At 39.2% G+C, this 144,179-nt stretch overlaps 1 protein-coding gene across 1 annotated transcript; it reads right to left on the bottom strand.

The window, feature by feature from the left end:
* Positions 1-35,850: 35,850 nt before the first annotated feature.
* On the bottom strand, positions 35,851-78,860 carry LOC124788049 (G patch domain-containing protein 1 homolog). The gene is made up of 8 exons (XM_047255116.1): positions 78,721-78,860; positions 78,026-78,240; positions 68,981-69,132; positions 63,000-63,387; positions 60,056-60,617; positions 49,608-49,881; positions 45,295-45,541; positions 35,851-37,167 (listed from the first exon to the last, which is right to left on the bottom strand). The coding sequence occupies exons 1-8, from the start codon at positions 78,779-78,781 to the stop codon at positions 36,433-36,435; spliced, it is 2,634 nt and encodes an 877-aa protein (XP_047111072.1). The 5' UTR covers positions 78,782-78,860; the 3' UTR covers positions 35,851-36,432.
* Between the last annotated feature and the right edge of the window lie 65,319 nt (positions 78,861-144,179).

Raw genomic sequence — 144,179 nt, forward strand, 5'->3', positions numbered from 1 at the left:
TGATCCGTGACATGGCGCCCAAGACCATGTGGCCTCTGCGCGGCAGCGAATAAGGAAGGGACCTCCAGATGTACATACATCCTATTTGTTCTACGGAAGTACCACATATTATTTAGTTGATATGTCATTGCCAGGAGATCCTATGGATAGTCTGGCTGCCTGTAATCACTGTTGCTCAATTAGCACCACCCAGGAGGCACGTGTAGGGTATTTTAAGGTTAAACCTACGGACGTGAGCAACGTTACCTCCCTCAGTATTGTGCACCTGTTTGGCTGAACAGTCATCATACAAGGCTTGTTGATTCCCAGCTGAATACGACAATGCGCATCATATCTGGCGCAATCAGATCTGCTCCAGTTTATTGGCTTCCACTGTTAACTGGTATAATGCCTCCTGATCTACGCAGATGTACTGCCCTTATGAGAGAATTCCACAAGATCTCCAGGAATTCTAACCTACCCGTGCATAGTGACCTGCCACTTTTAAATTGTAAGAGACTGAAATCACGTCATCCAACTCTGTACGATGTTGCTGACATGGTTGCTAAGGATTTCAAACCTCTTGAAGAATGCAAAGGTCGGTGGGAAGCAGTGACAGATGTGCACCTGCATAACATCTTCTCAGGTGCTAAGCTTCCAAGTGGATTCGACCTACCACGCAAGACCTGGACTGCTCTCAACAGAATCCGTACCGGCCATGGCCGATGCAGGGATGCTCTCTTTAAGTGGAAGAAGCTGCCTGATCCAGCCTGTGACTGTGGGGCTCCATACCAGACTGTTCACCACATTGTCAGTGAATGCAGGATTCGAGCCTATCACGGCGCCAAAGAGGACTTCCTGCTAGCAACTCCAGATGCAGGGCGCGGATTGAAGTACTGGATATTCAGTTGTAAAGACAAACTTAAGTTTCTTGTGTGTCAATATGTACATATGTATATGTAATTTAATTTCATGATATGTCTGTATTAGCCATACGCTAAATAAAACCACATATTATGACTCTTGAGTTCCGATTTGGAAGTTTTGAGTCTTGAATTCCTTTGTTGTAACATAGTTCACACCCATTTATTTGTTATTTTCTTTCCTGTGAGAGGTCTATGTGGAATCTCCCCTACTTCATCACATTTAGTTGCGACGGTAATATATTCTTGCCCCACGCCTCGTACTCTATAACCAATGTAGACTACGACAGTAATATACGCTATAGAAGGACAACAGCTACGTGAATGAGCGGACCGAAAGTTCATAATTTTGTGAAAAAAAAAGATAACAATGGGCACGAGAAAGGTTTGAACACGGATATCCCGCTGTGCAGTGCAACACCGTGACCACACAACCACGACACCGTGGTTCTGGCAGTTCACTCATTGTTACACTTCTTGAGCTTGGACCGTTCACTGTTTCTATTTTGCTTATTTTTTCACGATTCACAACACGTTCTTCCTCTTTTTATGCTTGACCTGTGTTCTGTTTTTGATGGGCTAAGGGTAGAGCGATGTGGAGTTTCCCTTGTCAGAAACAGTCACATGCTGTGTGAGCAGCGCTCTCCATCGGCAGTTGTAGGCAACATCGGACGTTCCAAACACAGAGGTCGTTTCCGCAAATGGACGTATGTGAATTAGCAGCGTTGACTGCACTACCAGTCAAAAGATTGGTGGAGAATATTCAGAAGACCATTGTGGAAATAGGCTACAACCTGGAGCTTCCGACAACTCTCCCGAAGCCTTACAGTACAGAGTAAGTGGATTAAGGGCAGTTTAGCGTCACGCTGGTTTCATAACAAAATACAGAAACTGTTGAGGAAGCAGAGACTGTTGCACTCCAGGTGCAAAAAAGAACGCACGATTGACGATAGACCAAAGTTAGTAGAAATTCGTGCGTCCGTAAAAATATCGCTGCGCGAAGTATACAACAATTATTACCGTCGTATCTTAGCGAAAGATCTTGCCAAGAAACCGAGAAAATTCTGGTCCTTCGTAAAATCGATAAGCGGGTTGAGGGCTCCTATCTAGTCACTCGTTGACCAATGAGCTCCAATAGAAGACCGTAAAAGGAAAGCTGAAGTTTTAAATTTTACGTTTAAGAAATCATTCACGCAGGAAGATCGTACAAACATACCATCGTTTGACTGACGCCCAGTCCCGCGTGGAGGACATACTAACAGAAACAGCCACCCCTAGCGCCGCGTGGAGGACATATTCATAGAAATAGGCATCCCTGGCGCTCAGAAGGAACTGAAAGATTTGTAAACAAGTAAGTCGTCAGGTCTGGATGGACTCTCAGTAATGGCCCCTTACTTAGCCTACAAATATCACGAATCTCCCTCTCAGCGCAAAGTCTCAACCTACTAGAGGAAAGAGAAGGTGACTCTTGTACATAATATGGGTAAAAGAACGCACCCGCAAAATTATGACAAATATCCTTAAGATGGCTTGCAGCAGAATCCTCGAACATATCCTGAGTTCGAATAAAATCAATTGCATGAGACGGAAAAGCTTCTGTCACAAACCAGCACAGATTTTAGATAGCATCCATCGTGCGAAACTCAGCTTGGGCCTTGTATCACATGATATACTGCGAACCATGGGGGAAGGGCAAGAGGTAGAGTCCATATTCCTAGATTTCAAGAAAGCATTTGACACGGTGCCCCACTGCAGACTGCTAACGAAGGTCTGAGCATACGGAATAGGTTCCCAAAGATGTGACTGGCTCGCTTCTTAAATAATAGACACTATTACGTTGTTCTCGACTACCAGTATTCATCAGCGACCAGGGTATTGCCTTGCGGGAAATATACACTATGTGATCAAAGTATCTGGACACCTGACTGAAAATGTCTTACAAGTTCGTGGCGCCCTCCATCGATAATGCTGGAATTCAATATGTTGTTGGCCTGCCCTTAGCATTGTTGACAGCTTCCACTCTCGCAGGCATACATTCAGTCAGGTGATGGAAGGTTTCTTTGGGAATGGCAGCCCATTCTTCACGGAGTGCTGTACTGAGAACAGGCATCGATGTCGGTTGGTGAGGCCTGGCACGAAGTCGGCGTTGCAAAACATCCCAAAGGATTCAGGTCAAGGCTCTGTGCAGGCCAGTTCATTAGAGGAATGTTATTGTCGTGTAACCATTCCGCCACAGGCCGTGCTCGATTGTATTGAAAGATGCAGTCGCCATCCCCGAATTGCTTTTCAACAGTGGGAAGCAATAAGGTGCTGTGATAGTTCCACGCAAAACGAAAAGGGGTGCAAGCCCCCTCCATGAAAAACACGACCGCACCATAACACCCCCGCCTCCACTACACACGCTGGCATATGACGTTCACCGGGCATTCGCCACAACCACACCCTGTCATCGGATCGCCACATTGTGTACCGTGATTCGTCACTCCACACAACGTTTTTCCACTGTTCAGTCGTCCAATGTTTACGCGCCTTACACCAAGAGAGGCGTCGTTTCGCATTTATCGGTGATGTGTAGCTTATGAGCAGCCACTCGACCATGAAGTCAAAGTTTTCTCACCTCCCGCCTAACTGTCATAGTACTTGCAGTGGATCCTGATGCAGTTTGAAATTCCTGTATGATGGTCTGGATAGATGTCTGCCTATTACACAGTACGACCCTCTTCAACTGTCGGCAGTCTCTTGTCAGTCAACCGACGAGGTCGGCCTGTACACTTTCGTGCTGTACGTGTCCCTTCAAGTTTCCACTTCGCTATCACATCGGAAGCAGTGGATCTAGGGATGTTTATGAGTGTGGAAATCTCGCGTACAGACGTATGACACAAGTGGCACAAAATCGCCTGACCACGATCGAAGTGCGTGAGTTCCGCGGAGCGCCCCATTCTGCTCACGATGTCCAGTGACTACTGAGGTGGCTGATATGGAGTACATGGCCGTAGGTGGCAGCACAATGTACCTAATATGAAAAAAAGTACGTTTTTGGGAGTGTCCGGATACTTTTGGTCACATAGTGTATGTAGATATGATTTAGATCAGTGCGTACAAAGGATCGAGTTGAAATAAAGTGTTGTTGCTGTTATGGTCTGCAGTCGGAAGACTCGTCGTTCTATCGACAGTCTGCGTTCCAAATTCTCACTATTTCTGCCATCGTCAGCTATTTTGCTGCCCAAATAGCAAACCTCATCACCTAGTGTACCATTTGCTAATCTAATTATTCCTGTATCACCTGATTTTATTCTACTATGCATCTCCCCCTCTTTTTTACTGCGAATAGACCACCTGAGGACCATGTTCCAATTTCAGATCTTCATTTTTTTCTTTCTAAATCCTCTTTGACTTCGTTGACCCAGCTTGCTGTGGACTTCTTACTCCACAAATATTTGAAAATCTTATTAGTTAATCTACTGCCATGCATTCGAAATAAATGTCCAAAAAACATTCCCATTATTTTATTTTTATTGATGTTCATATTGAAAAAAGACGTTTACAAATAGCTACTCGTCCCTCGAAAGTACCTTTCACGACAGATTCGATAAGGCAAGTTTCAAACGCGCTTTTAAGTAGCTACGAGGAATCCAACACATATGCCAATGACAACAGCAATATCCTACCATACACTATTTGAGTATGGCGCATTTGCAATTTGTGCTTCTAGCTTTTTTCCTTCTTCGTGTCTTCCAAGTTCATTTGGAACAAAGTATTTGCTTTTGCATAATTAGTGAAAATGCACACGAACACCTGTTGATGAAACGTCTGGACAGGTATGTATTTCCGTCAGCAGCTTAGGACTTCCATGGTAGTACTTTTAACCAATTACGTGGAATTTCTTGACATTTTGTTGTAACTAATAGTAACAAAAACGACGAATTTTGAATGTACGAATATATTAAATGTGGGACAGCCTGTTTTCATAGCACGAAAGGTCTAATATAAAAACCATCAAATACTGTACCCCAGAAAGATGTGCTCCAATATGCCTTTTGTTCAGTTTGGCCCACGCTGTAGAAAGCGATCTCGTATGTCCTTGGTACACGTTTCACAGCACGTTTGGGAAATCCGAAGTACCGATGCTGCCTTTGACGTCCGAAAATGTTCTGCAGCGTGAAATTCTACGGTATGACGTCACAAAAGCCGTCGTGTTCCACGTTCGCTTTCACGGCCCACGTGACCCTTCTTGTCTCCCATACATCTGCAGCAAACTACTGTGATTGCTGGTGAGCTCAGTGTTGTATGCACCATTACGTCAGATGTCTTTTCAGCGCAGAGCGCAGACCGCACACCCCTATCCCCGCCGCGTTTAGCTTTTCAAACCAACATCTACGGACAGAATAAGGTCGAGGCACTACCATTAGGCATTATGCCATTTGCAGTTGTCAATCACTGTTTTTCCGTTTACAAGTGAATTCAAGAATTTATTTAAACATCTGACTGACTTGTTGTACTAGTATTACATACTTAGCTATTAATAACTTCGTTGCCGGCCGCGGTGGCCGTGCGGTTCTGGCGCTGCAGTCCGGAACCGCGGGACTGCTGCGGTCGCAGGTTCGAATCCTGCCTCGGGCATGGGTGTGTGTGATGTCCTTAGGTTAGTTAGGTTTAAGTAGTTCTAAGTTCTAGGGGACTTATGACCTAAGATGTTGAGTCCCATAGTGCTCAGAGCCATTTGAACCATTTTTTGAATAACATCGTTACTACAAAATTCCCGGTATTAATTTGATGGTTATTGTCTATAATTCGATCACGTAACAGAGAACGCAAACAAAACTGAAAAAGTTGTATTTAAATATCTCTCTGTGCACGCTGTTTACAAACGCCAGTATCGCTTTTTCGGTAAATTAACCATTCTTGTTAAACTGTGAATTATTTAGTTTACTGTTCACTCAGGACTGAAAGAAAAAATATCAATTTGAGAGGAAGCATTCGGTTTTCAAACGATCACACAAAAATATGTGTAAAAGACCGCTTATACTCTTATCATAAATGGTGTTAGCATTTAACAAGCTAACGACATTTTACTACCGTTACAAAGTCCAATGCAGACACTATAACAATATTTCAGACGAGAACCATAAGATATTAGAACAGATGCAATTGAAAAAATTGCTGTTGAGAGTTAGGCTGAGAACATTCGTCATTCATAAATTTTTATGTCTGTACACAAAACACAAATCTCAGCTTTCAGCACTGAATCTCAATACAAAATAACGTATATTCTGCTACTGAAATTTTCCTCCCATTATCATGATTATTTATAGCTTCATAATAACAGCTCTTATTCAGCAATACAAATCGTGCTGCTCTACATAGATTTTTACAGAAAATAAACCAGACATCAAGTAAACGTAATTTCAGATGGAATGAAATTATACTTCTAAACGATTGGAACTTGTGCATAACAGTTTCCTTTACAATAACACCCATAAAAGTACAGACAAAATGCATCTTACATTTCAGAATTCAATTTACATCATGTTCCTTGCACATTTCTCAGATGTGATAGATCTCTCTCCATTTCTCTTCATGTCTTAAATGTAGAACGAAATTAAATATTGATGGCACATCACCTAAATTTCGTTTTCATCCGACGTCAAACGCCGCATGACAAAACAGACGTAATCAAATCGAGAAACCACATCAGTCTCTTCGTATGAACAGTTTTTCCAGTATTAGACAACGACATTTTGATTTTTCGTGTAGCACAACGTTTGACTAACTTTTGTGAGGTAAAAGATTCTTTCGCAGAAACGAAAGCACGCTGTGGTAAAGCTGAAGCAAGATTAGAGAGAAAAAATCGTGAGACCTTAGGGTTGAGGAAATATGTACCGTCTTGTTAGTCTCTTGACTTCACTGGTTTTACGCTTCCTATATTTAATTTTATGTCACACAAAAGAGAGGTATTAGCTAATAGGCAATAAAGAGTGCAAATTTTCGTTCTGATTCTTCCAGTCACAAATAATTCCACCCAGTATTAACTGTATTTTTCAAGGGGGTTAGGATGTCAAACCAGCCGACTGGGAGCAGGAGAGGCGCCACAGTGCATTTTAATTTCCACTGTTCTGAATATAGGGTCGACGGCTTCCGTTACAAAATATACGCGTTTGAACTCCACGGAGTGAAATAAAGTGACGTGCGATAAAAGAATGCTGTGTGCAGAGGCGTGGCACTGCACTTTGGCACATGTAAGACCCAATAAAATGTCTTACATTTCCTTTTTTAAGAAATTTTTGACGTCCTGTCTCAAACGTTCGAGGAGGAGAGGGCGCCACTGTCAAGTTTTTGCCCCGGTTCGGTATTGCCGTAGAACCGGTGCTGTCAACGTAGCAGATGACAGTTCCAATACTGAAATATATTCCTCGTATTCAGATATGGAAGGAGCTGAGAGATTACCAGACGACTGTTTGTAAGTAATAGCTTCAGTGGCTTCATTATCTGACTACATGGAGAAATCCGTAACCTGTGACTTTACATCACACATACGTCACGCAGAAAAATTACCTTGTGTTTAAGTTAGTATCGCAACTAAACATAAGAGAGATGACAATGCCGGTGTTAGCTAAGAATGTTATGATTTCCGTCAGGTCTCCTAACAAATATAGCTGGAGTTTTGCCGTATATTATTCGTCTCTTTAGGTTTTAACTGCATCTGATCACATCACCGCATGCTAGTTGGACCAGCTGGCTGGCCTGTGTTGTCCACGTTAAATGCGCCGGTGAAGCTGGTGCCCCCTATTGTCGCCGAGTCGATGCGCGCACAACACACATCACAAAACGTATCCTTCTTGTCGTACATGACTGTACTTGTAACAGCTTCACTTCTGCTCCACGTGATAGGAAACCCAAGGAGATTTTAGCAAATGAGAGGGAATACGTGGTGTAATGTTTACATCATGTGTGCGATGTCTGCTAGAAAAGTATCCGACCTTTGGCCGGGAAAAAAGAAGTGTCTTACTTGGAACGTTTGACACCTAATCACGCTCAAAGTAGTTCCCTTGGGCCTCCACACTATTCTCCTAGCGGTGCCGCCATTGTTGGAGTGGAGTTTAGCTCGGCTGTCGTCTGTCATAATGTCCTCTCGTGTCTGAGAGCGCATTCCTTTCAATGGCCTCTTGAGTATGGGGAACAGCCAGAAGTCGCAGGAGGGGGGGGGGGGGGGGGCGGCTTATAAGGAGAGTAAGGAGCCTGGTGAAGCACAGGAATCTGGTTTTTTGCCAAAAGAGTCTGAATCAAGTGCGAGGAATGTGCTGAAGCATTGTCATGATGGAGGTGACTGCAAGTCTGGTATTTTGCGCCACACAGTACCACATAGATGGCGAAAGACATCGCTATAGAATCTTTGGTGATAGTTTGACTCTGTGGTGTGTACTCACGATGTACCATACTGCACGAGACAGAGAAGGCACTCAGCATCATTTTGATGTTGCTGTGCACTTGGCGGGCCTTCTTTGGTCTTGGTGATGAGGAATGCTTCCACTGCGACAACTGGGATTTGGTTTGCGGGATGTACCCGTACACCCACGACTTGTCACCAGTGATTATCATGCTCATGAAGTGTGGGGTCACTGTTTGTGGAGCCCAGCATGTCCTGTGAGACTTCAACAAGAAGTTACTCTTGCTCTGCCATCAGCAGCTTTGGCACGAATTTCGCCAACACACTCTTCATGGCCAAATCTTTGGTCACGATAGAATGTGTCGAAGAAGTGCTGATGTCCACCTCTTCTGGATTTCCTCTAATAGTCGCACAATGGTCCCGCATCACCACAAGCATTCACTTTGGCAATGATCTGGTCGTTTTGGTATGTAATGTCTGACCGAAGTGTTGCTTGTTCTCCTCCAATGTACAGCCATCCTTAAACTGGTTGTACCACTCCTTAATCTGTTTGACGTCCATAGCATCATCACTGAAAGCCATCTGAATCTTCCCTATGGTTTCCATCTGATTGTCACCCAGTTGCTGGCAAAATTTAATGCAGTATGTCAGCTCCAGTCATTCTGTCATTTTCCTTACAATTAAAAACTGAAGTGAGCACTACACACTACCTCACTCAACTTCAGTTTGCCAGCAAGCGACGTTATCAACACATGGAAAAAATAACCACGCACACGCACAAATGTTCAAGATCGGCTCATACATATGTGATACATTCAAATCCATCAGGTGGTGGGAAAAAAAAAAGATCTGATACTTTTCTAACAGTTCTCATATTCTTATAATGAACGCAGTGTCTTGAGTCAATGCACCAAGTTAAATTTTCACTTTGCGAAAAATGAGTGTAGCTAAACACAGGAAAACATACCATCTCCATGGTGAGTAGAAAGAATGACATTTTGTTAAAATGTCTACAGACAGGTGTATATGATTGATACGTAGTGCTACTTTAGCCATACCTTTAGCAATTTATAGTAACAGCAGTCGATTTTTGTAATTTGTGTGCAAAAAATCTTTCATCAAACATAGGCATTATTCCATGTATCTGAAGTACTGATAAAACATACAAAACCATTTGATGATGGCACAGTAGTTAAGGAGTGCTTTCCAACATAGTGAGTTCTTGTCCATATTTAAAAACAAGTCACATTTTATTAGCCATCAAAGCCATGCCTCTGTCAAGACCTACTATAACAAGAAAAGTGCAGTTAATGGCAGAAAATATAAAAGGTAAACTGAGAATAGATTTGCAATCCTGCTTGTGATTCTCACTGTAGTTAAATGAATCACTACATGTAGTCAATTCATCTCAAGTTATGATTTTTGTAAGACTGAAAATTTCTGATTCCAGTGTAAAAGAAGACTTACTTACCATTGTGACATTGAGAATATTTTTACAGTGCACTCAAATCCTTCAGTTCCAAATATGATTTGTCAGTTCAGAAACTTGTGCCTATAACTTGTATGGTAGGAAAATACAAAGGATTTGTTACCTTCTATGTGAATGATGAATTTTTACTGCCTTTCTTTAAGTGTCATTCTATAGCCCATCAGCATGTGTTTTATGGACATACTTTGAAAATGCCACATGTTAAAGAGAATTGTCACAAAAATTGTGAATTCAGTTGGCTCACAATCACCACAGAGAAGAAACTTCAGAGTGCTATTAGAAGAATTGGATAGCCACTATGGAGACCTGCTTATGCACACTGACGTTTAATGGCTGAATAAATATATGGTTCTAAACAGATTCAGGGAACTTCTGGCACTAATAAAATCTTTTGTGTCTGAAAGAGAGAAAGATTACTCAAAACTGTACAGTTTGAGCTGGTTGTTGGATTTTGCATTTGTAACTAACGTGACAGTTAAACTAAATGAGATAATCAAAGAACTTCAAGGAAAAATCAGACTGTCATAATTGTTATGTCTTCTATAAAGTGTTTCAACCAGAAACTTGATCTTTGGGTAGCACACATCCCTCAAATACAGTCAGAACTATCAGTACAGCAAATGTCATTGGACCAAGAAGGAAGTAAACGGCCAATGCGACAGCACTGAAGACAGGGTTTGAAAACCAATTTCCAGGTTTCAAGGCAGTGCAACCCGTTCTAACTTTTGCAGTTCAACATTACCAGAAAGTGAGTGAAACTTTACCTGAAAAGAAATACTTCAGTTTGCAAAGGACATTTCCTTAAAGTCAGAATACAATGAAGGGTACTTTGAAATCAGTGAGTGTAAAAAAGTAAAAGTTGCATCATATGTTTTATAGGTTTCTGGATGAAGTTACCTATGTGAGGCAGCATTTTCAATGAAAACCACAGTGAAATCTAAGTGTAGAAGTAGACTGACTGGTCCTGATCTCAGACTGTGTAAGGATGGGCCTGACAAATTACTCACAAAAATACAATAAATTGCAATGGTGTGCACAGCCCAGTATTTCACTACATGTTTATCAACATGTATGTTGCTAGAGGACCTATATTTTTTTCCATGTGTGTAATATCTGGAAAACTGTGTAGTGGACTACATCTTTTGATTGAGAGAACATGACCTTTTAAGAACTCACTTTATCAGAAAAGCCCCAGAACAGGTTTTTTTCTGAGTTTGCAATGCTAAAAAGGTACAAATGTTGTTTTAATGTTGCCTGCTGTGTGTGCGTCCTTGAAATGACCTTGTCCATGTTTCTGCACAAACTCACTAGGCAGCAGGATAGTCCTTAGTCACACACTGTTTGGGTTCTTGATGCATTAGTTATGGTAACACAATGGATTGTGATTGTGAGCAAAGCATGGACAATAAGTTCTGCGTTAAGCTTCAGAAAACCTCTTGTGATACATGGACAGTGTTAAGTAAGCAGATGCAGGCCAGGCACTTTCATGAAGTAACATTTACGAGTGGCACAAAAGGTTTTATGAAGGCAGAGATTCACTGCAAAATGATCCCAGAGATGGTCACTTGTCTACAGCACATACCGATGCAAATGTGGAGCGTGTAAGACAGTTTTTGCACAAAGACCATCATGTAACTGTGCACATGATATCAAAATAACTTAATTTGAATCATAATGTGTGTCATAAGATTTTATGTGAAGATTTAGGGAAATGGAAATTTGTTCCTCACAAACTAACAAACGAACAGAAAGAGGAAAAACAAAGAATGTCTGCTGAACTACTGGATAGAGCCAGAAGTGATCCCACATTACTGTGGATGAAAGTTGGTACTACCAGTATGACCATCACACAATGCCTCAAAGTGCTGAATGGTGGAGTCCTGGATTACCAGTTTCGAAAAAAGTAAAATGACAGCCTTCAATAAAAAAGACAATATTGATCGCATTCTTTGATAGTAAAGGATTAGTTTACCATGAGTATGTTCCTTCGGGTCAAACAGTGAACCAAACTTTTTGCATCAAAGACTTGAAATGTTGGCAACTAGCAATTCGACGTCACTGCCTCAATTTGTGGCATTCTCAGGACTGGTTCTTACTGCATGACAATACAAATCCCCATTCTGCTTTATCTCATTCTGAGTATCTGGCCAGACATTCTGCTATTGTCATTCCACATCCGCCATATTCACCCAACCCCTCGCCCTGGGTAATTTTCTTGTTTCTGTGAGTGAGAAGGCAACTTTAGGAAAGCTTCTTCAGGTTATTGCAGACATCCAGCAGCCTGTGACAAATGAGCTTACAAGGATCACAGTTGAAAATTTCCCTGCTAGCTCCCAAGACTTCCAGAAACATTGACAACTGTGTACAGATATACAGGGACTATGACAGAAGCTAGGATCATTACGCAGTAAGTGCAATTTTCTACTTCTAAAGAAAAATCTGTCCTGCAACTTTTCTGGCAAAGGGAGTATGATGATCTCACACATTAATATAAAGAAAAAGATATAAAACATGAACTAATTCAATAAATAAAACACATACATTAGCTAGTGACATATACCATCATTTAGTACCTTGTTTGGCGTGGTCACATGAAGTGTTCAATTGTTATTAAGTTTTAATAATTTTTAAAAGAGTATACATTTGCCGTTACAGCATAACTTCTGTAGTATTTGTTATTTAGATGATGTAAGGGTCTCAAAACATACACCTCATTGTCATGGTTACTTTAAAGTGATTGGTTTTGCTGTACATTGAAGTTATGAATTAGTGTTTAATTTTTCAATTTTAAGTAGCACCAGTCTGCCATATTGTGACCTCTGCCATCTTTAGAGCCAGCTGCTTCATCCATGTTCTGTCCAAGCAGCTAACCACGTTCCCCTAACTTGGGGAAAACCATCTACTTCCTGCTGCTTGCTGGCTGGTGGCAGCAGGACTACCATGGCTGGCTCAGCTGTTTACTCCTGCCTAGGCCTCTTAGTCATATCAATAATTATGCACTAAGCTTACAGTAACTTTGGGTGGCTGATAGCATGCCAGCATATACATTATTTCACAACCTCCACAATGCTGGATCTGAATCTCTATCAGTTCAGTAACCACCTCTGCCATTTGCCTTGATACCTCCGCTATGACAAAAAACACCCTGCATTCCAACTGTTTATTTATTTTATTTGTCCTCCGCCGCTAGCTTGTGGAGTATGGATGTAGATGTAGACCTTGTTGGTACATTGAATATACGTAAGATGTTGGACATCATTTATACAATATTTTTTCTATCATTTTGGCATCACTGATCTCTTAAGGTTACTCTGCTTATTATTGGTACATTATTTGTGTTTACGATATTACGGTGCCTGTGTTATTCTGATGATGATGCACTGTGGCGACCACAGCCATTATGAAACACATCACATGAATTTGCAATTGCGAATAATGAGTACCATCAGCTAAAGAATGGAATGATGACAATGAAAATTTGTACCGGACCCGGACTCGGATTTCCCGCTTATCACAAGCGGTCACCTAACCTTTTGGCTATCCGTGCACAACTCGTGGCCAGACGTATGGTTGATGACATATGTAACTTTGGGTCTGGCCGTGAGTCGTGCACAGATAACCAAATGATAAGGCGACTGCTCACAATAAGCGGGAAATCCAGGTTCGAGTCCCAGTCCGGCACAAATTGTCATTGTCGTCATTCCATTCTACAGCTGATGGTACTCATTATTTGCAATTGCGAATTCATGTGATGCGTTATTTAAATTTCTTCAGTGGTTACAATGTCATTATGGCTTCAGTGGATAAGACTGGTACATTATTATTCACACTGCCACATTATTATTTATCAAAACATTCTTTCAGACTGTAGAAGCAGTGATCAATTAGAGACACCTTTACTGCAGCTTTGAACCCTGCTATGTTGTTTATTGATTGTATGTTACTTGGTAGTTTACTGAATATCTTTTTTCCAAGGTGTAGAACTCCATTTTGGCAAACCTTAATTTTTGTATGATGCATATGGAGATCAATTTTTTGGCTTGTGTTTTGAGGAAGAGTGTGGGTTTTCAGTCACATACTGCTGTATGAATGCTATGGGTCATATATATATAAAGGCATGGAAGTGGGAGGATTTGCAGTTTTCTGGAGAGTGACATGCAAGATTTTCTGTGTTTGCCACCTTCTATAATTCTTTTTTGGATTCTAATAGCTTGACAGTATTTGGAGAAGCTCCCCAGCAAATGACTCCATACTTCAGCATTAAATGGACACTTGTATAGTACACACTTTTTAGTCAGTCTTTACAACAGCAGCTTTCAAGGATCCTCGTTGTGGTGTCACCGCCAGACACCACACTTGCTAGGTGGTAGCCTTTAAATCGGCCGCGGTCCATTAGTATACGCCGGACCCACGTGTCGCCACTGTCAGTGATAGCAGACCGAGCGCCACCACACGGCAGGTCTAGAGAGACGTACTAGCACGCGCCCCAGTTGTACAGCCAACTTTGCAAGGAAAGGTTCACTGACAATTACGCTCTCATTTGCCGAGACGATAGTTAGCATAGCCTTCAGCTAAGTCATTGGCTACGACCTAGCAAGGCGCCATAGCTTTGATAATTAATATTGTGAAGCTTGTATCATCAAGAGCGATGTTCTACAAATGTGGATTAAAGTTAAGTATTACAGCAACTGCGTCCATTTTCTAAGTTCTCATTTCCTTTTAACTGTTCCAGACCTCACGCCAATCCGTGTGAACTTAACGCGTGCCTTTCAGCTTCCTCTCGTTGTGACTTGGCTGTCTTGCTAAGTCACAACACTCGTCACATAGCACGACGTGTTCAATTTTTTGCTGACACTGCCAATATAAGTTTCCCACCTGACATTATCCTGGATCCACAGCCCAAGAAACTTTGTCAGATCAACTCTATTTACAGCTTTGTTTGACAACTGGATATTTATAGTTTGTGTAATCTTTTCCTGGAAATTATGGAAGTTAATTGCTACAGTTTTCCCTTCATTTATAATTAAATTATTGTGTGTAAACCATTCTGCTATGCTATTCATTGTCTTTGTTATGTTTTCTTGTAGTAGGTTTTCTGATTCTGCAGTAATGAGAAAGCTTGTGCCATCAGCAAACTGGTAAGCATTTTGATACTGTATAATTGTTTGTAGGTCATTTACATATATAGTTTCTACCACTATCACCATTCTCATTGTGATCAGGTTCTTCATCCTCATGCCTCCACGAACTATTACCACATCTATCATATCATGGTCCATATCACCAACAATCACAATTTCTAATTCTCTGTGGACTTGGATCGGAATAAACAACTGATTACTATTCCTATCAAGATCATTTTCATCACTACTGTCACGCTCCAACTTCTATAATAAACTTTGAAAATCTTCTGTATCATCTTTCACTCAACCAGCAAGAATAATTTGATGTAAATGGGAAGGAAGTTTCATACGACAAATGCAAATTAATTCAGCACATCTGTAAAGATGGTATACAAATTGACTTTTTAGCAACATATGTTGAAAGAATTGGGCAGGACTGCTAAACACAGAGTTTCTAAAGTCATCAAAAGGAATCCTTTGAACACAAGGCTTCAAAAGGCCAATGATGTTTACAGCATTTGATACCCCACTTATTGTCCACCATGCAACCACAATATTGGTTGCTAATGGCCACAGGGCGCACGACTGGAGATATCCAATGGTGAGCACAGCATGAGACTATGCAGCATAGCCGAACTGCTTGGTCGATGATCAACTCACAACAATGGTACAGTGCTAGTGATGTTGATACAAAGCAGAGAAATGACAGTGATAAACAAAGCTAACATTGCGTACTATCTACAATAACAGTTGCTGAAGTTGACATTTTGCCAGAAAGGAACCCAAGGAATTTTGCAGAGTCGGAAAGAAGTGGCAGATGAAATATTAGCATTTCTGCAAGATGAGTCAGACAGTGGAATGTGTGGTCTCATATATAGTCGACTGTGCGGACAAAGTACATAAGGAGTACAATGATGACGAAATGCGCTTAACAAATGAAAGTGATACTGAAACAGGTGTGGAGCCATGTAGTTCATCATTATTGTTGGACAGGGAGCTGTAAATCCCATCTCAGGTGAAACATAGTAAAGGATTATCGTTGTCCAAGGAGCGGATACTAAACGTAATTACATATATGAAAGATCACCCACAGCATAGTAAAACCATAATTATGAACAGATTTTGAATAAGTCTACAGCAATATGACCATGTAGAGCATAAGAAAAACTATGAATACTCAAGGAAGGACAAGGTTCACTTGTTACAAAAGCTGGTGTTTGCGTTTTTCAAGGATGCTCAGCACAAGTTACAGGATGTGCACGATAGTAACCTACTATGTTATGCACATCAAATTGCAATGCAACATAGATTGCAGTGGTTTCAAGGGAAGTAATGGGTGGTTTCATAGCTTCAAACAGTGCTACAGAATTGGAAGATGTAAGATAACGAATTTTCAAGCAAAGCATCAACTTGACAATGCACAGCAAACTAAATAATCAGCCCAAAAATTTGTAGACGAGATAAACAAACTTATCCCATCATTCAGCAAGATATTTGTTTTTAACTCCAACCAACTGGGATTTGAAGAGGAAATGCACATGAAAGGTGATGTGTCGACAGAAGTGCCGACACAGTGTGGTTTGAGGGGACCGCAATGCACGCTATAAGCACACGAAGGATGGCGTGAGGTCTGAAACAGGATACGTAATGAATGCTATAAAGAAAAGTACACAGCTGCTAGAATACTTAACTTTAATCCATCCTTGTTGTACATCGCTATTGACGATACAAGTGAGACTCTGTAGATTCAGGCAATAAACTACTAATGGCGCCTTGATAGGTCATAGCCATTGACTTAGCTGAAGGCTATTCTAACTATCTGCTATGCAAATGAGCGAGGCTTCGTCAGTGTGCATCGCTAGCTACGTCGTCCGTACAACTGGGGCGAGTGCTAGTCCGTCTCTCGAGACCTGCCGTGTGGTGGCGCTCGGTCTGCGATCACTAACAGTGGCGACACGCGGGTCCGACATGTACTAATGGACCGCGGCCGATTTAAAGCTACCACCTAGCAAGTGTGGTGTCTGGCGGTGACTCCACAAAAAGAACCCTGTAAATTAGAGCTACCAAGAATGTTGAATCAACTAACATCAATGTCTAAACACATTTGTATATTTATTATGCCAACTGTTAAACTGCATGGTAAATTGGATGGAAAGTTATTTATTGTGCTGTGAGAAGTTGGAGGTGCTCTGCCCCTGCCAGTGATTCTTTCTCGTACGCATGATCTTGCAAGGGCAGTAGGAAATACTTACATCACAGCAAGCAAGAGTGGAAAAATGGGCATAAGACCACTATAACCATGGTATGAGCACTGCTTTTGGCCAGTAGCTGGTAAAAATAACTTGCTTTTGCTTCGTTCCTGCTGTGCGTAAAAAAAATCACACTCCTTTAGAGCAAACTATACCTCCTGAAACCCTGTGTGGGGTTTTCTAGTCCCCCATCGGGCACCTCCCCGATAGGGGAATGCTCTCTAGATATAGAGGGTACAGGGGAAATAAAATATCCAAAATTATCATGGGCAGGAGAGGCTCACTCAGCTGCAGTGAAGGCAACCCTCCTAGGAGTAGAGTGCCCCAGAATCAAGACTCCTGGTTCTCCAGGTTGAGGGTTGTGCAGAGGGCTACCAAACACACTCATGTAAAAATACGAAACGGTCAGGATACTCAATGCCAGTCTCGGAAACAGGACACGATTTACTGGAACAAAAACTGGCAAAGCTACAAGGAATTCTCTTTTGGATCATGGAATTTTAGAAGCCTGTATCGCCCTGGAAGTGCCCAAATACTAGCAAATGAATTAAGAAAATCTAGAGTGCAACTGGTAGCTCTCCAAGAAGTAAGATGGCAGAAAACAGATTCACTGAAAATAGCAAACGGGACAATAATGTATGGAGGCTGTGGTCAGTGCCATGAATTTGGAACCGGTTTCTACATTCATAAATCAATAGATGACTCAATAAGGGAGTCCAAACATGTTAATAACCATATATCACACATAAATATACAGATTCAGTGGTCAGACAATACATTTCTAAATGCACACACACCCACAGAAGATAATGATGACAATATGAAGGAAGAATTCTACAGCCAACTGGAACAAATGTACAACTCATTAAGTAGGCACAACATGAAAATGGTGTTAGGAGATTTGTAATGCCAAAGTAGGAAAGGAAGAAATTTACAAGCCAACCATCGGCAATTTTAGCTCACACAAGGAAAGTTCAGATAATAGGGTTCAACTTATAAACTTTGCAATGACAAATGGTCTCACGATAAGCTGCACAAAATTTCAACATAAACGCATTCATTTAGAAACGTGGATATCACCAGATGGAAAGGTGGTCAATCAAATAGATCATGTAGCTATCCAGAAACGATTCCAAAACACTGTTAAAGATGTCAGAACCTTTAGGGGAGTGAATTGTGACACAGATCACATGTTAATCATATAAAAATTGAAAGTGAAACTCAAAAGGAAAGTAAATAGAAATAGAGAAGAAATTAAAAGATATAACATACGAAACCTGGTGAAAGTAAATATAAAAGAAAATTTTACAAAAGAAATTGAGAGCAATCTAAAGAAACCGAGACAGACCAATACAGAACCACAGGATGTCGAAAGCAGATGGAGAAACCTGAAGGGCTGTATTCAAGAAGCAGCTTCCAAAATCATAGGTAAAAGAATACGACCTAATAAAATTTGGTTTAAAGCAAAGGGTCATGAAAAAGTGCTGGAAAGAAGAAATGCGAGGAACGCATGGATTAAAAAAGGGACAATATGATGTTAAAGGAAAGATACCATAAACTCCGCCAAGAAACGCAAAGAACCCTAACACAAGAGAAAAGGGAATATTATAACAATATGATCAGAGAAGCAGAGGATGATTTCCAACATTACAGGAACGGCAGATGAATTAAAAAAAAAATAATAAAATAAAATAAAATAAAATAAAATCCTTTGGTAAATTCAATAAAAGGGAACAGTTTATAAAGGATCAGTATGGGAAAATATTGACCAACACAAGTGACATACAAAAACCACACTCTAAATGAGAAGGCGTGGGAATTCAGTGTAGATGTCCACATATTATTCGTAGATTTTAAAAAGGCCTACGATAGTATACACTAACAGACACTCCTAAATATAATGAAGGAATTTAAAATACCATCTAAATTAATCAAATTAGTTAAAATGTGTATAGATGAAACTTTATGTCACATAAGGACACTGGTAGGAGAAACTGAAGATTTTAAGGTGTACACTGGACTGAGATAAGGGGATGCCATTTCACCTATTTTATTTAACCTTGTCCTAAAGAAGATCGACAGAGAATTTTCTAAAACCAGTCCACAAGGGATCCAGCTACAGGATGTGAACATTACAAAACTTGCCGATGCACATGATGTAGCGCTAATAAGTAGTTCCAAAACAGAATGAATCAGAATGATGCAAAATTACTACAAAATAGCTGAGAAAACAGGATTACATGTTAGTGAAGAATACCTGCCCATAAATAAGAAAACCAGAAAAGCTGCACCTTTCACTGTAGATGGATTCAATTTCAAGACTGTTGACCACTTTAGGTACCTAGGAAGTCTTTTTAGTAATAACAACAGAACAGATATAGAAATAGAAGCTTGTTTAGCAACAGCAAACAAGACACTTTTTAGTTTCACCAAAATTCTAAGAAAAAGATCACTTAGCAGTAACTTCAAAATCCCTTTATATCAATCGATCATTATACCTGTGATGTTATATGGATGTGAAACATTAACATTTAGAAAGAAAGATGAAGAAAAACTGTTAATATTCAAAAGGAAAGTACTAAGGACAATTTTTGGACCTGTATATGACGAAAATAACATGGAATGGAGAATAAGAAGAAATGAAGAGTTAAGAGGGCTGTACAAACACCGTAACATCATCGAATTGTTCAAGAGGAGAAGGTTGAATTGGGCAGGCCATATGGCAAGAATGACAGAGAATAGACTACCTAGAATGGCATTCAGCAGAACAATAGATGGAACGAGAGGAAGGGGAAGACCCAGAGTCAGATGGTGGGATAATATTCGGAAGGACACAACTAGGATGAACAGCAACAGCAACTGGACAAACAGTGCACTGGACAGAGAGAAGTGGAAGAGGCTCATAGAGCAGGCATATAGTCGATAAGGCCCTTGCCACATGTAAAGTAATACCTCCTGAAAAGTGTGTCACATTGCAGTTCATACCATGTGGAACCACCGAACAAATTCAGCCTCTGGGTGTTTGTTTTTTCCATGCCTGTAAAATATATTACTGCACTATCTGCAGCTGTTCCTTAAAGGATAGCCAGTTTCAGGATAGGCTCCACATTTTGCATTTGGCTGCATGCCATCACAATCCATCACTTCTCATCACCCCTTACACCAATTTGATCCTGTATACATTCTTTAAAGTGACTACCTAGTTGAATGTCCTGCACGGTTTCTAAGTCCCAAGGAGTTCGCTTTCAATCTTGGTGGTACAAACCTTGTGATCACTGTGGTGTGCCATTTTTCATTCAGTGTTCATGGTGCAAGTTAATGCATTCTTTTCAACATTTCTTGAAAGTCGATGATGTCCATTTTGTGAAGTGTAATATGTACATCCCACAGAAGGTTGATCTTTGCACTTCCCAGACACTCATTTTCTGTTGTCCTCCTGATGCACATGGTGAGTCATTAGTAGCTAATATTTTTCCTGTCATAATTGTTAACACTACAGTTTCAAATGAGCCTTTCGAAAGGCTGAACTTGCAACCTTGTGCTCAAGGGGTTCCTTGTCAGACCTATATGCAGATAGGAACAAGCACCTAAACTCGTCATGAGTTTCACAATTTCTAATCAGTATATGCACAGTTACTGCAGATTCACCTTCCACATAACCACATACAAATGCAATGTTGTGACTAGGGGGCCAAGCTGGTAGAAGTGAAAAATCAGATGCCCCAAACAAGCACATGGATGAATACTATTTGTTGTATTTCTAAGTACTTGAAACTTCAAGACAGATAAGAAATGATTATAATCAAAAACAGACATCCCTTCACAACATACATTCTCCGACTGAAATTCCTAAAACTATGATGGGGCATTGTCCTCTGAGATACAGATTATGGCTCATCTTCATGAAGTGAATTTACATCGTCATCAGGTGCACGACTCCTACTATAACAGTGATCTTCACCAACACATCACTTAAATTCCCTTCAGTCTTTGATAATCTCTCATTTAATAGCTATCTTAACACCTTTCCTTCCCTAACTATCACTCCGCCTCTCTTTAAATCTTCACAATGGTGTTACTTCTTACGCTAACAGGTACTGTACCACTAGAGCCTCTGCTCAGGATTAACCACTAATTGCACAATAGAGGTTCCCAATTCATATACTTTCTTCCCTACACTCTAAACCTTTTCTGAACTAATCTTCAACTCCTCAACATTCTCTTCTAACCCCTGTAATAATGTAGCATAATTTTAAACCTGTTCCCAGATCTGAATAATACGTTCCTGATTAGGATTGCCTTAAGTCCATCTAGTAAATCTGTTTCATTCTTCTAACAATAGAAGATCCATAATGTAATAATGACAATATTGTGAAAAGTATAGACTCTACTCACCATATAAAGGAGACTGAGTTGATTGCAGACAGGCACAACTATACATTTGAGCTTTTGATCAAAAGGCTGTCTTCTAAAGCAGAAAACACACACACACATTTGCATCTGATCACTGTCTGTGTCTCCAACAGTGGTCATTCATGTTTGACTTGTGGTTGTGTGCTTTCTACTTTAGAACAAGGCCTTTAAGCTGAAAGATCAAATGAATAGTTGTGCCTGTCTGCAACTTAATGTCTCCTCTACATGGTGAGTAGCAGTCTATCCTTCCCAAATTCTTCTCACATTCCTTCCTGAAATTTTGAAAATCATTCTGCATTTGTTTTCTTCCTTCATTAATAACCTTTTGAAATTTAATTTGACCTTGCTCAGTAGTAGCAAGATTACCTTCAACATCTGAAATCCTCTCATTAAACTGTGTGTATTTCTTCCCTTAACTTGTACGCAGGACTTTTAAATTTCTTGTAACGTCTTCACTAAAAAATACATAATTTATTCTAAACTATGGATTTGTCCTTGTAAAGTAGCAACAGTAGCCTCTATTTTCCCAGTTATTTTTCTTGTACTACGTCTATTCTCTCCCCTGACTTCTCACCAAAATTCTTCACACTATTTTCTATTTTCTCATTAAGTCCTCACATATCAGTCTCAAGTTCTGTTATATTAGATTACTATTTCTCACGAAGTACCTGTACACCAATCCTGCTATTCTCCCTCAGCTGTTCAAACTGTACTCTGTTATTAGTTTCTATTTTTTCAAATTGTGCTCTTCAGTTCTTGACTTTGCTGTCTGTTGCTATCTTCCAATCCATTTTCTAATCTCTCACCTAAGGATGCCACCAATTCATTTAGAAATCCCTGGTCAAAAGTAAATGCAGAAACTGAACTGCTATTCTGTTGTTAAATCAGAACATGACAAGCTAGAGAAGCAAGGATCTCTAGCACACAAACATAACCACAGATGTGTCTGAAATACCTCAAGTACGACCTCTGTCTCATTCATAACAACAATGAGGTTTCCTGAATTTAAAGTTTAACATTACTGGGTGCAGCACACGCTACTTGGTTAGTAGCCATAATAACAGAACCACTATTAATTGCATTGTCACTCCCCTGAGTAGCAGCATTGACAAGAACTCTGAATCAGAATATTCCATAGCACTTAATTTCTCTCTTCTTTTCTTACTTTTCAAAAATGTGCTGTCCTGGTCTCTCTCTGACTGACTGTAGGTTTCTCCATTATGCATTGATTAGTAGCACCACCAAAATCCAACCAACAGTCTAAAAATAGTCTCCCACGACACCAAGTTAACCAAAACACCTCACATGTCCAGAACACCTTAAAAATAAATTATCCACAAAACCTATCACTAAACATCAATACAGCACTTAATTATCAAGACAATAAAGACTGGAACTCACAATCTCTTTTCAGTAACATCTAGAATCAGCAAACATGGAAATGCAACAGAAAATATGTAACATAGAAAAATATAGAAAAACAGCCAAAATATCACAATGTAATTTAGAGATCTAAAAATCAAATAATGGAAAATTCAGGGTGAAATGTAACAATATTATGAAAAGGTAGTTGCTGAGTCACAGATAGGCACAACAGAAAGACTGTCCAAAATAAGCTTTCGGCCAATAAAGCTTTTGTCAAAAATAGATGACAGAAACAGCCCACACACACATGACCACAGTAACTCCTTTACACCATCTTCATCAAAAGCAATGTGCAACTATTCACAAAAACCCAAGAATCTTCAACAACCCTTCAGTATATTTGAAATCACCTCAGAACTTGATTCACGTACAAGATTCTCAAGTCCACTAAATAAAAAGTTGAATGAGAAAAATTATAAGTTTCTAGCATATTTGTCATGTATTAATTATGGGGGAAATGCCACCTTATTTAGCTCTGTATGATTAATCCTACTTTGCAGGTCACCACAAGGGGGCTCAGTGATGTTTGACGGTGGGAGGGTGTAGCTTTCCTAAGGTCATTGTTTCAAACACTATTTTTTGATTATCCAAGTAAAATTACACTACAAATTACTCTCTAATACTATCAGTGTATGTACTGAGCTCATCAACTGCAGATATGATCTCCTCAATACATCCAATTGGAAGTTAAAAAAATACACAACAATTCCTAACTCTTCTTCAGTTATCAAGATATGTGAATGTTGTACCCATAGAAAGCATGGAAATATATATCCCAGATGACACAGAAAATACGAAACAAATAAAATCAGTATTTCAGAAGAATTCTGACCTTACCAGAGCAAATTCATGTTTCTCCAAAACACGACATAAAATTATCATCACTGAGAAAAATCCAAAGAAAATTCATCAGTTCACATCCACAAAACTTGTGTGCTAAATGGGGCTTATAGACTACACTTCAAAGTTAGTGTTCTGCAGATTTTGTAGTTATCGAACTGGGCGGGAAAATGAAAATAATGCGAAGAGGTACCTCAAAACAGAGAAACATACTGCTTCTCAAGAGAAACCATCATTTCCTAAAAGCTTAAATAGAACCAAAACGAAAAAATAAGCAAAGACTGTGTCAGATAAAACTGTTTAAGTTTTTGCAGAAGCAAATATTCCATTTAAAATGTTCTTATTATGGAGAATAAAACCTATCTCTTCTCTTTATTATTATTATTATTGCTGTTGTTATTTTATTTCCTATAACTGTTTTTCTAATTAATTTCATTTTCAGTTACGTAGTGTCACAAACTTTAAAATTTATACATTTTGCTAAAAATATTATCCCTGTACATCAAAAATAGATACTTGCTCAAAACAGATGCTTGCACTCTAAATACTATTTTGAAATTGTATGGATTTTGTAACTAACTTTTTATCTGTGCCTTTGCATATTGTTGTTTTAATTGTAACTCTATAATTATCTTTGTACTAGTGCCTTCACATATTATCCTTGTCTGCTCTATTGCTCACGCCCGGGTTCCCGGGTTCGATTCCCGGCGGGGTCGGGGATTTTCTCTGCCTCGTGATGGCTGGGTGTTGTGTGATGTCCTTAGGTTAGTTAGGTTTAAGTAGTTCTAAGTTCTAGGGGACTGATGACCATAGATGTTAAGTCCCATAGTGCTCAGAGCCATTTTTTTGCTCTATTGCTTAATTTTATTTACTGTTAACACTAACTATTTTCCTGCAAAATTCTCTACCTTGTGTGTGCAATAGTAACACTCTAATTATTACTCTTTCCTTGGTTACATTACTTACTCATCTTCTTGATTTAAACTGCCCAGAACAAAATTGCACTTGGTGTTGTTTTAGTAATTTCTAATTTAATTGTTAGCTTTATGCATTAATCTTGTAGTTATTAAAACTATTTTTCTCTGCTGGCAGCATTGGCCTTATAAATCATCTGCTTCTCTCTTTTCACTTTGAACTGCACAGTACATTCGGGAGGACGACAGTTCAATCCTGCGTTTGGCTATCCTGATTTAGGTTTTCTTTGATTTCCCTAAATCGCTCCAGGCAAATGCGGGAATGGTTCCTTTGAAAGGGCACGGCTGACTTCCTTTCCCATCTTTCCCTAATCCGATGAGACCAATGACCTCCCTGCCTGGTCTCCTCCCCCAAAAACAACCCAACCCAACAGCACAGTACACTAACCACTTTTCACCCTTTAATACAGAGGGTAAATTTTTTCTAAAATTGTCACTATTCTCAGTTATATTCCCTCATAACAAATACTCCTGCTTCCTGCTCCGCTGTCTTTGTGTCAACTACTGCACTTAGTACTAGGGAAATGTGAGTGATCTTGGAACTCCATGCTTCCTTCAGCCCCCCTTACCTGCCTATGGGACCCTCTTCCTCCCTCCATTCCCCTCATATACTGCAAGTCACTAGCTATGCCAGAGTCCAGGGCAACTGCTGTCCCTGTTTGCTCATTACATTGGAAATGATTTGCAATGGTTGTATGCTGCAAATCCTGCACGCAAACGTGCAGTCTTTCACAGCCCACTTGACTGAGTTCAGGAAAATATTTCAGGTCAGCTTTAATGTCATACTCCTGTTGGAGACACAGTTGAAGCCGAGTACTACTTCCATTTCTATAAGCCTCGATGGCTATGTCCCTCTGACAGATGACAGGTATATCGGATGAGGTGGCAGTGTGGCAGCACATATACATCCAAACTTACTCCCCAGTGTCATATTCACATCCAAAAATGAGGACAAACATCCTGAATACATGTTCATTGAAATTACACCTCCGAACAGAAAGTATCTTATCTGTGTGATATAAAATCCACTCAGAACTGGACAGCTCTCTAGCTTTGAATGCACAATCCCACGTCTTGAATCTCTGTACGAATACATAATTGTAGCTGAACAAAAATTTTCTACACAACAGTTCTTCAGTTTCAAAATTCAAGCGCATACTTTCCTGCTAAAATCTTACACTGCTTCTACTTGGGACAATTCATCATACAGCAGACACTCATATCTCCATAGATATTTTCACAGCCAAGGCTCTAAACAGAGTAATTCACACTGATCAAATCTCTGCACCTGGTGTATCTGCTCATGATGTAATGTTCATGACTTACTCATTGCAATGTCCAAAGAACAAACCACCAGTAAACACTTTTAGAGATCTTAAGCACTGGAAGATGTCTGAGTTTAAAGCTGATGCCTGTGGTATCTCTTGGCACGGAATGGCAAGAAATAACTTTGACATAAATTTTAAAGTGTCTAATTCCACTGAGAGACTCAGTAATTTATATGATAAACATGCTCTGATAAAAATTATGAGTCATAAGAAAATCTGCACCATGGTTTACCTATCAACTCAACACCTTATTGAGTACCAGAGATGCAGCACACAGGAAATGTAAATGGCTCCCAACCTCTTGGAATCATCGCGCCTACAAGCAACTGAGTTAGTCAGTGTGAAATACAAAACTCAGGTACAACCTCTCATTAACTGAAGACTTTCATGGACCATCTGTCTTGTGGAAAAATTGACGAGGTCTAGGAATAGGCATACCTCAGTCTACAGGTGAACCTCTTAGTTCCCACTGAGGATCTAAATGAGTATTTCACCATGCCTACATCTCTACTTGACCAATACACAAGAATGCAAACCATCAACCTCTGAAGTATCAGTGGTTGGTACAGACAAAAAATTCTTTCTGGCGCCAGTAAGCCTTAACGCAGTTAGGAAGTCAACAGCGCAAATTCGTTCAGCAGCTGCAGGACATGACAATATTACAATACAAATGTTCAGTATCCTTGTTGATCCATTACTGCCCATTAAAAACCAATATTTTTAACCATTCTGACCTCTAGCATCTTCCCAAGAGCCTTGAAAAAGAGACTCATGAAATCTCTACTCAAAAAGGAATCTGCCAAAGAACCTTCTGATGACAGGGCCAATTGCATTCTACCAGCATACATAGTCCATGACCAGCTTATGAATTACTTAACATTAAATGGCTCTGAGCACTATGGGACTTAACTTCTGAGGTCATCAGTCACCTAGAACTTAGAACTACTTAAACCTAACTAACCTAAGGACATCACATACATCCATGCCTGAGGCAGGATTCGAACCTCCGACCGTAGCGGTCACGTGGTTCCAGACTGTAGCGCCTAGAACTGCTTGGCCACCCCGGCCGGCCACTTAACATCAAACAACTTTCTGTATTAATACCAATCTGGTTTCTGAAAAACCACAGCATGACTGATCTTATAAAATTGACTGATGAACTAAAATAAGCTATGGACATATGAGAGGTGACTATTATGTCCTTTTTGGATTTCTGCAATGCTTTTGGCACTATAGACTTTGATACTCTACGTGGTGGTTTTAATGCTTCATGTGTTTCACAGTCTCCTCCCACTCAAGTACAATGCACAGAATGTTCATACAATGATGTGAAACTGTCACAGGAGTCCTTCTTTGGGATGCTGTTCAACTCATTTGCCAAGGGCTTGAATGTTAGCTACATAGTCAAAGCATTAACCCTTCTCGTTAATTTCTGCATTTTGTCCTTCTGTGTTAGGTTTGTATTGATAACACCAAGTCTTGTTAAACATGATGATTTTTTCCACACTTTGCATTTTAGTCCATTTGCAGAAGTCATCCATGTGTTGTCTTTTTGTTTGGGAGTCCAGGTGGGTGGGACAAGCCTTAAACACACTTTTCTCTTCTACAGAACATTTTGTAGAATTTCTTGAAAACTCGATTTAGAGATGATGTTACAATGTAATTTGTGACACAGCAATGTTCACACATTACAACCACACATCCACGACTTAATGCTGCCTGTTCACAACTGTGGTTCAATGCACATCTGTTTTCATACCTGTTAGTTCCAACTACCACCATAGCTACTGCACTGATGTCATTTACATGCCAGGAATAAAATCAGTCTTGGAACCTTTTAGAAGAACAGTGTTTAAGAAAATGGAAGATTAGTGTTTAACATCAGATCAACACTGATGTCCTGGGACACAGCATACAAGTTCAAATTGGATTAAGATGATACAGGAATAAAGACATAGCCTTCTTTTCAGATAGGATTTCCTGATATTTCCTATAAGCAGTTTAGTGAAGCCACAGAAAACCTTAATCTAGATGACTGCATAGGGGTCTGAACCGCTCTCCTGTGAGCCCAGTGTCTTAACCATTGCACCACCTCTCTGAGCCTCACATATATGAGATCTAGTAGACAGATGTGAAAAACTGTGGGTTAAGGATCGGGGTACAATATAAAAGAAACTTCCCTGCAGTAAAATGAAATGAAGTGATTGTATGGCATTTATTGGCCAGGATATCTCCTTTCGGGGTTCGGCCACCGTACTGCAAGTCTTTTTAGTTGACGCCACTTCGGCAACTTGCGTGTCAATGATGATAAAAATGATGATGAAGGACACACAACACCCAGTCCCCTGCTGGGAATTGAACCCGGGCCCCCTTGCGTGGTAGGCGGTAGCACTACCACTGCGCTATGGAGGCGGACTTCCCTCCACTGACAGATTTGTAAGAAAGAATGAAAGGTACCCCACAATAAGTCTGTTGTCTGTATAACTACGTTTTGTGGATTCCAAGAACTGAGAGGAGGAGCCACTTGCATGATATGCAATGTATAATTATAAAATTTCTAGTGCATGAATGTGTTGGGTATAATGATCAAGAAGCTGCCACAGTGATTAAGACTCTGGAACTTTACTCAGGAGTGGTGAGTCATGATCCTTGTCCAGCCATTCTATTACAGGTTTTCCATGATTTCCTGAACTTGGTTAATATGAATGCTAAAATGATTTCTTTGGAAAGAACATGGCTGAAATTTTTCCTTAACCTTATCTGATTCAAGTTTTTGTTTATCTGTAGAGACCTTGTCACCTGTCACCAAAAAGTTCACCAACACTTTTTTGAGGAGGGGTCAGTGTGAAATTTGGTGGCGACCACATAGATAGCAGACAAATCAAATGCTACTGAGGCTTTCAGTCAAATTTTGGCCCACTTTGAATTGCCAATTGCGCGAGTATACATGCTAATGTCAAATATTCAGGAAATAGTTTATTATAATATTAAACAAAACTTTACATGCAACTTTTTTTAACAGTCTATCTAATTAGCTGTAATGCAGATGTGCCAAAGTGGAAGTTGATATATGTTCAGGCCAAGGATTGTGGAGACAGTAACTGCAGTCGGCAATTTTTAGGAGGCGAACCATTCTGAAGCAAGTTATTCACATAGGAGGTATATGGAAGATTTACAGTGAACACCAGGTGTTGTTTCTTTGTATCTGCTGCTACAATCTCTTCTCGCTTGTGTTTGGAAATGTGCTTATATTTCACAAATAAGGACTTGAACAGAAAGCATTATCCTTCTGAAATGGTTTTTAAGAAAAGTCTATGGAAACAGCCAACAAGGAACGAAATGTGGTAAAGGTACTAATTCTAATAGAAGTACACCAAAGAGTTCACAAATACGTAGTTGGTTAAGGAAACTTTCGATAAAAATTATGTCTTCCACAAATTTACCAAATCAAGAGGATGAATGCGAGTAAAATGACAAAGGGAGAAAAAAATAGTAAATACTGCAAAGCTGCCCGATCAACAAGTGCTGGGCTTCTCTACTTTTATTCCTTTTTTTTCCTTTTTTCTGCACAGTCTCAGAAGAGAACAGTTGCAAGACCCCCTTCAAGTGTTTGTTTATTCATTTTCTTTTCCAAATTAGGTGCATGTATGTGAAACACCACTCTACTTCCCTTAAGTTAAATGGCTAACAAAATTAGACACCAGATACTACCATATTTACTCGAATCTAAGCCGCACTCGAATCTAAGCCGCACCTGAAAAATGAGACTCGAAATAAAGGAAAAAAAAAAATTCCCGAATCTAAGCCGCACCTGAAATTTAAGACTCGAAATTCAAGGGGAGAGAAAAGTTTTAGGCCGCACCTCCAAATCGAAACAAAGTTGGTCCATTGTAATATGAGACAATTTAGGTCGAATGAATGACGATACAGCCACAGTAGTTTGGTTCGAGTCGTAAGGTTAGCAGTTAAGCTTTACCAGGTAGCCATTGCTATGCGTCAGGCGCTCCGTCCGTATTTATACCGGTACCCTTCCTTTTTCACCCGCTTCGTCTGGTTTGAATCGATTGCTTATATTGCTTTGATCTGATAAGTGCCGTTTTCTTTGTTATAGGTGTTTACGTCACTCTAAGCTGAAAATGCATTACTGTACTGTGTCATGCATTGTTTGTCGCATTCTGATAGTGTGTGTTTACGGCCTGTCGCCGCTCGAGGCATGGCTTGCTTTTGTGCGCGCTATCGAGCTTACAACTAAAAAAAAGAAGAAGAAGAAGTGAGGAATCGTCTCATTAGCGAAACAATGGCAAGAGACTGCTATTTGTTGTTACTTACACTGCTGCTTTCTTTGATAATGATCAACAAGAACCAAATAATAGACTGAGTATGATAGAACATGTTCTGAACAAGAGTTAGGCGAACATTTTTCTGAGTTTGAAAATCTTTGTGGCCGCTTCTTTAGTACATCAAATTCTGCACAGAAATTAGTCATCTTAGGTTTAAAAATCTAGTCAGTTGCCGTGCTTCATTTCTGACTGTATCACTATTAGGCATAAGAATAATACGAATATAAGCATGACACGATACGTATATTCTTCCGCGTTTGCTGCTGTCTCACTCTAGTTTCGTAGTTTATTAGGCAGACAGGATTTAAATGAGATAGCAGAAAACACGAAAGAATACATGACAAAATGTTTATATTTGTATTATTCTTATGGTGAAGAGAATACTGCATGTGATTCACATTTCATCAGGTTCCTATTAGCAACAAACTCTTCTCACAGGTAAGAAAAAATTCAGAACGTAGAGTTGGCCATATTGACAAACATCCCAAACAGTCTTGCCAGTCGGATTTTCGTAGTACATTGAAATTCTGCTACATTCGAAGATGAACAATATGGAATTTGTATTTACTTCGTTGGATAATGTATGAAAATGCAGTGGTGAAAACTTGGGGTGGAGAAAAAAAGCTCGTCTTCCACCTTTTTTTTGTTAAAATTTATTAACTGACGCAGAGGTTTTGGCGCCAGTATTTATCTTTGTGCTTACAAAGCATGCCTGTGTAGCGCTACATATATTCGACGGCAGAAGTGTTGTGGTGGCACCTACCAACATTTTTCAGAACTTCCGCTTGCTTTGCACTCGATTCTAAGCCGCAGGCGGTTTTTTGGATTACAAAAACCGGAAAAAAAGTGCGGCTTAGATTCGAGTAAATACGGTAGATAATGCAAGAAATAAGTTAGCCCTATGACATTCAACCCAAGGTAGGGAATCTTGACAAACAAATAATCTATTTCCGCAAAAATTATGCATCTGACCAAAATACTTGTGTGAAATTCAGTTGGTGACTCTCAAACCAGTAAGAATCATGTACTTATATTTTGAACAAACAAAAAAAGCACACTGAATAAGTTTCAACAACACTGCTGACCGAGTGGTGAACATAAACAAGAGATTTTTCATGTTTTTAAAGCAAGGGAAAAGGGATGGAGTGACCTAACAGGTTTCCTACTTCTCATTCAAGAATGAATATGCCATTTCTAATCAGCAAGGAATGTACATTATAAAATTTTGGCATGTAAGTCTAAAGATAACTGAATCATAAGCAGAGCTCAGTAAGAAGTCGACATCGAGAGTCCCTAAACTGCCAGAGCTGAGCGATACTTTATCATATCAAGCATGTGTGCTGTGTCATCATGGTTCTGACTGCTGGTGTGATAGCAAAGCTCATGTCTTGCATGACAGGTCTGTTTGTACAGACATGGTCTTTGGTGTCCTGCACTAAAATAAGTACTGAAAAATCCATGTTCAAATTTATGTCAATGAGAATGTCAACCACAACTGAAGGTAAATGAACAGGGAAGCTACTTGGTCGTGTGAAATAACTCGAGGATTTGAATCAGATGGAGAGTGTGCTTGGATAGCCAAGGTGGTTAAGGCGACTGCTCATGTAAAGCAGTGGAAGCAAAAACTGAAACAGTTGACAACTTGGGAGTTTCAGGAGGCACAATTTATCATGTTCTGAAAATCCACTTGAAGAGCTTTGCCAACTAATGGTCCCAACAAAGACACAACTTAACGTACCCCATTGCGGGGGAGGAGACTTTCAAACACACAATGATCTTCTTGCACACAACAAGTGGAGCAGACAATTTTCTGCAACACATTGCCACTTAAGAAAATAAATGAATAGCAGAAATGAAAGAGCCAGTGTGGAGTGATGAAACAGACTGAAAAGAGATGCTTTAGCCTTCATTGGACACTGCCTGTTTGTCAGCAGACAAAATATTGGAAACAATCTTCTGGATCTTTATAGATATTTGTTATTACTGCAGACTTATGTAAAGAGTCTGGCCAGACTATTGGTTCACAAGTCAAGAGCCCCTGTTGCAACTGCATAAAAGCACTAGCTCCATATTGTAGTGCAGACATGGCAGAAATTGATGTAAGTGCACTGGACTGTCTGCAAACCTACAGTCCTTATTTTGCATCATTTAATTCCCTATTACGGGATGCCCGAAACGCACCCATTCTAAATCAAACACCAGATGGAGCAGTTTTTTGGTAACCGTTTGCGTACATTTTACAATGATTTCAACAGCTCGCCAAATGAAAAACTTCCCATACACTGGAAAAAGTGTAGTAAATTACAGAAACTGTTGAAATGTAGAGAAGATTTTTTTTTTTTCATTTTGTTTTGTGACATCATATTTCAATTAAGGGACTTGAACAAAGATCAGTACACATCTGATACATTTCAGACAGCTCATTTGCTCAGCAATCAACACAGTGACAATAGTGTTTCAAGGATCTTACGAATTATAGAACAGTCTGTAAGAAGAAGCCAAGCTATCACAGGACAAAGGGAGGAATTGTCAGCAGGCAGGACCGGCCAGCATACCTGTAGTTTTGTTTTGGATGTTGACTGGGCTTCATGAAAGACTTGAATGGAACAAAAAGCAGCTGGAGTATAGTCAAAGATGAGCACGACAAACGTGGCAGACTTTACAACTTTTAGGGTAAATGGCTATGGCCAATAATTCAGATGTTAAGTAGTAAGTCATAGGAATGTCTTATCATAAATCTAAATACACCAAGGTGATCACAACTGTAATGCGGATGCAATGCCACGTGAATGATAATAATTGTATGACACAAATCACAGAAGTTATGTCAGCACAATTATAAGAAATTTATCAGATAACTCTTCCAAAATTAATAATTAGTAAACACAATGAGAGAGAATTATAGTCAAGGTGTCAGACAACAGCTAAGGAAGTCAGCTATAGCCACTGATTGTCTCGCATCGCTTTATAATACATAGCCTAAATTATAGCAATTTTAATTACAGCCAATTCTGCAAATATGCGACACATCAATTTTTCGAAAAGTACACTCCTCATGAATGCAGAATGTTGTACCTATAACCCTGTCCTATTTTTTCACATGTCATACATATAGTTCTTAGTTTGCTATCTTACTTAATTAACTAAATATTCATTTGGGCATAAATAAAGATGCAAGTCATTCATAACTGGTGTAACCCATGCATTTTCTGAAAATACCATTGAAAAGAGCATAAAAAGATACTCCTTATTGAATGGGCCATGTAATAAGTGTTTAGTGTATGTGCACAGGATGTCCAATTTCATTGTTCATAAATGAACTAATAGGCTTCAGTTATTCTCTGAGGCTGGAAAATGACTGCCGAACAGAGGAGCTACTCTCATCATGTATTTATTGCATGTAAGTCACTACAGTGGATCATTTTGTGAAAGTTATTGAAGCCTTTGTAGTTTGGTTTGGTTATGAGGCGATAAAAGGTCACACGCAAATGCACTGAGGACACATTCTCCTGAGACAGCGGTATAGTAATGTGTGTTTGTGTGTGTGATTTGTGGTACTCAAGTGACTAGCACCAAAGCGGTCACTCGATACTTTAACTTTTGTGGTGCTTAGAGAATTGCTAGGAGTGTGAACTTAGAATCTGGCAGTAAGTTGGAAGTCTTTACCTTTTACAAGTGTCAGACTGAACAGCATGGAAATTTTGATTTAAAGAGCTACTACCTGTATGTATTTGTTAACAGTTTATGAGTAGTTGGTGGGCAATGAGACTTTATATTACAGGCATTTACAATGAATAGTTGATGGAGGGAATCTGCCAACACTTGAATCACATATACACAAGTTTTAATGTGGATATAATATTATCAGCCTGGGAGGTGTGATTGATGACCAAGCAACAACACAAGTCTGGTAGATACACAACTAAAACAATGTGGACTGTTACTGGCACAATCAAGTTTGCTCCAATATTTTGACTACCTGCCTGTGCCGCATTCCACCACCTGACTTGAGAAGAAACAATAATCTTCTTGGCAAATATAAGAAAATCTGCAACAACCAGCAGCTGTCAATTGATGAGGACATACCTGCTATCCGAATCAACAGACTCCACTTCAGAAATCTCCCACTCAGAACACATAGCACCTGGTGCACAATAACTTCAATCTGCATGAAACTTGGAGGTGAGATGGTATAAAAATACACCACCAGAGCTCCATGCAAACAGCAAACCATGGGAACTTGATCTGACTCACAGGACATGGAGTTCATTTAACAGGATCAAGAACCATGGGAGATGCAGTAACCTACCATACACATGGGGAAAGATTATCACTCAAGAGTGCACCAGTGGGTTTCCGAGACACGCTGTCACACAAATGGTGGAAGAGTGCCATTAAAAATTCATACCATGGAAACCCCTTGGATTTCTTGGGCCTTACAGCAGATGTGACAAATTATATAAATAATACATCTGTAAATTTTTTAATTACATACATATTGTGTTATATTGTATTTGTATTTCTCAAGCGATATATAGTTGCCATACAATTAATAGTAATGAATTTATTTGATACTATGTCTGCTTTCTTTTTGTGAGGTTACCATTCCACTTCTTGTTTTTTTTTTTTTTCACTGATGAATAAATAATCAGTTCATCAAAACTTAAATATCACTGTTGTCTACCATTATAAATCAGTTTTGCTTACATTTAATTTGCAAACTTCCCACATTTAGAATTTCAACTGTAAAATCACTAGTGTAACCTATTTATATTCAGCTAGCACAGCTGTGGGGCACAATGAGGTGGTGTGTGATCCACACCTATGACAGATAACAAGCCAGCAGTAGTAAGGATCATACATTTGCCCAATCTCCACAAGCTGGTAATCAATCCCTTTTGTTGGTTGAGAAGTTTAAGTGGAATGAACTGAACATTCTTGTATTTTGTTCAGAATGATGTAGATCACAAGTCAATACTTCCATTACTCTGTTTAGTAGCTGGAAGGTCATGTTTGTCCTCGTCCCCCACTATCTAAACACATTTTGGGCACAATATTCCGCAGGTTGAGAAGTCTCAATAATCAACAAACAGAGCAGTTCATATGCAAGGGGACATCCACATATGTCAATCTACTTTTCATCCCCACTGCACCACTTAAAAAAAAAATTTCACTATCAGGCACATGTGGGGACAGATGGGAACTAAATGTATACAAATGTAATCTGAAGACATGATAAGAATAGAGAGGATTCAGTTCCATATCAGTTGACCAGGTTGTTACAACACCTTTTATAACATGAGATCAACAGTATAAAAAGAGTTACAGCAATAAAATCTCAATGTGAGTTAAAATCACTTATGGCAGCAACTAATGGACCAAATTTTGAAATAGAAATGTGTATTTATTATTGACCTTGACACATTTGTTTGCATATTACTTCTTGCCACTAATACACGTCACAACTATCCACAGGACTATCATAAGGATTGCTGTTCATTATGTAATTGACACATTAAAAAAATGAAAATTTTATGTGCCGCATAACTGTTCTCTTACTCAAACATATGTGGTCAAACAGAGCCAAAAGATTATTTTAATTGACTTTTTTTAAAAATATTTTTCCAGATAGAAATTTTACTAATTTCAGGTGAGAGACCAGTAATACATTCCTTGAAACATACAAATTCTGCCTGCAGTATCTACACTATTACAATTTACAAATATAGTCTAGTACCACGACAGCACGTACACAAACTAATGACATTTGAAACAAGTAATCAACACGTGTCCCCCTACACACACACACACACACACACACACACACACACACACACACACACACACCAGTACCATGAAAGATGGAAATATTGAGCAACAGGAAATCATCATACGGTAATGATAGGCCGATATCAACACGACATTTACTTTACATATATGTACACATTTACTATTATACATTAAATTAATGTTTACTTTTCTTATGCTTTTTTGATTTATGTTTCTTATGTTTTGATGCTTTTTTATGTTCCTTCTTATGTTTCTCTCTGCGTGAAGTTTTATTTTTCTTCTCAACCCAAATGAAAGATGACAGTTCATCTGTCAGATTAGACTCTGATATTAGCTTTGTATTTTTAGTTACATGGGGAATAGGTGTACTTGGTAGAGAGGGTCCATACATTCCACTTTCCATGGCTGCACTGTTATCATCTACTTGTGCCTGTGCAGGTTTGCTACCTCCTGTGGTTGTTTTTGCTCCTGATATTGCATCAGCATTAACAGTGTCTTCAGAGGATCGTACTGGGTCAGAATCTGTTCTGCTTAGTCCAAGATTAAAATCACAAGATTTTCCCTGCATTCCTTCTTTAATTTGAGTATTAATTGCATCAAGGTCTAGATTGGAAAAAATCCCTCGAGGTGGTGATGTATTCCTCGAAATATTGAGTGCGCTTGCTGGTGTCTGCTTCAACGGTTCTGTTGCTGCAAAAGATGACCTTCCAAATGATGAAGTACCAGGTACTTCTTCAGCTGCTCTCGTGATGCCTGGCTCCAATTTAATGTGTTGAGTAATTGCAGACTGATTAGGTGACTTATTTGTATTAGTACGTTCATCTTCAGATGCTGATTCATCTTCACTACTGCTCAGGAACACAGCTTTGTACAGGTCCATTTTTGAGGGTGGATCAGCAAAGTCCATCACCTAAACAGCAAAGAAGAGAGTAAAGTATCTAAAAATTTGAGTGAGGCAATATCTGTTATTTACAATACTCTAAGCACTGCTTTCAAGTAAGCCTATGCTCAAGACAATTTTGGGATGACTAATCAGAATAAATAAATTAGCTTCAATTTATCTAGGAACTTAATCAGAACTACTACTCAATTTTGTCAGACATCAAACAACTGATGATAATGCAACTACAAGCATTAAACCATTTGTTTCAAAAATTTTCATGTTCCTCTGCCTCTCGATACTCTCCCTTCCCCCATCCCTCATCCCATAACAAATATATGGTTTTATGATTATGAACAATGGACAATATGTGTGCAGAACTGCATACTCTTTACACAGAGGGCTAACCATACATTTACTTTCTTTGTTTATGTAATTAGCTGATAATATCTTTTACAGTGCACTATATATGCAGAACAATGAATGAATGCTGAAGAAGATGTAAAAGATACAGTATATAAATAAACTAATAAAGCACATTGAACCAACAAATTGGATATGCCTATTAAGTGTCAAAAATAATTTTCAGTTTTCCCTATCTATTCCTATACATGAACAGTACATACTGAGAATTGTTCTCATATGTAATGTAACACACAGACATTGACAGCGGTCATGGTCTAACAAGATACCTACATTAAACAAATTAAATGTGTATGTGTACTTTATTTTACTAGAAAAACTTAAACTGTAAGAAACAGATTTGAATAAATCAGTAAGGACAATAGGACAAACAATTAACTACTTCAAAGTGTTACAATTCACTGCATCATCATTAGAAAAACAAATGGTGTGACAATACTTTAACAGAAAAACGAATGGTGAGAATTATTACAGAAGTGGTTGTTCTACAGCAAAAAATCACTGGGTCATAAGACACTGCTGAAAAAGGTAAAGCTGTCATCAATCTGAAGGCTGATTTGAACAACACAGTTGTTTTTTCTAGGTGAAGGTGGTATATCCTTACCTTCCTCCAACATCTGAACTCACTTATTCAACCAGTTATAGGCAGACCTATAGTTTAAGACAGTATCTGACTACAGTGCAACTCTGCATCTTTCACACTAAGAAACATTGTTAAACGTAAAAAAGTGATAATTTACAGATAGAAATTGTGTGATTGACTGCAGAGTGAACCAAAGATGTTTGGATATATAGCCTAGCACTTCACCACTAAGCCATCAAACCACCCTGTGGAAAGGTAAAAGTTACTACAGAAGAGAGCTAAGAGCAAGTGAACTGAAAAGGACATCATACAAACATGAGACAGAAAGTAGAAGGAATAAAGAAATTAAGTGAAAGAAAGACAAAAAAGTGACACATTCTTAATTGTTGTCCATTTGCAGCTATAGAACAGAAAAAGTCGGAATGTATTTAAAGGCCAATATGCTTTGAAGTGTCCAGCCAGGCTGATGACTTCATTTATTCGCCAGACATCTGAAACATACTATCTGTCCATCAGGGCAGGAAAATTTTAGATGTTATATGTGGTGTCCTACACTAATGACACCACGTTAGCCATTCTACATTCAGAGGTTGGCAGTAACACATGTGACAGCCCTGACAATTCGCAGCCGGCTCGTAGACATGCCCTCTGCTGCACATGTGGGTACGGCCACCAATGATCTTGCTTAAGAAGATGCCACACTGATGTCAGCCAGATGATCATGGAATTCACTTGGATCCTTTGCAGCAACCTTATTTCATTGCAACAGTTGGTGTTCTTCTGTCCAGACTTGCCTGCTAGCTTTTTCCCACTGCCCACCCTGAATGTGTTCCTCATGAAGAATTAACTGCTGTGGTAGGCAAGTAGTTTCAGGAACAGATTAATGTGGCAACTGCACATTACAAATTCTTTTGTTTACAGAGGCAACCTAATCAGACTCATAAGCAGTGAGTAGCAGACTTACAATGCCTTACATGCCTTCTAAATTTAAGTGTGAATGTAGACGTTATGACAGTTATGCCATGATTAGGAACACCATTGCTCAAAATGTGTCAAATCCTCACATACACAAACAGATTCTTAAATATCATTATCCTAGTTTGCAACAGGTTTTGGAATTAGTGGAGCATCAGGATTTGTTTTACAAAGTGGCAGTTGACATTGATTCCACTCCTATTTGTCATAAAGACTAGTAAAAAACAGGTTGTGCCATTAGCTCATGCAAAGTCTCAGCCAGAGCAGCAATGTAAACAGATTCAGTGTGCTAAGCAGCATACTAGCTCTGTTAATCTTGTTCTCTGTGTTTCGCAACGCACAAGCACCGGGTGTGCCCATGTCGTGATTGGTGGGGCAAGCACGCCATCACATTCAAGCTGTCTTTTTGCAAAAATGCAAGTCCAACACACACTTTGTGTGTTCTCCTAAGTCATAGCCAATGAATGTCAAAGCAATTTCTTCAAAGCCAAGTAGTAACACTAGAGTAACGAGATGCAAATCAAGTGCTGCAATGAAAAAGTCACACATTTCTTCTACTCAGGGTCAGGCAAATAAAATCTCTGACATTCTACAGACTGCCAAATCGCAAAATATACATGCCGTTTGATACTGGTGCATCAGTGACTTTGCTGAACTGAAGCACTTACGAACTGTCAGGCAACCATAAATTTCGTAAGTCACTGGCAACTCTTTCTGATTATAGTGGATATGACATTCTTGTATTAGGTATTTGCAGCCAACCTGTCACTTTTTGTAATGTTACCAAGACAGTAACTTTCACGGTTTTGTGCTCAAGTGACGGTGGAAACACTTTTTGTATGGATTCTTTTGATTTGTTAGGTTTGTGCATTCAGCACAATGTTTTCTTTGTGAAATATTTTGTGCCTACAGAAAGGGTAGATAAACTGTGTGACGAATTTAGTGTCTTTTCTGAGATTGCCTAGGCAAAGCTACTAATTTTGAGGGTCATATTACCATGAAAGACAATGCGTAACCACAGTTTTGCCGAGTATGACTCATCCCTCATGCTATCTGGGATTAGATGGCACAAGAACTCTTTATCTAGGCAGGACAATTGTGTGATTTCCCCTGTAGCAGGCAGTCAGTAGGCATCACCTTTCATGATAATTAAGGAAACTTCAGCTAGGTTACGATTATGTCCAGATTTCAAGGTGACAGTAAATCCACAGACAGTGACACCTATCCTTTGCCAAGGCCTGAAGAACTCATGGACAATCTTGGTGCATGTCACTTCTTTTCCAAGACTTATCTTCGTGATGCTTATTTGCGGCTTCCCTTGGATGAACAGTTTCAACAGGTTTTTGTAATCAGCACCCACATGGGTTCAGCATTATTTGACACAGCTGACTGCTACAGTTCATTCTTGTTCAAATTATTTGGATGACACAGTTGTTTCGGGTCATAATCCCGATTAACATCTTTCAAAACTCGGGAAATTGTTTCAAGTGTTCTCAGGTGCTGGGTTAAAGTGTAGTAGAGGCAAGTGACTCTTCTTCCAGAATGAGACTGAATTGTTAGAACATGTAATCAACAGGCAGCGTACCCACCGAATGTTAGTGAACTCCAAGCTGTGTAAGGTAAATTGACTTACTACATTCAGCGCATTCCAAACACTGCACAGATTGAAGCACCACTGCATCATCTTTGGTAAAAGACTGTTCTGTTTGAGTGGACCAAAGGGTGACAAGTTGCATTTGAGGAACTGAAAGATGTTTTAGTGATTGATTGTTGTCTGGAGCACCGTTCTCTCACACAAGAGTGGATTGTTTGACAGGCCAATTGCCTTTGCATCCAAACACCTCACAAAACAACAGTGCAACTATTTGCAGATTGAAAAGGAAACTCTTGCAACAATATATATGATGACCAAATTCTACTGATGCTTATATGGCAGAAAATTTTACTTGGAGATGGGTCATAAGCCTCTCACCTCGTTGTCCAGCATTTCCAACCAGTCCCTCTGTACACGGCACAAAACTGCAGTGTTGGTCTCAGCTCTTCTCAAATTATCAGTAAGAAATTGTTCACAGGTCAACTGCTACACATTCACACACAGACACTCTCTCTCACATCCCAGATGGTGCACATTCAGATTTGACACTTCTGAAGTGTCATGTTTCCACACTGATGTTCAGGACGATAAAACACTTGATGGTTTTCCCATCAACCACTGACAGATTGCTCACACAATGGCTGCAGACTCCAATCTCAAGATTTAGTTGCAGTACCTCCACATCAGTGGGCCACATTGAATTAAGCATACCAGGGATTTAATAATATGCCTTTATTTTGCTTCGTGGCACAATTTATGTCCAGCAGGGTGTTATCACACACAGACAATAATCAATTCTGAGTGGTGTGCCACATGCGCTTCAGAAGGGCATTCTTCACCTTCTCCATAAGCATCTCACTCGACACCACTGCACATCGGTTGGCATGGACACTCAAACTGAGCAACTGACTTCACAATGTCCAGTGTGTGTGGAACACCACGCTGCTCGGGGACTGATGACCTCAGATGTTAAGTCCCATAGTGCTCAGAGCCATTTGAGCCAGGCTGCTCCGTCACAGAAATGTTTTTATTGGGTCATGCCCAGTGCCCAATGGCAGTGTCTGCATATTGACATTGTGGGGCCTCTACTGGAATTCTCATTGGTTTATTGTGGTAGATTCTTTTAGCAAGTTTCCGTTTGTGGCGCCCATGCAATCCACCACAACAGCTACTGCTATCATAACTCTGACATCGATTTTTTGTAACGAAGGTTTACCAGAAGTGCTGGTTTTGGATAATGGACCCCAATCCACATCAACAGAATCCACCACTTCAACTACTAGCATCACAACTTTGATGTCAATTTTTTGCATTGAAAGTTTAACAGAAGTTCTCTTCAACAGAATTTCAGCAGTTTTATGACATCAACGGCACTGAACGTTTGACGACAGCACCATTACACCCTCAATCTAATGTTGAAGTGGGATGTTTCAAGTGTTAGTGCTCTTCCTCTCATCATACTGTTCCTAGCCACGCAACAACGAGTCAACAGTGGAACTTTGGCATGGATGTCGGGATAGTACACTACTGCATCCTCTGCAGTGGTCAGTCTGTCCTCCAGAGTGCTCTAAGTTTAATGTTAATGATGTCATCTTTTTCAGAGTTTTCGGAAGACACAGGCATTTGGAGTAAGGCATTATCAAGAAAGTCTTGAGCCATTCTTTATATTTATTACAGCATCCTGCTGGGCTGCAGAAGCACCATCAGGATCAGCTCCACTTGTGTGGGCTGCTTGATACTGCTGTTGGTTTTCAATTGCAGTTTCGGAGCCCAGGACGACCCTGTAGCCTCAGCCACCTTCACCTCCCTCGTGTCCTGCACTGCTGGCGCCAGACAGGGAGCCATCGATGCTGTGATGTCACCATCACCACAATGCCAGAAGCCCCATTCACAAGAGATGGGCCCCTTTACCCTGCAACCTTCCAGTGGCTCAAAGTGTACCCTCGAGTCACTGTTGCACCTTCATCAATAGAAGAAAATGTTCCATCCTTAGGTGTAGTTGGGCACCCTATGGCTGGTTTCGCAGCTGAAGTTTCCAGCCATTCGCAAGACAGATGTTGGGGTGCGGACAGGAGCTTGTCATCGGCTCGAGATTTGGCTTCTGTCTTCTCAGTGGCACGTGCTGTCATTTCCAGCAGTACCAATACAGCTTTTGTGGGGGAGCGGGGGAGAGGTGTCATAAACTATCAACACCACACCAGGCATTCTACATCATGAGTTTAGCAGTAACACATGTGACTGTCCTGCCAATCTACAGCCGGCTCATACACCCACTCTCGGCTGCATGCACAAGTAGCACCACAAGTGAGCTGACTTAAAAGGAGGCTGCACCGATGACGGCCAGTCTGACTGTGGAGCTCGCCTAGAGCCTTTGCAGCATTACTAACTTATGCAATTGTTTATGATGAATATACCTATGGGATAGACTAGTGTGGCATACAATTTGGACTTTCAGAAGAACATTACGTAAACGAAGTTACACATTATGTCTGCTTATAATTAGTTTGCTCTCTGTCTCTGCACACACTGATTCCTCGGCAACCACCCCCAGACCAACCCAACGCATATTTCTACTTTGCCTTCTCTTGCCCATTTTTCTATTCTTTTACTGCTCAGCTAGTTTTATTTCTTTTTTGTTCCTTTTATGACCCCTAATAATACTCTTTTTATTTCATTGTCAGTAATCACTGAAGATTGTGTTGGAGACTACTTTTACCAATTCTATTTCTTACTGTTTTCACCACATCTTTTGTTTTTTGCATCCAGCTCTTTCACACTCCCTACACTCAACATCTATAGCAACCTACTCTTACCACCTACTATAGTGCCCTTTCCTTCTTGGTTTTTCGTTAACCATGACATCAAACAATGCTGCACAGAGCTAAAGACACTGGTCTCACATCTGAGGAGACTAGGATTCAAATCCCTACCCGACCATCCAAATTTAGGATTTCCGTGGTTTCCTGAGATTGCTTAAGTCAAATGATGGGACAGTTTCTTTGGGGGAAAAAAAGCATAGCAAGTTTCCTTCCCTAATCGAAGCTTGTTTTGCACCTCTAAAGAAACCATCATCAAATCACATTTTCTTTCTTAACTTTTTCTATCACTATTGTTCTTCCCTCTTCATTATATTTTTTTTCATTTTCACTTATCCTTCTGGTACTAGCCTTATACCTTTGATATCTTGTTATTCTGCCATTATCTCTTGTTAATGTGATCATCTCCTGTCCTGTTACACGAGATAGCTTTCTTGAAAACCTCTATTAATCTGTTCCCCCATCTATTTATAACGTATTACATTCAACCCCACCAACATTGTACCTATTTCTCACTCTTAATGAACAATCTCAAGTAGCTGTTTTTGCTTCACTGTCTTTCTACATCTTTCATGGCCAGTTTATTTTAATTCTGAAATACTTAAGATTCCATCTGTACTTTTAGATAATTCTGTTGAGCCAGCCACGAATTTTGGCAACAATCAGTATGGCTTTCTTTCAATCATTTGATACTTGCACATTTAAAGCTTCACTATTTTTTCTACACACAAGGTCTTTCAAAACTGCTGCTCAGTTCAGTTGCAGTCACAGTTGGTCCTTAGTGTCCAGAGACGACAGTGGTCGTGTGTGTGTGGTGTGTGGTGTGTGGTGTGTGTGTGTGTGTGTGTGTGTGGTGTGTGTGTGTGTGTGTGTGTGTGTGTGTGTGTGTGTGTGTGTACAACATCTGCAACTCAATGCCTCTACTACGTGGTGAACAGCAATTTGTCCTTTTCATTTTGTTGTTAATTTTAAAAAACTGATAGTCTGGTCGTTTCTTTTATATTTCTTGTTTTTTTTTGCCCTTCCCATACATCTTGACTTGCAACTGACCCACCATCTTTAGCCTCTCCATTTTCAAACTTCATTTGCTACTTCGATTTCATTACTGGTTTTCCCATTTCATCTTGTGTTGTTATATCTTCCTGTATCTGTGTTTCTAAATAACTTTAACCATTCAATCAGTGTTACATTTTACTTTCTATATTTGTGCCATCACATCTGCCAGATGAAGAGATTTGTGGTTCCAAAAGTCTTGTGACTGTCTGTGTGTGTACTACTTAACTGTTTCCTACTCATAACTAAAGATTTATGGTGCACCCCTGGATAAGCAGCTAAGAATAAGGTTAATGAATTGTTTAAAGGGAGTATAATTTGTTTGTGAACATCTTACAGATGCGAAGAGCAGTTTTTATGCGTTTTTTGAAATTTGGGTCAGTGAGCAGCACAAGGTGTGTACTTGAAAGACAAAATAAGCAAGATGTAGGTTTAATGACTGGATGATGAAAGGCACACAAATTCGAGTGAAGGAAAAGAAACTAGCTATCATACTGCTTGAGAATAGAATGCATGATGGATATTGGAGAGAGCATCAGAAAATAAAAGGAGATTTCACATGTGAAAACTGATTGTGGTGCCAATGTTGGAGTTTACTGGCAACAATTACAAAGTACTCTATTCAAACAAACAGTCACAAGTGGCATAACACAGTTTATATATTAATATATTCACTTCCAATAGTCAGATAGCAATTATTGTTCATAGCTTACCTGATCATCATTTGTCTGGTCTGTCAGATCCTTATCTGCAACTGTTGATGACGTTGTAGATTGTGTTTGAGGAACAGTTTCTTTATTCTGAACAGGGGACACAGCTGAAGTTTTGGTAGTTTCAGCTTCATCAGTTACTTGAGCCTCAGTCAGTTTGATATTATGATTTGCTGCATCTAGGAAATCAAATACTGAGAATTTGCTCACTCCTTTCTTTCTCACTAGAGATGCAGATGGCTGGCTAATACTGTAACAGAGAAACGAAATAAAAAATACTGGAAAAACTGTCATATTTATTCAGTTACAAGTACATCACAGCCTGCATACACATGAGCTCAGTAACAAATATGGGCACTTGGATGTGTGTCTCCATGACACTTTTGCCCTTACTAAACGAACCAATGATGAAACAGGCTGCTCTTCATCTTGGGATCTTCTCTTTTTTTTTTCTCTATCAACCTTACATGGTAAGAGTCCCAGTATGAGCAGTAATATGCAGATATATGTAGATAAAGAGTTTTGTAAGCTACCTCCTCGAAAGGTGCATGACACTTTTTACAGATTCTTCCAATGAATCTCAGTATGACATCTGCCTTTCCTATAATTAGTATTGAGTTTTTGTTCCAGTTTTATAGTTCCACGTGCATACACTCAGATATTTAGTGGATGTGGCTGTTTCCAGTGACTGTGTAACAATAATGTCCATAAACAGTGACATATCTTTCCCTATTTATCCACAATGTGATAGACACTGCCAATACCTCCACCAAGTGTTGATACTTCACAAATTTTTGTGCATTTCACATCAATTTTATAGGACTGTAACTTCTATTCAAACAACAGAATCATCAGCAAACAGCTCAAGGGGTTTCCAATTTTATCCACTACATTTTTTTTATATATTTGGTGAACAATAATGGTTCTTTAACACTTCCCTGGAGTGGTTCCATATCAGTTCTCCCCAAGGCACCATAAATTATGTGGCGGAAGGTCCGTAGTGTACAATTACAGTTTATTCCATTCACAGATAATGTGATGCAACAGTAACTGACAACATTTTCCTAATTTTATCATCAATATCATTACAGGAGACATTTGTGAGAATAAATATTATTGTTTTTTAGTTCATTACCCAAATATACTCTCAGAATCTTATAAATACACACAATACACATTTCTTGCCTGAACCTCTTCTCACTGTTGATTGGTGGGCATTTAAGGGACATTCTCATGCGAACAAAACAAGTCTGTTGATAACATAGTGCTCCCCTCAGAATTTTTTCTAGACTTTCTTTCAACCCAAGAAATACAGAAGTCACATCCAAGACAAAATTTACATACTTCAAACTGCAGAAAGTTGGTAATACCGAAGTTCTAGTTCCATTTAAACTTTAAGTAACAATGGCAACTAAAGTAGTAGGATTCATATATTATTGTGCCTTGCTGCCATCCTAGAACTAATATGACACCAATGGAGCATCAAATGTTACAATAATATTATTCGTTTTAATGAAATGGAGTTTTTGATACACCAGTGCTGTGGAACTCTTGCTTCAGTGAGGGCTAAAACTGATTCTGAAAACAGTATACCGCAGTCAAGAGAAGGAGATATGCCACGATAAGGGACTCTGACTCACCAAAATGTTGCCATCCTTAAGCTAACTAGTAACACCACACAATGCACACAGTTCAATTATTTTAGTTTCTATTCATTCGAACTGGCTATGGTGCAACAACTTAGTGGTGATACCAAAGCCAATGATTTGAAATCATGGGTGAATTTTGTTGACGGATGACTTTTCATTTAGGTGGTTCAGTGAAGAAATAAAATGTTGATTGGTAGTCCTATCCAAAAGCACACTCAATGCATGTGCATTCCCTCCAAACATCACATTATTGGCTTCAGTGATGTAATATTTTTTGAGATCACAGTTTTGTACTTTTTTAAGAGGGTGGGAAGGCAGTCAAATTGACATCTGTGCACTACACAATGATATCACAGAACTTTCTTGCTGAAGAACTACATCTTTATGAAACTGATATTCAGAAATAAGTCTAATGGTTTCAGCAAAATGGGGTGGGCGCAAACAACTCCATGTCACCTAATAAGCTGAACCACAGCAAATGATCTCCACAGGAGGGGACTTTCTGTGGCCTGCAGATTCTCCTTATATCACAAGGGAAACTCCCAGTTGCACTCCACTCAGATTTAGTGGGAAGATGTCCCAATGGATAGCCCATCAAAAACTGAACACAGACCAAGCATGAAAACAGGAATAAGGTGTAATTAACTGTGAAAAAAAGAAGTGAAATATAAACCATGAATGGTACAAGCCCAAGATTTGCAACTTCAAGCGAGTTTAAATACTTAAGGTGTTGTGGTTCTGTGGTCACGGTGTTGCACTGCGAAGGAGGAGATCCATGTTCAAATCTCCCTTGCGCCCCATATCCCCCTCCCCCTCCTCCTCCTCCAAATTATGAACTGTCTGTCCAGTCATTGACATGTCTGTTCACTGTATTCAAATTTGTGTCTGTGTCGTGTGTAACAGCGAGTTGTAAGGAAGGGACCTAAAGACATAACTGAATCTTCTATGTGTTCTACACAGGTACCATATGATATGACTCTTTTGTTTTAAGGTTGGAATAACCTCCTCTGCTTACATTGGTTGACTTACTAAGTACAACTTTCTGCATTCTTTTCTATGGATGTAGCATTATGCATTGGTTATCTATACCACCAGCCCAAGAAGACCTCATTTTATTCAGCAGAATATTATGATTCACACATGTGCCATAAACAGGTCACAGTAAATATCAACTGGTGCTATCTTGTTATTCAATGCCTGTAAAATCTGGTGAGTAAATGTGTAAATAGCATTCTCAGTTGAGCAACTCTTGTGAAATACAAACTGTAATTTGCTGAAGATATTACAGTTGCTCAGGTGGGATACTATCCTAGAATACATGTCCTCCTCAAAAATTTTGGAGAATGATGTCAGTAGTGGAATGGGTCAGTAGTTATTGACATCTCTCCTAGCACCTTTCTTACGGAGGGGTTTAACTATGGCACACTTCAGTCTCTCTGGAAAAATGCCATGAGTCATTACAAATTTCAGAAAAGATGATGATTATTATATGGGAACAGACATTTAGTAATCTATTAGAAACACCATCAACTCCACATGAGCTTTTACTTTTGACAGAATATATAATTTTCTTAATTTCAGAAGAAGAAGTTGGTGAGACATCCATATGATTGAATTTTATGTAAGTTGCTTGTGGATGATGCTGTTGTATACAGAGAAGTAACAAGACCATTAATTGCACAATATCACAGGTACTGGGAGGAGTTTGTGTCCAGTGTTATTTATAGTATAATGACCACATAAAGACAGAAGCTACACTGAGATTCACAAGTGGCTCCTAAAGAAATGAAATGCACACACAAGAAAAGGAAGCTTACACAGGCCTATTTCACTCAGTAAGAACTTTGTAATCTCCCTTTTCTCGTGTGTGCATTTCATTTCTTTAGGAACCACTTGTGAATCTCAGTCTGGCTTCTGAAATTCTTACTATGTAAAATTAAGAGAGGCAACATATCATATCCAAAGAAGAGAAGATAGTTTCATTGTGGGTTCATTTGGTGAGCATGACAGCATCAAAAGTCCAGTAGCAGACACCGTAACAGAGGAACTGTGAATTACGAATATATTTACTGTTCACAGTAGAAGAATGTGTGCCCCAAGGAAAGTCATATAACATGTTTCATTCTCCCACCTACACCTCACTGCATAATTATGGTGATAAAATCAGAGAAATTCAAAACTAATACAGAATCTTACCACAGGAATATGTAATCTTTGTCACACACAGTACAGGGAATCTGAGATAGAGATGTAGATGATTCTTTAAAAATTGTCCTGAATAGTAAAAAATATCTTTGTATAAGTTATGCTCCCTGCTCCATTAAGGAATGTTGCACACTCGTTAAAACAGTGGATCTGTATTTATAAATATATGATTCCAAACCACCATTCAGCAAATCTGATTTATGTTCTATGGATTCCCCGAACCATTTCATGTGTATGTCAACTGAGCACAATGTAGCGAGACAGGTGTGTGTGTGTGTGTGTGTGTGTGTGTGTGTGTGTGTGTGTGCACACGCGCGCGCACATTCATTTTTTCCCACAAGCTTGAATTCTCAACCAGAACTTCCCATACTTTATTAATTTATCTACTAATCTTTTCAAAAACATAAGTAGGAAGCAAACTAACACAGCTAAATAACACAATCAGTGTAACACACTACTTACCCAGCCTGTGGCTCAGGAACATTGAAGCGCTTGCAGAGCAAACTCGTTGGTTTCCAGACAGAGCGCTCTCTGGTGAGCTTGCCAAACATCTTTGCCTTAGCAGCAGATACACATGCTGGGATTTCTTCTTGCAAAACATCAGCACCAGGAGCAGAGGCTGGGACAAATCGGTCATTCATGGCTGCCTCCAGTTTGGCCACACGCTCAAATTCTGCCACTTCTTGCTCCCGCTGCCACTCTGTCATATCCAGTGGCTGGCATTTTGCAAAATCAGCTGAAAATAAATCATATTCTATACCTATTTAAATGATCAAGAATGTTAAATCGGTGGAATTCAACAAAGATGTTCAAAGCTATGTTCAATTGTTTTTCCTGTTTAGTTTTGGACTAACTCACCACTCAAATAACATGACTATGTACCATAAGTCTGTACAGGGTGTACACAGGGTGGATTAGAGGATGGAAGGGTTCATCACCTTCATATTGAAGATGCCATGCCATTATTCTATTGGAATGAACTAAAAAAATTACAAGAAACCTAAATGGAGAAGAACAGAAAATATGGTTCTTCCAGGTTTAAATCCAATATCCTACCTGTACTTTTATTTAAATGATTAATTATTCACTACACTTTCAAAGTCAAGTCTTCATATTTACATACAGGCATGTGTCCACCAGCAACTAACTTCTGCAAGCACTTGCTGAGGTGTTTACATTACAGCAAAAGTTTACTCCTGAAAGTCCCTTCACCACATGTTAATTTCAGGAACTTGTTGCAAGTACTTGAAGAAGTTAAGTTAGTATTAAGAAAACAGTCTTAATCGCATTGACTGTTTTCTTAATACTAAGTTAATGTATATTAATCGCTGTCACTCCACAACCATGTTGTCCAAACTTCTACTTGAAGAAGTGTTTCCATTGCAGCAGCATCACGAGGCGGGCAAGTGGAAGTTTACCATGTCATGATTAAAGACAGAGTAGCCGCCACCATTACTGCATTATTATTATTATTATTATTATTATTATTATTATTATTATTATTGTTGTTGTTGTTGTTGTTGTTGTTGTTGTTATTATCGAAGAAAAATAGTTACTAAAAACCATATTAGGGAAAAACAAAATGTTTGGATGAAGAAATGGATATAGAGGCATACATATTTAAGTTATCAAGAATCACTACTGAATGAAATAAAATCAGGAGGCTTCACTCAGACTGAAAAGTTTCTGACAATGTTGTACGTTAGTTTCGAATCTCTCTCATGTATTGTTCAATAAAAGATTCAAAAACAGGATACAAAAATGCGGCAAGCTGTACCACCAAGAGATGACTTTTTAATTCCTCTTTGATTTTTGCAAACAGTATTTATTACTAATATAATATATTTACGTTTAGTCTAACCTTAAACAATCCAATAAAATTTAAAGACATCTCTATTGTCATTCTACTTCCTCACCTGGTGAAACTTGGTTGCGGTGGCTGATTATGTTTGTTTTGGGATTCTAACGCACTGACATATTCACACTAGTAGTCAACACGAAAAATTTCTATGAGTTTGAGAAAAACTTCCAGAAGATGGTAAGTTCTTGCAGCGAGATGCAAGAAACTTGTGGAAGCTACTTCTGCGAGTTGATAAATCTCGCGGACGCTGACTTGCTGGGAGTTTTTCCACATCAAACAATTTTCAGAAGTAGATTCTGCAAGCAATGTGCAGACATTTATTTGCTAGTGGACATGCACTTTAAGTAGTAAAAAATGACGGTGAAAGAAAAATTGAGCATAAAGAATCAACCAAAAAGAAACAACCTTTTCATATATTAGCGCAAATTACTAACAAATATCACTCTAAAAATAAATAAGGGAAATAAGAAATGTGATTGGTCTTACAATAGTAATTACAATGACATTACAATGAAATGAATACCCCTAGTTGCATACAGGTGTTGATATTAGTCAACGGGGGAAAGTTGAAAATGTGTGCCCCGACCGGGACTCGAACCTGGGAGCTCCTGCTTACATGGCAGACATTCTATCCATCTGAGTCACCGAGGACACAGAGGATAGTGCGACTGCAGAGACTTATCTCTGGCAAGCCTCCTGTGAGACCCACATTCCCAACTTATTGTCCCGCACTATATTCATAGTGTCCCTGCCCATTATACTCATTACTCGCGGCTTTTTGCCAATTCCTGTAAGAGTTTGGGCACTGTTTGTGTATCTGCACAGAAGAAGGTAGTCAAATGGCCAGTGAGCCTTAACTATATATGAAGACGGTAACTGTTCTTTCGGACATGTCCTGTATGCAGCTAGGGGTATTCATTTCGCTATAATTTCATTCTAACAAGCTGCTTGGTCTAAGGCTCACCAGCCATTTGACCATCTTCTTCTGTGCGGATTCACAAATAGTGCACAAATTCTTATGGGAATAGGCAAAATGAGTATAATGGGCAGGGGCACTATTAACATAGTGCGGGACAATAAGTTGGGAATGTGGGTCTCACGGGAGGCATGTCAGAGATAAGTCCCTGCAGTCACACTATACTCTGTGTCATCTGTGGTTCAGATGGATAGAGCATCTGCCATGTAAGCAGGAGATCCCGGGTTCGAGTCCCATTCGGGGCGCACATTTTCAACTGTCCCCGTTAACTTATATCAATGCCTGTATGCAGCTAGGGGTATTCATTTCATTCTAACGAGCTGAACGAGCTGCATGGTCACCGATGTTATCTGTTCTTTTGGATATGTCCGAAAGAACAGATACCATCTTATATAAAACTAGCATTTGTGATGCTGATATTTAAATACTGAAAAAGTGACACACAAACGTTGAAACTTTGTTCTGAGGTAATGAGAATATGATATCCACATAGACAAGGTATGTTTTTGAGTATTTTCATGTGCTTGAAAACATGTATTTCTTACAATTTTTGTAAGTTATGAGTGTTTATTTTGTAGTAAACCAGCATTTGTGACTTAGTCACTGTAAATAACGAACATATTGTGCCACATTGGTTTTCTCTTTAACACAGATGTATATTGTCTGCATTATCGTAAATTAATGCTAGTGTCAAATTTGTTAGTGAACTTAATCTTAATCTATCAGAGAAACAGGAAATTTTATGCAAATCTTTTCTTTTGTTATGATGTCCCATTTTGGCTGTTAATCATTTCAGACCTATGAATTAAAGGAGAATAAGCACACGTAGTTTAGAGTTATTTGTTTACAGCCCTGTAAAATACTGAAACAGCACAATGCACCTCCACTCTGTATGCTGTCCTCAGTCACGGGACAATTTAATTGCTGTTCGTAAGGAGCTAGAAATTACTCTATTGTCAGCCAATTGAAAGTTGCCGCAAATGGTGTGTTGGAAGGGCAACCAAGAGTCATGTACCAGAGATACAAGTTACCTCAAGTATTATCCTCTTCACTGGCTAATGTCTTTCCTACAGGAAGTACAGGATCTATCACTACTTGTCATTTGACTGTGAAAGGCATTAGTGGTGGGTTTAGGCATCCTGTACGGAGGAGACAGGAACCGAACCAGGGATATCTCAGAATGGTACTGTCTTCCACCGAGCCAGTGAGATTTACTTCACCTATTGGGAAACATGCTGCGTACCGTGTCAAGGGCAGTTTGAAGTTTGGAAGGTAGGAGACCAGGTACTGACAGAATTGAAGCTGTGGGGACGGGTCATGAGTCGTGCTCGGGTAGCTCAGATGGTAGAGCGCTTGCCTGCGAAAGGCAAAGGTCCTGAGTTAGAGTCTTGGTCCAGCACACAGTTTTAAACTGCCAGGAAGTTTCATCTCTTGGGTATCTGGGCCACATCATCTCAAGGCAGTATGCCCGACCCATGGAGAGTTTTCTCAGGGTCATTACAGACCTGTCTGCATCCCTTGTCATTGCATCAACTGCAGGCATTTTTTTTAAGGTAAAATTGCCTATTACCATTAGTTCACTATTGGGGTATCCACTATCATGCACATACTGCATCTCCTTCTACATAAAGGTGCTCCCTTTTTTTGGCTACCAGAATGCAACCAGGCCTTCACCACACTGAAAGTATGCCTCTGGTCAGAATCGTGTCTAGCTACCTTTGATCCCAACAAAAAACTTCATGTTTTTTTGTACGGCACAAAATTCAAACTAATTTCGGACCACCATTTTGTTATTTAGTGCATCTGCCCAAGTCACCGATAAGGCAGTTCACAAGTTGCTGGGTGGGCCTTGTTGCTCTCCAAACACAGCTACGACATACATTTTCACCCCACATCGCGCCTAAGGATGTCTTATGCTTCTTGCCCGTTGACTCAGACCCTGAGTTCAATCAGGAGGAGATTGTGTGTCTTCATTTGGATGTCTCCTCCCGCCAAGAAGTAGACAGTTTTCCGACCATTAGTGTCCGAATCGCCAAGGCAACAGTGGCCAACCCCATCCTCAGGCAAGTAGTCTGCCTTGTACAACAGAGTTGGACTTTCTGAACTCCACACTGCTCATCTCATCTGCATCGCAACTGCTTTGTCTTCCACCATCATCTCCCACTCTTAGATGGAATCCTGCTCATCTCCACGGACGATGCAGCTCTCCGAGTGGTCATTCCCAGGAATTTGCAGTGAGAGGTTTTACAGATGTTAAATGAGAAGCACTAGCGTGTTTCCTGCACCAAAGCCTTGGCTGACAGTCATGTTTACTGGCCCAGCAGTGACCGAGAGCTGGAACACTTAGCTGCTGCATATCTCCACTGTGCTAGTCAACAGGCAGCTCTCAGGTCATTATTCTCTCTGTGGCCTGTAGTGAATAGATATGGCTGATTGTCACTGGCATGTTTTCCATGGTCTGGTGACCCCCGGCCACTACCGAGGTCCTATTCAAGCTCTTTCCAAGATTTTTTCTGTTGGAGTCTTCCAGCCATGCTCATTTCTGACAATGGACACCAGTTCCTGTCTCAGGTGTTTCATGATTTCTGTGTGTGGTCAAGCATTTGTGGGGCATGTGGTTCACACCTTCAAGACCCAGATGAAAAAATGCCTGCAAGACTTCACTGCCAAAGAGGCGTTAAATTTTTTCTGACGGCCTACTGGGTGACTCCTATTTGTTCCCATAGCCCTACACAGCTTAACCATGGGCACCAGGCAAGGACGCTGCTCCGTCTCCTGCATCCTATATCTCGCCCACCGTCGCTCTCCAGCATATCAGGATTTAGATTGAGGATGGTAGTCTTGGCATGTGGTTTTCGTTGGTGCCCCTGCTAGCTACCAGCAATCATCGTATGCTGGAACGGCCACTGCATACACCCTATGGACAGGGAAGAGTGAGGTCAAGTGCCATCAAAATCAGCTCTGCATCCGGGTGAGCAGCATCCACTCCCCCCCTTCCCCCCCCCCTCCTGTCGCAGCCATAATACCACCTTTTTAGTACCTTGGTCACTGGGTGCCGCATACCCACAAGGGTTCCAGCCTCCTCTTTCATCTGCAGCAGTACCTCCATCCAAAGGGCCTATGTCTCCTGCAACAGCTCTGGTGGTGTGTCAGCCAAAGTGCATACTCCTTGTTGGTTGAATGTCACAGGAGCAGCCTCCACCTGTGGCAGTGTCACCTCCACCTTCCACACCACTGCTGGACATTGCCATGAATCCCAACTTGTAGTGACCATTGTCAGTCCTGTCATCTTGTGCTCTGACAGAGGAGTGTTGGGGTTCTCCTCACACCGGCTACTTTCGCCCGTATCCCCAGATATCCGCTAACTGGAGATTGATCGCGCCTCTCACATCCAGGGCCTCCATGGTGTGGTATCAGCAATGCTTGGCCCCCCATGGGGTTGGTCGATTCGTGGGAGGGGACAAAACACTGAGGTCATCAGTCCCATTGGGTCAGGGAAGGATGGAAAAGGTAGTCAGCTGTGCCGTTTCAAGAGAACAATCCCGCCATTTGCCTGAAGTGATTTAGGAAAACCTCAGAAAACTTAAATCAGTATAGCCAGATGTGGGTCTGAACCGTTCGCCCTCCCGAATGAGAGTCAGTGTGCGAACCATTGCGGCACTTCGCTCAGTCCACCAAGGGGCGAGGGGTGTACTGACCCACATACATCCACACTGTAGATTCTGGTGCGCAACCATAGAGCACACCACACAAGTCAGCAGATGCAGCTAAAAGTTCGACAACTATCAGAGGCTGCCACTTGTGGATGTGGGTGCAGCCTCTCGTCAGTGCACTCTATCGTTTGGCCAACAGCTTCTTGAGATGGGCCCGGCCAGCCCTAACACAGTTACATGTTCACCTCTGCATATGTGTTACCAGACTGTTATTGTGAGCCATTCTGTGGCTAATGTACCCATTATAATAAGTTGTTTTCTAGACTTTATCAAGTTTGTTATGTCAAGCCATCATGTGATGTTCTCTTGTGGGATTAGAACAGTTAATAGATAAAGAGATGCTGAATGAACACATGTTTAGGTGCCAGGAGAGCATTGCATGAAGCCTCCGATGAGAGCCACAGCTGGATATTATCATGAGATCTCTTACAGAATCCGAAAAATTCTGCTCATATATAAATGATGTTAGTGGCATCAAGTTAGTGTCTAGATACTCATGGATAAGGCAGGAACTGAAATTGAGAGTAACAAAGCAAAAGCAGACATGCTGAATTCTGTTTTCAAAATTTCGAAAAACCAAGAGTAATTCCCCAACTTAATTCTTGTATCACTGCAAAGATGAGTAGTGGCACTGATAAACAGCTGAAGTCACTAAATTTGAACAAAGTTCCAGGACCTAATGGAATCCCTATTAGATTTTATACCGAGTTAGCCCCCGTTTTAACCACAATACCTCAAACAAAAAACGGTGCCCGGTGGTTGGAAGAAAGCACAGGTCATGTCCCTCTACAAGTAATGAAGCAGAACTGCTTCACATAACTACTGTGTACTATCATGGACATCAGTTTGTTGTAAAATCTTAGAACATATTCTGAGTGCAAATGTAAAAGATATCTCAAAAAGATGACAACCTGCATGCCAGCCAGTATGGATTCTGGAAACATCAATCATTTGAAATCCAATTCATATTTTTCTCACAAGAGATACTGAAAGCCATGGACCAAGGCAGGAAAACAAATACAGTGTTTCTTGACTTCCAAGAAGCATTTGACGCACTACCACAAATATGTTTCTTATCAAAAGTACAATCATATGGTACAGCAATTGAGGTTTGTGACTAGATTGATGATTTCTTTGTGGGAAGTGCACAGCACATTATCTTGGATGGAGAGTCTATGACAGATGTAGAACTAACTTGGGTGTGCCCCATTGAAGTGTGTTGGGACCCTTGCTATTCACGTTGTATATCAATGGCCTTGTAGACACCATTAGTAGTAACCTCGAGACTTTTAGCAGATTATGCAGTTACCTATAACGAAGTACTGCCTGATGTAAGCTGCCCAAATATTCAGTCAGATCTTGATAAGATTTCAAAGTAATGCAAAGATTGGCAACTCACTCAGAAGAGTAAAATTGTGCACTTCCTAAAATTAAAAAATGCCAACTCATACAAATACCTGGCTGTATTAATTTGTATGGATACAAAATGGTACAGTTTCATAGTTAAAACAGGTGGCTGACTGTAGTTCAGTGGTAGCATACTAGGGAAATGCAATTAGTTCCCAATGGAGATTGCTAACGAAACACTCCTGGGACCGATCTTAGAATATGGCAGAAGTGTGTGGGACCTATACCAAACAGAACTAACAATGGATATTGGACATATACAGAGAAGAGCAGCACAAATGGTCACAGGTTTGTTTGACCCATAGGAGAGTGTAATGAAGATGTTGAAAGAACTGAACTGGCAGATGTTTAAAGACAGATGCAGACTACCTCATGAAAGCCTATTTAGAAAATTTCAAGAATCAACTCTCAGTGATGAATCTAGAAATATACTACAGTGCCCTACACATCACTCCTGCAGGGATTGCGAAGACAATATTAAACGATTTACAGCGTGCATAGAGATATTTAAGCAATTATTCTTTCCACTCTCCATATGTAAATGGAATGGGAAAAAGTCATAACAACAGGTAAAATGGGATGTACCCTCTGCCATGTACTTCACAGTGGTTCGCAGAATATAGATGCAGATGAAGGCCACTCAAAAATGTTTACAATTATAGTATTTCACTGCAGACAAATGAAGAGTGGAAATGGAACGTTTCCTACTTGCTATTTTTTCATAAAATGCATTTTCAGTGCTACTGTGGTCTTGTTAGTCTGTTGCATGTCTCTAGACGTGATCTAGGAGCCAATTCATTGAGAAAGTCTCTCAAACATATTCATATAGAGGATGGACAAAATACAGAAACACCAAAACCTCAACACATCACCACACCTAATGATATGTAGGAAAACCATTGGCATTCAAAACAGCTGCCAATCATCTCGAAATGGATAAATAAAGTTACTGTAGGCTTTCCTGCAAAGTAGTTCTCTCCAAACTACACCACACAGAATCAATAATATTGACATCTGGTGAATGCAGTGGTCAGGGAACATGTGTCAATCTGTCCTCCCACTCACAAAACCTGCAGTGTGAATAGTGGTCCTGTCATACTGAAACTCAGCATCACCATTGTTAAACAAACGGTGTATCATGAGATGGATCAGCCAAAATGGCCACTTAATGCTTGGCAGTAAAGCAACATGGCAAGTACCAGTGGAGCCTATAGGATACCACGATATGGCTGCCCAAATCATCACTGAACCCCCACCATGTTTCACTCTTTGGATGTACATTTGTCCAAAAGTTGGAAAAAAGCACAATAATACGCACAAGACCAAATTACTTTCTTCCATTACTACACAGTTCACATGTTTTATGGCTTCGGCACCACATTTTTCTATTACGGGCATCATAAACTAATGTATGGTTTTGGAATTCCAGCTTGCCCTGCAATTTCCAGCTTAAGGAGCTCCCTTAATGTTGTTTTAAACAGGATTCCTGGGTGACATTCACTTCTGCAGCTGTTGTCTTATTTTTCATCACAATGTTTGTCAATGACAGTCTGTCACAATCACTCAACATACACTTCATCCCCACTGAGGCTTAGCGGATTATGGTTTTCTGCTTTCCCTGTACATGGTAGAAGTCTTTGTCATGGTGCCTCCTGAAAGACCAAGAACTTTGACTACCTTGCTTATGGAAACACCCACTATACATGCACCAACAATTTGCCCATGTTAAAAGTCACTTAGGTCTGACATGATGCACTTACGACTACACAGAACACTGTTCTGATCATGACTGACACTTGCAAAGTATTTAGGACATAGTACAGGTGCCATTATACTCAAATACAACAGCCTAACCTGCAGGCTTGGCTAGCATTTGCATTTATGTTCAAGCATGCATTTCTCATTATGTTTCCATATTTCTGACTGACACTTGTGGATAGCGAATGGTCTTTGTGCCAAACTGTGCTTACCTCAGGAGTTGGAAAATTTAAAAGATATGACCAGTGCTTTCTGTTGACTGCAGTTCTACCAGTTAAAAAATTAATGCAGTATTTCTGTACCTGCATTTATCACAGATAAAATGTACTGACTCAGTATTAATGGCATTTTGAACAAAAACATTCTTACTGATGTTTTTGAGACTGTGGCTGTGTTCAAAACACAAGTTTCTTCTTGCAAGGAAGAAAATAGCATTCAGCCACTATTAATAATGCTATCTACTCACCCAAATAGTGTTGTTAATGGTTTCAAACCAACAAGTTCATCTTCAGATGGCTGTTCACATATATATTACATCTGTTGCTGTTCACATTAGTTGTTGGCAAAAAAGCAGCCAACAACTAATGTAAATCACACCAAATGAATAAAGATGTGAACAGGTACCTGGAGATGAACCTGCTGGCCGAAATCAGTAACAGCATCATTAACATTGACTGGTTCTATTTTCTTCTATGCGAGGGTCAACTTGTAAAAACTTTCTTACTGGCACTTACAACCAGTCAGTTAGAACTTACTTTATTTTCTAATCTGCCTCATTATTTTTTGCAGTTTATGGTAAGCAGCATAATTCTGTGGCATCGGAATACCATCTCAGTCTTTTTTATATGCATCGGTTTTGTGCAAACAGACAATGACTATTCTTTCAATGACTATTCTTTGTGTCAAAGGATAATTCAATTAAGAGAACTAATAAATTATGAAACAAAGTTACTGGCCTTGTACCTACCTTCAGAAGACAAAATGAGATTCTTTGCCAACAGACACATATGAAAGTAAAACCAGTACACTTTTTACCTTTCAGAACTAAGAGCCCCTTCCTTACACAAGGTTAAAAGGAAGGACAGGTTACTCATATCGCAGGATGAGCCCTAACTACAGGTGGGTTCCTCTCAACTCTCTTCTAGAAATCTACACATTCAAGCATGGAGGCTACACAACTATCGTGAGTACAAACCTTTCCTTCCAGCTTTAACCAGGGCAGTATACTGTTCATATCGGCTCTGTTTATCTGGACGTCCTGCAAATGGACAGAACTTTGTTGCAACTGAGTTTTCAGAGAGTTTCTCAGTAATTTTTGCAGCTTCTTTGGCCAACATTTTATTCTCATCCATTTCACTTTCTTCTGAAGCTGTCATATGCATACAGGTATTGTCATTTAAAATTTGTGCCCTGTCATTAGATGACAATGCGTGTCTTTGCAGACCCATTTTTCTAAAGTTCTTCTCTTGACTTTCGTCAGGTGCAGATTCGAAACGTGTCTTGCGAACTGTATGGAATGGCTGAAAGTTTGGTGGTAACTCTGGAGGAGGGAAAAATTTCCTCGAAGAAATTGAGTGTGTGGCACAGACAAATCCATCCAGAGTGCCTTCCTTATTATTATCATCCCTTCTAACTGAGTCTCTCTTCTTTTGGAGCTTCTGTGAGTCATTGCCTCCCAAACTAAAGTCATACTGAGACATATCCTCCAGTGCATATATGTCTTCATCCTCCTCTTCTAATGCTCCAACACCAAATGCCTGTGGAAATATCAAGCAAATTAGTGAAATATCTAACCTTTAATTAGATAAGCACAGAAACATCAACTTGTTAAGAGAGCCATTTGAAAACTGGTAAAGCACTGGTTTAATACTCTTAGTTCCCAGCAGCATCTGCCAGTGAGGGTGCACTTATGCAAGTACATTTCTAACTGCTTCACCCTATCAGGAAATGATGTCTTGCTGAAGCAGTGAAGGCTATAATGGCAGGTTCAATGGTGACAGTTTGTGTTTACCAAATGAATTTTTAAGTCTAAACGCAGGGAAAGAATGGCCAAAATTTTGGGAAATTAAAGATACAGAATCAATATGAATAAGTGGGTTTGTACAGACCCTCTCTCTGTTAACTTTTTTTTTTAAATCTACCTAGCTTACTCTTGCCGTCAGTTTAATAATGCCATGCACCCAAATACTGTTTAATTCTTGGAAAAGTTTGTCAGTCTTGAATAATAGAAGAAGACAGCCCTCACAATTTAAACTGACCAAGCAGTATTCATTTCCTGTAACATATTTTCACCAGTCATTGTGCAGTGCCTTAACTGCAGTTTCACTCCAGCACTCCAGCAATACAGATCTGGATGAAACCAGAATTCAAAATCATAAATGAGATTTCTTTAGTAATACTATTTCAGTCACTGTGAATTGGCTGTTTGATATAAATACCACAATTATATCATGTTCTACAACATATTATGAACATTGTGCAAAGACTTTTGTGCGTACAAACAAAATAAATAATTTTTTACTAGGAAATGTATCCATTTATTTCTGGTATAGTTGTCAATGTGATACTGAAAACAATTTTAATGATACTTCAGTGGAAACAGGCACAAGAATGGAGCAAAAAATTATTTTAATTATTTGTTGTAGCCTCATGAACAAGAATCTACACTACATACAGTCAAAATAATACATAAATATTTTATTTTTACATATACTAAGAAAAAAGGTTAACGACCTAAATCTGCCAACTTTTCCCATTTCAAAAACTGGGAACTGAATTATCAATAAATAGTGCTGCTTCTTGACAATTCAGTTACCCATTTTAACTGGGAGAACCTGGAATACTTTGGGTGCTCAATCTTTTTTTCTTAGGTCAATGCCAGCCTTGAGTGATCAAACAACACTATGTGCAGTACCACAGTAGTATGCATAGTGAATGTTGTACTTTACTTTGCTGTGACCTGTTTGGTATTAAAATGAGTTACGATGCAGTTTCTGTTGCATTTAGCCATTTGTGTAACTTTTATTTTCAAAGTTTTACTTTCACTTTCACTGATGGTCAGTAGGAGTCACAAATCACATGTGGCTAACCGCATAAAGGAAAGTGATATCTACTCCATCTGCAATGCTTATCTTCCCAAGGCACTGGGTGATGTGACACAGTTGTTGAAATATTGAACATTAGTTGGTCCAAATCTCTATCCACGCATGCAAATTAATGTTCCATTGTGGTGACAAGTGACTAGTGTATGCTGGGATATCAGCACGACATGTTGTTTGTTTTAATTTTGTGTTGTTTTATTTGTGACATGCTGATGTTCCATGCCACATTTCATTTGATGCAACATTACTAAGTGACTTCCAGTATTATAACAAGCACATACTACTAATAATGTTACAGGTTCCAATGATGAGAGCGTAGATCTGCAAAACTGGTCATGCTAATACAAAGAATTGCTAGCTCTGGGTTTGGGTTCTGCGGAAGTTGAATGCCCACTGGAATCAATGGATCTCAATGGCTAATAGAGGTCAGTGTCACTGCAGCACTGCACTCGCCTTGTGAGTGTGCCACCGTCTCGCTACGTGGAAACACTGGCCAATAGTGTCCTTCATGGCCAGCATAAATACCACTATGCCTCGACTACACAGTCAATCATGTTCTTTGTCTGACAGCGTTTGTTACTATCGCCACCGTACTACTCACTACTTGCCAATGGCTTTGCTTGATATTGGCTTTCCTCTCTGGTATCAATTTAGATTGTGGATCGTACTTGACCTGTTGACAGCGTTGTCGCAAAAGTTTGTCACAACTCCACTGTAGCCTAGATTGCTATTGCCTAGCTCTTGTTATGTCGGGTCGACCGTTCGTCTAACCTGTTGCTCAACTTCAGCATGATTTTAAGTCCCGACTGCAGGCGGTCTACCCACCGTGTGGCGTCTTTGTTCCTTGCCTGTCCTCTGATGTGTGCACTGATACCCGGCAACTCATAGATGTAGCACTAGCAACGTTGGCTAACGTGACTCTTCAAGAATAATACAACTTTCAGACCACCCCCAAAGTGATGAAATATCTAACATATATCATTTCACAATTGTTCAAGGCAAAGTGTACAAATAGTGCATTAAAAATATTCACCTTACCTGTCCAGATATTGACACCTTCTTATTTTTTTCATTCATTATAAGTGAAGATGGCTGGAAAAGGTTGATATGGCTCGACAAAACTGATCTTCTGTCTAAACCAGAGTATCCAATGCCAAAGCAGTTGTCTTTGGGTTTGCACAAAAAAGGTTCATAGTCATCTGGGGCAAATGTAATGTTCTCGTCTTCTTCATCTGAAGATTCACTGCTATTTCCACTTGAATTATAACCGTCAGTAGATTCTGGAGGAGCACAACCATAAACCTTCTTTGTCATTTTCAAATGTTCTTTTCTACTTTGCTTCTTCTCCTTCTTAGTAAGACGAGGACCAACACCTTGGCCTGGCTTCCATCCCATACGTTTCAGAAGCTTAATGCCAATTGTGTCCCTGCATGAAGAAATAATATTTGTGTAAAACAAATTCCTAAAAGTACTAAATCTGTACTAACGATTCCCTTGCAAAGATGTAAGTACTCTAACAATTACCATAGAACACACAAAAATAAAAAATAAATAAAAATAAAGATGGAAGAGCGCAGGAAAAAGAGGAAAAAATTAATGTAAAGTGAGAGATAGTGTTCCATACTACTTTCACCTTTTATCACATGATGGTGGTTTCATTTCTTTACATGTTCCATTTTCCACAAGCATATTAAATGAAATCAATAATAAATCAAAGGGAATTACTAAAGATATAGTTATCCTGCATGCTGCACAGCTGATGTGACACAAGATGTGTTTTGAAAATTGTGTTCCTACACATAAGAATATAAAATGTGTGAGTGAGGTGAGGTCCAGGTTAAGACAATGGTGCTTCACATTACTTAGAAGTATTTTTAACAGGCTAAACAACACTTTGCATTGGTCAGCTCTGAACAGACAGACATTTTGCTTTTGCAACTTTTTGACAGCGCTTACAAGTTAATTCTATGCACCTAAATTGAATGCAAGGAATTACACACTGTCTGTTTCAGGAAGGGCAGCAGCATAAGAGCTAGTGGTACCTCTAGGGCATATACTGTGACAATTTGGAAGTCTGCACACTTCCAAATGGTGTCTTCCAGATAAAATTTAAGCTCCTGTGTAAGAAACAGGTAGTATGTTTACATTATGTGAGGTGCGTAATCAGTGGGATATCCATTTCACTGAATAATTCAGTTTTATTTTGTGAATTTATTTGAATTTTCCATGTTCCGTAGACTGCTAAAAATATGGAACATCAATTAACATAAAATCTCTGGTAAAAAACTAATAAAGCTTTTTGTGCTTTATAAGATGCATAATAGTAATCCTGCCACACAATTTCTCTCCCAAGCATCTCATAGCCAAATAAGTGCTTGTATGACTTTTACTTTGCACATTCTTACTCTCATAAGACAAGAGAAATTGCCTAGTTCTGTATTCTACCAAAAACTGATCCAGGATCATTATCCATTATACGATACAACAGGATGGGAAACATTTTCACTATTTTCAGTACAAGAGTCAGTTTCCTCAAAACTTTTTACTTCAATACTTCAATAATCTACATATAATTAATTTTTAATTTACAACCAAACATCAGGCAAAGTGAGAATCCTGAACTCATTGAGTATTCTTTTTTCTCTATATACTCTTGTACATTTTATCCACTCAGTCTCTTCTATAGAAATATGCTTTCCTCTCTCTCTCTCTCTCTCTCTCTCTCTCTCTCTCTCTCTCTCTCTCTCTCTCTCTCTCTCTCTATCCCCCCCGCCCCTGCTTCATTGTTGCTAGACTGGGCGGTCAAACTTGATGAGTAATAGATATCCAAAACCTGAGCAGCTGTCACCACTAACTTCGCTATTGTTTCTTCTGTATAATAATTGGTGATCTGTCACACTATAATGTACCTTAAATACATAGTTTAATTTTCCCTTATGTCACTCAAAAATGCTGCTGCAAACACTGCTAAACCCAGTATGTGTGCCTCAGTTTCCTGTATGTTTTTGTTATAACTCATTACATTTGACACAGAAAGATTTTGTACTGGTCAACTGCTTCAATCAATGCTGTTGCCATTCATTTGTCATGACTGAAGGTGAATGCATTCATCTTTATCGCACAGTATTTTGGCTGTGTATTATTTTCTCACCGTGGAGTGATTCCTGAATAATGATGTTAGTTTGTGGATGGCACACCCTTTTCTGTCACCACGGTTGCACCTTCGTCTAGGTGGAATGGCAGATGAGAAGGAAGTTACATAGGGGGATGTGTGTGTGGCGGAGGGGGGGGGGGGGGGGGGGGGGCATGAGGGACAGCATGCACCATTATCCACTGTCTTTATTTCCAATCAGTCACATGGCCACTTCCAGAATTGTTACTGGATCTGTGCCATGTCTTCAGTAGCCTTACAGATGGGTTTCACATTTTACCCATTTGATGCACATTGCTGCTGCTAAAGTTGTCATTTATGTAAATTATTGTGGTGTCTTCTTGCAGTAAAAAATCTTAAATCTGCAGTATTTGCTTTGTAAAATAGTCTCTAAGTTATATTGACACAACATTTTTTTGTAGGTTCCGAAAAATCATCATTTTCCAACTCAAAGCTGATCACATGTTATGGATTACTGTGAACAGTTCCAACAAACAAACACATATATAAATGCGCATACATGTGAAAGAGAAGTTAGTAACAGGAAATTTTCTTCTAGAAACAGCAGAGTTCCTTAACTGCTCTTCATTTTTTCTTGTTGCCAGTGTCAAATTAAGAGAGAGAGAGAGAGAGAGAGAGAGAGAGAGAGAGAGAGAGAGAGAGACATTCAGAAAATCATTCAAAACACATAGCTAATCTTCCTGAATGAAGTAAAGAAACTGCATAAAACATAAAATTCCAGTGCCATATTACAAAGAGTATCGACCTCTTTCAGAACAACTATTACAATTAGTCAACTTATGCAGTGATAACATCTCTGGACAGTAATTTAAATGAGACCAAATACTGGCTGCAATCGTAACTTTGTAAATTTCTGCCTCTGAACAAGCTTTCACATAAGTGAGACTTTCATAAAAGCCTGAGGTCCATGCTTGTTATGGCCAGGTTAACTAGTTATACATAGAACTGCTGCAGTCATCAAAAGGTTGCCCATCATAAAGTAAGAGGGTTTAAACAGATTGCTGACAGCTGCCATGTGACTTATAGCACTCCTATTGCCTCAGTGAAAGGATTGGTCTGGCATGGTGTGTGATCATACTGACATACTGCCTTGTACTTCCTGACTGACTGACACATGTAAATAAAATGGGCAAGACGTGAGATCTCCAATTTATTTCCTGCATCACATTAACAAAATGGGTAGAATAAGATTCACAAGTCCGATTTTGATTCGAGAATACATTCCCGTACGTGTCATATCACATCTGGTGCTCTCTCCCTCCCTTTTTTTCCTCCCTCTCTCATACATTAGTTGCTGGTTCTTCAGGTCTTGGGAAACAGATCTACATCTTATGAGCATGGAAATGAATTGTTTTCGTTACTAATTACAATAGACATGTATAAAAATTCTGCAGCGCTGTAAATCAAACCAGAAGAGGAAAAACCCATGCAAAAATCAACAACTGGCAAACACAAACGGAAAGGGAGGAATACACAACAGAAAGCTACTCATAATGAAAGAAATGGTTAATATAGTGACCTAGAGCAAATCAGGCTAGAGAAAGTCAATCATATCCCCTTAGCCACCGCAGTCAATTATGTATGACAAGGAAGTATCTTATAAAACTTATGATGTATATGTGTTACAGTTTATGAGACAGGAAACAGATAATTTAGTTATTTATTTATCCAATGAACGTCTTACAATGATATAGGAATTGTCATGGTAATACAATGAAAATCAGTAGCTTGAAATACACACACATCGAATATATAATGATGCTTTATGAGGACACGATAACCAGTCTCATAAATTTCTGTTAGAATGGAACGCACAATAAGTTTCAAATGATAAGTACCAAGTTTCTTCTTAAGTTACTCTGTTACACATCTCTTTTTCAAATTACACACAGCAACTACAGTACTTAGATTTGTCAACAGTTCCAATAGTGATTACCGTTTGTGAACGTATTTACAATACCTCAGCATTTGATTTCTGTGATTTCTCACAGGGATCGAATGTCCCATAGTACACGAAAGATTTTATGTTTATTATTTCACTTCAAAACACAATTCTCATTTGCAACGAACACAATAATTTCTGCTTCTGAACATTGCCAAATAAAATAGCAAAATAATGGTCTGCAAATGGTTCAAAAGAACATTTGCACTTAAAAATTAAATACCCATCCACTATACTACTACTACTACTACTACTGTTATTTTATTTGAGTCAACTGAAAATTGCAGTACCGTCCATCTCCTTTGACTCGTGTTGTGTGGTATCATAGTGGATCGAGTTTGCGGGTAGCTTGTTGCAGTGTTTGGTAGTGGTCTCTTGTTTGGATGTTTATATTTTGAAGTTGTTTGGTATGTACATTAGTGAGTCATTTGACATTTGTGATTTGATATTATTGAAAGAGTTTGTGCCAGTTTGCTAGTGAGTTACCTTGAATTTGCTTATTGTGGCTGATGGATTCATGTTTGTGTTCGGAATTATTAGTTCCATGTGTTTCTTATAGTCTGAGATATAATACTATTTATCTTTTTTGGCAAAAAATTTACGAGATGGTAATTTCTTGCTGCAGTGGACGAAGATATGTTGTATACTATTAAGTTCCTATAGTTATTTGGACTGATCGCAGAGGCTTCAAATGGCTCTGAGCACTATGGGACTCAACTGCTGTGGTCATAAGTCCCCTAGAACTTAGAACTACTTAAACCTAACTAACCTAAGGACATCACACACATCCATGCCCGAGGCAGGATTCGAACCTGCGACTGTAGCGGTCGTACAGTTCCAGACTGTAGTGCCTTTAACCACTCGGCCACTCTGGCCGGCGCAGAGGCTTCGGCCGGTGAGAATTTTTTGTTTTGATTTTACCATGATTGTTTATGTTCACAATTGTTTGTGTATACTTAAATTGGTGACAATGTAAGTTTTCATGAATTTTGGGGTTTTTCTTGCCGATCTTTGGAATTGTGTTGGATTATGGTTGCTAGGTAACATGGATATTGCTTTATCGTCATTGGTTAGGTTACATTTTTGATATTAGTTAGGCGCGTGAGTTTTGGTTTGTTGTACTGTGACTTCATTTTAGATAGATATGGTAAGTGAATGTTTGGATAACAGGCTTGACAATTTGAGTGTGTTGGTCTTTGGTACTGCAGACATCCTTTCAGCTGCCATATAGGTCAACTGAAATTTGTAGTGTCATGTTTTGGAGGTTCTTGTATGTATGTTATGCTGAGGGCTTCAGATGAGCAATATAGGTCAAATGAAATTTGCAATCACAGTCTTTGATTAGTGTGAAGGTTGCTTGGTATTGAGTGCTACGATGAACCATACACTTCAAGTGAAATTTGCAGTACTGGATTTTCACACTGTGTATGGGTTATTGCTATTGTTGTCTCCGTTTCAGCTATATGGGTCAAGTGAAATTTACGATTCCCATTGTTTAGTTTTTGCATTTTTTGGTTGTCCTATGTGTTGAGAAATCCATGTGCTTCATTTTTGGGTTAAGATTTGATTTGAAATGATGTCATTATTCTTATTGTCGTATACTTAGTCTACCCCTGTCCAAAATAACCTACTTCCCATGGTTGTCCCATCAGTTTCATTCTCTTGCTGGAGTTAAATATTTCTCATGTTATTTATGTTTGTTCATGGGTGTAATGAGTGTGTCATGCTTGCCACAATGTATACACTGATCATGTCATGAGTCAAAGCTGACAGAAACAATATTACAATAGTCCTACAAAATACATAAATATTACTCTGTAGGGTGCAGAGTACAACAACTGTGCAAACTGTTAGTTCTCAGTTTTTATCCAACAAAATACTACATAACTATATATGAACATTTACCTTGCTGGCTGTAGCAACTGCTTTAAAACTGGCTCTCCTGGAATTGGTCCAGTTGCTGGGCCCACCCTCTCTCTTTTTCTTGCATTGAGGTGATCAGCATAGTCACTTGTTGAACGGAGAACCTTTGGAGCTATGCCAAATTCACCTACATCCTGTAAAACATCATCTATATTTAAGATGAGTGATATACAACCAGATATTTGTCAACTATGTAAGGTTGCAGAGGCAATCAAATTCATTACTTGCATATTTGTGGCACACCATGTCAACATTCATCATAGAACAGGAAAATTGGTGAATCTGAACTGAAAATGGGGACATATGATGTATGTATATTCAACTTAACACACACGTAAAAACATGTAGACATTAGACTAATTTCTGAATGTGTGGTGTGATTCAAAATTCTATTATAAATTTCAAATGGTCGCTAAGGCCAATGAACGGATAATACAGGTAATACAATACTATGTCTCAAAAAAATGTATTTCCAGATCTGTGAAACTGTCAGTACAGAGGAATATCCACTTACTGCCTATAATGAAACCCACTGCCATGAGCAGTATCTTCAGCCTCACTGTTGTTACGCCTTACAGACTTTGACTTTGGGGGGAACCCTATCTGCTTTGATGTGGGCCGTTGTGTCTTAGCCCAAGCAGAATAGCATCTCACTAATAGAACTAATAGAAGGGAAAAGCATCCCTTTATCAAACATCATACTGATAAGATACTTACAAAGAATGCAACTTCTTTTAACTCGCACCCTGAAGTGAGAGTGAGGTACCGAAATTCCTAACCCACACCCTTACCCTTCTGCTATCCATTCAATCTCTGTAATATAATACAAGTACAGCAGTCATCTAAGCAAAGACGGTTTGAACACCATAGTGACTTCCTGGGCAGAGTCTTATTTGAGGTTGTACATTCTTGTCTTTCTTCAACCTGAGACTTGTTCCATCAAACATTGGCAGAATGTGTGATTTGAATTACAGTACAATTTGGCATTTCTTGTGAACATATATCATTACTATGGACGAAAGTCATTTTTATGTTAGTGAAATAAACTAAAAAAACTGTGTTTTGCCACAGTCAGTATCCATAATCACCTGTCATTATCATATGTATGCATAAAGGGATCCTTTGTAAAATACAGATTAAGCACACTGCCAGGATCATTCATTTCTGTCACATCACTGGTGCAACACACCTACATAGTACAAGAAAAGATAATACGTGAGATGGCACAACTGACTTGTAAGTTTTGTGCAGCAATCTGTACTGGTATATGAACAGTGCCCATTAGGCAAAGTGGACAATTACAAACTATTTGCAGAGATAACATAAAATGTGTTACTGATGGATCTGCTGTGGGACAGAGGGGCCTAAAGTTACTTCATTAATCAGATCATTTGGATGCCCTTCCAACCAAAAATTACTCCAAATTCCACAGATGTATTACAGTACTTCAACTAGTGTATTATTCTCATCATGTACATGGTCTTAATTCATGTAACTTTCTTAACTCTTTATTTCCTGGATCTTTCTGCAGTGTTTTTACCCTCTATACTCTATTTGTATTTTGTGTTATAAAGCTCTCTCTGCCCTTCTACTAAAATGTTCAAATGTGTGTGAATTTCTAAGGGACCAAGCTGTTGAGGTCATTGGTCCTTAGACTTACACACCTCTTAAACTAACTTATGCTAAGAACAATACGCACACCCATGGCCAAAAGAGGACTCGAACCTCCGGCTGGAGCGGCCGCGCAGTTTGAGACATGGCGCCTCAAATCGCGTGGGGCCCTTGTACCCCTAACTTTGTGTACAGTGATGTCCACAAGGAAGTGTATAGGATGCAAGATAATGAGAAAAAACTGCAATTATCATTACTAGATTTTGCAAATGAATAATTTATTTTGTATAAACAGTTTCAGAGAAATTTTAAAGTTCTCGATAAAATGCACACCCGTCTGCAGACAAAATGTTATAACGACCTATATGTATACCTCACATCATAGCATTGTACAATGGGTAAGCTCAATTTGAAAAATTGTAAACTGAAAACAAATTGAAATTACATTAAAAATTGCAACATAATGTTTCTCTCACTAATCTTCTGTTATCTGTAGGCATACTTTAGATCAATTTAACTGTTAAAGACATGTAATTTAAACAGTAACTAGTTTCAGCTCTCTGAGACTGACGACATGTGTGCAAGTTGCGTTTGTGTGAGTGTGAGTGTGTGTGTGTGTGTGTGTGTGTGTGTGTGTGTGTGTGTGTGCGTGTGTGTGTGTGTATGTCTGTCTACTGCTGACAAAGGCCTTAATGGCTGAAGGCTATGAGTATGTGAATCTTTTTATTGTGCCTATTACGACTCAGCATCTCCGCTACATGGTGAGTAGCAACTTTCCTTCTCTGGTATCAGTTCTAAAATAAGAACACCCACAGATTCTCAGTTTATAGAATATGTCAAGGCCTATAAGAAGATATATAGATAGGTAAATGCAAAGGCAAAGCTGCTTAGAAATGATTACATAATAAGAATGTCAGGTAACAAATCAAAATCTGTGTGGGATACTGTAAAAAGTGGACAGGGAAGATAGATGAACAGCAGGAAATTACTCTTATAAATGCTTATGATCAATAGTGGCAAAAATGGCCTGCCAAATTACATAAATGATTGGTTTATAAATGCTTCCCAAAAACTTAGCTTAAATTTCAGTAATAAGGTTAAACTTAGGTTTTACACAGAAGTATACAGCATGAGGTTAGATCCATCTAATGAGCATGAAGTTGTAAAGGTGATTAAAGGTCTCAAATGCAAAATGTCAGCTGGTGTAGATGATGCAACAGTGTCACTTATAATCCATACTGCTTCACAAATTGCGAAGTCCTTGTCTCATGTTAATTTATCATACACTGAGGGTGTCTTCCCCAAAAGATTAAAAATATCGAAAGTGATACCTTTATTCAAGTGTGGAAAAATGATGATGCTGATGGTATTTGGTTTGTGGGATGCTCAACTACATGACTATCAACACCCGTACAAATTCCCAATCTTTGCAATGTCCAGTCTTGCCACTTTTCCCAAATGATGAAATGATGACATCAATACAAACACCCAGCCCCCAGGCGAAGAAAATCCCTGACCCAGCCGGGAATTGAAGCCAGGATCCTGTGATCCAGAGGCAACAACGCTAGCCACTAGACCATGAGCTGCAGACTAAGTGTGGAAAAAGGCATAAAGCTGAGAATTACCATCCTATTACACTCCTCTTGGCACTTTCCAAAGTAACTGAGAGATTAATGAAACAATGAATTGCCAAATACATATACAAGCACAGCCTACTGGATAGTAAGCAGCATGACTTTCAAACTGGAAGAACAGGACAGCAGTAAATGATTACACTGATGAAATAGTAATTTGGATAAGAATGAGAGTGTTAGAGTTAATTTAGACCTTTATAATGCTTTTGATGCAATTACTCATGAAATGCTTTTAGGTAAGTTGGATGCTGTGGAGATAAAAGCTATAGAACACAAGTGGATTCAATCATATTTCATAAAGATATTACAGGTTGTGGAGCTCAAGTCAGCTCACACTAATCATAAAATCACATTAGTATCTGATGCAAGGAAAATCAAAATAGGTTTACTCCAGGGTAGTGTGTTAGGCCCCCTTCAGTACCTAAACTATAAATGATAAACAAACCTCAGATGCTGCCCCCAAGATCATGTTGTTTGCAGATGACATTAGTGTAATAGTGAGTGATGTTAAGGAATCTCTATCCACTACAATTGATAAAGTCCTTACATTAATGGTTCATTACCAATAGGCTGCCCTAAATGTGAAGAAAACTAACTTTATATACAATTTGGGAAGAAGAGTCAAAACAAAGATCTCCATCTGGTACTGGGTAGAGATGAGTTAGAAGAGATACGTTGCACAAAACTTTAAGAAATGCATGTTGAGAATGACTTAAACTGGAAAGACCATGTATCTAATGCCTCTCAGAAACTCAGTTCTGCATGTTTTGCTCTGAGTATTATTTCTAAAGTTTGCTCCCAGATGTTGACAGAAAGGCTTATTTTGGTTACTTCCAGTCCCTTGTAGCTTATGGAACAGTTTTCTGGGGTAAAATTATTAATCACATAAGTGAAATTTTTACATTACCGTAAAGAGCTATTCAAAACTTGCCACACAATTTGGCTAGAGCTTATTGCAAGCCCCCTATTTACAAAGTTGTATTTCTTACTGTTCTCTTCGCATAAATATATTAGGGCAACAATATATTAGTGCCAACACTGCTGTAACATGAAGATGTACATCCCAGGGCATGCACACTCTCTGTATCTGATAGCAGAAGGTCAGCTGAAATGGTGCAGTGAGTGGCAACGGTTGTGTTTCAGTCAGTTGCAGTGGGTACCGTGTGACAGGGTGGGAGGCCAGTTCAAGTGCCCTAACAGAATGTTTCAGAAACACGAACAACATGCATGGATCAAGACAAGTGGCATGTCATTGGAGTGCACAACATTTTCAGAGATTATGTGAGGCTTGATGAGATGCAGCATTGTCACACTGTACAGTGGCTAGATGGGTGAAAGTGTTTTGGGATGGCAGGGATTTCATTCAAGATCAGCCCTGTTCGGGACATCCACCCATGGTCAACACGACAGTTAAGCTCCTTGCCACTTCCTATACATGAATTGCCAGTGAAACGCATACAATCATCCTTCATGACAATGCACAATGCCATATGGTAAATCCTGTGCAGGAGCTCCTGTGTATGTGAGGCTGGGAGATACTGGAACATCCACCGTATTCACCTGATATGAGTCAGTGCAGTTATGACCTACACGCCAAAATGAAGGAATCTCTTCATGGCATATGCTGCATCACAAGAGACAACATCATCCATGCCAAAGAACAATCATTGACACAGATAGATGCATTGACAAGTGTACGACACCTTCCATCTGTGGGGGAGGAGGTGCTCGAGATGTGGGGTGATTATACTAAAGGCATGTAATAGGGTGAACATTTGTCAATAAAGACTGGTATGAATTATAAATGTGCTCCCACCACTTTTTATAGAATCTATGTACAAATGTATGTTGATTACAAAAGCTAGACTTGGTGACCTGCTAACCAACTCCAACTACCACATCTATAATACTCGCAAATGTGGCTCCCTCCACATGGAACTAGCTAGACCAACCTGCACTCAAAGATATGTGAGCCACTTTCGTGTCTTTTTATAACGCACTCCCAATATACATACAGAGATTGGAGAAGAAAATGGTGTTTAGATCAGAGTTAAAATCATTTCTTGTGAGAAGTCTTTCTGCAATGTAAATGAATATGTTACCTCATAGGATTACTAGGCCTTCAGTCATTGCTGGGTTCTTTTGATTCTATTAACTGATGTACCATCAGTGCTGTACTGAGCAAGGTAGTGTAGTGATTAGTACACTGGACTCACATTCAGAAAGGATGACAATTCAAACCCATGTCTGGCTATCCTGATTTAGGTTTTCCATGATATCCCTAAACTGCTTCAGGAAAATGCCAGGATGACTCCTTTGAAAGGGCAAAGCTGACTTCCTTCCCTAAGGCAATGGGACGGATGACCTCACTGTTTGGGCCACTCCCTCAAATAAACCGACCAATCAGTGCTGTGTTTGTCAAGGTGGAAGAATGTTTCTGCTGTTGGTCTTCTGTTTTCTCTGCTTCAGATGTGGTGCAACACACTTCTGCTGAGGAAGGATCTGGTGCTAACTTAATTGCAATGGTTGTAGTGTAGGCAGGTTTTTGTGTGCTCATGCTTCATACCTTTTGGCAATAGTATAAAACATTTACTTTTTTAGGGGTGTTATTAAAAGTTTCATGTGTTACCTACATCATTAACTGTCTTATTGTGCATGTTGCACATTTATGCAGTGTTTTTTAATTTGTTCATGTGTTTATACTTTCAAAATTTCTTTTCATTTATTTACTTATAATGCATATTGCACTCACAATGTAGATAATGTGTTTTGTTATTTCCCTTCCAATCATGTACCAAGCAAGGTGGGATACCCAGTCTTAAGGGGTGGGGGGTTAGGACATCAAACAGGCCGACTTGGAGCAGGAGAGGCACCACAGGACATTTTAATTTCCACTGTCTATACTTTTACAAATAAATTCATAAGACTTTGACAGCATGACCAGGAAGAATTCAGGATTCATGCTCATATCAGTGGAAGCTCAAAAACATAACAAAACACATTCTTTTACATGTGAAATTTCATCGTTTTTTCATTTGCTGCTGGCTGCATTTGTTGCTATAGGTACACTTTTCTTCATAAGTAAGAGAGCCTGTTTGATGAATTTTGCACAGCATACAAACCATAGTTACAGGTGTATGGAACTCTAGAAGTTATTTAATTTATGAAAAAATGAATGAACTGTTACATTTTAAACTTCATGTTTATAAAAAACTCAAGTTTTATAGTTAATTATCTCAATTTTTTCCACAGTTTTTTAATAGATTTGGAAAATTCTAGAGTTTCATACACCTGTAACTACTGTTTGCATGCTATGAAAAATTCATCGAAGAATCTCTCTTACTTAGGAAGAAAAGTGTACCTATAGCAACAAATGCAGCCAGTAATAAGTAAAAAAAAAAAAGATGAAATTTCACATGTAAAAAAAGGTATTTTGCTACATTTTTGAACTTTCACTCCGATGAGTGTGAGTCCTCAATCCTTCCTGGTCGTGGTGACAAAGTCTTATGAATTTATTTGTAAAAGTATAGACAGCAGAAATTAAAATGTCCTGTGGTGACTCTCCTGCTCGAAGTCGGCCCGTTTGATGTCCTACCCCCCTTAATGTACTGGACTCACACTCAGGAGGACCAGGGTTTATTCCCTATTTCCCTGTCCAGTCATCTTGATTTGGGTTTTCCTTGTCGTAAAGGTGAATGCTGGGATGGTTCCTTTCATTAGGCCATGGCCGATTTCCCAATCTATCCTCACCTTTTCCATCCTATCTTGTAAAACGTTCATATGTTTATATTACTTCTGCTTCTTTCTGGCATGTCCAATACAACTGTAACAGGTGGTCTGTGGATGAATACATAATAAATATGCAAATACTTATGCTGTATTATCATTACTCTTTTTATTCTTTTTTTATTATCGAATTTCGTAGGTCAGGATTATACTATTCTGATTTTTTCTTTTCAATAAGTTTAACTGAATAAAAAGTAAAAGAGTTAAATATGTTATGTGTTAGTTTAAAGACTGTAAAACTCCAAAAGAACATGTCTGAAACCAGCCATGAAAAAATATATGCTAATTTGAAAAAATTGTGACTGGCCATCATTCTCTCACGTCACTATTATGATACCTGAAGTGTGTGAATCAATATTTACCTCATTAATTACAGCCAGTTTAATGTTAGTAGCTCTTTACAAATTTGTATCTTTACTGTTGGTATATTATTGCTTCAAAGTCATTGCCTATACCCTGCTTCCTTCCTGATGTAGGACATGGAGCAATCTTTTCTTCAGCTCAGTGCCCCTTCCTCTTTCTTTGGAATTTTTAGAAACTTCAAAAACTAAGGATTTAACCAAGGGTTTAAATTTGTATGAATGGCAGCTTGCACCAGTAACTCTCCTTTTGATCCTCACTATGTAGCTGCACATCTTCAGTTACAATACTTGTAATGTATGTAGGGAGTCAAAGAGCTGATGAGTCTTTCTAAGCAGTACATAATGTAAATTATTGTGACAACTAGTTCTCTTAACCTTTTTACTTCATCTTTTAGAGAAATGGTTTCTTACAGTAGTGCCCCGTCAACAATTCTTTTAATTCATATTTTTAATAACACACGTTAACAGTTCAAACAACTGAACCACTGGTGCTTATCTTCTTTTAAAAAAAATTGAATGAATTATCAGCTACAACTAACTAATTCTGTACTCCAAATGAAGTAACTCTGAAATTCTGTGACCACAATCAACCACACTTGTACATCAAATTCTGACAAAATTGGGAGAGGGACAGAACATATATTTTCTTATGGAACACAATAATTTGCATTGATAAGGAAGACTGTTCATAAAATACCTTCCAGCAGTATTCTAAGAAAACAGGGTTGTTCTAAATGATGGACTCATTTTCAAAAATTTGTATGTATTTAAGTACAAATCCAAACTGAACAAGCTTTATACCAACGAAGAGAGAAAGCTTCAAAGTTTTCGGTGGGCAGTGATGGTTTCAAAGCAGCTGGTAGAGTTCAAGCGGCAATAGGGCCGTTATTCCGCTTCACTGTCAGTTGTGAGTGAGATGGAGACTGTGGGCACAAGGTTTTCTGTGTTCTCAAATTTGCAAAGAGTGAGTCGCAAATTGCAGCGCAGCAGGCATTTCATACCAAATTTGGTATGCTACCATCAACTCGCAAAAGCATTAGCCGTTGGTTTAAGCAATTTAAAGATCACATGTGTTAGAGGATGATGTTCAACATACTCAAGAAAGTTTTGTGCACAGTCAAAGTAAGTCCACCAATAGAGCCAGTCGAGAACTTGGAATAACCTGACCATCTGTATGGACAGTTCTGAGACGGCATTTTCTGTACAAGCCCTACCAATTATAACTTACACAGGCTCAAATTGTTAAACACTAATTAATTACAAATTATTAAATTTAGAGCAAACATTATGAAAAAAAAATCGAAACTTCCTCTTTTCATTGATATAAAGCTTGTTCATTTTGGGTTTGTACTCGAATAAACACGAAGTTTTGAAAATGGGTCCATCATTTAAAATTTTATAATCATGTATTTTTACATTGATCGGTGAATTGCTTTAGAAATCACTTCTACGGCTCTCATTTTTCTGTTTTCACGGGAGTTCAAAATTTCATCTCTGATAAAGGGAGCACCAGTAGTCTTCATTACATTTTTCTGTGTCTTAGTTTACAATATTTGAAATTTATTTATGTATATACTCCAACAACAAATCTCAGCTCACTGATAAACATGGTAAAATTTAAAGTCTATATTTACCTCATCATCCATAAAGTCTTCTGGTTTCTGAATCTTTCTCTCTGCCTTGTCTGATCGAGAGGACTTGAAGGTTGATGGTGTCCATCCTTCCAATGAGCCAACAGTATTAAAGAAACCAGCAGAAAAACCTCCAGTAAAAGCTCCATGAAACCTCTGTTTGCTATTCCTAGCAACAATTTCTTCCAGCCTGAATGGCTTTTTCTTGGGAACAGCATCTAAAATTTGAGTAATGCACAAGGTTACAGTAGTATTCGTGGTATGAGGAAGGACCTATGACAACTGATGTGACAATCAATATTCACATTGGACAGCTGGGAAGAATAGCCTGCTAGACAGTCAATAACACTAGAGCTTTTATTACGTACAAATTTAAAATAATTGGTTTGGCAATATATACACAAACAGTATTTTCTGCAACAAACAGAATTTATGTTTCTATATATGAAATGACATTCGTCCAACAGGAGACTTCGATAACTACTTGTAAATAAATCATCTAGAATGAGTAGTCATATCTGAATCTCAGTCTTCATAATGTGTTGTTTGTTTCACTATGTACTCCTTCTCATATCTTTGATTTAACAGAGGAAAGTTGGCGTGACAGCATATAAAACATTTGGTTTCTTTTAAACCACATCGTAACAGTGATCCTAATACAAGCACTACCAAAAGGAGGACAACAGTTTGCAACGAACCTTCATCTAAAGGGTCTAGAGGAGTTCCATATTCAACGTAGTCCTCATCTGAATCAGACATTATTCAAAAATCCCGAAATTTACATTACTTCACTAGTAATCTGTTTGTCAACAAATCAAGCACGCACAACATGCTTTATTACCATCTCTGGATACGCTGTCGCAGAAACTCCGTAAGTAACTTCGCAGAACCTAAAAGCAGTTCTTGTTTTGTAGCAAGATTGTGAGCTCGTGAGATGACACTGTCACTGCTTTTCACTTATTCTAATTTTAATGTTGCTTATAAGTTAAGTATGCTGACAGTTTCCTTATTGTTTTTTTTTTCCTTAGTACGCTAACACGCTTGATGCTCTTCACTAGGAACTTGAGTTTTAAAATTTCTTATTTACATCTTCTGTTTCTTGTTAAGATAATGAAATTTCAGAAATACGTTGAAAATATACTGCTTACATTGAGAGAATCGCACAAAATAATGTAAGTTGACCTGCAGAAAATGTAAGGGAGAAATGGATACAGCGAGATGGGAACTAAAATGAGGATGACAGTGCGAGACAAATCAAGGAATATCGGCAATAAAAGTTCTCATGGCATTACCGATGCAGTTTGACGACAATCAAACGTTATAAAATGACCAATACAGTGATAATTACTTCAGAAGTCTTAAACCAGTGTGCAACACTTAGGGAAAAATAGTTCTGGACACTGCGTCACAGAATAATCTGTGATTCTCTCGATTCAGTACCCAATGTTTCATTGTTATGTCCTATATCTGGTTTAATCAAAGTCGTGGACAATGTAGATAATCAGATGTGACGTTTTTGTACAAAAATTATAAGGGCACCAATGGAAAAGATTCATAAGGTGGCATTAGAAGATCGTCATTGAAAACTGATGCTGTAAAGCACAACATACGGTCTTCAGTTTATGTTCGACTTTAGTTCAAAATGACAATCATGTATAAACTCAAATACAAACAAATGTTTCTGGGTCCTTTCAGTAGTACGCAAATGCAAAGGTGTCATCGCCTTGCAACTTAATAGACGTTAACCAGTAGCATAGTTTTTGTTAATATACGACAAATTGGCGATTATGTCCCGAAATAAGCCGAAAATGTATAGCAATTTTTAATTCTAATGACAATATTGGTTCTTTGTTTGGACTGTTATTCCTACAAGCAACTGTGGAATGATTCTGTGCTTCTTATTTACAAATGATCGTGCTAAACCATTAACTATCGAATGTTTTATTGTAGTTTTCCGCAGAAAACATCATTTGCGAAGACCCAGGAGCGCACGGGAATATTATGAAACAGTTTTAGTGTTATCTTTACATACGCCTTACTACTTAAACTTTAGACAATTTATTTGTCACATTACCCTATACGCTTTTCCACCACAGAACTTCATGTTCTCATTTCCTGAGAAATGTATGAAACTATACTCCTCATAAAACAAGTTGCTTAAGAATTTAAATCTGTTTCCGCTACATGAGAATTGGTCACAGCACGTATTAGGAAACAAGTGACAGATAACTCAGACTAAGAATTCATAATGTTATTCTGACATTCTTATACAATAACAGACGACTATATGAACTTCTGTACCAGAGATATGGGAAACCATGCTGTAAACATAGTTTTAAACATAAGAAGTATAACAGTATCCATAGAAACGAAATAAAACTTTTTATAACCTCTGTATTTTTAAAAGGGAATAAAATCTTAGTATTTTTTTATTTATTTTGGAAATATATTGTAATTTTTGCAAGTGTTATTATCTTCTTATCTCCCAATTCCATGCATTTTAGTATCCAAGAAAAATGTCTGAAGTAGATGATCTTTTGAAAGAACTCAATTACGAGTTTAATAAGCGAGAATTTACCATCAAATGCTACATCAACAATTTAACGTCTCCTGTAGGTAAGCATATCAAAACAGAATATCTTTCATACTCATTGTAGTGCCGATAGTGACGACATCGATATAGAAGAGTGCCACCATTCAATTCCATATGACATACTATAATAGAACTGCAGTTGTACGCCATGTGGCTGGCCTGTGATCTAAGCATAATTTTGGCAAAAACTAGTCTATAGTTTCGAACCGAAAGCCTGGTTATCTACACAAGGGTGAGTAGTCCACATGACATTTCCCTCTGTAAGTGCCTCATATATGTGCGTAGTTTTGCTTTGATTTGTGATTTGATGTTTCAATTTGTCTTAAGTGACTTTTTAATTTGGAACATAGATCAGTTCGATACCATATTACGTTTCATTTTGAGGTTTATATTGGCAATGTGTAAAAATACTCATATTTTTATCAGTCATTTGTTGTCTTGTCTTCTAGTATCTATAGTTGATATATATTACAAGACCACATATGAGAACTTTATCATTTTGTATCTTTCCATTTAAGGTTAATTGTAGAATATTTTATTTTACTATTCCATATTATAAGGCACCAAACAAAGGGGGCAGTGAAGAAACTGCGATACTATAGCCGTGTTATCACATGCACATACGCAACAAAACTGATGCGACTTGGCCGCCATTCGAGTGGCGGCACCGAAATTATGTGCTGCCACTAGAGTGATGCCTGTTTTAGCCATGACAGATAGATAACAGTCGCTGTAACTTCGGGACACCACTTTCCTTCCGCAACCCACGATTTGCATCAGAAGCAAGACGAACACTTACCATTAGGGACAACTCAGCTGAAACGAGAATAACCAATAGCAATACAGGGTAGCAAGATGAATGCAACATTGGCACTGTTTCAAATACTGCAGTTCATGGCATAAGTTCATGACTTGTAGAAAATAAATTAATACTTAATCACAGTAAGACTCCATTTTTACATTTTCTAACACATAATTTAACAAAACCCAACGTTTCAATTTCACCAAACAGGCATATGATTAGTGAAACTGAACGATTCAGATTTAATGGTGGTCAGATAGGTAGTAAACTGTCATGGAAAGCCAAATTCAGGATCTTGTTAAAAGACTTAATGCTGCCATTTTTACTACTGGAATGGTATTTGAAGTAAGTGAGTGTTCAACACAAAAAGTAGCCTACCTTGCTTATTTTCATTTGCTTTTGACGTATGGTATTGTATTTTGAGGTAACTCTTCCCATTCTCATAGGATATTTTTGGCTCAGTGACGGGCATTTTGTGCAATAATTGGTTTAAGTTTTCGAACCACTTGTCGACCCCTGTTCATTAATCTGGGAATTCTGACATTGGCCTCTCAATATATATATATATATATATATATATATATATATATATATATATATATAATTTACTGATGTGTCTTGTAAATAATATCAGCTTATTCCCAAGAATTAGCAACTTTCCCTCAGTTAGTACTAGGCAGAAATCCAATCTGCATTTGGATTGCACTTCCTTTTCTCTTGTGCAGAAAGTTGTGCAGTATACTACTGCATCCATTTTCAATAAACTACCACAAGAATTAAAAAATCTTAGAAGTAATCCACACACTATTAAATTGAAGCTGAAGACTTTCCTCATGGGTCACTCCTATTCTGTCGAAGAGTTCCTTGAAAAATTAAGCTGATTCCTGTGTTACATTGGTGAATGGGTTTACAGAAACTTATGGCTTGTCTTCTTTGGATTCATAAACATTTTATTTTATCTGTTATTACTTTTATGTTGTAATTTCATGCACTGACACGTTCCATGCCCTTGGAAATTTTCTCCTCAATTTGATCATACGGAACTAGATGTGAAAAATAAAAAGTAAAATAAAGAGCCAATAGGAGTGCTTTGTTTCAAATGAGCTCATATGCAGCCTGGCAGAAACATTTTTATCTTTGTGTCCTATGGGTGCTATGGCATATGGAACAAATGCAAAATGTTTATGTGTAAAACATTGTGGGGCCAATTTGTCATCAAATTATTCATGGCATAATGTATTTTTTCACTGCAATTATTCACTCCCAAATGCGAGTGAAATAAAACTTGCACCAGAGTTTCAATCTGTGAGTGCTCATGTTAATGGTTTCTGCATCTGAATATTAATAGTCTTATTGTAAAGATGCACCAAAAACTTGAACATGTAACACGTCAGACTCAGTTGCAAATAGAAACCAATCTTTACCCAGATTTCAGCTAAAACTATTTGGTCTTTTTCACAAGCCAGTGACACTAAACTATTGCATGCCAAAGTTTCGCCATGTCAAGTATAAAACTGTAGCACGGTAGTAACTAGTCATAAATCTACATTACTTGGGCTGAAAAGAAACAGCATGCCCCACTGTGTGGACGAGGTCACTAGGCCACGAGAGCTGTGCCGGAACTAAACGTGGTGATCAGCTGTGTACCAAACTTTGCTGATGGTCATGTGCACGCATGTGTGGAAATATAGATACATAACAGTAGCTACCTTTACATTACGGATTGGATTAATATAACTATTAAAACTTTTAATCTTGTAATATGTAAAAGAACTTACTTCTGAGGAGAACAATACCCCCATAAATGATTCAGAGCCCGTAAGAAACACTAGCTATTACTCGGAGACACTATTTCTCAATTTTGAATGCATTACTCAGACTTTACCTGGTTCATTAATAAACGTATGTGTGGCTAGTTCTAGCGCTGCAGTCCGGAACCGCGGGGCTGCTACGGTCGCAGGTTCGAATCCTGCCTCGGGAATGGATGTGTGTGATGTCCTTAGGTTAGTTAGGTTTAAGTAGTTCTAAGTTCTAGGGGACTGATGACCTAAGATGTTAAGTCCCATAGTGCTCAGAGCCATTTTGTGGCTATTTACAGGATTTATCTGTAATATCGTGGAGAGTACATCAGTATGACTAAGCATCAACAAAGGCAACAGCACCTAAAAACTTAAATGCACATGAATTTGAATTAACATAGCATTAGTAGCAGTAGTGAAGATAGCATTAACGAAAATTGCTTAGGGTAGTAGAAACCAGGTAAGCCCAGCAGAACATACAGGAAGTAACTTAACATGATGTAACACATTAATCATGGTACAAAAAAAGCTAAGTGTTAGGTTTCCAGGGTCCTTTTTATAAATTTGGCGTATAACGCCAGAAATGCAATGGAACAATGTACATGCACGTATATTTTGTCGAATTACATGTTCTTAGTAAAACATAATGGTTGGGAGAAAGAAAGGCAGCAGTGCCTAAATATTTTGTACTTAAATATTAGGTTAGTGTCCAGGTCTAACACTGATTAACGAAAAACCAGTAAATACCTGGCAGATTAAAATTGTGTGCCAGACTGAGACTCGAACTCGGGACCTTTGCCTTTCGTGGGCAAGTGCCCTACCAACTGAGCTACCCAGTACGTTGTCCTCGATGTTGAGTGTTCATCGGAGGTGAGGGTATCATCTGGAGTGCCCCAGGGAAGTATGGTAGGTCCGCTGTTGTTTTCTATCTACATTAAATGATCTTTTGGATAGGGTGGATAGCAATGTGCGGCTGTTTGCTGATGATGCTGTGGCGTACAGGAAGGTGTCGTCGTTGAGTGACTGTAGGAAGATACAAGATGGCTTGGACAGGATTTGTGATTGGTGTAAATAATGGCAGCTAACTCTATATATAGATAAATGTAAATTAATGCAGATGAATAGGAAAAAGAATCCTGTAATGTTTGACTATTCCATTAGTAGTGTAGCGCTTGACACAGTCACGTCGATTAAGTATTTGGGCGTAACATTGCAGAGCGATATGAAGTGGGACAAGCATGTAATGGCAGTTGTGGGGAAGGCGGATAGTCGTCTTCAGTTCATTGGTAGAATTTTGGGAAGATGTGGTTCATCTGTAAAGGAGACCGCTTATAAAACACTAATATGACTTATTCTTGAGAACTGCTCGAGCGTTTGGGATCCCTATCAGGTCGGATTGAGGGAGGACATAGAAGCAATTCAGAGGCGGGCTGCTAGATTTGTTACTGGTAGGTTTGATCATCACACGAGTGTTATGGAAATGCTTCAGGAACTCGGGTGGGAGTCTCTAGAGGAAAGGAGGCGTTCTTTTCGTGAATCACTACTGAGGAAATTTAGAGAACCAGCATTTGAGGCTGACTGCAGTACAATTTTACTGCTGCCAACTTACATTTCGTGGAAAGACCACAAAGATAAGATAAGAGAGATTAGGTCTCGTACAGAGGCATATAGGCGGTCGTTTTTCCCTCGTTCTGTTTGGGAGTGGAACAGGGAGAGAAGATGCTAATTGTGGTACGAGGTACCCTCCGCCATGCACCGTATGGTGGATTGCGGAGTATGCATGTAGATGTAGATGGGTTTTGTAAGCAACTTTGTACTGTGTACCCCCAGTTTTACCCACACATAGATAGTTAAGAGAAAAAACGGTGTGCTTTATAAATTATGGTAGGTCGTAGGAGAAAACTACTGCCTCATATTTGGAGCTTAAAGATATTTGTATGCCATAAATTGTAAATGGGTCATACCATATACTCACATTTTAACCTCATGATTAGAGTTACGAGAAAGAAAGGTGTACCAGTAAACTTACTTGGCAGCTAAGAAGTGGTGTGAACAGCATATTAGTATTCAATGAAAGAAAGTGGAGTAAGATGTCGCCAACTGCAAGGCACAGTAACATCAGGGCCGGTGAAGTAAAGGTTGGAAACCTTCGAAAAAGTTCGTATTTCTCAATTGTAGCTGGTCATTAAGTAAGTTTTCGTTATCGAACATCATGTCTTTAAAGATTTGCGTCTGCTCAAGGATGTCAAGCCTAGTGCCTTTAACTTCTCAATTTAATAGCTCTGTGTTAGTTGGTGGATTGGGAGCATGAGGCAATTGAACAAGGTGCTCGGCAAAAGTCGAGTACCATATCAGCTGTCATGCCATTTTCTTTGGCGTCACTTTTGTTGCATGTGGAAACCTGGCCTATCTGTCTTCAGCTTTGACAAGCGATATAGTGCACATGAATCAGGGAACGAAATTAACATGGTAACTATAATATCATGTCATTGTCCATGTTTACAAACGTAAATAAAACAAACTGTTTTAATTACAAGGAGTTTAATGCATTGGTAATTGTTATATTTGTAGTTCCAACCATAACTGTTTCTTAAACAAAAGTCCATGATCCAACTCAAGGAGGTTAGAATCTGTGGAGATGCCCTAACACCACAAAGGTGAAGCCAATGACTTATGCACTCAACCATATCTTTGAGAGTAAAACATTGTGAGTAGCATATATGTATTGTTGTGTCATTCATCAAAATACAAATGTAAATTTGTGTAAAAATGGTTACTCTTGTTAGCTATGCATGTACAAATGGAACCAGAAAGTTTGCTGTTATTTTCTACAGGTAAATGATTAAGCTAAAATAATATTTTTGGTTTGAATATTGACTATTAGTTTCGATGTTTTCCTCACTGACTTTTATGTTTATAACATGTAGGTTCCTGTAGGACAGTGGAAGGGAAATCTTGTGGATGCAAGCACTGCGATGAAATATAACACACCACTCAAATACAGCACAATATGTTCAAACTGTTTCCGCAAAACTCAATTTGTCATTGTCATGTGTTCACATCAGAGTCTTATATTTTTCATTGTTTCTGTTCTACATGCAGAATGTAAGTGGGACTAAATTTTTCGTGAATAACTGTAGTGTTTCAATGAATGATGCTATTTATTTGATAGAAATTGATGTTCAACCCATTTTCCTTTGCGGATGGCAGCTGGTGTCACAGCAGTTGTCTATGCACTCTATATTTCACTTAAACGTTTACATTTGAGATAGTTCAGTGAATGCAGGTTGCGTCTAGCGAAAAATTACCAATTGAAAATTTTCAACATAAGAATTCTTTCTTGTGCGTATGTGATTATTCTGCTCTGTGCTAACTGTTATATTGGAAGAGTATTCTTTATTTTAGGAACTACCACTCTGGAAAGCAATAATAATTTAGCACATAAAACTTGGACATTTAATGCTGATTTTATGCATTTGTTTGTTTCTTAGTGTTCCCAAGAGACATCCCTCCCCCAATCAATCTAAATAGACCATTTCATGACTGTTGTTCATATCAACAGAAAATTGTACAGTGTTAGTGATGTAAATATGCAAAGGACAGACGACATCAAGCTTCTTCAGCAGTCATCAGTTTTGCCTCAAATAGTGAAATAGTTATTTGAATCATGTGATAAAGACCTTACAGAAGATGGACTACATACATGGGGAGTACTACAGTATATCCAGTGTAAATGAAGAGTTGTCACATCAGTTTGCAAAGACAATATTTTCTGTTGTTCTTACAAAATGTGACTCAGCTTAGAGGCCTCTGAATTGATGCTTGACCTTTATTCAACAAGAGAATATGATTATGTCAGTGTTATATATGATACTTTTGTGCAATATGTATGTCCACAGAATTCCACTAATTTAATGACTGGTGAGGTTATGAGTAAATGCTTAAATAAGATTTTGTTTGTGCAGTATTCTCTTGAGACATCAGTGGTCGCTTGATAATCACTTGATGTTAAGTCTAGTATGGCCCTTGAAGTGAGAATTCTGAAATCCTTACTCACAGAAAGAAAAATAAATGCAAATACAGTAATCTATTTGTCATTGAAGGACAGTGAACTAGAATTGTGATGAAGCATTCTGCTTAATAAGCATTTATATGTTGACTCTTGCATAGAAGATAACAGAAACCAGTCCCTTTTTACAATGCTATTTATTTATTGAAATATCGCAATTGCCAGTTTTGAACAGACAGGTTTTAAATTTCTTAGTGTGTGTGTGGTGCTTTACGTTATGTGCATACATATACATCCAAAAAAGTGCATCATAGAATTTTCGCCGCTGCAAGATCATAAGCGGTCTGCACTGGGACATAATGTCGCGGATTTTTCATCAGTACCACCACTCCAAGGAAGTTTTAGCAGTTGGGAAAACAAAAGGCGAAAGGTAATGTAAAAAGTGAACTAACTGTCTGACTAACTGTCACGGTTCAAAACCGGTAATGGCGATATTTAAATAAATAAATAGCACTGTAAAATGTGGCTGATTGCTGTTATCTTCTGTGTGAGAGTCAACCTGTATTTTGTACACAGTCATGAGCTCAAAATGTCGCTTTTTGACAAAATAGCATTACGTCTATTTTGTTTGTCAAAGTGAATTAAACATTTAATTTCATAATGCACTGGAATATTGTTTTGTTACATATAAAATTATGATTTAAATCTATAACCCATTTGTTGTTAAAATTCATTTTTACGGGAATAATAGCTCAAACTTTGTGCACTAGTGATTATAATAGTAAGTTAAAATCATGGCTGAAATATAGGAGGGTTGGAACTTAAATAGTGGCAACTATTTATTCACAACTGATACAAAAGAGTTACATGTTTGCACCTGTTACTGTCCTTCAGAGTAGTCAGCAGCGTTGTGTAGAACCCATTGCCAGCGATGTGGAAGGCATAGTATACCGTTAACAGAGCCTGTTCTGTTGATGCCTACTGCATGTCGAATCTCTGGAAGTTCTGGATCAAATGTCACAATGTGGTTCCTTCATCTTCGGAATCAAATCAGAGTCTTAAGGACCTAAGTTTGGGGAGTACGGTGGATGGTACAGTACTTCACAGTCCCATCGACCGAACAGAGCAGCCACAGCTTGTGCTATATGCGCCCGCAAATTGTCGTGCAAAACGATGGGTGGGTTGCACAGAAAGTGTCGCCGCTTCTTTCGCAAAGCTGGTCACAGGTGATGCTCCAAAAACGAACAGTAATACTGTGCATTGACGATCTGCCGTGGAGGAACGTAATGCTTTAGGATAACACCATCACAGTCGTACACGAAAATCACTATAACTTTTGACCACTCCATTCTCACCATCAACAGAACAGTTTCTGCTAACGGTATACTACGCCTTCCACATTGCTGGCAATGGGTCCTACACAACCCTGGAGACTACTTTGAAGGACAGTAACAGGTGCAAACATGTAACTTTTATATCGGTTGTGAATAAATAGTTGCCACCATTTAAGTTCCAACCCTCATATATTTCTGATTGTGTAAAATCGTCAAACGAAATTGTAGTGCATAGAATGACCTACACACCCTTAGAAGGCGAAAATGTGTAAAAGAGACAAAGATAGGCATTACCTGATATTAAGTGTAAGCTTTTGAACGTCCCATTATTTATGTATGACTACTAAAGAAGGGATTCATCATGTTTCACAAAGGAGCAGCTGGCTTTAGAGAAGTTTGACTAGAGTGATGATGACCATTGTTCAGACGATATGTATGTTCCAGATGAAGATCATGTAAAAGATTCTGAACATAACAGTGAGTTTGAAATAGAAATGAATTGTATTCTCAGTATATCTGAGAATGAACAATGTAGTATTGACTCTGTTCAGATTAGAGAAATGATGACTCCAAAACCGACACAGCTTGTTGTGAGAAGAGGAACTGTTTCATTTGGTGTTTCAGAGTGCTGAATTGTGGTACTAAGACACCACACAAAAATTTAATGAAAGTTATATTTCTTACATGGTTAGGCATTAGATAATAATCCAGACCCAGAAGAAATATGGCGTTTGTTTCTCAATACTGAGACTTTTTATGAGATTGTAGCAAATACCAACTCAAAACAGCAAGTTATAAGTGATACATTACAGAATCCTTCCTCCTCTAGTTATAGGTATATTGACAAAACTGAAATTGAGGAACTGATTGATTTGATAGTTCTATGTCCCTTTGCAGCTCTTGATGGGAAAACTTACTGTGATGAAGCAACAGTGTCTGAGCAAGGGAAAAAGTTCCAAATTCAACACAGTTTGTTAATTGTCTTTTCAAATGTGTACTGTATATGGAACAAACAGGAACATCACAGCAGAGAACTGGTTTTCCTCCTCTGAACTGTGGAAGGTGCTGCTGAAAGACAAGTTGACATACACAGCAACTCTAAAATCCGACAAAAGATAATTTCCAAAAGAGTTTCTTACCAATCAAAAAAAGAAGCAAGCTCTAGTATTTAACGTTTTAGCAAGCATATTAACATCATCGCCTTTTGTTAAAATATCTAAGGCAGTTATAGTGCCTTCTTCATCGCACCTCTCTGCATATACGAATGAAAAAAGCAAAGAACCAGAAATTATCGGTTTCTATAATTCCACAAAATCCGGTGCAGCCACACTACGCATGAAGTGGAGCAACTACTGAGCTAACTGCGGAACAAGGAGATGGCCACTAGCAGTATTTAACTTTCTAACATCAGCGAGCTGCACAAATATCTATTTTATGTATATACATAGATTTACAACGTCAAGATTTGAGTTCATGGAGAGCATAGGAAGGAGCTTAACCAGAGTACATATGCAGAGAGAGGACCAGATTCCAAACTTACCGTATGACTTCAGCAGGAAAACTGCTGCAAACATTTTGGTGAAGAGCAAAGAGATGGTGATCCCACAGAAAAGAAACGACAAGTTAGAAAAGGAAAAAAACTGTCTTTATCGTCCATACACACTGAACAGAATGATGGCATGCAAGTGTTTCAAGTGTGATAAACCCAAACGATTACAGTGGTCAGTGAACATACATAAAATGTGTGTAGAAAGTTTGTAATTTTTTCTTTGATTTGCATATATATCAAGGTATCTGAGCAAAAACATGTCAGCTGTAGAAACTATTTTGTTTGAAACACTGCTGTTTAATTATGTCACTTTAGCATAAGAACAATGAACTTTATAAACTACCTATGTTCAAAAGCTAATACTCAAATTTGTAATTTTTTACATATTGTATTACAAAATATGATTTAAGTAAATTGAACGTATTAGCATCCATTTTATATCAAGCTATTAAAATGTTGTTTATTTTCGATATTCACTAAACACAGCACCAATCAGTCGCCGTGTCAATCCTCTGTCATTAGGCGCCACTGGTTTTGGATATGGAGGAGTGTTTGGTCAGCACACTGCTCTCCTAGCCGTTGTCAGCTTTCGTGACCAGAGCTGCTGCTTCTCAATCAAGTGGCTGCTCAATGGGCCTCACAAGGGATGAGTGCTCCCTGCTTGTCAATAGTGCTCGACTGATCCAGCCAAGTGCTAGCCAAATTCAACATTGCTTAACTTCAGTGATCTGACAGGAACTGATATCACCACTGTGCCAAGGTTACTGGGCGATATTCGCTGAAGTGGACATAAAATGCGAAGTTTGATCATCTTAGTCCCATGTGCAGATGTTACTATTAGTGCCAATTTTTCATGTTACCAAATGATGGTAATTAAAATGGTCAGCTCTTTTGCTGTGATGTAGTCAATACTTAACAATAAAATTTTCTGTAGGCAAGTTAGTTCTCAACCGTCTGATTATGAGTAGTCCTCTACAAAAGTCGTATCTAAGTTCATACTCAAATGTGACTGCCAGTCAGTGGCTTTCAAGTAGAGAGAATATGTTTGACAAAGGATTTAATGGAGGAACCCTTGTTTTGGTCTCAACAAGATGGTTTACTGCACTGCCCCCTGGCTTCAGTCAATGCCTGTTCTAACCATGTGTAGTGGCATCTCCCTTTATTCTAATCTCCTTGTTGCATCTACTATGTTCAGTCACAGAATAATATGAGAAAAATTTACTGAAAAGAAAATGAATCAAATGTCATAAAAGAAGATCTGCAGTTGTAATGCATACCACCACATACAACACGACCTTAAGGAAAAAATTGTACGAAGTACTAGTGCCACAAAATATACTTTAGATATGTATCTCAAGCAGTTCAATAAGCAGTTATGTATATGCGCAAGTATCAGCAGTAAATCGAGATGGTTATCGCAAGAACACTAACTATTTATCAGAAATAAAACGAATAGAAGGACACAAAAATTTCAACAGTTGTAGTGGTAGCCGTAATAAATAGCATAAATAAAAAATATCATAATACCGTTGAAGCTAGCATGGCAAAACACACTTTTGCTATGCAGCTTAAGTGGAGGCTGTAGTACACAGTTACAAATATACATACATACTGTACTAGAAGTAAATCTAAATGATTGCTGATATCACTAGAACTTTCACCATTTATTGGAAAGAAACAGAATCGAGTATAACTAAAAAATTCCCTACAGCTCTACTCAGCACCATGATACACAGTGCGAGTTTGTAAAAAAGAACATAATATTTATCACAAGGGAAAGAAACACTGATAAATCGACTAAATATTGTAATTCCTGCCGAAACAAAGATACATATCATCTTTCTCATACACAACAGAGATTAAAAATGTATTTTCTCTCGAATTCAAAGACAATATGACACCAAATCATGCAATAAAATAAAAACAAATCTCAATTCAAAATGTGCATTAATAAGTTATGTCACAACACCCATTACCACTAAGTCACAAGTGAAAGTCACTGGATAGTTACACAAGTTTCTCTTTATGCAAAGAAGAAACTGCATGACATAAAAATGAATTTTGCTGCTAAGTAAATAAATTTCGAAGAGGATACTTTATTTGTTGAAAAACAAACGATTTTTCACATTGTAAAGAGCATATTTTTGACTAATTGACAATCTTGTTCTGGTGCATACAATGCCAGGACTTAGCAAATTTTTTCTGGGTGCTGAGAATGGTATTCTTATATATTTTCATGATTAGCACACTGGACTTGGACTCAGCAGGACCATGGTTCAAACCCGTATCGAGCCATCCCGATTTAGGTTTTCTGCGATTTCCCTAAATCGCTTCTGGCAAATGCTGGGATGGTTCCTATGAAAGGGCATGGCTGACTTCCTTCCCCATCCTTCCCTAAACTGATGGGACCAACGACCTTGCTGTTCCATCTTCCTCCCCCCTCCTCAAATCAACCAAGAAATTTTCATGATTAAATTAAACTATGGAGTGTGGGGTCCCAGTAAAATACAAAACTTTTTGTTGTAGTCTCTACACCACTAGACATTACTTATTGTATAAGGTCACCAGTTTTACCAGCATGTTGTTGTCATCTTCAGGTCATATAGTTATTACTACAGAAAACTGTCACTTCGATAAATCCCAATTTTCCAACTGACATCTGATCACCTTATATATGAAGAAAGTATAGCTATCTAGACAATACAATAAATAGTTTTATTCTTGTACGTGTTTCTTACTTGGACTCCAGTCAGACTGCACCAGTATCTATTCAGTTGCACCTGATACTGATAACATGATCAATCGTCGAAATTTTGTGTGCAAAAATGGAATAGTGAACTCGAATGGATACATTTAATGGTGATGTTTATCAATCATGCCGAGTGAATCCCAGCAATTACGTTCATATTATAGCTAAACAAGCTGTTCCTCAAACAAAATATAGATTGTTTACTGGAGATGTTCATGGAAAAGATGTTCATGAAAACCACGAAAATTAACGTTATTTTGGAAAGCAATTGGTTGTATAAAAACAAAACTCTCACCGCCCCCCTTTCTCTGTCCATATGTATGTTTGTATGTGTATGTGTGTCTTCGATTTTGATGAAACTTCCCACAGCGTAAGGACATATTTCAACGTCACAAAACGTTTGTGCATTTGTATGCCACTAAGAGCAGTTCCTTGGTAATACATTGTTGTACCCTTTCCTATGGTGTATTTAGTTTCACTAGCTGGATTTACTAAAGCTTTGTTGCTACAGTGCAGGCCTGGATCCAGTAAAATGTGAGAAAAATACGAAATATTACCATGATGTAATGTAGTCAAGTCTTGAGGATATACTTGACCCTTCTTTCTGTTTGCTTCTTCAGTACTGTCTCATAAATATCATACAAAATAGCTTAGCCACTTATAGCGACAAGAAACTTCTTGAAACTTCCTGGCAGATTAAAACTGTGTGCCGGACCGAGACTCGAACTCGGGACCTTTGCCTTTCGCGGGCAAGCGCACTATCAACTGAGCTACCCAAGCACGACTCACGCCCCGTCCTCACAGCTTTACTTCTTTTCAGTCTAATCTTTAAAGCCAGATGTAGTGATTCAGTTTTTCTGCGTTGCTTTCACATGTCTTCTTCTATCTCTTTTGATGACGAGTAACATTGATGCAGCTGATATAGATACACTAAAGCGATCTTCTAATCAGTAGCAGAATACACTTAAGTGCCAAAGAAACTGCTATAAGCATGTGTATTCAAATACAGAGAGATGTAAACAGGCAGAACACTACGCTGTGGTCGGCAACGCCCATACAAGACGAGTGTCTGGCGCAGTTGCTAGATCAGTTACTGTTGCTGCAATGCCAGATTATAAAGATTTACGTGAGTTTGAACGTGGTTTTATAGTCGGCGCATGAGCGATGGGACACAGCATCTCCGTGGTAGCGATAATGTGGAGATTTTCCCGCGCGACCATTTCATGAGAGTACTGTGAATATCAGGAATCCAGTATAACACAAACCTCCGACATCGCTACAGCCAGAAAAAGGATCCTGCAAGAACAGGACCATCGACAATTGACGAGAATCATTCAGAGTTACAGAAGTGCAAACCACTCTCAAATTGCTGCAGATTTCAATGCTGGTCCATCACAAGTCTCAGCACGCAAACCATTCAACGAAACATCATCGATATGGGCTTTTGGAGCTGAAAGCATACCCTGTACTCTTGATGACTGCACGACACAAAGCTTTATGTTTCGCCTGGGCCCATCAACACCGACATTGGACTGTTGATGACTGGAAATATGTTGCCTGGTCGAACGAGTATCGTTTCGAACTGTATCGAGTGGGCGGACGTGTATGGGTATGGAGACAACCTGTTGAATCCATGGCGCTGCACGTCAGCAGGGGACTGTTCAAGCTAGTGGAGGCTCTGTAATGGTGTGGGGCGTGTGCAGTTGGAGTGATTGGGACCCTTCATACGTCTAGGTACGACTCTGACAAGTGACCATATGTAAGAATCCTGTCTGATCGCCTGCATCCAATCATTTCCATTATGCATTCTGACGGACTTAGACAATTCCAGCAGGAAAACGCAACACCCCACACGTCCAGCGCTACTACAGTGTGGCTCTTCTGAGTCTAAACACATTCGATGGCCAGCAAGCTCCACACACATAGACATTATTGAGCATACTCTTACGGATGTATGACAGCCCTGCAGTATTCATGGCATCAGTTCCCTCCAGCACTACTTCAGACATTAGTTGAGTCCATGCCACGTCGTATTGAGGTATTTCTGTGTGCTCGTGGGGGCCCTACATGATATTAGGCAGGTATACCAGTTTCCATGGCTCTTCAGTTTATGTCAAGACAAAGGAATATAAAGCTTTCTGTAAATCACGAAACTAAACGGATTAGTTTAAAATGCAGCTAGTATAGGTGTAATATGATAAAGGACAAACTTCATTATCACAAAACAGTTGTGCGTTAATACACCACGAGAAGTGGTTCTTTAGTAATATGAGCCAAACTGTTCAGCTTGCCAGCTGCATGGATTCAAAATAAAAAAAGATTTAGGTATAAACTAATTCCATTGAGAACAGGGTCATAAGCGACAGAAGATAAAATAGAGAACACTATCACAGCCTAGACACTACAAAATATATGCATAATACATTCTCTTTTGTTATTGTTGTAAATTTTTGTCACACACCTTCAGAATTAACGTTAGAAATCATTAGAATTCACTAAAAGCATTAAGTAAAAATATAGAAATACTTTTTTGAAATATTTGAAACTTGAAATATGTGGCAGTTAGAGTCAGATTCCAATTTTTAAAATTGTATCTGTTCTTTTTTTATGGAAAAGTTGTGAAAATGTGGATAACGTATTTTTCCAGCAAATTCATAAATTTCGATCCAACTGAAATATTGTATAAAAATATTTTATTTTTTAGAAGTTCAGCTTAAGATTTATTTTGTTCATTTCATCATTTACTTTTCGTAGCACGGACAATTCTTTCGCTATATGCTTATGTTATGGGAATTAATATCCCATATGAAACTATTTCAAAAATTTTCACACCATTACTACCTGCACAATTTAAAAGATACTCTATTTGTCACTTGATATTTTACATTTTGTAAAATGTTCAGACGCTTGAACAGAGTCAAGACCTTTTTTTTGGAATTAATCCTTGAGCAGACATACTGTGTTTTATAACATGAGGGGGTACACATTGTAGTTAATACACAAGTAAAGTATGTTAACAAGATTAATATGTATGAGCAAAATCACATTTTAAACTTAATTTAATTAAACAACAATGAAATAAACATACATTATATGAGCTAAATCACTATTTAATTAAGCAATAGTTTAATTAAACAGTAATTTAATTAAACAATAATGCAGTATAAAGGTGTTACCCCATAGTAACAACCGACTCTAAACATTAAAAATTGCAGTTACATTAGCTAGCAACGACCCACTTATTCGATACTAATTACCTTATAGATTACTGTTTCATTGTGGGATTATTCTGCTAGCTTGGAATCTGGGTTACTTTCTTGCATGGATAGTAAGTTTTTTCACCTATCTCGATGTTTGTTTTCTATTACTGCACTTTGTTTGGATGTCTAACAAAACTACTTACGACTGTGGTAATGGAAGCAATAATGAAGGAATACATGCAGGCTCACAACTGTAAAACAACAATAGAATGGAAGAAGACAACATTATTTGTGGTTGGCGCACTTTATACATAGGCATGCCTGCTCGACAGTTAATCTCACTTTGCCATAAAGGTCATCTATATTCAAAGCCAGATTTTACCAGCTTTAAACCATCAATAAGTTAAAAAAATTATTTTATGCTGAATTATTTAACTGACTTAAAATTTCACTAAAGTTAAAAATGTTCTTCTAGGTAAGTAATAGATGAAGGAGGAGGTAACTTAGACCATCAGTAATCTTCTAAGATGTTTGCTCCACTGTAAAGTGGGACTGAGAGATCTCCAAGTCTAGGTTTTCAGTGTGCCAGTGAAAAAAACTGACAGATGTTTGGCGTTTTAAAAAGGACAAGTAGGGTAGTGCTGATCAAACGATTGTCCTATCAAGAAAAAAAGGTTGACAACCTTAGGTATCATTATTTTTGTGATGGTATAATATGTTCTAGAATCCTGCTACAAATAGTAGTGCATGCCATCAATAAGTTCTATTACTTTTTCTTGTAGATGGATGTGATCTTTCTTCTCATACTTTAATTGGAAATATTTGTCTGCTAAAGGTAACTGGCTAAGTTCTAGATAGAAGTGGACATTATTTGTAGTTCTATATAGGTGCTGATAGTTATTTCATCGATCTCACAATGGAGTGGCATGTAAATGGTGGCACCATTCACTGATTTTTCTCGTTAAATGAACATTTGAAGACAAAATTCAGGTTTTTCTCTCTCATTTTGCTGTTTTCAGTTCTCAGCCTGGAAATACACAGCTTTATGAACATAAATTCACAGTGACTGCCTTAACATAAGATTGAGTCTCTCAGGGGTTTCGAAGGAGTCTTATAATAGGATTCTGGTAAAATTATTATAAAAAAATTTGAGCAACAATTAACTGTAAAAATTCATACATTACAAGTGTGGTAGGCAAATAAGTTTTGATACCTATTATCGTTTGAACTTTTCTTATCTCTATTGCATAGTAAATGGTGTTTTAATGCAGTTTTGTCGGATTGTTTGTACAACAAAGGCGATCTCTGTCTTCTTCAACTGTTCCCTTCGCTACAATTTTTTTATCATGCATGAATCATTTTTCTTACAGCAGTTCTCCACATTTTCCTTGCCTCAGTTGAGAAGCTCTATCTTCTGTATTTGTACTATTTATAATAATATTTAGCATTAATATTGACAGGGATCTGTTTTAAAATAATTCTTGTGTCCACACAGCAAAATAATGACTGATACATGAGTTGCATCTGGCGAGCACAGTATAAATTGATTTTCAAAATAAGTACATGGCACATTCCTAAACACACTTTTTTGTAAGAATTACATACTGTCAAGTATTAAAGTTTAAGAAATTATAGAAAATTCCTATGGTATTTAATTTTGATTGTAATAACATAAAGCAGGGAGAAATGATGTCTTCGCTACGTGATAGCTCGGTTTTACTTCCTATTTTTCTATAATGTTTTTGAGATTAAAACATAATTTCCTTGAAAATTTTGCTTACTGTGAAATGTGTATATAATTAATTTGAGCATCACTATAACATAGGTCTGTGTGATTTATTAACATATAGTAATAGCAAGGCGTTAAGTTAAAATCAGCCAACTATTTTCATATCAGTGTTCTGCATAGGACTATGCTGTTATACCAGCAAATTTGATGTCTGATTGCCACTATCTGTAACACACTGTAAACCGGTACTTGATTATAATAATGTGACAACAAGATATGACTCTTCTTTCAAGACACATTGGTGCACATAAACAGCTTCTTAACCTTCTGACTACAAACAGTGTATTGTCAATACCACACCTTGAGTTTCAAAAAGCAAGAGTGTACTTAATTCATTAGACCATGAACCACAGACTGTTGCTATATTCTGCGATCTGTCAAGGGCATTAGAGTGTGTAAACCGAAACATCCCTTTTAGAAATTAGAATATTATGATTTAACAAGAAATGCTATAAAATACTTCAAATCTCATCTCTCTGGCAAGAGACAAATGGTGTGAATACGAAAGAGTCTTGTGTTAAGTTATTAGTCATTATCAAACTGGAAACTATTTACTTATAGTGCCTCACAAGGCAATGGTTTTGAATATATTTATGAACTTTCAGCAGCAACATTATCAAAGCCCATGTTTCTTTGGTTTTCAGATGATAGAAACATTAAAATAAATATCAAATCAATATAGTTTTTGAAAATGAAATAATGAAATTTTCATGGACATTAATAAATGGCTCCTATCTATTTATTTGTCACTAAACATCGTTACAGTATTAAAAGGGCAAACTATATGCAGTTCATAAATTGTAAGAAGTCCCCCGCCCCTCAGTTTATGTCTAAAAGATGATGACAGGCAGACATAGGAGATTGGCAGTGCTACGTTTTTGGGACCATAACTTTATAATAAATTCAATTGGGAGGAGAATACTACAGAGTTACTAAATCACATAAGTAAATCTTTATATGCAATGAAGATATTGTCAGAAATATGTGATATAAAAACTTCTCTTACTTTCATTTCATAAACTCATAAGTGAGAATTTTTGTTTTGTGATGGGGAGGGGGGATGACTCATCAAGGCAAGCTAAAGTTTCCAAGTGCAAAAGAGTGAAGTATATTATTTCTGCTGTCGACTCAAGGATGTCCTTCAGACCTGTTCAAGAAGAAAGTACTAACTACTGTTTCCCAATAAATTTTTCTTTAACAAAATCTATCATAGATAATTCACTTCTTTTCTAAACCAAGAACTCAAATCACTGAATACATACTAGAAATGAGAATAATCTTCGTAAAGTTTTAAAGTAATGCACTTTGGTCCAGAGATGTCTTCAATATTCAGGAACAGGCATATATAACAACTTACCAGCGGACACAAAAAGTTTAACTGCTAACAAAGTGCAGTTTATGAGAAAACTGTATGATTTGTTGGTGGGTAATTTTTTTCTACCTCATTGCCGAATTTTTTAGTTGAACATATTGATGTTCATGTATTATCAATAATCTCAAGTAATTTGAGTGTTTTGGAAAATATGGCTTCTTCAGATCTTCAGTGCATTAATGTGATCAATGTAACTAACTGCTGTAATTTGATTTTTCTCTTGATGATGCGTGGAAACATTAATGTAAGAATTATCAAATGCACTTCACTGTACTGTACATTTGCATGTTTTGTGATATTACATCTTAAATAAAATAGGCTATTAAAATAGGTTTAAGATTTTAGGACATTTTCTACATTTCTGAGGACAATTTCTTTTAGGCTCTGTGAAAGGGACATCTTCCTTTTTTTGTACATATGTATTATTTATTCCTTTTTATGACATGTTCTACATCCTTAAGGATTTCTTCAGTATGGATCTATGGTAAAATCTAATCTTTAATTTTATTTTATTTTTGTCTGAAAGACAGATCGCTGGCGTCTGCATGGCTAAAGAAACTGGCCAAGAGCAATTCATCTCTTAAAGAAATGAGCCTGCGAAATGATTTAGCCCGTCAGCTTGCAAAAATTGTGCAAGTTGAGAAACGCCTTATGCCACCTTTCACGATGTTTCCTCCAGTGGGACCACTACAGCCATGTTTATGTCCATCAACTACTGTAAGTATATGAGAATACGGACAACATATGAGATCAGAAGTACTGTTCATTTTCTCCTGTACTAAGCTTTACTTTCATCAGTTCAGTATTTGTATTTATCATTGTCATTATCATGATGGTCATTCAATAATTAAAGAGAAAAATTGATCTGGAGTAAAAACTGTTAGTAGGGCGAGTTTACTACTTTCGTGGCTTTAAGTTGGCATCCCTGGGATGAGCCCTGCTCAGCTGATGTATCAACATTGTTTTGTTCATAACCTCAAAAATACATTTCAAGATGGTAAGTCCGCTTAAAACATGCACATTAGTTGAACAACGTTCTGTTATTCGTTTTTTACTTGTTGAAGGCGAGAAACCAGTGAATGTATACTGTAGGATGTCTAATGTTTATGGTGAGGGTTGTATGTACCGTGCAAATTTTTAAAAGTGAGTAGAGCAGTTCAAAAATGGTCGCGACTCAGTGACTGATAAACACCATTCTGGCAAACCAATTGCAGTTTCAAATCCCTCTCTTGAAAGTCGAATTGATTACATTATTCGTGCAGACCACTGTGTAACTGTGGAAATGATAGTTGATAAGGTTCAAGTTAGTACTGGTGCAGATCATAACATTATCTGTAACAAGTTGAAGTACTGCAAAACATGGGCAAGATGGGTGCCAAAGGAGTTGATGCAGCTACACAAGGAAACAAGGTTGAGAGTGAGAGCTAAAGGAACGTTATGAAAGACAAGGTGAGCATTTCCTCAACAAAATTTTAACCTGTGATGAAACTTGGATTAATTATTATGAGCCAGAATCACAAAAACAAAGCATGGAGTGGAAGCACACCAACTCACCTGTCAAGAAAAAATTCAAAACCCAAGCATCAGCAAGAAAAGTCATGTTGATGGTGTTTTGGGATGCTGAAGGTCCAGTTTTTTGTGCAGCATACAATGAACAGCCATTACTACTCGTATTTGCTTTTAAACAAGGTAAAACCAGCCATGAGAGAGAGAGATGTTGTGGATCTCAGTGGACAGGTGAGATTTTCCAGCAAGACAATGCACGTCCGCATATTGGTCATCTAACCTGTGAAACCATCGACAAAATGGGCTGGGAAGTACTGCCTCATTCTCGTAGTGATTTCCATTTGTTTGGTGCACTGAAGGAGGCTTTATGTGGGTAGACGTTCCAGGGCAATGTGGGAAAAAAGTTTGTGGGAAATTGGTTCAAACGTCAAGATAAACATTTCTTTGCAGTCAGAATAAAAAAGCTTGTAGCCCATTGAAACAAGTGCGTAAATATTTAGAGGGATTATATTGAAAAGCAGAAAAAGTGTTTTTTTGTAAAAATAAAGACATTTTTATCCAGACCAATTTGTCTCTTTAATTATTGAACGACCGTCATGCAAGGTTTTCATCATGATCACCAATACCAAAATTGTGTATCAAGATAAAACCATTGGATTCCAAATGAATCCTTGTGACTAAAGGATACAGACAAGACATGTAAATTATTTTCTTTAATTGAGTCAATAGTACATTCCATTTTTAGATGAGGCTACTTTGAGAACTATTGAAAATTGACTCACGTTTTGATGAGTTACTAATGCAACTACATATATAGTCAAATGTCATTATTGTTTTCAATTACACATTCTGAAAGTGCAGACTCTGATGATAGCAGCATCTTCTGTCTTTTTACGCATAATTTGGGGAATTAGGTAGGCCATAAGAGTATTGCAATGTAACATCACTGTCCTGAAGATCTGAAATGTACACATGAGGATATAATATTTCTGTAGAAAATTTTGTTTCTTCCCTACAATATCTTCAACACACATTTGTACAGTTACTGCTTCATACAGAGACCAGTGATGATGATGATGGCTGTCAAGATCATGATGTGCAATTGGAAAATGAAGCAATAATTTCAGTGCTTATAAAATTCCTTTGTATTAATGGTAGAAACTGGATCACATTGCTGCTCATATTAGATGCCATGGGAAAAATGTGCCAGAGATGTTGTGGTGTGCTGAGACATACTACACCAGGAGACTAGGATATTGATGTTCGTTGTTCCTGCAAACCTCAAACACTGAACCTTCCCATAATCAGTCAAGATTATGCAGCACCACTGTCCCATGAATGCCTGTCAACATAACTGATATAAACGTCTGGCTGCTATATGGAAGATTTTGGCTTTAGCCCCCTACTGCCAAACACTGTCCTTGTTAGGATTGGAGCATCTTATGGACAAAAGAGTAATTATTAGAAAGAATGATCGCAGCTGCAGTTTCATAAGCAAGTATTATGGAATGTGACACTATAGCCTATGCATGTGCCAACCAGGTACTATCCTAAAATGATATCTAAAGCAGATCATGTAGCAATGGTCAGTCAGAACGCTAAAGCCCAATATATATTGCAGTGCTAATTATTTTAACGATATAAAATGAATTATTACTGCTGTATATACAATATATCCAGCATGATATCACTGTCATGTTCATATACCAATAATAAGGATAATTCTAAACATCAACCATACCACTTCTCACAGCATGACAATACATTATTTCTCAACTTATAACAGTTTGTGGGTGTACGTGTACCATGCACACACTTGTAGTTGGTAAACACTTTAATACTCTGAATCTTCACAATGATACAGTATGAATACAACAGGGCTGGTCAGAACAAACTGAGGTCCAAAGAAGTTAGCTTGCAGAGATCAGACTATCGATTGTGCAGAGGTAGATGGTCGCGACAGAATCTCCCCACCCAGGCAGTGTGAAGCAGAGGAGAGGACAAGCAGAACAGGCAATATCTTCAACACACATTTGTACATGTGTCTGTTGGTTGGCAGCGCAGGCTGACCTGTAATGCCATGGCAGGACCCAAAGGTAGGCATGAGTGGACCATTCTTCAATGCCAGAAGGAGCTCGATGGTGACAAGAAAGACGAAATAGTCTAGGAGCCAGAGGAGGGTGGAGAAGATGGCCCACATGGGACATGGGAATGTTGAGGTCGCATGTGGGTGGGGGAGTGTGCATGAGGAGGACAGATGTGGTCAGAAGTCCATTGGTATCAATAGATGTGGAAATATTGTCGATATCAGCAAGGATTTGGAATGGAGGGATGAGGATAATATGTAGAGGGAGTTGAGGAAAGGGCGAAAAGTGTGCTGTGCAGGAGACATCAATGTGGAAAGTCGCCATGCCGAAGGCAAGCACATCACTCAAAATACTCGTTTGAGATTTTGCATATGGAAGATCTGCAGAATCCTCAATACAGGGGAAAGAGGAAGTGGTAGCACCAGGGGGAGACAATTCACATGGAGTACAAACATCAGATGACGTACTGTGGTCGTCAATGGAAGGGGGCTGCAAGTCAAGGTACTGGGGGGATGTGGCAACACTTGAGAAGGGGTCAACCTGTGCTTGTATGAGGGGGAGGGATCCTTGTTGAGAGTCCACACTCGCTTGACACATGGTGAGAAATGTCTGTTATCTTGACTGACCTGCTGAGCACTCAGTGTGGTCCTGAGTAGGGGACTGCAAGGCTGTATGGACAGAACCATCACGAAGCATGACAAATTCGCATTTGCTGAAGTCTTTGTAACAAATTCTATTTATGAGGAACTGAGGAGGCGAGGAGGAATATGTAACTGAGCAATGTGACAGCAGACACACTCGACAAGGGTAAGGAACACTGATGGAGCAAGAAGAACGAAATCATTGACAAAGTCAGCTTCCTCCCATTTGGTGTCACAGTCCATAATGGAGAGATTGTATCTGAATCCTTCAGAGTGGGGCAGCAGAGTGGTGAGGTCAAGACAGATGTAGCGAAACCTACTTTAGGTAACTCGAAGTGTCCCATTGGAGACTGGGCGTGGCAGCTAACTTTACTGCATTGATAGGGTAGGCATGTGTGAGGCCAAGAGCAGCAGTCACTCTAAATTCCAGGCCAAACAACACGCTCAGCTACCAGGCACATGATAGTCCTGAAACTGGAGTATGACAGCACATGTAAGACTTAGAAAACTTTAAAGAGGAGGGGAGCAACGACCACGGTATACAGTTCTGGTGGACATGTCATACAAAATTGATGATGCAGAAACAGGCAGTTGGCACAGCTGAGTGTTCAGAGAGGAAAAGGTTCACGTAATAAGCCTAGCATTTCAGGGTACTGTATCTGCAGTGAACCATTTTGTTCAGGTCAAGGGGGGTGGACACATTGTTTAAATGCAACATGCAGTCTACAACATTGTCAGCACCTTTAATATAGCAGACGTCAATAGTATATTACAGATAAGGTCCATGTGCTGGAAGCTATGAGGGGGGAGACCATCTGGGAGCAGTGAGTTACCAGTAAAAACAGAGACATCACACCCATTTATGTCCTCACAGATGTAAAGCATAGCCTCATAGATTTCTAGCAGTTCTCTATCAAAGGCTGACTACTTACATTGCAAAGGTGAAAGTTTTTTGGAGAAGAAGTGCAGAGATTGTGAGGTGTTCATGATGTGTTGTTGTAGAACAGCCCCAATAAAAGAATCTGTTGCATCTATGGTGATGAAAATACGAATGCCGGCAATCGGATGTGCAAGGGTCACCACATTAGAGAGAGAAGTTCTGAGCTCATTGAATGAGCGAGGCATGTCATCAGACAATAACTGCTCCTTTCGTGTGGTGGAGGTGCTTTTATCCATGAGAGAATCTGACAAAGGAGCCTGAAGCACAGCAGCACGGGAGATGTGGGGCCAAAAGAAGTTCATCCTGCCAAGGAAATGGCGTAAGTCCCAATAAATCATAGGAAGAGGCAGGTCGTTAACGAATGGGACCTGCTCTGATGTTGGACAGACTCTGTCAGAGGTGACAGTATGGCTGAGGAAGGTAATGTTACAGCATCAGAATTATGGCTTGTGATTCATTTCAACACTGTTGTCCAAAAGAACTTTGAACATTTGGGTTAAATATTGTTCTTGCTCCTTGGTAGAGGTGGTGAAAATGAGGATGTCATTGAGATAAGCTTAGAAATCTGATTATGTGCTCGTAATCAACAAAGAGTTAATGAATCGTTGACATATTTGGACTGCATTCTTCAGGCCATAGGACATAAAGCAATACTCAAATAGGCCAAATGGTGTGGTAATGACAGTCTTGGGAATATCATCTTTATGTATAGGAATTTGATGGTAAACCTTTCGACAGGCAATAACACTGAAGAATTGCATGCTGTGGATCTGTTGTGCAAAGTCTTGAATACAGGTAATTCAACAGCTGTCCATCACAGTACATGCATTGAGTTTGCGATAGTCTTCAGAAAGTCTAAAGGTACATTTTCTTAGGAGATGACCAGTTGCTATCAGACAGGCATATGAAACTAGCATCTAAGACTTCTTGCACTGCGAACTTTTCATGATGTAATTGTTTGGTGGTTAGCTTTGTACCAGATGGGAGGACCTTCAATCATAATCAGCCTGTGGTGGGCACTTTTAGTAATCATGTGAACCAGTGGCTCATAGGCTGTGGAAGGGGGAGTGTCACACTCAACATTAATGGAATGAGGTTCACTGACTTACAGTGTCCTTGGTGAGGTCAGTGAAGGAGCAGCAAATGAGTCTGCAGGATCCCCAAACGAGGGTGGCAGTGAAGTTGTGAGGTCATCAACCGTGCAGCGAGTACATGCCAGACTTGTAGATGCATCGTCGATCAGCTGGTAGAGAACGACGTTGATGACATGTAGCATATCTATGTCGTGGTATTAAGTCATGAATTCACGGAAATAACTGACTAAAAAAGCAGTTAGGGAAGGGCACTCAGAGGGTGTGCAGACAAGGGGTTTGCAATATACCGCAGGAGGGGTGGGAGATGGGGTTTAAGGAGCATGATTTGTATATACCCAATGGATGATGAAGGAAGGTGGCAGCGTGAATGTCCAGCAAGAGTCCAAAATGGAGAAGGAATTCTACCCTGAGGACTGGGTCGTCCACATCAGTGACATAAAAGATTCACGAAAATTGAAGCATGGGCATAAGGAGAAGTTGAAGTATGGTGGCGCTGCAGACAATGATCTTGGAGCTTTTGGCTACCCATAGAACCATCGACGATGGTAGAAGGCTTGAAGGATCGAGGGCGCGAAGAACGACTCTTGAAGCTGTACTGGTATCACCAGGAATAATGTGTCAATTGCACGGTCGAGCAAGTAATGTCTGCCAGTGGTAGAAGATACAGGAAGTGATGACTGATGATGGAGGTGGCACCCTGTTGCGACTGCGTGGCACGGAGTGCCTAACCTGATCTGCACTTGTTATCTGGGAGCCCTGTGCAAGGAAGACACCAGTTCCTCGCGGTATCCCCGCTATAGTGGCTACCAGTAGAGGACTGCTCGACGGCAGGAGGAGCAGGGAAGGGGTCCGGAGCCGGTAGCACCACTAGCTGCTATCTGCATGGCAGCTCCGGAGTTGCTGACATCACACATGACATGATGTGTCTCCTGCCCGAGAGGCGAGGCAGAAGGTGGCGATTGGGTCACTCTTGCGTTCTTTATCCGTACACACGTGTCGAGTCGAATTATATGGTATGCCCTGTCAGCAAGGCAGAGGATCAGAGACATGTGATATCAATTGGAGTTGCAAGTTTTGTGGTAGTTTTATCAACCACACTGACCACAGGGGTGCACACACTGTCGACGAGAGCATGTAGACGACGCCAGAGATGAGACTGCAACTTATGAATAATATGGCGTCTTCTGGAGAGCGTGATAAACACTCGATAATGCTGTTTTTGGCACAGGTGTATTTGGCCAGAGCGGGTAACAGTAGGAGCAGGTCACTGGTGATGTCTGAATAATAACTAAATTGTGTGACAAGGCACACAAACCTGATGATGTCATCACTGACGATACATGTGTATCAATGGATGTCTATGTAGAGCTGTGGTAATTTAAAGCTATGGTAATTTCGATAAACGTATGACCCTGTCGTTGCGCAGTACGAGAGGCGCCAGTGTCTTCGTTTGATGTATCGGTGAGGGAACAGGGGGTGGGCTGTTCACACGAGACACACTGCACAGTGGGCACGGAAGGGGATGATGCAAGCACAAAAAATGACGGCCTCGACGTGTGGCGAAACCGACGTGGGAGCGACAGTGATTCCCGTTTCTAGAGGTATTCACGCACCATTAGAACCCTTGGCAAATGGAATCATACAGGCGTGAAGTTTGGATCAGAATCTTGCGTAATAGTCTGTAGGAGGATATGCTCCTGTTTGATGTGTCCACGTGACAATGCTAATGTAGGCATATAACTGAAGTGGAAGATGATTTCGGTGGTGTAGAGTGCATCATAGTGGTCCCGCCGGGTTGTATTGATTGTGTGAGGTTAGAGTCTTGTAAAGACGAATTGATGAGGCGGTTGCAATTGAACTGTACCACTCAACTGATGCACGGTGAGTAATGTCCAGTGTGAAAGACATCGATAAAGTGTAAGGGTGCGACCTGTCCATCGTCGAATCGAGAATGCAATACCTTCAGGTTGAAGACAGCTTTATCTTATAGCTGTCTCTAGTGAGAACTGCTGGTAGCACCTTTCATCATTGTGTCTTCCATCTGCCACTGACTGTTTGTTTTCTGCCTTTTGGCTATCTAATATCTTTGAATAATTTTGGTAGCAGTGATGAAGTATTATCTGCAATTTCATTTAATTCTCCACACAGCACTTCATTAAACATTGACAGACTACTATGTCTGTTTTCCTTCTCCTGTGAGGATAAGACAGAAAGGGACCAGATTCACACAGAAAGTGGGTCATTCATTCTACCAGGTTCACGTATGTGACAGTTTGTCTTTTTTATACATTTAGTGTGAAATGATGTGTTCTTCTGCCTTTAACATCCTTCACATTCTATACATTCTGTTACTTTAGTCAGTATATTAATGCCATTTTACCACATTTAGGTCTATAGCATTGATGGCGATTATTACCAGAATGACTTCTGAAGATACTGTTATGCATGTCCTTGGAAACCACAGCAAAACTTTTATTTGCATCCTGAAGAGGATCATTCACTTATTTAAAACTTGCAACTTAAATACCCAAGTGATAGTTCCAAAACTTGAGAATGGCAGGAAATGTTTCCGTGTCAGATATTCAAACAGATTTTAATAATAACCCAAAATTATTTATGCTTGTATTTAAAATTTTGTTGCTTTCTCACATCTTCTGATGAGATGGTCAGTAACATTTTGCTTCTCATCCAGCATCAAGGTATCGCCACAGTTCCTTCTTAATGACTGCTTCGCCCTTCACTCTCAGTGTGGAGTTCCCTGTTTTGGACAGCCTCCCTTCCAGCAACATACACAAAGCCCTGTGAGCTGCTACTCTGAGCTTGTTCTTGAAGCACCATTTACATGTTATATCTAGGACCAGATTACTGTTCACTTGTAAATTGATTCTTGAATTCCCTGAAATCGCAGTAACAGTTCATTTTTACTAAGTGTGATCCCTTTTGTCAGCATTATTTCTACTAAACTTTCTTGCAGTAAGCCCATAGCGATAACATTTGAAGGTTGTCCAAATATGGAATCCTGCTGACAAATTCCCAGGACAGTTTCTGTTGACTGGTTTCAGGAATCCGTTACACTATTGTTTACACTTTGCAGTATACCAAGAAGCTACAATACTGCCTCTTAGCCAAATAAAAAGAGCAGACTTCCATAGGTTTGCAAATACTAGTGCAAATTTAATCTCATCAGGTCTACTGCATTACCAGTTACATTGTTTACTCCATGTAGTATGTTATTTGTAGCGTTTTGCATTGATATTTTCTTTCGGAAACTGTACTGATTTTGATTCTGTTCAGCAAGTCCGTGCATTCTGTGATGCAAGAGCGTTATAGCATTTCTTGAAGACTGTGCAGCACCATAAATAGTCTAATGACTTTTGCTGCATAGAGTTTCTCGTGCCTTTGCATCAGATTACAGCTTTTACTTAATCTCGGTATTCGACTTTCCAATACATATTCATTTGATAGCTATGTCAGATAGCAGGTGACTCCTTCCTCTGTATCCTGTAAAAACTCCACTTTTATCCTAGTTGGAAGTTTTTCCTTTTTCAACTGTATGATGACCATTCTCACTTCCTCTTTACTCTTTAGCAAGAGACATTATCCTTTTCATATAGGTACCTCATCTCATTTATTAATGTTTTATGTTTCTCTGTTTCTGCTCATAATGTTCCAAAGACTGATTTCTTAATATCAAATATGCTTTTTCCTTTGATTTCGATATCCCTTTTGGGAGAATCGTCTGACACTTCTCTGAGAATAACATTGTTTAACCACTCATAATACCATCAGTTACTATTACTCATGGTTTTTATAGGTGCGCATCTGATGGTTACTGTTAAACCTTCAACTCAAAGCCACTAGAATCAACACCCATATTGTACTAGGACGACTTGGCAACTACATTTTCACTGGTTGCTGTGAGTGTGTAGATGATAGCAATAATAATGGTAATTACGATTTCGTGGCCATTGAAAACGAGCGTCTGATAAATGGTAAAGACAACTTAAAGATTACAGAATGACCTAAAACGACATTTAGGTGTCTTCAGTTTAGATATTTATTCCTTTGCACTGCAATAAGCTTGTTCATTCATTTTATGAACAGCGATATTACATCTATTTGACTCAAGTTCATCTTGTTGTAATGTCTCTTCTAGTCTATGAAAACTATACTAGAAATTAAAGTAAGCTTTCAAGCTATTACAGATTTTATTTTTATTTTTATTTATTTATTTTTTGCAGCCAGTAGCATGCCCTGCTGCGACACCTGCACAGAAAAGGTCGAAACCTTTGCTACATAAAATTTCCAGAGATGGTGGCGCATTTCTGTGTGGCCAGCCAATCCCACCCTGTGGAGTCTTTTGCTACGTCGCTGTTGTTGGTGATGAGGATAATGCGGACACAGATTAATCCATCTTTCCAGGCGATTATCAGTATGCAGTGTACGATAACTAGCAAGCTTCTGAGTCATGTCTGTGCTGATACATTTTAACAATTTTGAAAATCACGTCTGTAATATTGTTATTTTTATTTTCTTTGTAATAAATTCAGTAACTACATTAGGACTACCTCTTCAGAAAATATGTACGTTTCATTAGCACATGTGCATACATTTGCACGTGTAGATCGTTGTGAATAGACTAGTCTTTACACCAGCCAGCAGTGAATGTGATAGAATTATTGCGGTAGCATATCTGAAAATCTCTGATCAGTTATTCTACGAGGGTCACTCCAAAAGAAATGCACACTATTTTTTTAAAAATCCATCTTTCATTCTACATGTTCGAAAGTTTTACAGTGTGTAGATACATCCTTTAGGAACAATATTTTCATTTCTCCACATAATTTCCATCCCTCTCAACTGCCTTACGCCAGCTTGGAACCAGCGCCTGTGTACCCGCACGGTAAAAAACTGGACCAACCTGTTGGAGCCACTGTTTGGCAGCGTGCACAAGGGAGTCATCATCTTCAAATCTTGTTCCACGATGAGATTCTTTCAGTTTCCCAAAGAGATGATAGTCACATGGAGCCAAGTCAGGACTGTAAGGCAGGTGTTTCAGTGTTGTCCATCCGAGTTTTGTGATCGCTTTCATGGTTTTTTTGACTGCCATGTGGCCATGCATTGCCTTGCAACAGCAAAACAGCCTGCTTTTGCCGATGTGGTCGAACACGACTCAGTCAAGCTTAAAGTTTGTTCAGTGTCGTCACATATGCATCAGAATTTATGGTGGTTTCACTTGGCATGATGTCCACAAGCATGAGTCCTTCAGAATCGAAAAACACTGTAGCCATAACTTTTTTAGCAGAAGGTGTGGTTTTGAATTTTTTTTTCCTTGGGTGAATTTGCATGATGCCACTCCATTGATTGCCTCTTCGTCTCTCGTGAAAAATGATGGAACCATGTTTCATCACCTGACACAATTCTTCCAAGAAATTCATCTCCACCATTCTTGTACTGTTCCGAAAGTTCGCTGCATACCGTTTTTCTTGTTTCTTTGTGAGTCACTGTCAACACCCTGGGAACCCACCTGGCACAGACCTTTTATAACGTTAACACTTTCAGTATTCTGCAAACACTTCCTTCCCCTATCCAAATGTAGCATGACAATTCGTTCACTGCGATGCATCTGTCAGCAGTCACCAATCCATTAACTCTCTGCACATTGTCTGGAGTGTGTGCAGTATGAGGCCTGCTGCTGCGAGGACAATCCTCAATATTGCCGTGCCTGTGTTCATCACGTTACCCTTTTTGCCCACTGACTAACTGTACTGTGATCGACAGCAGCATCTCCATACACCTTTTTCAACCTCTTGTGGATGTCTTCGTTGATCCATTATGGATCGTGGGACGATGGCTGGTATGAACCTCTTGATGCAATAATTTACCCACAGCTGTATGTATTGTAGAAATTTATTTTATTTTATGAACTTCTATTTTGCTACCAGTTTCGGCATTACATTGATGCCATCTTCAGGCCCCAGTCGCCATAATCGTAAAATCGCTATACACGGAAGGAGCCATATAACTGGATCCGTGTACAGCGATTTTACGACTATGACGAGTGGGGCCTGAAGATGGCATCAATGTAATGCCAAAACTGGTAGCACATAGAAGTTCATAAAATAAAATAAATTTCTACAATACCTATGGCTGTGGGTAAATTATTGCACCAAGAAGATCTTATGGATGTTTCCCACTGTCTCGTTTTCACAGCGCAGGAATTCTATGACAGCACATTGCTTCTGACAAACATCAAGTGTAGCAGCCATCTTGAAGACATGCTTTGACAGCGCCACTCATGGGAACAGTTTGAACTAAGTTTGTAAACAAGTGGGAAGGATGTACCTACACACTGTAAAACTTTCACACATGCAGAATGAAAACTGTATTTTTACAAAAATAGTGTGCATTTCTTTTGGAGTGACCCTCGTACATATGACTGAAACAATGGTGAAAAGCAATGTCAGATCAAAGTTGAATTAATGTAGTCTTTCATAAAATCACTTTTGAATGCAAGTCACATAATATTCAAAGAATTTAGTGTTCAAACAAATTTCTGGCTTGCAGCTAGTCGTCGTTTAATTCATTTCACGATACCTCCAATGGACACCTGCCTGTAATCTTCAGGTGAACCACTGAAGACTGACTGGAAGGTTCACAGTCGATATATCATGGGATAAATTACACAATGACCAGCTGTAAGCCCGAAATTTGTTTGAACATTCAATTCACAGGGAAAATTTTAAAATTCACAAAGTATTTAACGTATTGAGAGATACCACTTACAAACATCACTATACTTAGCATAAGTCCCACATTGTCATGAGTGCATACTTTGTATTTGAACCACTGAACGAGGAATAAAACATCGTGAATAGCGAACAGAAGCTCCTGTCTCTGTTCTGCAATACACTGCACTCATACATCTTGTCACACAAGGGTGGTTTGAAAAGTTCTCGGAATCACCACGAGACGTCAGCGCTAGCGCATCGAGTTCTTCACGTGATACTCATTCTATTGTTGCCTGTAAACACGTGACATGCCATTGCTCTTGGAAGAGAGCTGTGGCAGTGACGTGGCTCTGTTGTTGTTCCTAGGTAGTGATCTGCGAAGATGGAAAAATTCGAGATTCGAGACACTGGGGGACGCTGCTTCTTCATATTCGACTGTTGCCAAGTGGACAAATGAATTTAAATTTGGCCACGAGAGCTTAGGTGATGATCCGTGCAATGGTTGGCAAAGACCTGTCACTACTCCAGAAATCATTGCAAAAGTGCACTAAATGGTCTTGGAGGATAGCCGATTGAAAATTCGTGAAATCGCTCATGCTTTCCATGCCATCACCATGGCAAAATTACACAAGCTATGGTATGAATTGTTGCCACATTAACCTTATTATCCTGATATGGCTCTGTCAGACTTCCGTCTCTTCCCAGAACTGAAAATTTTTCTTGGTGGATGAAGATTCACTTCCAACGAAGAACTGATAGCAGAATTGACAACTATTTTGCAGACATGGAGGAAACTCATTTTCAAGATGGGACCAAGACACTTGAACATCGTTGGACCAAATGCATTAATCTACAGCCAGCCGGTGTGGCCGAGCGGTTCTAGGTGCTTCAGTCTGGAACCGCGCGACCGCTACGGTCGCAGGTTCTAATCCTGCCTCGGGTATGGATGTGTGTGATGTCCTTAGGTTAGTTAGGTTCAAGTAGTTCTAAGTTCTAGGGGACTGATGACCTCAGATGTTAAGTCCCATAGTGCTCAGAGCCATTTTCATTAATCTACAAGGAGCCTACATTGAAAAATAGAAAACGTTTCAGTGATGTAAGTACGTTCCAAGAACTTTTCAAACCACCCTCGTATGTTTGTATACTTTTATATCATAGTGTCATTTCACATTTCAAGTATGTCCATCCTGCAGGCGAGTCATTAACGCAGCTTTCACTGTCCAAAAATCATGAGTTCCCTCCTTCTACTCTGCTCTGCAGTGTGCTTAACACTGGTACAATGTAATCAACAGTTAAATTATATTTTAGCAGACGCATCTCATATATATTCACAGATGTATGATACAAAATTCTTATAAAATATATCTAAAATTATTACAGTTGTCTCTTTAATTTATGTATTTGCAAAATAAATGTAAGAAATATAATATTGTGAAAGTTATTACTCTGCCTATCAACAGATGGCAGGAAACTATGGAGTGTCTCATGCCAATAAAACGCCTGGCTAGGCTAGTTAATGCTACTAAAGAAATGAATACAGTAATCAGGTTAAAAATGATGTAGACTGTAGTAGTTATTCGGAGATGATGAAGCCTGCACATTATAGAGTATTGTGGAGAACTGCTTCAGACCAGTCTTCAGAATGAAGATCACAACAACAGCAACAACAACAATGTTATCGTGATGACTGTCACTGTTTAAATGGTGTGCTATTGCTTGCCTTTTATGTTAGTTTTAAAAAATGAGAGTCTCCATAATGTAAATACATGGGAAAGGTAGACCTAAACACTTAAACAGGCGCTTACAGGAGTTTCTCACTTAGCTGCTGCCAAATTACCTCAGAGCCCACATTTAAGATGGAAAAGAAAGTAAGTATAATAGGTATTATTCCAGAATGAGATTTTCACTCTGCCTCGGAGTGTGCGCTGATACTGGCAGAAGTAAAGCTGTGAGTACCGGACGTGAGTCGAGCTTCGGTAGCTCAGATGGTAGAGCACTTGCCCGCGAAATGCAAAGGTCCCGAGTTCGAGTCTCGGTCGGGCACACAGTTTTAATCTGCCAGGACGTTTCATAGGTATTATTAATTGTTGTTTCACATCACATCTATTTTTAAATAACATTGAAGCTATCTACATTTTCCATCCCCAACTCAGTGACAGAGTTAATGAGTCTGCTCAATCAGACAGCTAGCCATGCACCTACATCTCAAATTGGCATGGTAGGCACACACTCAACAGGTACATAGTAAGCTATTAAAAATGGTTTCTTCTTTCATAAATTAGGAACCATTGTAAGTGAAAAACAGCTGCTTACTTGCAACACTTTCTCCTGTTAAAATTTTCTTCTTTGTATTAGTGTCTGTCACCCTGATTACATGGCGCTCCCAAAACCGGATTTCGTAAAACGTTTTCTTAATAAAGCTTCCGGGTGGCCGCGTAAGCACTTCCAAATCTATTCTGGAAATTGCTTCTAGTTGCCGGTTTTCCAATTCCGCAACCTATTTTCACTCCCATGTAAACGAAAGCGGTTTTGAAACATGCTTGGACTGTCAGCTTTCGTCTTGTTTTTAAAAACTGTCAGCTAATATCGACAGAGTGGCTTTCTGTACAGTGAAGGATAAGTAGAAATATTAGGTTGAAGTTACTTGCACCTCGTCCAATTGAAGAGAAATAGCGATTGTGTTGACTAAATCATAAACTGTATCAGCTGTTCTCCAGATGCCATATTTAACTGGGTAAGCAAATCTGCTTCAGACCTTAACATGTAAACACGGCAGTGAAAGGTGGTTTCCGAAATTCAGTTTTCGTCTTTCGAAAGATATTTATATCTGTCAAGCTGGTCAAACCCATTTAAATGATGTCAATATGTGGTGAACTACGAGGTGTGACAATAAAGTAATGAGAATGATGTGAAAAAAAAGTTGCTTACCGTTTTAGTCAAGTTTAGTGTTGCCTCTTTCAAAGTAGTTCCATTCTGACTGCACACACTTTTTCCAGTGCTTCTGCCATTGATGGTAACATTTCTGGAACTCATCTTCTGTAATATCCTCCAAGACCCTCGTCACAGCCTTTTGGACATCTTGCGTTGTTTGAAAATGGTGTCCCTTGACCACCGTTTTGACTTTTGGAAATAGAAAAAAGTCGCATGGAGCGATATCTGGTGAATAAGGTGACTATGGTAGTAGTGAAATTTGTTTTGAGGTTAAAAATTGCTGTACTGACAGAGCAGTATGGGATGGCACATTATCATGATGCAGATCTTGAGTTATTATTAGACGAACCGTTTCTTGATGTTCAGTTCTTCTTCAATCATTTTCACAGATTATCTTCGATCAGATCATACGAGTTCACGCACCCTGGCCAAGCTGACATCCGTCCGTGAGGTCGATGGTCGTCCACTGCAGTCTTCAATTTCAACATTCGTTCTGCCCTCACTAAACATTTTATGCCAATGAAAAACTTCAGCTCTTGATATAACCTACTCTCCAAAAGCCTTCTGAAGCTTACCGTAAGTTGTCGTCGCGTTTTCATCCGATTTAATGCAAAAAGAAATGGCATACTGTAGCGCTATATTATGCGGTTCCATTTCCGTGACGAGAGACACAAACACGTGTTAATTTATCACAGCACAACTCAGGACTTAGCAGTTGCATCGATGTGCCACTTGGACTAAAAGTAGATTATAGACCAAGGTTAAAGATAATGGGCCTATGAAAGCCTGCAGGGTTGCCACATCTTGCAAAGAAAATCAGTCTCATTACTTTATTGTTGCACCTCATATGTGTGTGTTATCTTTGACTGTTTTTACATCTTTATTCCTACATGCTGTACTGTTCACTTCCAGTCTGTCCATATTGATTGTGTGTGTGATAACACGTAGTAAAGTGTACCAATGTCAAATGTTATAATAAATCACCGAATAGGTACATGTTTATCATGTTATCAATATCCACGAAACGTCAACGGATACCCAGATAACAGATGGTTAAAAGTATCAGGAATAGCTGATTAAAAACCCACGTGTCGTGATTCAAAGTGCAGTGTGTGCTGCTGTTCATAATGAAGAATTGTTCGAGTCAACGAATATGGCGACAAATTATCTAACTAATGTGCCAAAGCTACTGAAACTGGGCGTTAGCTATCGAAAATGTGGTTATTCTCGAAGGATTAGCGAAGTGTGTCTCAGAAGTAGTTTCATCAGAAGATTCGAAGGCCAAAGCAAAGATAATTCTTACGATTGATCCAACTTTATATGTGCACATAAGAGAAGCAAAAACAACACCAGACTTGTGGAAGAAACTGAAAGCAATGACTGTCGACTCTGGAGTTGCGAGAAGAAGAAATTTATGGAGAACACTGATATCAACACGTCTAGAAAAATGTGATTCAATCATGATCTATGTGAACCAGATGGTAGATAATGGTTTGAAATTAGGTGGTATGGGTTTTGCTATTAATGATGAATGTATTGGGTTGTTACTGGTAGCAAGATTACCAGAAAAATATTCTCCCATGATAATGATAAATGAGAATTCAGGAATTCCAGTCACAATGGACGCAATCAAACGTAACCTTCTTGAAAAGGAAGAAGAATTCACCACAAATGGTAGTGCTTTTAGGGCTAAAAGTTGACAAAGTAAACCAAAGTTTTCTCACTAAAATGGAAATACAGTGGGAAACCAAAGCAGGAAGGACGTTGTTTGCTTGAAATACAAGAAACCAGAACATTTTAAAAGTAGTTGCTCTAAAGTGACAATGATACAAGACAAAACAAAAGTTCAAACGTTTTCAGTTCAGTGTTTATAAGTGGCTCTTTTGATGGAAGTGACTGGTATGTAGATTCAATGCTAGTGTACATCTCACATCAAATGAAGACTGGATGGAAAACAAAGTAAATGATGTTGACATGTAAAACATTATGGCTGCAAATCAGCCAGAAATCGCAGTGTTGTTCTCTGTAGAAGTTGATTTAGCAGCAGTAGTCGAAAAAACTCTTTTGATATTACTATAAAAAATGTTTTATGTGCCCCAGAACTAACTATAAATTTGCTCTTTGTGAACAGGTTGATTGAACAAGGAAAGTTTATTGAATTTAATAGTGATCAGTGCAATATTTGTAACAAGCATAAAGAACTAGTTGCAACTGCAGATCTCATTAATGACGTGTATAAGCTAAACATTGATGAAAGTAGTGATGGGAATGATTACAGCCTCTGATTGACGTAGAAGATTAGGTCACATAAATGCAAAGGATCTTATTAAAATGAAAAATGGTGCTGTAGAATAAATGGTATGTGAAGACATTAACAATAGAAGCAAAACTGTGTAGTATGTAATGAAAGCAAACAAATAAGACAGCCTTTTCCACTTGGAGGCACTAGAGCCTCTAAACACTTCAAGTAGTACATGCAGACCTGTGTGGACCAACGAAAGTTATATCATTAGGTGTGTTTTCTCATTTTGGAAGATGATTACACCCAAATGGGATTTGTGTATTTTCTAAGGACAAAGAAGGAGACATCAGAAAAGTTGAAAGAATTTCAGAAAATAGCGAAGGACCAGCAAGAAAGGAAAAATCAAAACAGTAAGAACAGATAACAGAAAAGAGTTCTGTTAGGTGAATTTTGACAGTTTGTTGAAAGAAATCTGTATTATACATCAGTTATTCGACAGCTGTACACCAGAACAAAACGGTTTGGCAGAAAGATTGAATAGAATTGTTTTAGAAAGGGCAAGATATTTACTATTTGATGGTTGATAAAAGATTTTGGGCTAAAGCAGTTAATAGTGCAGTATATTTGCGAAATAGGTCAGTGAGTTCAAGTTTAAGGAATAAAACACTATAAGAATTATGGACTGGCAAGGAACCCCACACTAAGCATCTCAAAATAATTGGAAGCAAGGTTATGGTGCATATTCCCAAAGTCAAGAGAACAAAATGGGATAAAAAGGCAAAAGATATGATCTCAGTGGAATGTAGCAATACTGCAAAAGGCTATAGACTTTATGACCCTGAAACAAATGATGTAGTGATAAGTTGAGATGTGACTATAATGGAAAATATTAATGATGCAGAAACTGAAATAAAGAACCATGAAGAACTCGCCACTTCAGTGGGGAGGATGAAAAAATGACAAGTCTGATACTATATTAAGAGAGGACTTATATGGTATCTCAAAAGAAGCAGTTACATCAAAGACATTGATGATAAAAAATGTGTTACGCAAGAAGATGAAGTAAAAAAATTAGAAGATCACAAAGGCAGCTCAAACCAAATAGAGGATTTGATGATTATGAGATTTACTTTTCTGCCAGAACTTCAGATCAACTCAAGCACCCAACAAGTTTGAAGGAGGCCCTTGGTAGGCCGGATGCAAAAGAATGGAAACGTGCTATGGATGAAGAAATACAAGCTTTCGAAGATAACAGTGCTTGGGAAGTGGTAAATCTTCCAGAAAGTGCAAGTGTTGTGCAGTGTAGATGGGTGTTCAAGAAAAAATTCAACATTTAAAGTGAAGTTCAATATCGCATTACACTAGTGGCAAGAGGATTCACTCAGAAACCTGGAGTTGATTATGCTGAGAATTTTCTCCTGTGGTAAGGCATTGAAGACTTAGATGTCTAATGGCTTTGTCTTTTGAACTAGATTTGGACATTACACATCTTGATGTTAACATGGCTATTTTAAATGGTATTCTCAAAGAAGATATTTTCCTACAACTACCCTAAGGAGTAAATCTTTGTAAAGCTAAAACAAAAGTTTTGAAGTTAAAAAGGGCTATGTATGTTTTAAAGCAATCATCCAGAGTGTGGAATCAAAGAGTAAATGATGTCTTAACCTGCCTAGGTTACAAAAGATCTGACCTTGCTTATTTACAAAAAATAAAGTTAAAGGCTTAATTACTATGATAGCTTTATATGTTGATGACTTTTATATTTTTCCAATGACTCAGATGATACTGAATGTTTTTGAAAAACAAATTAAGTTCAGAGTTCAAAATAAAGATTTAGTAATGGCTAAAATTGTTTGGAGATGGAAATCAAATATAATAAAGCTAATGGAGTGTTAGCTTAACGCCAGCCATAGTGGCCGAGCAGTTCTAGGCACGCCAGTCTAGAACCGCGCGACCGCTACGGTGGCAGGTTCGAATCCTGCCTCAGGCATGGATGTGTGTGATGTCCTTAGGTTAGTTAGGTTTAAGTAGGTCTAAGTTCTAGGGGACTGATGACCTCAGATGTTAAGTCCCATAGTGCTCAGAGACATTTGAACCATTTTTGTTAGCTTAGAGTCAAGAGAACTACTGATCAGTTACCGAAAAGGTTCAGTATGATAGACTGTGAAACTGTAAAGACTTATATTGAGACAAAACTTGATTTCATAAATGAAAAAGAAACTAATACTGATGATGTATCTTATCAAGCCCTAATAGGTAGCTTACTGTATTTATCAGCAATTACAAGACCTGATATCTCTTTCAGTGGGAGCCAGTTCAATAATTCTTATACTGAAAAACATTGGATATGTGCTAAGCGAATTTTGACATATCTAAAGGAAACTAAGAATTATTTTCTAAAGTTTAGGAAAGGAGATTTAGAATTATGTGGTTATGTAGATGCAGATTGGGCAAATTTTTTTTTAGACAGAAAATCATATTCTGGTTTTGTTTTTAAGCTATGTGTTTCTATATTGTCATGGCAGAGTGTTAAGCAAAAGACTGTTGCTCTTTCTAGCACAGAGGCTGCATATATGGCTCTTTCCAAAGCTTGTCGGAAGACCATTTATTTGAGGAACTTTTTACGTGAACTGATAAGCTATAATAAGTCTGTCAAATTGTTTAATGGTAATCAGAGAGCCCTGAATTTGACTGTTGATCCTTCAAATCATGAAAGTTCAAAGCACATTGATGTTTGACATTAATATATAATAGACACTGTGTTCAATAAAGTTGTAAAAACTGTTTGCTTACAAACAGCTCATTTGCTTGCAGAAATAGTGACAAAAGGATTGAGAAGAGAAAAACATTATGATTTTCTGAACTGTATGGGTCTAGGTATTTTTTAAGATAATCATTTAAATGTTTTGAAGTGGGGGTGTTAAGCTAGTCAAACTGATTTAAGTGATATCAATATGTGGTGAGCTATGTGTGTATTATCTTTGACTGTTTTTACATCTTTGGTCCTACATGTTGTTCTGTTCTGGTTCACCCAAATTGATTGTGCGTGGGCTAACATGTAATAAAGTGTACTGATGTAAAATGTTATAACAAATCACCAAATGTGTACATGTTTATCATGTTCTCAATATTAACGGATTCTCATCACTGTCACATGTAAATGTAGTGTGTGAAAACTATACAGTACTCACAAAGTAAATTTATAATGGGTGTAAACGATAACATTGTTTACAACGTATGACTGTGCTATTTCATGGCTATGAAATAACCTCAGCCTGTCTTACAAACGCAACTTATGCTAAAGCGCAGGCCCTCTGAGGAAGATTTTGAACATACTCTTGCTCTATTATGCTACTGGCTTAGCTGGCTATTTCATTAACATCAGTAATTCAGACTTAGGCGAATTTAACGTTGTTTTCTGTGTTGACAGACCACAACTGTCGTATATCAATAATTTGTTCATATTATGTAGACCATTGTAGTACATTGTAAACAATTCTGTTTACACCCTGTATGCAAAGACTGCCGTAACTTAAGGATCTATGTATCGACCATTTAGTTCGTTGTTTCGACCTCCCACTCTTTGTTTGCATATTTTAAAAGTTAGTTGTGAACAAAGACCACAGAAGAATTCCCTGCGTTAGAGGTTAGTGTCACAGATGGAGGGCCAGTAGAAGACTGAAATTGTCTAGTGTAGACACAGCACATTTATGGCGATTTATTGCAGGTGCAGACATCTCGTAGACAGTGTTTCAAGTGGACTGTCCTTAAGGATACAGATACCGATGCAGTCACGAAGTATTGTATCTTGCCCTTACTTACTATCTTTACATAGAGCTTCTAAAACTGGATTTCGTAAACTGATCTGCCAAAACTGATTCTGGCTAGTCTTGTAAACACTATACATTGTCGATTCTGGAAATGCAGATCTAGCTGCTGGATTTCCATCTCCACAATCGATTTTCGCTCTCATGCAAACGAACGATACTTTTAGCAATGTACTTGGGCTGTCAGGTTACTTGTTCCTTTCAAAATTTTCGGGTGATGTGGATGTATCGACTTTTTGTGCAGTGAAAGAGGAGAGTAATTGTTAGACTGAACGTGAAGTTATCTACATCTAACATTTAACTGAGGAGGAACAGCTCTTGCGAAACCAGAAACTGGTGCAATTGATTTACAGATACCATGTTTGGCCGGTCTAGCAAAGCCTTAACAAAAACTTGTACCTGAAATTCAGTTTTCGGCTTCTGGTAGTTGCACTGCATCTAAACGTAGTGACCCACTCTGCCAGATCCAGAGCCCACAGATGGTGTGAGGATGCTTCGTCATATAGTATGGGAGTGATTCTGGCGTCTGCAGGTATGTGCACGGCAGGCGATCTGAGAGAGTCTGCAGAATGAGTGCACACTCGGGAATCAGAGTGCGGAAAGTAGGCGCAAACATAAAAATTTCTTGATGCGCGTTAGTTTTATATGAAATGTGAGAACGTATAATATTTTATGATGGCTAGATTGATCAGAAAAGGAATGCCTAAATGAAGTGAAGCTGTAGAATCATTCAATGCTAAGGCTGATATTACACTGTCAAAATTCTTTGATCAGAAATCTTTGTCAAAGATTTTGTCAAACTTCTTTGATCTAAGTGCTTCACTGGAGCAATTAAAAAGAGAAGGCAGTCGTTATTACGTCACAGACGTGATGCTGACGTCCGCCGTGTTACATAGCCCAAAACAGTTCTCCACATTTCTACCTCCATGGTTCATCGCAGTGATACGCACCATTGATGTCACTCTGACATGCCTGTGCCCACAATCGACTGTTCGGGATGTCTATCGACCATTGTGGGCGTATCCCAAATAACATCTGGTGCTTTTATTGTGTAGAGATGTAGCTGTTTCATTAAAAATGCTAATTGGAATCGTTTATGGGTCTACTAATCCAGCGAAATAATCACATTTCATTCGTAAGTGGAGCCGGTCAAGCAATATTTTATTTTGCATACACGAATTATGACTGCGCCGTTTACTTTTATTCTTTGCCTTCCAAATCGATAACGCTCCAATATCTGAGCCATACTGTATCATTTGTCTTGTCCCCACACAACACTCGGCCACGTGACCACGCTGATTGTTGAGGCAGCATCTCATATCCTAAATTCCTCACTCTGATAATTATTCATTGTTCACATTTCCTCCCTCTTTAAAAAAGATTCTGTTCAGAATAGCTGTAGACAGCAGTCATGCGTGTGCTTTGCTTCCTTTCTGAAGAAGGCTTTGGTCAGAGACTTATATGAACACTTATTTCGTCGTGCCTGCCTGCTGCAATCTATCTATCCACTTCACAGTATAGTTATTTCCTCGTGAAGTTTGTTGTAAATAATCCACTGTACTTCAGAGGAACAATGATGTACTTAATTACAATTCCAGAGGAAAAAAATGGCATTCATTACGCCACATCAAGGTTGTCTGCAGCACAAAGAGGAATTCACAATGCTGCAACCAAAAGTTTTTCTCACGTACCCAATGATATAAAATGGCCTGCCGGGCAATGAAGTAAAGTCTTAAACTAAATTGGAGACGTTTCTCTTTGACAACTCCTCTTGTTTGGTAGAGGGCTATATGTTATCGTAATGTGTAAATGGTGATGGGTTGGAATTACTAACATCTGTCTGTCTGTAATTAAAAAACTAATAAATAATCAGAAAGGAGACATATTTACAAAAAATTGATGTTAAATATAAAAAAAATAACTCATTCCACACATTACGATTTATTGTGTAAATGATATAAGGAACGTGATACTACCTAACTGTTGGTATGTCACAAAGCATGGTACAGACTTACATATTTCGAAAACCTGAAAATGAAACTCAAAAGTAAATTGAAGCAGGTGATCAAAGTAGACGAACATTTCAATTTTGATATGTTTGATTATTCCTGAAAAACTGACAGATTTACTGGCGAGAAATACCCAAGGGAAAGATGCAAAAATAGGCTACCGCTGGAAAGGTAGGCCTATACACTGATAAGCCAAAACATTATGACCACCTGCTTAATAGCTTGTTTCTCCATTTTTGAAACGTAATACATCACGGATTCTGCTTTTTTTTGGAAGGTTTGTGGAGGTATTGGCATTAGATGTCTACCCTTAGGTCATGTAATTCGCGTAAATAACGAGCCCCTGATAAGCGTACATGGTGATGGTGCCCGATAGCGATCCAGGTGGACCCATAGGATTTATGACAGGAGAATTTGGTTGCTGAAAGGAGACATCGCCATTGCGGAAGACATCAACCATGAAGCATACAGGTGGTTCGCGGCTGTCAGCATATCTTCGATTACTACCACAGGTCTACCACAGGTCCCATGTAAGCGTAGAAGAGTGTTTAATAATGCTGCTCCCACCGGCCTGCGTCCGTGGCGTGCTGCACTTTTCGAGCCGCTGTTCATTTCAGTGACGGCGTTTAAGACGACCATCGACCTAATGTAACAAAAGTGTGATTCACCCTAAGAGCCGACACGGTCGAATCCCGATGGTCCCGTGCCTACTGAAATCGTAATTGACTCATGAGGGTGGTCTACTGCAGAGGTCGATGTTATAAAGGCACATTTGCATGCCGTGCGTGAGTTTCACCGGAAACGCGAAATCTTAATTAAATAATTAATCTCTGACAAATAAATAAAGCCTATGGCACAGAACTGCAGCGCTATGCCGCTGATAAAACAAAATACAATTACGACACTCTTATGTTTCATTAAGAAGAAGTAGGTCTTGTACAATAGCTGGCGCGGGAAGCACGTATATTTTATTAACTGTCACACCGCCATATTTGATGTTATATAAGAACACTGCGAGTTGCAATCTCACTAGGCACTCGACTCTGTAAAGATTCTGTATTTATGAAAGTAAGTTGAATTATTTAACTGTAGGCTTATTCGTTGAATATATCTGATTTAACTAACTGTCTAAACTTTTTTATGTTTAGTAGACAGTCACCTCTGTACGACGTATTGACATGGCTGGCAAATCATTCTAATATTGAGATTTTGAGTCCGCACCTACCGCAGCAGTCTTTGGAAACGATTTAAATACGAAGTCCGATTATTAGAGTTACATTTCACGCTCAACTACGAATAACATTGCATTTACGAAAATGCCCTTGTCAAGTGTCTGATACCAAATAATTAAACGTCCTCGTTCTAGATGAGCAAATATTAATTACAACCAATCACTATCATACATATACAATAATTGCTATTTTATTTATTTATTTATTTTATAATGTACAACAATGAATGATGAACAGCGTGCTCTGAAACACTTGTGTGTGCACCAGCACTGTGCTCTTTTGGCGGAGATTCCACAGATCAACATCTATCCCACTTTACAGAGCGCACAGGCCTCTGAACCCCACGTTCTCTGAGAAGTCGTGGATGTCCAACTACTTAGCATCTAATGGTAGCTTCATTTTCTTCTATCTCTTTCCGTATACCTAATGACAGTACAAGTGAACATTTGACCATCTTCGCCGTTTACGAGACACTCGTTCACAGGCTCCGCATATTAATAATCTGCCCCTTGTTCAAGTTGCTCATGTCAATGGATTTCCGCATTTGCAGCCGATATCTTCTCTAGGGTGATCCCCCAGCCGTGTCTGCTCCGCTTCCATATCTTTGATACCGTGTCACGTGCCCACAACGACACCAGGCGGTATCCAATGTCGCGGTGGGCAGTGGTCGTAATGTTATGGCTTAACAGTGTACGTTAAACAGGTTATGCTATCATTATTAAAAATGACTTACATACATGTTAAAGCAAGATATTCGTTTTACCGGATCTAAGCGTTTGAGATCATTCCCTTAATCACATATATAGTACTGCAGAATGCTGGAGCATATTTAAAACAAATTATATTGTTTTTTTTTTACCCTGTAAACTACTATTATTGGTCACACACTGAATGACGCATTGTAGGTAAGATTCCAAATGAGAAGATATGTAAACTGCAGTGAAATTAGTGCACTGACTATCTAATAAGACAAGAACTTTATTCTGCACGGATATATAACTGTATGAAGTTCCGTTTCTTTGAAATTTTAATAATGCTTCACTTTGTTTACATGCACACGATACAATAGCATGCCTTGATTCTTTCCTCATTGCACACGTTTATGGGCTAACAAAGAACACATAGGTAAGAGCTTTTCAAACGCGGACATTAAAAATGTTGTGCATACAAGTTGAAAATGTAACAAACAAGAATCAGCACCAGTAGGCAAACAAGTATTGGTATCGTAGTTCCAGCTTCATTTCATATCGATACAAATACAGTACAAGCCTAATTAAATGGATTACGAAAGCATGCTTTTCGTGTCACTTCCTCTTCTTGGTTGTTCGAGATACACTGAAGTGCCAAAAAAAGTGGTACACTGCCTAACACCGTGCAGAGCCCCCGTGATCGAGCATAAGTGCTGCAAAACGACGTGGCATGTACTCGACTAATGTCTGAAGTAGTGCTGGAGGAAACTTACACTATGAATCCTGCAGGAATGTCCATAAATCTCTAAGAATACGAGGAGGTGGAGATCTCTTCTGAACAGCAGGTTGAAAGGCATCCGAGGTATGCTCAATAATGTTCATGTCTGGGGAGACTGGTGGCCAGCGGAAGTGGTTAAACTGAGAAGAGTGTTCCTGAAGCCACTCTGTAGCAATTCTGGACATGTTTGGTGTCGCATTCTCCTGCTGGAACTGCCAAAGTCCGCCAGAATGCGCAATGGACATGAATAGATGCAGGTGACCACACAGGATGCTTACGTACAAGTCACTCGCCAGAGTCGTGCCTAGATGTCTCAGGGGCCCCATATCGCTACCATTGCACAAACCCCACACCATTACAGAACCTCCACCAGCTTGAACAGCCCCCTGCTGACGTGCAGGGCCCATGGATTCATGAGGTTGTCTCCATCCCCATACACATCCAACCTCTCGATACAATTTGAAACGAGACTCGCCCGACCAGGCAACATATTTCCAGACGTCTACAGTGCAATGTCGGTGTTGACGGGCCAAGACGAGGCGTAAAGCCTTGTGTCGTGCAGGGTGATGTTTCGTTGAATGGTTCGCACGCTGACACTTGTTGATGGCCCAACATTGAAATCTGCAGCAATTTGCGGAAGGGTTGCACTTGTATCACGCAGAACGATTCTCTTCAGTCGTCATTGGTCCCGTTCTTTCAGGATATTTTCCGGCCACAGCGATGTCGGAGATTTGATGTTTTACCGGATTCCTGATATTTACGGTACACCTGTAAAATGATCGTACAAGAAAATCCCCACTTCATCCCTACCTCGGAGATGCTATGTCCCATCGCTCGTGCGCCGACTATAATACCAAGTTCAAACTCACTTAAATCTTGATAACCTGCTATTGCAGCAGCAGTAACGGATCTAACAACTGCCCTTAGACACTTGTTGTGTTATGTATGCGTTGCCGACCGCAGCGCCTTATTCTGCCTGTTTATATATCTCTGTATTTGAATACGCATGCCTATACCAGTTTCTTTGGCGCTTCAGTGCATATAAACAAGAAGCAAGTTATATTAACGAGGCCAAATGTGTCGCCTTACTACAGCAAATACGCTTTCAAGAAGAGAAAAATGTTCGAAAATGTTTTCCGGACACTACATTGTTTGTGTAAGCACTCTAATTTTTAGTTTTTAAAGCTCTTGTTGCGTGCGCACGGTAGAAGTAGTGAAAAAGAAGCAATCATAAACGGTAGTCTGCTAATAATTTTGGGCTATTTAAGATGGCGGTAGGTCCCATCCACTCTGGCCTCATAACAACTTACAGCGTAAGTACTTTACTACATTTACAAGTGGGCACCTACCTATATATAGATTGTTAATGTTGCCTCTCGGTAGCTGCACCACTGGTTCTTTAGCTGAAAATGTTCATGACAGGATTATATCTCTTAATAAAGAAAAAGAGAAGCTCAGTAGTTCTTTTCAGACGTTCACACGAAATCACTTCGCATATATTTTTTACAGGCTTTAATTCCTATTGCTACAGACCAGACCTCATTACAGATCCTGTTAAAAGGATGAGAATTATGAATTAATTGGCACACAAAGCAATTTTTCCTATAGCAGATTAACAAATTGCCTACGAGGCACACGGAATGATGATTATAGGTCGTTAAGGTATAGTGGTATGTTTACAAATGTTAACTTGTTAACTCTATTACTAATTCTAATAGTCACTGCTCATATCCTCGAAGAATCCTGAGGCTACTTCAAATAACAGCTCTATAGCACACAGTGTAGAGAATACAGTAGATTCAGTAATTCGAGCCCCAATCCTTGTGTAATTCGAGACGGTCTTAAGAAAATTATAATTTTACATAAAACTAGATTAAAAACCTGTTTTCATACGACGTCCAAATGTCCTTCGAATGTGTTACGTTTTGAGCTTTCTTTCAATTTTCCATGTACAATACAGGTAAAACTGTCCTACTTTGGGTTTTCGTTCATAATGCAAAGAAATAACTTTGGGCTCAGAATGCTAATGCATTTGCATTACAGATGGGCTGTCACGATTAGGTTTAGAGGCGCTTGTTCTTTCATTTGTCGACCCTTCAGTAATTGGGACCGCCTGACAATCAGTTGTACAGCGCATGCCATCCTTTTGTTACCACTATCGTTGCGCCTACTTACCAGCAGTGGTCATTAAAATACAGTACGCCTAAGTAACAATAGAGTACATTTTTTTACATTGGCTGACCACTGTCATATGCCCTGTATGCTAGGGTGACCAAACATCCCGGAAAACAGGGATTGTCCCGGTTTTCATCCCTGTGTTCTGGTGTCCCGAGAATTTGTTTCGGGACGCTCAAAAGTCCCGGAATTCAGTTTTTAAATACATTTCGTGAAACTTTCTCAAATTTTTGGCATTTCGCTATATTGAAGGAAATACAACACAAGAAATTAATATATTTTAGCTTATTTGTCTAAAACCTCCATTGTCCCATACTAGTAATCACAGTATCAGTGTTGATACAATCAGGCAATAATTTACTTTGAGCGGTACTTTGGCCAACAAGTAGTAAGTTGTATTATTGTAACAGATCTATGAAACCGTCCGATTGTCACGCCACTTACTCTCACACTCATTGTCAGAACAGTGTAGTAGTTGATATTTTGTCAGACAAACTGCAATAGTTTTTTCTAGTGGTATTATTGCTGCAGTACTGTGAAACGCAATGCCGAAACGTGTCTGCAAGTTCAGTGACTGTTATTCCAAGGAATGGAATTTCATTAAGAAAGGTCGTTTTGATTACGAAGCAGTGTGTTCCATATGTAACTGTTTTATTAGTATAAATCATGGTGGGCGTTCCGTCATAGTTGATCACATCAGGTCAAAGAAACACTTTAACAGATACAGTGCACCGAGCTGCTGTAAAACTCTACAAAATTATTTTGTGAAACATCAGTCAAGTGAAGAGACGAAAGTTCGAGCAGCCGAGCTTACACTAGCCTACCACACGGTAAAACATCACCAAACTTATAGATCTAGTGACTGTACTAATAAGCTTGACAGCATTATGTTTGATGATTCTTCCATTGCAAAAAAGTTTAGTTCAGTGAGAACTAAAGTGTCAGCCTTAGTGAAAGGAGTTATTGCTCCCCAGAGTGTAAAGGAAAGCCTTGAATACATCAAAAAGTCTTCTTTCTACGGGATATCCACTGATGCCAGCAATCATAAGGCCACTAAAATATTTCCGTTTATTGTTCAGTTTTTCGATATTAATTCAGACCAAACTTCTGAAGGTGAGTTCCCTACCTAATGAAACATCTGACGAAATTTCAATATTTTGTATGAATACTATCGAAATGTTTGATCTTGAGAAAAATAAATGTGTGGCATTTTGTGGAGACAAGACCAACACAAACTTTGGTGGTTTAAAAAGACAAGGCAAATGCAACGTATTTACCAAATTAAAGGCAACATTGCATGAAAACATTGAAGGCATAGGGTGCCCTGCGCATGTTTTACACAATAGCGTGCAGACATCTGCTGACAGTTTAAGCTGTGATGTTGAAATTATCGTCATGAAGGTATACTCACACTTTTACATATATACTGTTAGAACAGAGAGGCTTAAGGAGTTCTATGATTATGTGGGAACTGAATATATGAATGTAATGTGTCACTCGAAAACTCGCTGGTTATCACTGTTTCCAGCAGTTGTAAGAGTAATCCGCCTGTTTGAACTGTTAAAAGATTTTTTCCTAAATGAAGACAAAGCCCCCAAAATATTGGTTCAGTTTTTCAGTAACCCTTTAAGTGAAGCCTACTTATGGTTCATTCACAGTCAGCTTAGCACTTTGCAGCATGGGATAAAGGAAATTGAGGGAAGCACAAAAAGTGTAATAGAGATAAATGATGTTTTGAAAAATACTCTGGAAACTGTTACTAAGAGGAGAGAACAGCAGTTCATTTCTTTTAATGTTAAATCTGTCCTTAAAAGAGCAGAAGTATCAGAAGCAACGGAAAGGAGTTTTAGAGAAGAAGTTAACAAATTTTATGACACTTGTGTATAATATCTCAGCACGTGGAGCGCCTCATATTTACCCTCATCGCCGGTGTTTGATTGGATGTTACTGAAGAGAGTGCCAAAATGGGAAAGTGTTGAAGAGACAGTTTCTTATTTGAAGAGTAAAGAGACTGAAATTGATGATTCCATTCTCTTTGATCAGTTCGGCATACTGACAAATTTTGTTGAAGAGTCTTCACAAGTGGAATGATGAAAAAAAAACACCATTGGAATGTCATGAGAAGTGGGTGAGTTTTTTTAAAAGCTGTGACTGTCTTCAGCATTACTCTGAGTTGGTAATAATTGCAAGGTATTATTTGCAATCCCAGCCCATAATGCCAGTGTGGAAAGAATATTTTCGTTCATGAATATCCAGTGGACTGATGAAAGAAACAGAATGGAGGTGGACTCTCTTGAAGCAATCCTGCAGATCCTGTACAACTACAAAATGGATTGTGCCGAGTTTTATCACTGTGTCTCAGAGAACAAAGACATGATCAAGAAGGCTGGAGGCATTGAAAAATACCCTTTTCTCCAAGGACAGTCAATTCCATCTACAAGTGTTCAGTAATATTAAAGCTCATGTTAATATTAATTGATTAAAAGTTGAATGGCTGTAAAATTTTGTAAAATCGTAATACATTTCTTTATTACTGTATACGTTTATTAAATGTCATTAATTATACAGATAATCTACATTATATCAGTCTTTTGTATCCTCTTATTAGTTATAATAATCGGGTTAACAAATTGTATCAACAAAACATTAATATTTAAAATTAAGAAACCTGGGTACATGTGGAATGAGGTGTCCATTGGCACCTGGATGAATGTGTCCCAGTTTTCACCGAAAATAATTTGGTCACCCTACTGTACACAGTTGTGTAGTAACATATGTACTGTAGTGAGACCATCTTTGTCACATTAATTTTAAAGTGTTGTATGTACGTACAGTAAACTGTACATATGTAACTGTGTGTTTCTTAATGTTTTAATTCATACGTTAGAATGAGTGTCAGGAGGAAGAGAAAATTTATACCTTGAATATGAAACTGGAGGGTTTGAAAAGAGTAGACAAAGGGGAAACATGAAAACAAGTTGCTGCTGGGTATGGAGACAGAGAAGTGACAGTTGGAGATCGGCGTATAAACAGAATAAAAACTGAGAAGTATTCAACAAACAAGTGTTCTATTTCGTCATTTGAACAGAAGTCAATGAATAAATCTGAATATGAAACACTGAGTAAAGCTTTGTTCGTTTGGTTTACTCAACAAAGGCAAAAAGGAAATACAATTTCAGAGCCTATTCTACAAGCAAAAGCTCTGATTTTTAGAACTGAGTTAAAGGAATGTGAGGATGACTTTACTGCAACCTCAGGATGGCAGGATAGGTGGAAGAATCAATACGGCGTAAGGCAGCTTGAAATTTGCCGCAAAAAGCTTTCTACAGTTTCTCAAACTGTTAAAGAGTTTTGTGAGAAATTAATAAAAATTATACAAGAAAAAAATCTTACTCCTGATAAACTGTTCAGCTGTGATGAACCAGGGCTAAATTATACAATGCTTCCATCTAAAACTCTAGCCAGAAAAGAACAAAAGGCTACAAAAACGTAAAGAGAGGTTAAACATTCTTGCTGCATCGACTTCAAGTGGAGACCTTAAACTGAACCCGCTCGTAATGAAGAAGTCTGCTACTGTTCAAATGTGTGTGAAATTTTATGGGACTTACCTGCTAAGGTCATCTGTCCCTAAGCTTGCACACTACTTATCCTAAATTATCCTAAGGGCACCCACACACCCATATACACACACCCATGCCCGAGGGAGGACTCGAACCTCCGCCGGGACTAGCCGCACAGTACATGACTGCAGCGCCCAGACCGCTCGGCTAATCCCGCGCGGCAGGAAGTCTGCTACTCCCAGAGCTTCTCCTGCAGTGCCTGTTACATAATTATGTCCACCAAAAATATACTTGGCCGGATGAAAATATTTTTAAGAAATGGTTTTTGAGGATTTTGTTCTAGAGACCAAAAGATACCTGAAGAAAAAAGTGTTTGCCTTCCAAAGTAATCTTAACGCTTGACAACACTGGTTCACACGCTGATGAGGAAGAATTACGATGTGGCGGTTTTCACGCATTGTTCCTCGCCTCTAACGTAACAAGTTTAATACAGTCTATGGACCAAGGCATTTTACAATACTTGAAAAAAAGGTATCGTCGTAGTTTGCTTCATACGCTTCTACAAACAAAAGAACGAGAAGAAACCATCCAATAATTTCTAAAAGAAACCTACGATAAAAGATGTAGTTTTCCGAATAATTAATGGTCTGAAATAAAGACAGAGACACTAAAAAAGTCTTGAAACCAGATATTATGGAATGAAACGGATACCTACATTACAGACTAACTTGACCTACCATTGGCTGATGAAAAAGTTGCTGAATGTGAAAATGCGAATGCGAGTGATGGTTCAGAATGGATGAACAGTGATGAGCAGTTTGACGCGACCGATCTCGCAATTGTTGAAACCGTTAGTGAACCCGCTGAAGACAGTGACAACTAGGAACTGCCTGAAGAAATTCTACCAGTGATCACTCACACCGAAGGTTTGGCAGCGCTAGAAGTGGTGTTAGGTTATATCAAGCAGCAAACGGTAGCTCCTCCAACAAACAACAACCGTCTTTGAAGAATACGCGACATTGCTGCTAAAAAACAAGGTTCTATTTTAAAACAAAGGACTATGGACAATTTCTTTAAAATGTAACTTACATTTTTGCAATTTGGAAAGGTGTCCCCATAAATGTACATACAACAAAGGTATGTTCTAGATTGTTCTTTTATTTTTTAATGATTATTATGCTCATTAAACATTTATTCATGATTTACCCATTGATTTAGTGATGTTTCCGTATTACCCAAGTTTTTTTTAATTAGAGGTAGCCTCAGGCTCTAATTCGGCGCTCAACTGTACTGAAATCCTTGAGCAAGTTACGTACTGAGCAAGACTTAACCCCAAGAAAAACTAAAAGCGTAATCACGGAATTGCATGCGTTGTTTTCCCTTATATAGACACGGGCTATTATTTGAAATTTCCCTGGGTCAGATTATTCCTTTTTAAATAGGTGTAATAATTACTGTCAGATTTTGTGTATCAAATTACCGATATGATCATTAGCTTTTAAAATATACAGAAACAAGTAATGCTTGCTCTAAGGGAATTACTGATTTTTACATATGCCATCCATACTGGTTATTAAAATTTGGATATTAAAAAGCCGACCGTTGTAGCCGAGCGGTTCTAGGCGCTTCAGTCTGGAACCGCGCGACCGCTACGGTCACAGGTTCGAATCCTGCTTCGGGCATGGATGTGTGTGATGTTCTTAGGTTAGTTAGGTTTAAGTAGTTATAAGTTCTAGGGGACTGATGACCTCAGATGTTAAGTCCCAGTACTCAGAGCCATTTGAACCATTTTTTGATATTAAAAATTACGCAATTCTTAGTTATGGTAGTTACATATTGGTTATTGGTTCACTGGGTTCAGAAACTTTAGCCCATCAATAGCACCTTAATGCACTCGTGAAATTTACAGTGGTTTGGTCACAATATGAGCTAAAAGTTTGGGCTGGATGAAATTTTTAATTAAATACATCTCCTGAATTAATTAGGTTTGATCTAAAATAAACATGTTTTAAAAATGAGCAGAAATTGGTCTACAGTTGAGAGATAATCTACTTTTATAGATTTTTATGGATGCCTTCTAGATCGAAAACTTTGAAATTCAATAACTTTTGAAATACAGTATTTCCAGCAAGGCCAATTAATACAAAACGTTAAGAACAGTGAATTGCATACTCTGAATATATAGGTTTTCAGGGGAAATTAATTTATGTTAGAATGTAAATTCATGTAATTTGTGCTCAGTTAATGGATTCAGTCATCAAAATTTTGAGAACAATAACAGCAAGCTAAGAAAAAAAATGAGGAGTATAAAAAACAAAGGAGGATGGTGTGGGCCAAATCTGCTTTGTCACAAGTCTAACCACTTATTGTGGTTCTTATAATCATTTTATAATCAATGTGTTTGGTGTTGTGGAGAATACTTTGAAATCATCAAAATGGTGGTAGCCACACAGCAAGTAAGCTTTGAACTTCGAAGCTTGAAGTCATTTTACAGCTTACAATTAACTGAAGGCAGTCAAACAAACATATAATATGGTGAACTTGATCAAAGCTACGCCCACACTCAAACTTGTTAAATGATATTGGATCAAATAAATCTTTGATAAAAGCTTCCCTAGTATAGAGTCAATAATTTGACCAAATGGCTTTGATCGAAGGCCTTTGTCAAAGTCATATGAGAGAGTAATAAAGGTCCAATGCACTGTGAATGAAACATCATAGGGTAGTTTTCTGTGAGCGTAAAGTATAATAAAAACAGTGTCTAGTACGAAGTGTTCTGATTTCAAGAGACTTTTCTTGCAACTTATGAGGTTAAGAATGTCAGCTTCTTGCTGTAGCAAGTAGCTTTTAGAGGGTGATTTTACTGAATGGGGAGAAACTTTAGGAAACGATAACTGAAAGGATAAGGAGCAAAATGGATCATAGGGAGATATGGCCAGAAATGCATGGTGTCATGCTACAGGGTATTTAGTAATTCATCATAACTGAACAGAACAATGCAGTGCACAAGATGATGTGGTGAGGCCACAGTTAGGCTAGGTGTTCAAAGTGGCCCTCACAGGCCTCTTACTGTGCATGAACATGCTGCAGCAACTACTGATACACACATTCTAATGTGCCATCTTACATCCGAATGACATTGCAGGCAGCATGAAGTCATTGTTCCACTGTCTGGACGTCTGGGATAGGTACCACATACATAACTTCTTTCAAATGTTTCCACAGGCAAGGATCTGAAGGGTTAAGGTATGGTGCCCGTGTGAGCCAGGTGCCTGGGACACCTCGTCTGATCCACCAGCTAGGATTGGTGTTGTTGAGGTATCTCTGCATAGAAATGTGGAAGTGAGCTGGAAAACCAGCAATAGTGACATTACCTTTCATATCACAAAATGCACATCTTCCAACACAGGAGACAGGATCACCCACAAGAAATGGCAATTTATCGTCTCCTGGAGGTGTTGTGGAAGGATGACCAGTCCTATAAGACAGTCGCCAGTAGTCCCTGCCAACATACTGAGGCTCAGCCAATGCTGATGGTTTGCTGTCATCATACCATGAGGAATCTCTGTAGCCCACAGTTGGGTGTTGTTAAGGTTGATGATATCACCCTTCGTAAAGGTCATGGATAACATTACTGCCGTCCTGAGTGTGGAGCTAAAACTCTAGTACAGACAGAATGTCATCACTCGTATGGTGTGTTCTCATCTGAAATTTCAATCTTCGGAACCTATGCTGGCAATGATATCTTTATTTCCAACTTTAAGCAGGTGTACCTCCCTTGCAATGCATTTCCAGCCACATGTCCATTTGATCTTAAAACCTCGTTATCCTCTTAAAGGCTGTTTCTTGCAGTTTGTCGCTGTAGAATACAAGTTTACTGTTTACTGGTTTTGAAAACAGCAAGAGCTGTTTGGAGAGTTCAGGCAACCCATAAAATACCATGTACTGTAGGAATTTGAAATTAAGTAAGTATTATACCATATGAATGCAGTTGTTGTTGAATCAAAGTGGTTGAAGATAGCTAAAGAAGAAATGGACAACAGAAGAAATGGAGGGAGGTTATACTCAGAAGAAGGGGAAAGGATTTTTTTTTTTTGAGAACAATGAAACATTTACAAAGACTAACTCATATCTACCAAGTACGCAAATATGCACATGGGATGAAAGCAATAGTATTTGAATAGTTAACTGTACTGGTAGAACTCTGATGAATACTGCAGAACCACCTGGACAGTCCAAACAAAAACTTCATAACAAAATAACTGCTATCACAAGAGCTGAGGACACTGAAAAAAGAGATATGACTAAAACATTGGAAAAATACAAATTACTTTCCCCAGAATAGCCACCTATATCGTATTTGTGTACTACATTGTTGTAAAGTACAGGCGAGAAAGAAGTAGTCAAGAAGAAGTTGCAATGCTTGTTTGCTGCACAGGTAATAAGGCAGAGACTTAAGCTCATCTGCAATTCTTTATTACTTGCATAAGGAACCCTATAAGGTGACAAACTAAATATTTAACTACATTGTAGCTGGTGGCCTTAGCAAAAGTAGGAAAGCAACATGATTTTGGAAATGTGGAGAAACATAATATACAAAAAGTACTTCTGACAAGAGACAGAGAGCCAAAGTAGAACAGTAAAAATGCAATACCACCCAACTGATATCAGAATAGAGAAATAAGAAAGTGTTATGTGTCTGTACCTGTATCGATATTCATGTATGAACAATGTATTATTATGTGGTATTTTATGTGTTGATGTCAATTGCTGTTGATGTCAGTTGCTTATAGACGAATTTTCATATGCAGCAATTCACAAAGTCTGTCACATTCAAGCACAGTGAATAATGTTAAACAGCAATGCAGCAAAGCTTTTACAATATTTTGAATTTAGGAGATCAGGTGCTAGTGACAGTATAGTCTGTTCACTAGGAGATGAGCGTATTCTGAGGGTGTTGCAGGGAGCGACTACCACCATATTGGATGCCCAAGGGTGAAGAGTGGTGTGTGCGTGTGGTGGTGGGGGGGAGGGGGTGGTCGTAGGAGCAGGGTGGAAGCCACACTCAGTGCTGCCACTACGGATGCACAAATATGTCGATTTATGCTTCAAGCGGCGCTGACAATTCCATCTACTGACCACTGTTCCACTTGTCAACTGCAAAGTATTGCACATCTACGAAAGTAAAAACAAACGTAAGACAGGAGCATAATAAAAGGTTACAAAATTCGTTAAATCGAAATTGATAGTTCCATGCTGAATGATGGTGACTGTTGCTTCAAATTCCGTTTCAGTTCTCACAGACAATTACAAATTAAAAAGAGCCAGTGTGAAACTTACGAGTACAGAAAAAAAAGATTAATGCTGAACATTTATTAACACATGTAATGCTGAATTGAATGTACACATAAATGACACATCGGTCTCATTGTATTCCTCGTCTGTGCACAATTCTTTATTGTTGTCCAACTCAGGAGCGTCAATACAATCATTTCGTCTATTGTGGGTTCGACGAGACTGTCGCTCTTCCAGTTTTGCATCTTTCCGTGGTACACTTGGCACTCATCGGCAGTTGTTAAGGGAAGAGACTCACTGGAAATCTTAAACACGTTGTTTTTCGATATGTTCCATGAAATGTTGCGCTCCCTAGACAACCTTTTCATGTTTGCCCATTCCAGTTGCATCGCACTTAAATCACAATTGTAGAACGACAAGTAGACAACGGTGTGGTCTGTTTCTTTAGCCATTTCGTCAACCACACATGAATTTTTAACAGTTCTATCTTCCTGAACAAAGAGAACCAGCCTGCTTCCCCATACTCTCATTGCATGCAGTACACCTCTTTTACAGACAATGCGACACTCTCGCTTTTATATGGTTCAAATGGCTCTGAGCACTATGGGACTTAACTGCTGAGGTCATCAGTCCCCTGGAACTTAGAACTACTTAAACCTAACTAACCTAAGGACATCACACACATCCATGCCCGAAGCAGGATTCGAACCTGCGACCATAGCGGTCGCGCGGTTCCAGACTGTAGCGGTTTTATATCATACTACGTTTGTCCATCTGTCTAGTATGTTGTGGAGCATGTTCATCACAGTGACTGCCTTTGGAGGAAGATTTGAGAGAACGATTATGCCCAATACAGCCACAATTAATGGTATAAAAATGACGATGCCAGTCATTTCTATAAAGATGTCAAATTGCCATGTTACAGGACTCGTACTCACTACTTCAGCATATCAGTTAAACACAGCATTACAATGTAGGTCCAAAACCTGATGTTATTGCACGTTTAGTCACGTAGTGTACCATGGAAAAATTTTTGTTGATTACAAATGAGGGCCCATCTGGGTAATGACTGCAGGATGTGTTACAATACCTCGGACCCTAACCTAATCAGCCACATATATGATTTCAGGAAGTCGGTCCCACATTTGGAGACCTCTTCTTGTAAGGGAAACAGTACCAGGAGCTCTTACAATAAGTAATGGTACTTTCACACTCATTAACAAAATGACAATTTTAAAGTAATTCGGGGGAAGGCAGCTTCCGATCACTGTCAAACTGAATAATTTGTTCGGAAATTTATTTCCTTGAGCTGGGAGTTTCTGTTGATTTCCCAGAATTTTCTTTGCAAAAATTTCGACTGCTTCTCACACAGATGTTTGCTTCTGTGCTTGCCACTCCGTCTCGTTGGCTCGTCAAGAGACGTATTAATTTGCGATACAACACAACACAGCACGACAATCACTATTTCTACATGTACATCTACAAATATACTCCGCTGCCAGCAAGCGGTGAGTGGCGGAGGGCATAATTCGCGCCAAAGTCGTATCCCCCCCGTCTGTTCCAGTCGCTGATCGCGCGAGGGAAAAACGACTGTCTGAACGCCTCAGTACGAGCTTTAATTTCCCTTATCTTTGAATGGTGATCATTGCGCGATCTGAAAGTTGGTGGTAATAATATATGCTCTACATCCTCGGCGAAGATCGGAATTCAGTGAGCAGCCCCTTCCGCTTAGCGCGCCGTCTACCTACCTATAAGTGTGTCCCACTTCAAACTTTCTACCGAGCGGGGTGGCGCAGTGGTTAGACACTGGACTCGCATTCGGGAGGATGACGGTTCAATCCCGCGTCCGGCCATCCTGATTTAGGTTTTCCGTGATTTCCCTAAATCACTCCAGGCAAATGCCGGGATGGTTCCTCTGAAAGGGCACGGCCGACTTCCTTCCCAATCCTTCCCTAGTCCGATGAGACCGATGACCACGCTGACTGGTCTCCTTCCCCAAACCAACCAACCAACCAAACTTTCTAAGAGATTTGTAACGCTCTCGCGATGGCTAAATGTACCAGTCACGAATCTTGCCGCTCTTCTTTGGACCTTCTCAATCTCTAGACCCAACTGGTAAGGGTCCCATACAGACGAACAGCACACTAAGACTGGACGAACTAACGTATTCTAAGCTATTTCCTTTGTTGAAGGACTGCATCGCTTCAGGATTCTACCAATAAACCGCAATCTAGAGTTCGCCTTGCCCGTTACTTGTGCAATCTGATCATTCCATTTGAGATTGTAGTGACCTATTTCTGACAATCGATCCCTACGAGTACAAGTGTACAGTGCTTCATAAAGATTCAGTGAAGTGTTGATTTACGTGCAGTGATATAGTTATTCTTTGACTTAGCTTTAGTTAGTTATCCTGTGCTGTTCATGTCTACACAATTCATTCATGTGTGTAGTGTTCAGTTATTGCTAAATGTATGTGGGAATAAAGGAATTATTTTCTCCAACACCCACATTTGGTGACACCCGACGAACTACGTAACATCCGCGTCGGCTTCAGCGTTTAACGAAGTTCCGCAACGTTCACGTTTGTAACTTCCGCGCCAGCACGTTTCAGCACGATAATGACCGATTCGCCAGTCTCAATTTAACCTGAAGCCAGCAGTGCAATTAACAGGGTGACGATAAAACCTCCACCATTCTGGTTACATAATCCTCTATTGTGGTTTGCCCAGTTAGAAAGCCAGTTCGTCCTCGCACAAATATCGGCGGACGAAACTAAGTACAGCTATGTGATTGCAGCACTTACAGAAGATCTAGCAGCAGAAGTACAAGATATCCTAGCCGCACCACCGGATACCGATCGTTATGCATCCATTAACAACGCATTAATAACGCGTTTGCCACAATCAGAGGCAAAACGGCTAGAGAAGCTACTGCGCACTGAAGAACTCGGAGATCGCACTCCATCACAACTCTTACGACGTTTGCGCACACTGGCAAGTAACACTGTAACTGGTGATGTGCTACGAAATATATGGTTGTCTCGGTTGCCGCCAGATACTCAAAAAATTCTCACGGTATGTGCAGGCGATTTAAACGCACTGGCACAAATGGCCGACTGGTTAATTGCCCAAGTGACTCAACATTAACGCCATAACAAGAAAATTCGCCCACAGTGACGCTAGTCTCCCTACAATCACAACTGGCAGAGTTGACCGCACAGGTAGCTGCATTACAAACAACGCACAACCGCCAAAGGCCACGCCGCCGACGGTCACGAAGTCGCAATCGATCACCGTCACTACATAACTTATGCTGGTACCACAAGACATTTGGTAATGATGCACGAAAGTGTACGCCACCTTGCAAGTGGAAACATGAGGCAGACACCGTAGCAGCGATAACTTCCAGTGTAAACACTCGCCGATTTTTTGTGACAGACCGCGAAACAGAACTACAGTTTCTCGTCGATACAGGCGCAGAAGTGTCCGTATATCCAGCAAACCGCCTATCACGCCGGAGCTGCGACGACTGTTATCTATACGCCGCCAATGACTCCAAAATTAGAACATACGGTCGAGTAACATTATTCCTTAACTTGGGGCTACGCCGTGTGTTTGAATGGCGATTTACAGTGGCAGATATATCACAGCCTATTACCGGAGCAAATTTTTTGTCCTTCTACGACTTACTGCCAGATCTGCGACGCCAGCGACTGATAGATTTGACTACTAGTCTACATACAACAGGAAAAGTCCGTTGAATCACACTACTAGAGGTACACACAGTCACAGGCGACACACCATATATACGATTACTGAAAGGATACCCCGAGATCACACAGTAATCGCCTATTCTCCCACCAGTCAAGCATACAACCGTCCACCACATTTTGACCACGCCAGGGCCGCCAACTCACGCTCGGCCTAGACGTTTAAGGGCCAAAAACCTAAAAGTGGTAAAGCAGGAATTTCGCAGCATGCTGTCACAAGGTATCTGCATAGTTTTTAGTAGCAGTTGGGCATCCCCAATTCACATCGTGCCTAAAAAGAAGAATGGATGGCGCCCCCGCGGTGACTATCGCCAACTCAATGCAAGGACCATTCCAGACCGGTTCCCAGTTTCACATATAGAAGAGGTTAGGTTAGTGTTGTTTTAACGTCCCGTCGACAACGAGGTCATTAGAGACGGAGCGCAAGCTCGGGTTAGGGAAGGATGGGGAAGGAAATCGGCCGTGCCCTTTCAAAGGAACCATCCCGGCATTTGCCTGAAACGATTTAGGGAAATCACGGAAAACCTTCACCGTCGTCCTCCCGAATGCACATATAGAAGACTTTTCTGCAAATGTTCACGGTAAGACTATATTTTCTACCATTGATCTAGTTCGAGCTTACTATCAGATCCCTATAGCTGCAGAAGACATTCCTAAAACAGCAGCCGGCCGGAGTGACCAAGCGGTTAAAGGCGCTACAGTCTGGAACCGCACGACCGCTACGGTCGCAGGTTCGAATCCTGCCTCGGGCATGGATGTGTGTGATGTCCTTAGGTTAGTTAGGTTTAAGTAGTTCTAAGTTCTAGGGGACTTACGACCACAGCAGTTGAGTCCCATAGTGCTCAGAGCCATTTGAACCATTTGAACCTAAAACAGCGGTGACAACACCATTTGGTCTATTTGAATTCACCCGAATGCCATTCGGACTATGTAATGCCGCCCAGACCTTCCAACGTTTTATGGATGAGGTTACAAGACATTTAGATTTTTGCTATGTGTATATAGATGATTTATTGGTGATGTCTGCATCAGAAGAGGAGCACTTACAGCATTTGGCACAAATGTTTGACCGCCTACGCACACATGGACTAGTAATTAATCCTGCCAAGTGTGTTTTTGGTGAAAAAGAGGTCCACTTTCTAGGATATTTGGTGAATGCACAGGGCATTCGACCGCCACATAGTAAAGTAGAGGCCATAAACAAATACCCCCGCCTTGTCACAGTCAGAGAATTGTGAATTTCTACCAACGCTTCATTCGCAATCATGCACTGATAACTGCACCATTGAATGAACTACTTAAAGGCGCACCTAAACCTAACCACAGAGTGCATTGGACTATCGAGGCGGACACCGCGTCTCACGCTATAAAAAAAGCTATAGCAGAGGCCGCACAATTAGCACACCCGGTCGCGCATGCTCCACTCGCTCTCATGGTTGATGCTTCGTCCACTGCCATTGGTGCCGTACTTCAGCAACAAATTGATCAGTTATGGCAGCCCATTGCATTCTGTAGTCATAAGTTGTCACCATCTCAGCAGCGTTGGGCAACATATGGCCGTGAGCTGTACGCCGCTTATGCGGCAGTAAAAAAATTCAGACACGCATTAGAAGGGCGACAGTTCACGATTTACACAGATCATAAACCGTTTACCTATGCCTTTAAGGTAAAGCCAGAGAAAGCATCGCCCAGGCAGCTGCGATACTTAAATTATATCAGCCAGTTCACGACCAGCATTGTGTATGTGGAAGGGAAGCTAAATGTTCCAGCTGATGCACTTTCTCGCATAGAAGCAGTGTCTACAGTAGCAGATGACATCGCACAGGTGGAAGCAGTGACAAAGGCCATTGATTACGACACCCTCGCGCATGCGCAACAATGTGATAGTGAGTTGCGTGATCTATTGCAACAAGAGAAAGGATTGAAGCTACAGCTCGTGACATTTCGTGAAGCAAGCATTGAGTTGTACTGTGATGTAGCAAGAGGAAAGACACGTCCATTTGTGCCACAGCAATTCAGAACACGGGCAATTGCATCAATGCACAATCTGTCACACCCAGGAGTAAGAGCCACACTCAGATTGGTCAAGCAAAAATTTGTATGGCCATGTATGCACACAGACTGTAAAGCATTTGTGAAGCAATGCTTGGCGTGCCAGAGGAATAAAATCACACAGGACGTCAGGGCACCATTAGGCACATGTCTTCCACCAAATCAGCGTTTTGACCATGTGCATGTCGACATCGGAAGGCTGCAGTTATTGCCTCACGGTGATTGACAGATTTACTAGGTGGCCTGAGGCATTTCCAATGAAGGACATCACTGCAGAAACTATAGCTCAAACATTTTTTCCTGGTTGGATTGCCCGGTTTGGAGTTCCACTGAGAATTACAACTGATCAAGGACGACAATTTGAAGCCTACGTTTTCAAAGCATGGGCTACGTTATTAGGTATGAAACGCATACGCACCACGGCATACCACCCCGCATCAAATGGCATGGTTGAGCGTCTTCATCGACAGTTAAAGGCAGCACTGATATGTCACGCAACACCGAATTGGAGAGAGACACTACCTATCGTACTTTTGGGTCTACGAACGTCATTCAAAAGTGATCTGAAAGCAACAAATGGCTCTGAGCACTATGGGTCTCAACATCTATGGTCATAAGTCCCCTAGAACTTAGAACTACTTAAAGCTAACTAACCTAAGGACATCACACAACACCCAGTCATCACGAGGCAGAGAAAATCCCTGCCCCCGCCGGGAATCGAACCCGGGAACCCGGGCGCGGGATGAAAGCAACAGTAGCAGAACTAGTGTATGGACAAACATTACGCCTACCTGGAGAATTTCTGCACAGCATGGCAGATGATACAATCACAGCCTCAGAATTCGCCACAAGATTAAGAGAGCATATACGCCAATTGAGACCAACAATGCCCAGAAACCAGCTTGGAAGACACTCGTTCGTTTTTGCGGAGCTAGACAAGTACACGCATGTACTCTTACGCAATGATACTGTGCGTAAACCACTGTAGCCACCATATGACGGACCATATCTGGTAGTCAGTAGGGATACCAATACTTTCCGCATAATGATTAACGGTACACCCACCACAGTTGCAGAGGACCGTATCAAGCCTGCATTTCTGGCCGCAACAGACACCACAGCTACCACTGAACACAAACCAGAGAAGACAGAAGAAGCTACAAGATGTGTTCCTATACACCATGAACACCACAACACTCAGCGAACACCAGTCACTGCAACACCAAGACCGACGTCGAGGACTACTACACCACTCCCTGACACAACCACTGACACACGTGACGCACCTCCCGGTTTCAAGAGAGAAGTAGTTACAAGAGCTGGACGGCGTGTGAAATTTAATCTGCGGTATCGTTAGCATTAAAGGGGGGAGTCATGTAGTGACCTATTTCTGAGAATCGATC

This window comes from Schistocerca piceifrons, chromosome 3, assembly GCF_021461385.2.
Source record: "Schistocerca piceifrons isolate TAMUIC-IGC-003096 chromosome 3, iqSchPice1.1, whole genome shotgun sequence".
NCBI classification, from domain to species: Eukaryota; Metazoa; Arthropoda; class Insecta; order Orthoptera; family Acrididae; genus Schistocerca; species Schistocerca piceifrons.

Bases quoted from the DNA above. Each gene is read 5' to 3' on its own strand.
- LOC124788049 (XM_047255116.1), bottom strand. From the start codon at position 78,781: ATGTCTGATTCAGATGAGGACTACGTTGAATATGGAACTCCTCTAGAC. The intron at 78,241-78,720 runs GTTCGTTGCAAA...CTCAAATTTTAG, and splicing joins TCTAGACCCTTTAGATGAAG to ATGCTGTTCCCAAGAAAAAG. The intron at 49,882-60,055 runs GTTTGTACTCAC...ATTTATTTTCAG, and splicing joins GGTTAAAGCTGGAAGGAAAG to CTGATTTTGCAAAATGCCAG.